This window comes from Castor canadensis, chromosome 8 (genome assembly GCF_047511655.1).
Source record: "Castor canadensis chromosome 8, mCasCan1.hap1v2, whole genome shotgun sequence".
Classification (NCBI taxonomy): domain Eukaryota; kingdom Metazoa; phylum Chordata; class Mammalia; order Rodentia; family Castoridae; genus Castor; species Castor canadensis.
Window position 1 is genome coordinate 74,273,011 of NC_133393.1, and position 144,179 is coordinate 74,417,189.

The window sequence follows — 144,179 nt, forward strand, 5'->3', positions numbered from 1 at the left end:
CAGATTTCTCAGGGAGGACAGATATAAGAAGTACCTCTTCCCTCCCTGTCTCCCCGCAGTGGCCCCTAGCCTTGCGACAGGCCTGGGCAGAACATCCCCAATCCAGGATCCATTCCCTCTCGCTCCACGCCCGCGACGCCGCACAGCCTTCTGGAAGCTGTAGGCGTGCGAGTTCCGCGCTAAAACCACAACTCCCGGCAGGCTCTGCTTTTCCACTCCCTTGAGGCGCATGGCCTGCCGGGAGGGGGCAGAGAGCTGCCGGCCCGGGCCAATGGGGGCGGGCTCCCGAGGATAGGGCGGAGGAGAAGAGGAAGGAGGCTGATTCCGGGCTGGGTCCCCATTCATTGCCGCGGCCAGCCGGGCGGGGGTCCCGAGGTTTTCCGAGCCATGGAGGCGCTAATCCCTGTTATCAACAAGCTCCAGGACGTCTTCAACACGGTGGGCGCGGACATCATCCAGCTGCCCCAGATCGTCGTGGTAGGAACTCAGGTGAGAGCCGCGGGCAGGCCTGGTCAGGGCCGCGGCAGTGCGGTCCCGTGCGGGCATTCGTGGCCTGCGAGGAGGGCCTGCTGGAACTCCGAGCACCCGGGCTGCATGGCAGCGGTGGGGAAGCCGAGGCCCGGTGGGGCGGCGAGGGGCGGAGCCAGGCAGCCGTCTTAGCGGCCCGAGGGCGGGCCTGGGCGGGGAAGTCGGGCCGCAGAACCCGAGGCCGCGGGGACCGGGCGCGGCCGGGGCCGGGGCACGGCTTCCAAGGGCACCTCGGGGACACGGGGCGGGCGAGGCTGCGCCGGCCAGGTGGGCTTCGGCGGCGGGGGCGCGTTCACGACCGGCCCTGCCCAGGGCCGAGGGCCGCTCGGTCCACGCAGGGGTCACGCGCCCGCGACGCCCGAGCTGCTGGAAAATAAGACCAGGGGAGATTTAAACCCCCGGCACCTGCGGTCCGTGGTGGCAGGACCGGCCATTTGGGTTTTTATTTCCACAGTTTTGTGGTTCTGACCTAAATTTGGCATCTGGTTTTCTGGCCTTTTCGTGTTGGTCCCTTGTAGATAGGTCATAATGTTTTATATGCGAGAAATGTTTGGAAATGCACCTCGGTGACAGAAGTACAAGGGTCATTTTGTCTGCCTGCTTTTCTAGATCAAAGAGGAACCCGAGGACTAAAAGTTGAGAGGAACGCGTTTTGGAGATGAGTATAGATTTAAGCGCTCTGGTGTCTTAATAGCTTATGTCCATTTTGCTGGAGGTGCATCGCTACATCTTGCTACAAAATGAAAGTGTATAGTATAAATATTACGAGAGGGACGTAATGTCCAGAATATTAGAGGATATCCAGACACCGCAAACCCTGGGAACCAGAGACCTGTGCTTTATTTTTTGTATTTGGTTTTTAAGTAGTTAAAGCAAGAGATACTGTTTTTCAAACAGATTTCCCTGATCTACTCAGGATGAATACAGTCTGCTCAGTCCTGCCTACATAATCTAGTATGTTTAACACTTATTATTTTCAATGATTGGTGACTGTAAGTCATCGAACAATAAATCATGAACAGTATTTTTACTGAGCAAATATTAAATGAAAATATTAAGCAAATAAAGTTTTATTTTCTGAAATACTTTGTTCAGTCTGGGACATGTATAGGTGCTTTACATGTATTTTGAATGAATGAATATTGCTCAATGTTACTACAAAATATTTTAAAACACAGGACTTCTATCATCAAAACTGACATGTTTTTGTCAACAGAATGGGAAGAGATGATAGAAATTAAAATTTCTTCCTTAGTAATTTGATAGCGTTGTCTAGCTGCAGACCATATACTTTAAAGAGCGTTTCAGTGAATTTTAAGTATGAAGCAGTAAAAGAATCAGGGCTATTGTGTATCAGCATAAATAGTTTAAAGTCAAGAAGGATTTTTCTTACACAAAATAGAGTTTATTTCAGTCAGTAAACCTGTTAGCTGGCAAAAGAGGGCAGGGGCGTTTTGAAAGCCATTAACATGCTAACAACATCCATCCTAGTTGTGATACTTATCTGTCACTTTTTGCATGTTGATGTTCCAGATTTCTCAGGGAACTGACTCCCTCCAACTCCTCATTGGCTGAAATTCAGTCCTTCATAAAGTACAGAAGAAATAAAGATAGAAACAATTTCCTTTTCCCCATATTTAGTACATCATTACTTTGTCATCTGTGCCACTTTTTACTCTCTGATGTTGAGTAACAAAACATAGCACACAGCCGGGCACAGGTGGCTCCTGCCTGTAATCCTAAACTACTCAGGAGGCAAGATCAGGAGGATTGGGGTTCGAAGCCACCTCCGGGGAAATTGTTTGAGAGACCCTATCTCGAAAAAACCCATCACCAAAAATGGGGGAGGGGGTGTGGCTGGTGGAGTGGTTCAAGGTGTAGGCCCTGAGATCAAGCCCCAATACTAAAAAGAATAACCAAAACCATAGCATACATTTCATATTCTTACTCAGTGGAGTGATGTGCACTGGGGGTGAGTTGCAGACATGAGTTCATCTAAGTTTCTGCACTTCCTCTGACCAGCAGGTTTCCTAGTGGTGGTGGTCATGTCTCTGTAAACAGGTAGAATCTATCTTATGCATTAAACGGCTGCAGGTCCCATCTTGTTGAGTTTCTTAAAACAGTGATTCTCAACTTGAGTGTGTGTAAGAATCATTTTAAAAATAAATTTCTTGTCTCCTATCCCCAGGGATTTAGATTTTAAGTCTGACATGAGCATGGTATAATAGGTGGTTCTGATAGAGATGGTTCATAGAACCTAAACTGGAAAGTGTATCAGTGAATCTTTGAATTTGAAAAGGCAGGAATAGTTCAGGGAAGCTGAGAGTAAATGCATACTATCACTCAGTACTGCCATGTTGATTTTGGTTGTCTTCTTGGTCCAAAACTTCAGTTCTCAGGCAACCTTTGCCAACTCCTAACTGTATTGAATCTTGATTTCTTAAATTGCCCAAATAATACTTTCTTGGGAGCCAGGAAGTTAGAGGACTTGAGGAGACTCATGTTTATAGTTATCAACATTTTTTATTACTTAGCTAAATAAATTGCTTTCCTCTTTCTCTAGCTGAGATGGTCTGTGTGGAAAGAACAGAGAATGGGGAGAGAGAAGGCTGATAATTTTGGACTATGGTATATGTACTTTGCAGGTAGAGGAGGACATAAGACTTAAAGCAACTTTTGTGACTCAGCTTGAGAAATTTAATCACCATTTCTTAAATTGAGAATTGGAAGGGGGAGTTCTCCAGGTATGTAATCCAACCACCACTTAGTACAGGCGTCACAATGCAGATGACATTAACCTGACACTGTGGCTTAGTGTTGCTGTATATGTACTTTCACTTTGCCTTTTATTTCAGTGATTTTAGCACTCCATCTTTAGTAAATAAAACAAATGTGAAAGAAAAAGGGATTTGGATTTTATTGCCTTTTTTTTTTTTTGGTGGTGGTATTGGGGTTTTGAACTCAGGGCCTTGGCTTGCTGGCCAAGTACTTCACCACTTGAGCCACACTTCTACCTGGGGATTTGGATTTTAAGAGCCAATTTATAAGCCAACTTTAAAAAATGTACATTTAGAAAGTCAAAGCTCACCATTGTGAAGCATATAGTTCCGTGGATCTCAGTATGGTTAGAAGGTTATGCGACCATCACGACTGGAGTCCTGAACATTTTTGCTACCCTCACCCATTTTGCCTACCTCTAACCCCTGGCAGTGAAATCTGTCTGTCAGTTTTCCTATTGTAGACATTTCACATAAATGGAATTATACAACATATGATATTTTGTGTCTGGCTTCTTTTGTTCAACATGTTTTGTAAATTCATCCATATTGTGGTATAGATTAGTACAGGTTGAGTATTTCTAATCCAAAACAACCTAAACAAGAAAATGCTCCAGTATCTAAAACTTTTTGAGTGCAAACATGACATCACAAAGTGAAAAACATGACACCTGACCTAATATGACAATTTGTAGTCAAAATGGAAGCATTAAAAATATTGATAAAATTACCTTCAGGCTACGTGTAGATGGTGTATATGAAACAAATTTTGTGTTTAGATTTGAATTTCATCCCCAAGATAGTCTCATTTTACATATATGTAAATATTCCAACGTCTAAAAAAAAATACCAAAAGCAAAACACTTCCTTTAGTCCCAAGCATTTCAGATAAAGGATATCCTGTTTTTCATTGTTTTTTATGGCTGAATAATGTTCCATTGTATAGATTTACCACAGCTTGTTTATCCATTCAGCAGTTGATGGACATTGTTTTTCCACTTTCTGACTACTATAAATAATGCTGCTATGAACATTTCAAGTTTTTGTGTGAACATATTTTCAGTTCTCTTGGGAGTAGTAGAAGACCTGCTGGGTTAAACAGTAACCACAATGTTAAGTTTTTGAAGAACTGCCAACCTTCTCCCCCAGTAGCTGCCCATTTTACTTTCCCTCCAGTAGTGGTAAGGATTTCACATTTTATATACCTTTACCAACATTTGTTATTGTCTCCTTTTTTAATGTGTGAAGTCATCCTGGAGTTCTTAATTTAAAAAAACAAAGCACTTTTAAACCCCTGTTCAATTCTTATGGCCAGCTCTGTAGTTTGATGCCTCTTTTTTCTCCTCTTGAGTACTGCTCGTCTTTATTTTAGTTCCTTCTGAAATCTTGGCCTCACTGCCTGATACTGTCCTGTGTCTGGAGAGGGTAGAGGTAATGGCTTTATTAGGTTTAGTCTTTGGTGCTAAATAGTGATTTTAGTTCTCATTCTTTCTGATGCATTGTTTTCTTGAATATTCTTATAAAAACTTGTTTTCTCTTTCCTTTTTAAATTTTATTTATTTATTTTTGGTAGTATCTTTGAATAGATCATGAACTACACTTTTTTTCCCCCTTGAGATAGGGCTTGCTGTATAGCCCAGGATGCCCTTGATCTCACCATCCTGCCTCAGCCTCCCAAATGCTGGAATAGCAGGCACGTGCCACCACACTTGGCTTGCTTCCTTTTTTAACTTAAAAAAATTGTGAAACTTACATGACATAAAATTAGCCATCGTAAAGACACAATCCTGTGGCATTCAATATATTCACAATGTGAAGCTACCACCTCTGTCTTGGCCCAAAACATTTTCATTCCAAAGGAAAACTCTGTACCCATAAAGCAGTCACTTCCTCTTTCTCTTCCTCCAATCCCTGGCAAGCACCAATCTACTTTCTCTCCATGGATTTACTTATTCTGGATATTGTATAGAAATGGAATCATACAATATGTGATGATTTATGTCTGGCTTTTTTCACTTTGCATAGCATAGTTCTTTCATGTAGCATGTACCAGTATTTCATTTCTTTTTATGATTGACTAAATAGTCCATTATATGTATCAGGCACATTTTGTTTATTCATTCATCTACAGATGGATAATTGGGTTGTTTCTACTTTTTAACTACCAGGAATAGTATTGCTTCTCATTTATGTGTTTAGGTATTTATTGAGTACCTTTTATCAATTCTTCTGCTATATACTTAGGTTAAAATTGCTGGGTCATGTACTAGCTCTGTTTAACTTTTTGAGGAACTGTGCAACTTTTCCACAATGGCTGCACCATTTTACAACTCCTACCAGCAGTACAGAAGGGTTTTAATTTTTCTATATCATTATCAACATTTGTTGATAAGGATTGATTATATCCATCCTGATGGATATAAAGTATTACCTGATTATAATTTTGCTTTTTATTTCTGTAGTGATGAATGATGCTGGACATATTTTCATGTGCTTGTTGGGGGTTGTCTTTTTGTTGAGTTATGAGAGGTTTTTTTTTTTTTTTTTGTGGTAAGAGGGTTTGAACTAGGGCTTTGGACTTGCTAGGCAGGCTGTCTACCACTTGAGCCATACCTCTAGACATTGTTATAAACTCTAGATACTAGAGCTTTAACAGTGTGTGGTCTTTTTATGGCCTTATGCTCGCTAGGCAGGTGCTGTACCACTTTGAGCCACGCACCCAGTCCTTTTTGCTGTAGTTCCTCCTTGCCATAGGGTCTCACTTCTATTGTTTACCTGGACTGCGATCCTCCTATTTACAGTTCCTGCATAGTTGGGATGACCAGCACCCACCACCATGTCCAACTTTTTTATTGGTTGAGATGGGGTTCAGTAACTTTTTGCCCCTGCTGTACTCGAACTGCCATCCTTTTGTTTTCTGCCTCCCATAGCTGGAATTACAGGCGTGAACCACTGCGCCCAGCCTTCTTTTCACTTTCTTGTTAGTGTCCTTTGATGGATAAAAGTTTTTGATTTTGACAAAATCCAGTTTATCTTTTTCTGGTGGTGTTTGCACTCTTGGCGTCTGTGTAAGATATTGCCAGATTCAAGGGCATGAAGATTTATTATGTTTTCTTCTAAGAGTTTTATAGTTTCAGCTGTACAATTAAGTTTTTTGGCCCATTTTCAGAAGATCTTTGTCTGCTTTGTCTTTTACATCTTTGTCCAGCTGATCCAGCACCATTTGTTAGAGATTCTTCTTTTTGCAGTGAGTAGTGTTGGCACTGTTGCTGAAATCAATTGACCGTAGATGTATGGACTCATTTCTGGACTCCTGAGTTCTTTTTTATGCCCTTCTCTATGCCATTGCCACACTGCTTTGATAACTGTGAGTTTGTAAAACCTGTTTTGAAATTGAGATGTATCACTCTCCCAACTTTGCTGTTCTTTCTCAAATATTATTTTGGTTATTTGGGGCCCCTTGGCATTCCATGTAAGTTTTCAAATTAGTTTTTCCATTTCTGTAAATAAGACTATTGGGATTTGGTTGGGATTGTGTTGAGTCTACAGTTGGCTTTGGAACTATTGCAGTCTCAGCAATAGTAAGTCAGAGACTTTTTGGCTGATATTTGGCCCTTTAAATAAATCATCCCATTGCCTTTGATCCTGCATGGTTTCTGATGGGAAATCTGTTGTTGGTGTTATTGAAGATCCCCTGTACATTTGTCTTGGACTTTCAGTAAGCAGTTTTTAATCTCAGTGTTTCTCCTACTTGGAGTTCATTGAACTTCTTGGTGTGTAAGTTCATATCACTTACCTAATGCCTTTTTGCTTCTTTGGAAAAAGTAGGTTTGTGGGGTTCCTTTTTTTGGGGGGGGCAGGGCATAGGGATTGGACCTAGGGTCTTGTACATATGAAGCACATGTTCTGCCAGTGAGCTACACCTCCAGCCCCATAAAGTGGGACTTTATTGGACATTAATTTTGCTGTTCAAGTTCATGGCCTTATCAGATTCCTGGGTCTCTTATTTCTTTCTTCCATGATCCAGACAACACTAACTCTGTTTCATAACAAAGAAAAACTCTTCCCTAAGTACTGTTAGGTGTGGCATTTTAGATAATTTGGATTCTGGATAGTTGATGTATTAATATCACTGAATTATATGTGCATTGTTTAGTCAATGTAAGAACTACATTTTAACACTAAAAATTATGAAATGACTTAAACTTCAGATTTATATTTTGTCCTTAGGCAGAGTGTTTGAGCTATAAGGTAAAAACATTTTAGTTTAACTATCTTACATACCATAAGATTAATATTTCTAAGAATACTCTGAGAATTATTTAAGCAAAGTAAATATTAAGGAAGCCTGTAAATCTGCTGTTATTCAAAATAAATTGAAAAATTAAGGGAAAGTATACCTTTTTATCAGCTATACTAATATCAAAATAAAGAATTAAGTCTTTTCTTACACACTGAAAAATAACTAAAAGTTAAAAAAAATATATCAGTTGAGGTTAGCATGGCAAGGATGAACATAATTCCTCACCGCCAACTGGTACTAGTTATCTGGGGAAAAGAACTGAAAATTAACAAACCATTTTCAGTGAAAGGGCACATCACAAAAAGAGAGTTCAAAACACTGTAAATTCCACTATAGTGTGATTTGGAAGCAACTACAAGATGATGCTGAGACCAGATGCACAAATACTACACAGGATATTGAATCAACTTTGGGAGTATGTGGTAATGAAAAACCTTGGAGTGTCAGTAGAGACCTATTTTCAGAACAAGCCAGCTGTGACTTTTGCTACTTTGGAACTCCAGTAGCTGCCTGAAAAGAGTTGTGAACACTGGATGGTTAAATCACAGGGGAAAACAAGCACTTACCTAACCAATTGTTGAAGAAGCCAAGGCTATTTATAATACTGAGTAGATAAGAAATAAGAACTGGGAGCTCATAGGCTTGCTCATAGAGATGTACATTATCAAAAAGAATTATTGGTGAATTTAATTGAAAGGCCCAGATTTCTGTGTTTTTCCTTTAAAAAGTCAAAAAAATCTGACAACTGGCCTCAATTCACAGAGCATCTAAATAATGCCTGCCTTAGATGGGTCGACATCTCATTGTTTCCAGTTGCTGTCCCTGTTTGCCATTTGTTACCATATATATATATATTTTTTTTTTTTTTGAACTCAGGGCTTTGTGCTTGTTAGACAAGTGCTATACCCCTTGAGCCACACCTCCAGCCTTCCTTTTTGTAGTGTATAGTGATGGCAGTGAAATATTTTATATTTCTATATCTGTATAAAAAGTGAGAAAGTTGGACTGGGCATGGTGGCACGTGCCTGTAATCCCAGCTACTCATGAGGTATAGAGAAGAAGAGCACAGTTTCAGGCCACCCCTGCAAAGTTAACTTGAGACCCTACCTGAAAAACAAACCAAAAGCAAAAGAACTGGGGGCATGGATCAAGGGGGCAAGTTAGAGGCCCTGAGTTAAATCCCCAGTATGGCAACAACAACAAAAAAAGGTGCAAAGGTTAAAAATACCTGGGTTACAATTTAGCCCTATTGCTCATTACCTAAGTATAACTTGGCAAGTTTTATATATATATATATATTTTTGTTTTTTGTTTTTTGAGACAGGGTCTTGCTATGTAGTCCATCCTGACCTCAAACTTTCATCCTCTTTCCTCAGCCTCCCAAGCACTGAGATTATAGGCATACACACCTGTAATTTTACTAAAATTCACTAAGTTCATCTATAAAATGAGAATAAATAGCAACTATATCTTATAAAGGATAGTTATAAAACTATATTATAAAAGAGTTCTACTTCAATGATGTTAATCACTAGAATGATTACATAGTATGAGCAAAAAATGTTAGTAATTACTACGATTAAAGTATGCTCTCACTTTAAGAAAAATGAGAGCATATTGTAAGAACTTTTGTAAATGCCACAATGTACCCCCAGTACAACAATGAAAAAAAAAAAAGAAAAAGAAAAATGAGAGCAGTTTCAGGACAGATGTCAGAAGTATTTCCTAAATATACATGTAAGTAAATATATTCCTAAATATCTAAATATGTATGTAAATATATATTTACATACATACATGTATGTATATGTGTGTGTTGCTGGGAATTGATCCAAGGGCCTGTGCGTGCTAGGCCAGTGCTCTACCACTGAGCTACATCCTTAGCCCTCTTATTTTTTTTAATGTGCAAACAAAATATCAGAAGAATACAATCTGGTGGCATTTTAAAAAATCACTTTGAGGGCTGGCAGAGTGGCTTAAGCGGTAGAGCACCTGCCTAGCAATCCTGAGGCCCTGAGTTCAAATCCCAGTACTGCTAAAAAAATTGAGGTATTATTGACATTCTGACCAAAATTTGGGTTGATTTACATTCATCATCTGTGTGGGTAACTGAGTTTGTCATATCTATATTAATTTGCTGGCTGCAGTAACAAAATGCTACGGACTAGGTGGCTTAAATGGACAGATGTTTATTTTTTCACTGTTCTGGAAGTTGGAAGTCCAAGAGCAGCAGGTTTGCTTTTTTCAGAGGCCTTTCTCCTTGGCTTGTAGATAGCTGCCTTCTTACTTTATCCTCACGGATTTTTTTCTCTGGTGACTTCTTTATCCAAAGGATAAAGAAGATATAAGGATAACTATGTTAGAATGTATTAGGTCCTACCTTGATAACTTTGTTTTAACTTAATCACCCCATCAGAGGCCCTGACTCCAGATAGTCATATTCTGAGGTAACTGGGTGTAGGGATTCAGGATGTGAATTTTAAGGGGACACAATGCAGTCCATAATAACCTGTCTTAAAAGTCTAATATATTAAAGCCTGGAGCTGTGGTTCACCTCTGTAATCTGAGCTATTTGGGAGGCAGAGTGTGAGGACTGTGGTTCAAGGCCAGCCTGAGTAAACAGTGAGAACCCATCCCAACCAATAAAAAAGCTGAGTGTGGTGATATGTGCCTGTCATCCCAGCTACATTGGAAGTATAAATAGCTTCATGGTCCAGGTCAGCCTGGGCATAAAAGCAAAATCCTATTGGAAAAATAACTAAAGCAAAAAGGACTAGGAGTAAGGTTCAAGTGCAAAAGCACCTGCCTAGCAAGCATGAGGTCACACTGATTGGTACCAGTGGGAGTGGGGAAGATATAAGGAAAGGATGAAAGAGGGTGAATATGGTAGAAGTATTATGTACACATGCATGTAAATGAAAAAATGAGACATGCAGAAACTATTGCAGGAATGGGGGGAGGGGACATAAAGAAGAATGACAGAAAGGGTAAATTCACCCATGATATGTTGTAAGAACTTTTGTAAATGCCACAGTGTATCCCCAGTACAACAATATCCAAAAAAATGAAAAATAAAAAAAAAAAACAAAAAGATTTGGAACTATGTTTTGGAGGAGCACTCACTATACATATCTGAAAACATTGACATAGAAGGACCAATAGTGAAACACAGTCTAGAAAAATGATTAGACTTTGAAGGGCTAATAAAAATATTTGAGACATACACACAGAAGTCATAAAATGCAGGAAAATCAGATTTTTGTTATATGTTTCAACATGAGCACATTGAAAACGACGTGGAATTCCATATTTAAGATACTCAAGAAGTATGAGGCAAAGATTTTATGTATAACCAAACTTATTTTTAAATATAAAAGTTACAGCTATCCATATGCTAGAACTTGAAGGATATTGTTCCTGTTAGAAAATGAGCTTCAGAGAATTGATATGGCTAGAGTCACATTAATAAAAGGATTGATGGAAGCTAGCATGTACCTCAGTAGTAGACTGCTTGCCTAGCATGTGTAAGGCCCTGTTTGATTGCAACACCACAAACAAAAAAAACCCCAAAACATAAAAGGTTTGGTGACTTGCACTGTACATAGGTTAAGACCAAAGGAGGGCTCAAAAGGAGAAAGTGTGGTCTGTAAAAGGGGAGGAAGACAGAGAGATCATACGCAAAATGTTAAAAAAAGTTACTTTCAGTAATTGTGGCGGTGGTGGTGGTGGCAGTATTATTTCAAGAAGTTGTGTAATGTAAAATAAATAAGTCATTGTGTTATTCTAATTCTGTTATGAACTGTGTCACTGAAAACCACAATTCTTGGTGTGGAAGAAAGAAGATAGAGGCCTGGTTGGGGTATGTGTGTTTGTGTGTGGGGTAGGTGGGGGGTTTCAAGTGTTGGTAGCTGAGATAGAGAAACAAACTAAGCATTCAATTCAAGGAGTGTAAAAAGAACACATAAACCTTTTACTTTAGATGGGGGGAACAGGAGAGGAAATTAACAGTATAAAAAATTAAATAGCAGAATCATTAAAAAAGTTGATCTATAAAATCAACTAATTAGAAAGTCTGGCCAGAAAAAAAGTATAATGATAAAATATTAGGAATAAGAAAAAAGATCAAATTCTAAGAATATTATTAGCAGTTATGCCTATCCATTAGAAAATCAAAAAAATTGACAATTTTTTTTCGGTGGTTTGAACTCAGGGCCTCATGTTCACTAGGAAGGTGCTCTGCTTGAGTCATGGCCTCAGCCCTTTTTGTTTTAATGATTTTTCAGGTAGGGTCTTATGTTCCTCCCTGCCCCAGGTCTGGACTGTGACCCCCTACTTACTCTTTTACTTATGTAGATGCACTACATATCATGCCTAGCTTGTGGTTGAGACTTTTTGCCTGGGCTGGCCTTGAACCACTGTTCTCCAGATTCAGAAAATATTAAAATAATATACTAGTTTGACTAAGAAAAAAATATAGTACAGGAAAAATATATATACTAAATAGAAAAATACAGTATATTGCCAAGTTTAGGAAAAAATGGCAACTTCAGAAATAATTTAAAATAAATAACTAGATGCCATATACATTTAAAGGGTAATAATAGAGGCTTATGTTACTTTCCTATTTACCATATATTCAATATAAGTATTTGTGTTAAATTTCCTGAGTGTGATCATTATATTGTAGTTATATAGAAGAATGCCCTTGTTCCTAGGAGATACATGTCACAGTGTGTAGAGGTAAAATGTCATGATATCTGTGACTGCCTCTCAAATGTGTAAGGAGGGACATAAAAAAGCAAATTGTCCAAATGTTAATAAATGTGAATGCATGTTAAGATAAATGAGTATTCACTATTACTATTCTTGTATCTTTCTGGTAGCATTAAAATTAAAAAATAAAAAGTGGGAAATAAAGCAAAAACTGGAGTATAAACATTATGGATTAAAAGCTTTATTATAAACTAATATTTATTATAAACTAATAAACTAGCCTTTGAACAAGCAAATTATCAAAGGAGAAAAACTGAAAGCCCTAAACCAGAGGATGCTTGACCTCAGTAATAAGGCAATGCAAATTTAAATGACTTGTCAGTGTCCATCTATCATAGGAGCAGAGATACAGAGTGATAATGCCCACTTGTTAATTGGGATGCAGCAAACTGAACAAACTGTTGGAAGGATAGCTTGGTGCCATCTTGTGGTATGTAATCTGGCAGTGTGCTTTTTAATTATAGTAATTTCAATGAACTAAGTCCAATGAGGTAATAAATATGTATGGTCATGCGTACAAGCATGTTCATTGCAGCATTTTCAATAATAGCAAAACATTTAAATGTTCCCCCTTTGGGGTTTAGTTTCACACTCAGTAGATACTGTTTAACTGTTAAACATAGAAGTTGTTAATATATTGAAATAGAACTGTGTCCCTGATCCTTATATTAAAAAATAAAAGCAAGTTAGAGAAAAATATATATTACTGCCCCATTTAAAGTAATATAACTGCATATTATAGACATGATTTTATATATGCCAATATTGTGTAGGTTGTGAAATATGGTTGTGGGAGTATCAAAAAGATAGGAAAAATTATGGGAGAGTGGAGCTGTTACTTTATTTCATATTTTATTTTATTTATTTTTTGGTGGCACTGGGGTTTGAACTCAGGGCTTTGCACTTGCTAGACAGGAACTCTATTGCTTCAGCCACACCTCTAGCCAATTATTTTGTTTTTGAATAGGCTTTTATTTTCTCTGTTTTTTTATTTAAAAAAATTTCTTTTTGGCAGTACTGGGGTTTGAATTCAAGGGCTCAAGTTTGCTAGGCAGGCACTGTACTGCTTGAGCCACTCCTCCAGCCCTGTGTTTGTTAAGTGTTTTTGAGATAGGGTCTTGCGAACTATTTGCCTGGGCTAGCTTTGAACCTCCATCTTCCTGATCTCTTCTGCCTCCCGTGTAGCTAGGATTACAGGCATGAGCCTCTGGTCCCTGTGGTGTGTTTGTGTGTGTGTGTGTGTGTGTGTGTGTGTGTTTAAGGAAGTGAAGATGTCGTGATAGAAAATATAATTGAATTTCACTTAAAAGTCAGAAAGTCTGTACTAATTTTTCCTTTAAAATAACTTCTTTGTATGCTGCTTTGCTAGTATAGTCTATTAACAAAAAATTTGTTAAGAGACTTATTTTGCTCTCGTGTATTTTGTTTTCAGAGCAGTGGAAAGAGCTCAGTGCTAGAAAGCCTAGTGGGGAGGGACCTGCTTCCCAGAGGTACTGGTATTGTCACTCGGAGACCTCTCATTCTGCAGCTGGTCCATGTTTCACCAGAAGATAAACGAAAAACATCAGGAGAAGAAAATGGTAAATTTTAGAATTGGGGATAAAAATTATTTGAAAACACTATTCATTTTTGGTTTTTTCTTAAGATTTTAATTGACTAGACAATTAGAAATTAATGGCAGTAGCAAAATCAGAAGTCTGTGAAGAGAAGTAGTGTGCATCTTCCTTAATGTAAGAAAAGTAATTGTTGTTTTGAAAGGCTATGAGTAAAGTTGTTGGGAATAGTCTCTTTTGAGTAATTCAGCTTTGTAAACTATTGTTAATGGAGGATACACTGAGACACTCATTAGTTATTTTAAAGAAAAGGTTTTATTTTTTCTTGGTGGTACTGGGTATTGAACCCAGGGCACCCCGATCCCTAAGAAAAAGTTTTTAAGTATCTTTTGAAGTGTTTAAAATTTTTTTCTCCTAGTGTGTTTTCTTTTTAATTAAAACAAAATTCATCACCTGAATATTAAAAAAAAATATTCATCACTTGAATATTGTGAATCCCATCTTCTAGTTTGAGATCTATTTTGGATTTTTGTTAGTTACATTCACCCTCTGCCAGAACACCAGAACTTACTCTTCCTATCTCACATTAGCATTGCACCCGTTTACCAGCCCCTCACCCTTTCCCTCCTGCTTCTCCCAGTCTTTGGGCATCAGGAGTCTACTCACAACTTCTGTGAGATCCACTTTTTTACATCTACATGAATGAAATCATGTGTTCTTTCTGTGCCGGCCTCAAACTCATGGTCCTCCTACTTCAGCCTCCTTTATTGCTGGGATTACAGATATGTGCCGCTATTTCTAGCTTCCCTAGTTTTAGCTATTGATTTTTTTTTTTTACTTTGATGTAAAATTTAATTCATTTACATTCTAGTTGAAAATTTTCATTTTAAATAAAATTAAAATGACTGGCTTTTAAATTAGCATTGTTAACTCACTTTCCCTTTTCTGGTCTCACCATATGCCTGCTAATTTTGATCCTTCCCCCCCCCCAGTCTATGAGGAATATTATTTATAGCAAGAGTTTTAATTCTTAAATTATTAGTTTTCACTCTCCTCATACTGAGGTTTACATATTTAACACATAACATTTTACTCTAGCTAAACTGAGTTTGACTGTTTCTTTAATGGGAATAGTAGACCTGGAGTATGAAAACAAGAAAATATGCATTGTTATACATAGTAGGATTTTAAAAATTAAGATACTTTTAAGAAATACTGTGTATGTCAATTTGCAGATTTCAAGTTGCTTATTAAATATTTATTCTATATTAGTCATACTTATTAAATAGCTTCTGCAGCACAGTTCTACATCTGTTTCTCATCTCAAGGTATTGGTTTTCAGTGCAACTTTTTTATGTCTTATATTCTGATTTAAGGTGGGATGATCATATTGACAAAACTGATATTTTAATTTCTCTATCTGATTTTTTCCCCTCATTTATTATAGGAATTATTGGTGGTGATTGCTTCCCATTTTATTTCTTTTGGCAGGGTTGGGTTTTTAATCGGTTACATGCTTACTATGTTCCAGACATCAAGAGCAACACAGGCAGTCTCACCCCACTCATTCACTTAACACTTAGCACAAGCTATCATTTCTTACTTCAACTACAGAGGTAGCCTAACTGTTCTTTTGCTTTATGTTTAAACTGGGGGAGAAAACTTGTCATAGCATCTACTATGATTCTGGAACAGTGACTCTTGAATCACTGAAGCAAGTTAATGTTTTGTAGAGGTTACCAAGTAATATTTTTGGATAGACTGCTAGAAATATATAGGAACCTTTTATCTATATTGTGTATCTTCTTGGTATGTTATTAATCACTTTGCATTTTTGTACTATTTCTTTATTAATAAAATTCTAAACCTTGAATTTACTCATTGTGGGCTAACCTGTGGTTCAGCTTCATATAGAAAATAACATTTTAAAAATTTCATCCCTACTGATTTCATCAAATTTACCAGTTTCCTTAAACTCAGATTTTAAGAAACAGTATGGCAGTAGGTCTCTTTTTTTGTTAGCCTTTTTATTTTCTTCAGTCATTTTGAAAGGGAAGATGTCTCTTAGAAACTATCAGCAGATGTAGCCCATGTTTCCTGAGATGAAACTTTGCTTGTTAGGAAAGGGTATACATCTCAGCTATAGACATGCTATCTCTTTGCTTGTGTGTCCACTGTGTTTTGTTGATATGTATTGATGGGTGTGTCAGCAAATCTGCACGTCTTTACCTGCGTGTATATTTTTCCTGAGCTTGGTGCTTATTTATGTGTGTGTGTAAGTATAATATATATCACACACCCTCCTCCACTTAACATGAAAACTGAGCTATAGAACACAAAATAGATTTCATAAATGTAAGTACTAAATTTCATGTTTTATTCTAGAAGGATTCTTTAGCTTCTCATCAGAGCCACTTTCTTCTGGGGATAAGCAATTCTAGCTTACCATAAGTCACAGTAACCCAGAGGAAGTTAGAAACCATGAAGCAGATGCATATATAGTTTAGGTAAAGGAGTATAACTATCCTTCATCCTGACAATGAGACTAGATGGAGAACCTTTAGCAAACAAAAACAAAATGAAACAAAACAAAAAAACAAGACCCTAGTACCACCAAAAAAAAAAAAAAGCAAAAAAGCAAAACCAAAACCTTTTTATATATATAAATAAAGCCTAAGCCTATAAGGGCTTAGTTATGTAACAGAAGCCTAAGCTGCCAATGATAGGTTAAGAACAGTATATTCTAAGATGAGATGGAGAAGTAAATACATTTTAGATACAGGTCTATCAAAACTGGTTAAGATATTTTAGTGTTTATACAATTTATCAGAAAAAATGTCAATATGTAGATTTATGGTATTCTCAGTTTGCCTCCCCTTGCCAATTTAAAAGAACTTTCCATTAAATTCTTATCAAGAACAAAATTAAACTATGTACTAGAGTGGTATGATTTAGTTTGAACTTTGAACTCCATGTTATCTTTCATATATTTAGAAGAAATAAGTCAGGTTTTTATCAGCTTTCCTTTTAGATGAAATCCAAAAGTGGCATGCTAGTTAAAGGTCAAAATTGTGCTATATATTATACCTCTGAACAATGTACTTGGAAACTTGAAAAAATTATAAAGGTTTACTTGTGGAGAGAAGTTTATGAACTAAAGAAAAGGTTTTTGGTTTTGTTATCTTTCTTAAATACAAATATATATAATGTGTGTGTGTTTTATAGAACAGTGTTTAAAAATCTGGATGTAGTTTGAATTTTTACCCCTACTTCCTTATCCAATTATAAAACCATGTAGTTAGCATCAAAAAGTGGTGAAGAATGAAAGAAGAAAAGGGAGGATTAATCTTTCTGCATAAGATGCTGTGATAACAAGTAGTAGACTCCCTTTGGATTGAGTTCATGAAGGTGAAGAGTTAACTTTCGAAGGTGTTCTATTAAGTTCAATATATATTTCAAGGACCCTTATTAAGGTCAGTCTTGGCTAACAGGGTAAATAGTTGCATATACTTACTAATTCTTACGGTTGTGAAAGATGTGCTTAGTATATTTTGAAAACTGTTTTCTACCAGACAATTTATCTTTTCCCACAGTAGGTTATTGAATCTCTCAGGCAAAAGTTTTAATAGTGGACTAATTTTTAAACATTTAGAATTAGAAACAAAGGTGGTACAATTGTAATGGGAAATTTGTTTTCTTAAAATGTTGAAAAATAAAGCATGGTACACAATATACTTTGCTTATGTTATTTAAAAATATATACATTCCTCTAATTCTAGTTGTAAATTTTGAGTAGCCGAATGCTGTGTGCATTTGAAATGTGATCGTGTTTCTGGACAATGATTTTTTTTTTTAAGTTTAAAATTTTAGGGATAAGCACTAAACTTATCATTCTGTGCTGTTTCTCTTTAACTACAGACCCTGCTACATGGAAAAACTCAAGACACCTTTCTAAAGGTTTCCTTTATCCATTTGTTTTTGGCCCTTCTTTTTCTATTATGCCTGCATGTGTGCTTATGTACTCTTACAGGCTGTGTGCATTTTTTTCTTCCATTTTTATTTGACTGTCCACATCAATTGCAGGTTTTAGTGGTTCTTATTATCTTTTTTGGCATTGCATCAAAATGCAAGCTTTTTTGGTGGTGAATGTATTTTATTTTATTTTTATTTTTATTTTAAAAAATATGCTTGTGAAGCTAGGTCTTTTTACATAAGGTAAATTACAGACACCCCTTTGGTATGTAGTACTGCCTTTGTGAGTTCTGTTCACCTAGATTACTCCAGTCCTCCAATGAGACTTCTTGGAAGAAGGTACTAAGCTTCAAGTAGGTGAGCATTTTACTTGCAAAAAAAAGGATCCAGTTTTATTTACCTTTATTCCACCAAAGAAATGATCCACCTTTTCCTTGAAAAATATTTACATTAATATCTTACCATCATTTTTATTTTGATTTCAGGTGGCTGATATGCATTATTCAATACTCTTATTAATCATTAAGATATTTTAAACTTCTCTGAATTTGGCAAAGGCAAAATAGCTGTGCTTGGGAGAGGTAAAGTTAGATTACCTTTCTACAATTAAACATTTCTAGTTTCTCTGGGTAAAACAACAAAACTTGCTTTTCAAATTTTCTAATACTACTTCACAGTACAGGTGGTGAATATATTTTCCTTTTTTCAGCAAGTGCAGGAGAAACAGACCTATGATTGAAACTAATGGAGAGTGTCAACTCCATACAGTGCATATACCAGGGATTTTTTTTTTTTCTTTTCCCATTTCATTTCTTTCCTACCTCCAATTCCAAGGGAAACATAGCCTTGACCTTGGGGGGAAATCTTGAAACTGTACAATATAGCTAGTTCCATACTACTGAGGAACCTTTTTATGGTGGGTGTTGAGAAGTGGGACTGGGGTTTTTAACTTAGCACTTCATGCTTACAAAGCAGGTACACTACCACTTGAGACATACCTCCAGCCCATTTTGCTGTGGTTCTTTTGGAGATGGGGTTTTGCTATTTGCCTGTGTGGCCTTGAACCAAGATCCTCCCTATCACAGTCTCCCAAGTAGCTAGAATTATAGCTGTGAGTCACGCATGGGTACCCAGCAAGAGAGCTCTTTTAAAAGAGCAGCAAGTTATGACTGTATATAGGTAGCACAAGGAAACCACTTAAATAAACCAACAAAACTGAAAAATTAGCTATTTCATTCGCGAATTACAAATTTTTACCTTGTGTAATATGTACAAATCTGTTATATATGCTTTTTGCCTTACTCAGTGGGATTCTTAATTTTTCTTCTTAGCCATTAACTTAATTATTTTAATCAGGTAGACTAACTTGATATAAAAGATGTTTAAAGAATTTACCTTTTAGTGTAATATAATTAAAAAATAGTGAACCCTTTTATCTGTAAAATCTAGATTTCAGATGGTGGGAAGATGTGAGCAACTACCTGAAGTTAGCCATGTTTTTGAAATACATGACACAATTTTTTAAATGTGAAATGTATAATTTAGCAGATCTTAGAACATTTGTTAACTGTAGTTAGTGGCAAAATAGGAATAATGATTTATTGCAATGCCTTTTTGAATTCCTAATTAACCATAAAAAGTAATTTCCATAGTTTCCAATAAAAAAGTTTTTCTTTTTCTAGGAGTAGAAGCAGAAGAATGGGGTAAATTTCTTCACACCAAAAATAAGGTAATCAAGAATACAATGAAGAAACAACATGTTTGAAAATAATACTTTGTAATAGTAGTAGATAATTTAGCTTCTCATCATTGGCAATGTGTGATGTTATTTTGAAGTAACTATTCCTTGAAACAGTAACATTTCTAACCACATTAGTTTATTTGGTAAATAAACTTTAAATTGAATCTGCTTCTCTGTAATATGGAGATACTTAAGTGTTGTAAGACCAAGCAACTTTGAACATCTCAAAAACTATGAGTCCTTGGCTCAGAAAATACATACATACATTTGAATTTGTTTCCTAATGCTCTGAAAGAAATCCGTAGACATTGTTGAAATGTGTGGATTCCCCTGGCCCCCACTTAAGAACTTTTGATTTTAATTTGAATATTGTGGCTTTTGTTTTAATAATTTTTAGCTCTACACAGATTTTGATGAAATTCGACAAGAAATTGAAAATGAAACAGAAAGAATTTCAGGAAATAATAAGGTAGGCATCTTTTTGACCTAGAAGACATAAACATTGGTAAATATATAATTGAGGATTTTCTGTACATAATATATGAAGGACATTGTAAATTCATAATCTTGATCTTTGAAACAAATGGAGTATTTTCACAAACATATAAAAACTTTGCTTAAAAATTCATTTTAGCACTGGCATGTTGGCACACACTTGTAATCCTGGCACTCAGGAAGTAGAGGCAGGAGGCCAGCCTGGGCTACACAGTGAGACTGTGTCTCAAAAAACCAAGGGATGGAGTGTGACTCAGTGGGTAGAGCACTTGCTTAGCATGTGTAAGTCCTTGAGTGTGATCCCCAGCACCATGGGGGAAAAAAAAGCAAATCAACCAACCAAACAAAAAAACCTTTGTTTCTTAGGACTTTAATTTATGTCATGTTTCATTTATATATTTTTTCCCTTTTCTTTTTTTGGGTAGTACTGGAGTTTGAACTCAGGGCCTTGTACTTGCTATGTAGGCATTCTACCACTTGAGCTGTCTCTCAAGCCCTTTTAGGTTATTTTTCAGATAGGGTCTCACTTTTTGCCCAGGCCAGCCTGGAACCATGATTCTGCACCACTGACAGAACACACCTGGCCTGGCTTGTTTTTTGAGAGGGGTCTTGTGAAGTTTTTTGCCCTGACTGGCCTCATACTGTGATCCTCCTGATCTCTATCTCCCGAGTAGATGGAGGCATGAGCCATTGTACCTGGCTTATCTTTTTTTCTTGATCCTGTCATGTACACTGCATTTTGTTTTATAATTAGTCTATCTAGTGAGCTGTAGTGAGTACTTCTTTCTTTCTTTCTTTTTTTTTAAAGCAGTATTGAGGTTTAAACTCAGGGCTTTCAAGGCAGGTCCTCTACCACTGGGGTCACCACTGCAACACAAGATACCTTTATCTGATGGACTAATTGTACTCCAACTCAGGAAGCGTTATATAACTTATAAGATACATGTATTTTGAGCTGGAGGAGTGGCTCAAGTAGTAGAGTGCCTGCCTAGCAAGCTTGAGGCCCTGAGTTCAAACTCCAGTACCGCAAAAAAAAAAAAAAGATACATGTATTTTGAAGAGCTATTTTTTCTTACCTAAATAATGCAAAGTTTACTTTTTAAAACAAAGTTTTTTTTAAAGTCAAAAAGTAAAACATTAACAACTGATTGCTTTCTTATTTTCTAAGATTGTGAGAATTTAAATTAAGTATCTAAAATATATTGATTTTAACACCAGGCACTATCACCACCTTTCTTAAATCCTTTTTTATCTCCTTTCTTTATTTCTATTGTTTTTCTGTTTCTTTTCTTTTCAGTTTTACTTCTACTCTGTATTATCCAGAGGCACATTTATTCCAAGTGGGCCCTAGCTAGTACTAATATTCAAAACATTTTTATTGAGCCCTGCATCTATCAGATACTGTGTTGATGGAGTTAATTCCTGACAGACACTTTGTAGCCCTGTTAAGTTTTTATGCTGCTCATGACATTTGTCTCTTTTAATGATTGTGTTTTTGTTCATTATTTAAGTCTAAGGTGATAACCTTTGAGTTACTGCTACTGTTGCCATACTTCCCTGAATTTCTAGTACCATGTTGCATAGAAGAGGTAGAACAAGGGGCCAGAAACTAGATTATATCAGGGATAACTTTGGTTATGGGATATTATTAATCGTAACACTAATCTGAATTTCCTTTCTTGCAATCTTTATGTATTTAGTCAACTCAGCATCTGATAGACACAGTGTTAGAAAGAGCGTATGAGATTGGTGATTCAGAAATGAAAGGTTTTAATTATACTAAAATGTCATGAAAGATCAAGTTCATATGCCTATAATACCTTATGCTGAGGTATAATTTGCTTACCTTGTAGGTTTTCATACACAGCGTCTAAAACATGAAAAGTCTGCCAACCTCAAATCATGAAAAATATGTTCTTTCCTAAGTCATGTCCGTAATGAAATACATACTATGAACTTATGTAATTTTGTATGTTTGAATAGATAAATGATTTCATATGCCTAACATAAAGCCCTGAAGGAGTTAAACCAGTTTTAAGATTGTAGTTGTAAATGTATGTAGGCAATGCTTTTGAATTGTACATAATAGGAGAATACTATGGCAATAAAGATCCTGAGGAACAGTATAACCTGGGTGTGTCAGATGATGACATCTAATGACTTTGGAACCTTAGTTATTTAAAACAGAAAAATAGTTCAGGGTAATCTAATGTAGCAAATGTAATTGTTTAGGGAACTCAGAGTAAAGAATGTTCCAAGACAGCTTCCTGGGAAGTAAGACTTTTCAGTGGGTTAATGAAGGAAAATGTAATGTGTCTTAACTAGATAAGATGACATATTAAAGGATGAAGAAGAGATTGTACAAAGACAGGGTATGACCATTTCCTAAGTGTCCTTTTACATGTTACTGACTCAGTCCTAAGGCCAGTGGTGAAGAAATAATCTTAGTCTATGGAAGAAAAAGTACAGGTATACCTATTCATATTCTTACCATTTGAATTTAGGAATCTAAAAATTTAGATAAAGTGTCTGAGAAAACTCTTAATATACATACTCTTGCCACTTGATAATCAAAGATCAGGAACCAAATTGATTTGAACAGTTTCTTACTTTCTCAACTCAGGAACATCATAAGTTTGGATAGTGAGGAATAAATTCTTATTTTGTTCATTACTAAGTCTATTAAACATGTTTAAGAAATGGAACATGTATAGAATCAAGAGAAAAGAAGGGCTCAAGTGGTAGAGTTCCTGCTTAGCAAGCTTGAACTCCAGAGTTCAAACCCCAGTAACAACAAAAAACAAAAGTCCAAAAAAAGATCATAATAAAATTTTGGGCTGGAGGCATGGCTCAAGCAACAGAGCACCTGCTTAGCAAGCATGAAGTCCTGAGTTCAAACCCCAGTACTGCAAAAAAAAAAAGAAAAAAAAAAGGGTGGGGAGAGTGAAATAATACAGAGAAAATAAATTGTGTGAATTTTGTTTATAATTATAAATAATATCATTGTTTACCTATTGTGTATCTGGCTGTATTTCATTAGGAATGCTTTAGGAATAATACTTAGTGTAATTGAACAGTTTTAGGAATCATGGCTTATTTAATTTATACTTAAAAGCATCTAAAGTGTCCTTAAAAATGAAATTTATTTTAGCATTTCTTCATTGACATTTTAATATGATTTTAATATATTTTAAAACTTATTTTTAGGGAGTAAGCCCTGAACCAATTCATCTTAAGATTTTTTCACCCAATGTTGTCAATCTGACACTTGTGGATTTACCAGGAATGACCAAGGTGAGGAATAGTTATTCATTGTGGATTTAATCATGTTTTCATTTAAACAAATGTGGTTTTTTAAAAAAGGTGGTTTTTCTTTAACCCCAAATGAGAAGAATCAGCTGCCTTTTGCAATCACACTTGTATAGTACTTGATATAGCTGAGCCCTTCTGTCTCCTTGAGACCCTTTCTTTACTTGGTTTCTACAGTTATATTTCATATTTCACTAGCCACTCACTTTTAATCTCTTTTATTGGTTTCTTCTTATTTCTTTAAGGTCTAAACCGTGAGTGTCCTCAGGCTCAGTCTTTGGGCCTCTTGTTGTCTTTAGGAACACTTCACCCCATGATAAGCCTATCAAATTTTAGTTTTTAAATACATGAATTTCTGTATGTCGTTACATTCAGATAGCGCCAGACCTGTGTATCCACCAAATATTATCCACTTTTGGCATATATACTTCAATATCTAGTAGGCATTTCAAACTTGATGTATCTAATGACAAGTTCCTGACCGGTCCTTCAACTAGACTTACTCCTTTTATAGTCTTCACCATCTCAATAAATGGCAACTCATTTCTACCAATTGCTTATTCAATAAGTTTATAGTCATCCTTGACACTTCTGTATCCCTCATTCCTCTTCCTGTTAGCAAAATCTTCCTGGCTTTCCTTACCTTTCTAATACATCCAAAACTCTGCAACCTCTTACAGATTCATAGCTGAGCCAACCACTGTCATTTCACCTGAATTAGTGTAATAATCATAGGATAAATAACAGGTCTTCCTCATCTGTTCTTAATTAAGCAACTACAGTGAGTCTATAAAGTGAAATTAGATTGTATCATTTCTTGGCTCAAAATCTCTGCAGTGCTTCCCATTTCACTGAAAGTACAAGCCTAAGTTCTTATAGAGATCTAAAGTATCTACTTGATATGTCCCCATTATTCTCCTAATATCTGCTCAAGCTTCCTACCTTTATTACTCACTCAGCCTAGCAGATACCTGTATTTACCTCTCTCTCATTGCCTTTACTTTCTGCTTAGTCTCTCAGATGTCATACTCTCAGTAAGGTCTTCCTTGATTATTCTATTTGAAAGCATAATCTAATTTAAAACAATAATTTTAAAAACATAGTCTCTAAAGTCATTCCCTAGCCTCTTGTTCTGCATTCTGCATTGTTTTTTCTATAGACCTTTCTACCACCTGAATAGTATATGAATATGTGTATGTGTGTACACATACACATGAATATATATATATATTCATTGATTCTGCTTCTTATCATTAATAAATAAGCTTTAGGAAGGCAGGAAGTTTGGTTTTCTTTAAATTCATTACTGTAACAAAATCTGACAGATAGAAGAATGCCTGAAATGTAGTAGGCTTCCAGTTAACATGTGATGAATGAATGAGTGAATTTGTCTCTAGGAAGTTAATACTGATCAGTCCTTAACATAGGATTGTGTTCAGTAAACATTTATGCAGAAGTAAACTTTTGATATTTGCAAGCATTACATTTTGAGACTTTCGACCTTAACAAATTCACCAATACCACTGTAATATATTATTAATTTCTTTAACTATTTGTAAATGGAGAAATATCTATTTTCTGTGGATTAAATGGGGGAAAAAGCTGAGTTGATTTTTATTATTAGTTTCTTGCTTATTTCTTTGGTTTAGGTGCCTGTAGGTGATCAACCTAAGGATATTGAGCTTCAAATCAGAGAGCTCATTCTTCGATTCATCAGTAATCCCAATTCCATTATCCTTGCTGTCACTGCTGCTAATACAGATATGGCAACATCAGAGGCACTTAAAATTTCAAGAGAGGTAGATCCAGATGGTAAGGACAAATGATGGTAAATCTACCCTAAAGAAAGGAAAATTGACTTTTAAAAGTAATATCTCTTATTAATACAGATTTTAAAAATAATGCTTTCCTACTTTGTTTATAATTTCAGATAGAAATTCTGATGAAAAATGGTTAAATTGGTAAACAGGGTAGGCAAAAAAACTTCACAAAACATGTATTTGTGATAATTACCTAATGTTTGCATAATAAAATGGCTTTGAAAAAGTTTCTGTTTTGTGCAAATAAAACAATGTAGGTTTTTGAATGGCCAAGTTTTATTTATTTATTTATTTTTAAATTTATTCACATGTGCATACATTGTTTGGGCCATTTCTTACCCCTCCCCCTCCCCCTCCCCACCCCACCCCCATTGCTTCCAGGCAGAACCTGTTCTGCCCTTATCTCTAATTTTGTTGAAGAGAAAACACAAGCAATAATAAGAAAGACAATGCGTTTTTGCTAGTTGAGATAAGGATAGCTATACAGAGAGATTCCTAGCATTGCTTGCATGTACAAATGTGTTACAACCCAAGTTGATTCATATCTAACTGACCTTTTCACTAGTTCCTGATCCCCTTCTCATATTGACATCTTTCGCTTTAAGGTTTCAGTATTAGTTCCTCTGCAGTGGGGACATCAAATACTTTCATGTTTTGGGTTTCTTACCTATCCCCTTACTTCCCACATGTGCTCTCCCCTTATCATGTGACTCAAGTCCAACCTGAATGGCCAAGTTTTAAAAATAAATAACTCATAGTAGGCAATCATTGTAGATTATTATGGTACAAGAAAGAATTATGATATCTCCATTCTACAGAGATAGATGACATTTAGGCATGGTCAAGGCACAGGGCATTTGTAGAAATAAAGGTAAAATCCTTTTATGAACCATTCATAACCCCAAGAATTAGTTCATACTGTTGGCCAGTGATACTCGACTTATATTGTAGGGACATCTCATAGTCCACATAAAATGGCTAGCTTATATTTAAGTGGCTCTTGTTGCTCTTCATGTTTGCCCCATAAAGAAACCAATTATTTTCACTTGAGTATTTAGAGAGTCTTAAGGCTGTATCATATTTTTCTTTTCCTGCTTTGAAGAAGAATTTCAAATAAAATCTGATAGGAAATGTTAATGCTAAGATTGCTAATTAAAATTCTTATAAGCAGAGTAATTTTAAGTTTTTAAGTAAACTTTTTTACTATATGAGTAATGTCCATTTCAGTTAGATTAAAAGACCTGACTTAACTGTTAAGCATTTTATATGTATTCTTTCAATTGATCCTTGACCATAGGGGTTAGGGGTGTAGCTAGATCATTGTCAGAGTGTGAGGTCCTCAATTCCCCAGGAGCAAAAAATTTTGAAAATTGATCCTTAAGCCATAAATATGGATACGCTTTTGGTATTATAGTCTTAATCTGGTAATATATTAAGGAAATAATCCAACCCGGTATTATTTATGGTATCAAAAATTTAGAAGCAATTTAATATGGCTAGCAATAAGTAAATTATGATGTTAAAATAGGAAATAATTTAAAGGGATGATTTTATAGATTTGGAGAAATATAGAAAAATGTTTATAATTGAAAAATGCCCTATGTAAAACTGTAGAACAGCTGTAACTTTTATATTAATGGTAGGAATGGTGTAGCTACTTTGGGAAATACTGTGGGAATTTTTTAGAAAGTTAAATCAGCAATCCTATTTCTATGTATTTACCCATGTTAAATATTCATATAAAAATCTGTATGTATCCAGGTGTGGTGGCACACATCTATAATCTCAGCACTCTGGGTGCTGAGGCAGGAGGAGGATCATGTGTTCAAGGCCACCACCCTAGGCTACATAGGGAGACCCTGTCTCAAGAAAGACAAATCAAACCAAACCAAAAACCCTGTTTGCAAATGTCTATAGCAACTTTACCTGGTTTTACGAAAGCTAGAAACAATTCCAGTGTTTCTTAAGTGGGGAATGTATAACCAAACTATGGTACCTCCATACAATGGAATACTACTTGGCAATAAAAAGAGCTGAATTATTTGATATTACAACATGGATGGCTTTCAGATGCATTATACTAATGAAAGATGCCAGACTGAAAAGGCTATGTATGGTATGATTCCATTTTTATAACTTTCTAGAAAAGGCAAAACTAGGACTAGAAAACGTTAGACTGTTTAGCACAAGAAAATTTGTGGAGCTGGGTGGGCAATGGATCTCTTCTGTTTTGAGGTAGTAGTGATACATGTGTTTGCAACTGTCAAAAATAATAGAAGTGGGGGTTAGGACTGTAGCTCAGTGCTATAGTTGCTTCTTAGCATGCTTGAAGCCCTGGGTTTGATCACTAGTACTGCCAAAAACAAAACAAAGCAAACAATCCCCAAAAAAATGTATACCAAAAAAGTTAATTTTAAACAAATGTTAAAAATGCTTAGAAAAAGATTAGCTCTAAAAGGTAATTAAAAAAAATCACATATGAAAACTTTTTAAAAAAAGTTTTAGCAAAGATTTATTTTAGTGTAATAGAATAAAGTATAGACAAGGTGGGGGGTGGGGAGAGAAAGAAAGAAACATTTCCTGTTCCCCATGCAGGAAATGGGAGCAGAGACTCTAAAAACATTTTTTAACATTTTTAAAATTAGTTTTTAGGGCTGGCGGCATGATTCAAGTAGTAGAGCACCTGCCTAGCAAGAGTGAGGCCCTAAGTTCAAACCCCAGTACTGCAAAAAAGAAAAAGGTATTTGTAAGCAAAGGTTAGAAAAGTATTACCAAAGTGATAAAAGAGGTAATGTGTTAGGCATAATTATAAATGAAAGATTTTCTTCTACTAATACTTAAGGGGTTTATTTAATGGATCATTTTCTTTCTTTTCATATTCACCAGGTCGAAGAACCCTAGCTGTAATCACTAAACTTGATCTCATGGATGCGGGTACTGATGCCATGGATGTATTGATGGGAAGGGTTATTCCAGTCAAACTTGGAATAATTGGAGTAGTTAACAGGTTAGCAATCAAAAATGAGATAAGAATTATAGCATTTTCATTGCAAAGTCTGAATTTCTAAAAGTCAGTCTGAAATGTAACACTATTGTATTTTTCTCATTTCTACTATGATGGTGGCATTGCTGAAGAATTCATCGCTTAAAGAGAGATAAGAGACAAAGTAAAGCCTCTCAGATATTTTTAATGGAAAATATTTCTAAAGTAAGCAATGCTACAAAATGGAATATACTTTAATAGCCATGCTTTAATTCTTGCCTGTTATTTAAGCTATGTGTGAGAAGGGCACTGGGTAATGGAAAAAAAACACATTCTCTAATTTGTACCCAATCAAGATAGTTTAAGGTGGTAGGTTTAAAATCTAGATTAGTTTAACCCCCACCATTCGTGATGCTGTGTAATTGCCAGGATATAAGTTGAAGAAATGCTATTAAATCCTAATTATAAATAGCTGGTATGAGCTGGGTGCTAGTGGCTCACGCCTGTAATCTTAGCTACTTAGGAGGCAGAGATCAGGAGGAACGTGGTTTGAAGCCAGCCTGGGCAAATGGTTCAAGAGACCCTATCTCGAAAGAAACCATTCCAAAAATGGCTTTGAGGAGTGGCTTAAGGTGTAGGCCCTGAGTTCAAACCCCAGTACTGCAATAAAAACCAAAAACCAAACAAACAAAAAAACAACAAAAAAACCAAAGCTGGTATTAAAAAAAGAATGTAGAAAGTAAGTTAACTATTCTTGAGTGTCTACTTATATTTTAGACACCCTATGGTGAACAATTTGCTAATGGTATCTCTTGGAATTCTTACATCTCGGGAGGTATGTGTTGATGTCTATTTTATAATTGGAAACTAAGACTATACATTTACCAAAGTCACATGGCTAGTGAAAGGTAGAACTGGATTCAGATAATCATCTCTCTTAGTCCAAAGCTTTTAGGTGGTAGGAATCACTGCAATTTAATGAAAGCTGGGAAACTCTATAACACTGCTTTTTATATTTGTAGATGATTGCTGTTCAAGTTAACTGTATCATTTTTGATGGACATCAGTTGTCTACCCATGTATAAAATTTAGCTGATTAAGATACACTTATATTTTTGTACCTGTCTAAAACCATTACTTAAGAATACTGCTTTTTGGGCTGGGATGTAGCTCTGTGGTACAGCACTTGCCTAGCATGCGTGAGGCCCTGGGTTCGATCCCAGCACCAAAAAAAAAAAGAATACTGCTTTTGAGGGGGAAAGGGGAAAGAGTAACTAGAGGGGATGAATTTGAACAAATTAAATTATATGCATATTTGGAAATAGCACAATTGAAGCCCCTTTGTACAATTAACATATACTAATAGAAAAATACTGCTTTTGAGTATAGTTGATGAGACTGAGGCCTGCACTATTCAGGCCTTAATTACTCTTAAGTCATATAGTAAAATCTTGGCTATGCTAGTTAATGTGTGGCCTTGGCTAAGTTAATCTCTTGGAACCTCAATTCCTTGTTAGAAAATGGAAAAAATATCACATAGAGTTATTATGAGAATTAAATAAAACAATCCATGTCAGGTATTAAGGAACGGTACCTGGTGCTAACAATATCCCCATCGTCATCTAGGGTAGGAAAGAGGATGGCAGTTGGTTTTAGTTGAATAGTTTTGTCATTTTTCAACCATAGGAGCCAGCTAGATATTAATAATAAGAAGAGTGTAACTGATTCAATCCGTGATGAATATGCTTTTCTTCAAAAGAAATACCCATCTCTGGCCAACAGAAATGGAACAAAGTATCTTGCTCGCACCCTGAACAGGTAATATTTCTCACCTTTTGAAAATGAGATGTTTTGGTTTTGCCAACAAGTGTCTGAGACTGTTTTGTTCAGTTCCTTATGTTTTACACTATTTTTTTGAGTTTCACTTCTGGTTTCTTTATATAGGTTCTTGTAAAATAAATGTCTCTTTTTATTGAGGTGTAGTCTAGAATGCTCAAATGATTAAAAAATTTTCTTTTCTTTTTTGCTGGAATTGAGGTTTGAATTCAGGGCTTCACGCTGCCACTTGAGCCATACCTCCAGTCCATTTTACTGTAGTTATTTTTGGAGATGTGGGTCTCACGAACTGAACTGTTTCCCTATGCTGGCCTTGAATCGTGATCCTTCATCTATCAGCCTCCCTAGTGGCTAGGATTTAGAGGCGTGAGCCTCTGGTGCCCAGAAGTTTTTAGCTGGGTGCCAGTGGCTCATGCCTGTAATCCTAGCTACTCAGGAGGCAGAGATCAGGAGGATCGTGGTTCGAAGCTAGTGCGGGCAAATAGTTCCACAAGACTCTGTCTCAAAAAAGCCCATCACAAAAAAGGGAAGTTTTTGACAGTTAATTTAGTTGCAGCGTTATATCAGATGAGTTTAATTCAGAAACTGAATAATTTTCACATAATCTATTTTATATTAGAATTTTGTTTATTCCTATTCATACTAGAAAAAAAATGTAAGTTGTATACCTTGTATTCTGAGTACCCACTGATGGTGTAAGAACTAGAAGACCTTTATAGATGATTTATAAATGACTAGGGTGAAAGCCATTTTCTCCAGTTTTGTCTTATTTCTTAAATTAAAGGCAGATGGATGTCGATATTAATAAGATGGATTTATACTGTGCTGGGAATATCTATTATAAAAGATAAGTTTGATAAAACCAAAATTATATAGGTAGAATTGAACTGAATGGCTTATATTCATTGTGGTAAAATTGCAATAATATGAAAATAATTAGCTTTTTTTTTCATCTTATATTTGGTTCTCTTACAGTTTGATAGGGTGAAGAAAGATGTCAAAAGCATTGACCCATTCAGCTTCCTTTATGTCATTTTTTTCAGACTTAAGTGTTCACTCGTAATCTAAGATCACTTTATTTCCTGTTCTTGTGATATAGGACAAACCAACTGAAGTGGGGTTTTTTTCTTATTTTTATATAGTCATTCAATAGAGCAGAGAATGCTACTGACACTGTATGTCTGTGAGGTTTTTCCATACACCATCTAGGCAGTTCAGTGGATTCTCACTGGGTGTCCTTTAACTCAGTTCAGTTCTGATACTGTTTACCTTGGAGATAGCATCAGGTCCCACAGGTTGAGGGCTCAGTTCCATAAGACTGCCCTTCCACTTCAGATGTCAGTTGCCAGCACAGGTTCTGGCCTGTGCTTAAAATCTGACTGGCTACAAATTCAGCTTCCCACAATCCATCCCTTGGGTTTAATTAACCTCCTAGAGTGGGTCACAGGATTCAGGGAACACTTTTCTTATGTTTACCATTTTATTATAAAAGATATTACAAGGGATACAGATGAACCAGTTGGAAGAGATGGATAAGGCAAGGCATATGGAATATAGAAGGAAGGGGTCACCACAGCTTACATACCCTCTGGGCATACCACACTCTAGAAACTTAGATGTGTTCAGCTTCATGATCACTGTCCTTTTAAGTTTTCATGGCATCTTCACTACATAGACATTGTTGATTCCATCACTGACCACTGGTAATCAACTCAACTATCAGTCTCTGTTCAGAGGCTGGAGACTGGGGCTGAATGTCCCAACCCTCTAATCGTTTCTAGTCTCTGGTGGCCAGCTTCCATCTGTAGTTTAGGGGCTAGTCCTGTCATTAGTGAGCAAAAGACATCTTAATACTCTGGAAAGCCATTTCAAGGATTTGAGTAACTGAGTACCAGGAAATGTGGATGAAAGCCATATGCATATATATGTGTGTGTATTCCATAACACACCTGCCAAGATAAATTGACATTTTTCCCTTTATTTGTACTTTTAAGATTTTTGACTTGCTTAGAGTGTCAGAATACATAATTTTACATTAAGTTCTTGCTTTTCTAATATTTGTTAGGCTACTGATGCATCACATCAGAGATTGCTTACCAGAGTTGAAAACAAGAATAAATGTTCTAGCTGCTCAGTATCAGTCTCTTCTAAATAGCTATGGTGAACCTGTGGATGATAAAAGCGCTACTTTACTCCAGCTCATTACCAAATTTGCCACAGAATATTGTAACACTATTGAAGGAACCGCAAAATACATTGAAACTTCAGAGCTGTAAGTAAGAGAATTTTGTAAAGATTTGGTTACATGTTTAGCAAGCAAGGTCACGTTATCATTTCTTAAAGTAATCTTAGAGATTATCTGATTGTGACTTACTATCTGTTAAATAGGAATATAACTTATAGAAATGATAGAAGGATGAATGGAATATATGTAAAATGCCTTATAAACTATGTGCTATGTACTATGAGATGTTTTATAAACTACGTACTCTATAAACTATCATGGTTTATTGTATTTATTTTTTGCTGTACCGGGGATTGAACACAGGCCTTGGCCATGCCCCTAAACTATTATGCTTTATAAGACATACTAAAGATCTGAGGTTTTTTAAAAGCAATATTTTACTCAATTTATATATAAGCATATGCATATTAATGTATTTTTTTTCCTTGAGACAAGAGTCTCACTTTGTTGCCCAGGCTGTCCTCAAACTCATGATCCTTCTGCCTTAGCCTCCCATGTATCTGGGAATATAGGAATGAATCACCATACCAAGCTCTAAAATACTTAATTTAGCTTTTTAAACATTTTCTTTTTTGTAGTGCTGGGGCTTGAACCCAAGGCCTTGCATATGCTAGGCAAATGTTGTATTACTGAGCTACATACCCAGACTGTTGTTTCATTAACATACATAGCATAATTTTGAAAAAGTAGAAATGCACATAAGTGAAAATAAAACAAAAACAAAACTACCTTTAATTTCAACAGCCAGAGGTAATGCCTGTGAAATGTGGCATTGACCTAGACACTCTTCTGTGGACCTCTAAAGGCCTGAATTAGACTTATATCCGGTGCTGTACATGTTATATTGAAGTGATTTTTTAAAATTAACGTGCCACAAACAACTTTCTAATAGTATATATTGAATTATCAGCTTGAAGGTTTACATAGTATTTTACTTTTTAGATACACCCTTGTTTGTTGAACTGGTCCCCAGTATTGCATAGTTTAACAATTAAGGGTGGTTCCCTCTTATCTTAGGGGGTGGGGGGAGTACATTCCAAGAACCCCAGTGGATGCCTGAAATGAAGGATAGTACCAAGCCCTATTCACAAGCACTGTAATACCAAGACACTCAGTCTTGTAACTGAGATGGCTATTGAAATGGGGAGGACACACTGGACAAAGAGATGACTCATACCCCAGGTAGGACAGAGTGGGACAGTGTGGGATTTCATTACACTACTGGACTACCCACACAATTTAAAACTTAGGGATTATTTATCTCTGGGGCTTTCCGTTTAATATTTTTGGACCACTGCTAACCTTGAGTAACTGAAACCTTGTAAGTACAAAGTTGTTACTGACTGTTGTACACTTATTTTTGATGCATGTATCCAAATAAACCCTGAGGATAAATTCCTAGCAGTAGAATGACTATAGTATAGTATAACATCCTCAAACTCACTCATTACATATTGCATATTATTAGCATATTGTACTGTTTTACAACTAGCAGTATGTAAAAATGTCCATTTCTTTGCACCATCTTTTTTTTGGGGGGTTGACCTACTCACCCACCTCATACCCTTATTTAAAAAAAAAAAAAAACTAAAAAACTTGTTTTGGAATAACTATAGACTCACAGGAAGTTGCCAACCAATGTATCAGGAGTTACTATGCACCCTTCTTCCCGCCTCCCTCAATGTCGAAATCTTACATATAATACAAAATCAGAATGAGAAAATGGACATTAATCTACAGAAGTTAGTCAGTTTTCAGTAATTACCATGCATTCATTTTGTGCACATGTAGTTTTGTGTACATTTGTGTGACCTAGGTGCTCTTTTATATGACTTAACTCCATAATTCCATAACGAGATAGGGTATTTAACAAGCTAATTATTGAATGGTTATTGTATGTATGACATAATGAGTATAGATTACAGTGGTCCTTTAAGAAGTTTAGTGGAGCCGGGTACCAGTGGCTCCTGCCTATAATCCTAGCTACTCTGGAGGCAGAGATCAGGAGGATCACAGTTTGAAGCCAGCCAAGGCAAACAGTTCACGAGTCCCTAACTCAAAAAGCTATCACAAAAAATTGGGCTGTTGGAGTGGCTCAAGGTAAAGGCCCTGAGTTCAAGCCCCAATACTGCAAAAAAAAAGTTTAGTGGAACTGGTGGAGTGACTGAAGTGGTAAGAGCACCTGCCTAGCAAGCCTGAGGCCCTGAGTTCAAGCCCCAGTACCGCCAAAAAAAAGAAAAAAAAGTTTAGTGGATAATGCAGGTCAAGGTAGTAAGAAAATACAAGAATACAAGGCTGGACTAGGACTAGGTGGCTGGACTAATTCTTAATGAATCAATTTTCTGTGTCTACTTAATCAAGCTTCTAGGACACAGAGGAGAGAGCAGTTACATTTCTTTCATGGATTGGCAGAACTCCATAGTTATGTCATCTGAGTTGGGCTCTGAGTAGAATTTGGGAAGGCAAGTAGGGGAAGGGAGCTTTAGGCTTGTGAACAGCAAGGTGTACTTGGCCATGATAGGAGATAGGCAGGAAGGGTGTCTTGGAAAAAGATTGTAAAGCTTCAATATCTTGCTCAGAATTTAGAGAACTTCTTACTATAAAAAATAAGACCCTTTTGGTCAGAAAAGTAACCCATTTTAGAAGGACATCAGACCATTATGGGAAGGAAGAGACTGGAAACAAAGAGAACAATTACCGGTAATTTTATTTACTTATTTTTGTGACACTCAGTTTTGCACTTAATGGTCAGGCACTCTACCACATAAGATGCACCTACAGCCAGTACACAACTCATTGGCATTAATTACACTTGCAGTGTTGTGCGACCATTACTGGTATAATTTTCAAAATTTTTTATCACCTGAAAAGAGATTGAATTTTAAGCAATTACTCCCTGTTTGTCCTTTCTCCAGCCCCTGGAAACCCCTAATTTATTTTGTCTCTATGAATTGTGTGCTATAGCTACTTCACACATACAGGATCACACAGCATCCTTTTGTGCTTGGCTTAGTTCACTTAGCAAATGTTAGACTGTGCTTTTCAGGGCATAACATTTGCCTAAACTGCCATACAAAAGTATAGAATAATGGTGGTGAAAACAGAAAAGGTGATTTAAGACATTATAAAGGTATATGTAGAGTTCAGCTAGGCTTCAATAAAAACACAAAAGGTAATTCTAGATTTTCTAGTTTTTAAACAACATAGGAAACACAATTTGCCTAGCACTTGGGTCAAGAGACTTAATTTGTCAAAGCAGAAGGAGGCAGACAGCAGGCCACCTAGATAAGAATAATTTTTTTACATTGTAAATACAGAAATTTTAAGTATAAAAATGAAATGAGACATTGAAAATTGTATAAAACTCAAATGTCAGAGTGCATTAGTTTTATAGGTATGCTCATTTGTTTACATATTGTCTGTGGGTGCTCTTGTTCTTATTGGCAGAGTTGAGCAGTTGCAGCAGAGACTTTTCCTGAAAAGCCTAAGTATTTACTATCCGGCCCTTTAAGGAAAAAAGTGTACTGACCTCTACTCTAGATTTTATGAATCCAAAGAAATAAATAGGCACTATTTCCTGTCTTTAAAGAGCTCAGAAACTAGTTAAGAAAACTAAGGCAGAGAAAAGCCATTCAGCAATTTTTAGTTAATGGATGTTTTGTCAGAAGTTATTTCATACACAAATACGTGACTACTATAAAATGGCTACTTTCCCATTAAAAAGATTAGAGAAACTGGTTCATGATGATTGTAAGTTCAGAACACTTGGAAACGAGAATTGGTGGAATACAGTTGTGTATAAGGCTTTCTCAGAAATGAGATTACCTTAAAGCTTTTAGAAAGGCTTCTAATGTGTAGCTTCTTTTACTTACAGTAAAGCAAGTAACCTGTGATTCACTGCCTTTCAGATGCGGTGGTGCTAGAATTTGTTACATTTTCCATGAGACTTTTGGGCGAACCTTAGAGTCTGTTGACCCACTAGGTGGCCTTAACACTATTGACATTTTGACTGCCATTAGAAATGCTACTGTGAGTATGCTTATAACTTCTAGCCCTTTTTAAAAATGATGTTAAAACTTTATTTTTTAACCATATAGTTTGTCTTCTTAAAATTGTTTATTTTGCTCTCATACTTGAAAAAGCACCTTTCATGAAAAAATACCAAAAATGTGATTTATTTTTTAACGTTTGGTAAGAACTGAAATTACTTATAGCTATTATTAATGGCTGTATGTTTTATATTTCTAGGGTCCACGTCCTGCTCTGTTTGTGCCTGAGGTTTCATTTGAGTTACTGGTCAAACGGCAGATCAAACGTCTTGAAGAGCCCAGCCTTCGTTGTGTGGAATTGGTTCATGAGGAGATGCAAAGGATCATTCAGCACTGTAGCAATTACAGCACACAGGTAAAGGACTTGAGGTGGCTGTGTCATAGGGTGGGAGGAAATATGAAAGACAGGCCAAAGTTAAAATCTGTAGTTCCCTTATCTAAAAGTGATTTGAAATAGTATTCTAATTAACTTCCAAATCGAATTCAGCCTTTCAGTGGTTAACTTGCCACTCAACAGAACAGACTGCAGTGTTTTTATTTCCTTATGATAATATAGGAATTGTTGCGGTTCCCTAAGCTTCACGACGCCATCGTTGAAGTAGTGACTTGTCTTCTTCGTAAAAGGCTGCCTGTTACAAATGAAATGGTGAGCTTATGTCACAGTCGATTTCATCAGTTCGTAATGCTTCAATTTAAGTGTGGCTGCTTTTTCATGTAGCATTTATGCATAATGTTTCCCAGTGTGTTGGGTGGCAAAACTGTCCCAGATGTCTTTCAAAGGAAATTTTTCAGTAATTCTAGTAGAAAGTGCATTTTTCTTTTATTTGGGGGTGGGGTGGGAGTGCTACTGAGGTCTGAACTCAGGGACTTGCACTTCCTAGGCAAGTGCTCTACCACTTGAGCCACGCCCCAGTATGCTTTAGTTATTTTTCAGGTAGGGTCTTGAGTTTTTGTCCAGAGCTGGCTTCAGAATGACATTCTACCATGTAGCTGGCATCTCAGACATACACCACCACGCCCAACTTGCTGAGATGGGGTTGCCACTTATTTCCTCCCCTAGGCTTATTAGTTGAACACCTTTATCCTCCCAATTTCTCCCTCCCAAGTAGTTGAGATTGCAGATGAAAGCCACAACACCAGGCCCCATTTTTTTCATAATTTAATCTTTTGTGAGGATAGAATCATTGTTGAGGGATATGAATAACTTTTCTCTATTATGTAGTGTCACTGATTTTACGGGAAATTAAGTCTTTCTTTAGCCTCAGTAAATTGAGTCTATAGCAAATTTAACTGAAGTACATTAGGGTGATTTGACCTGTTCCAACCCATGGTTTACTTGTTTCATGACCAAATAAATACAAATAAATATGACGTCAGAATTACTTGTTACTATTCTGTGGGTTACAGCCATCCATGACAAATAAACAATAAAAAAAAAAAAGCAAGCTGAAATTGACAAGAACATAAGCTAAGCATTTGAAATTTTCATTATGCCTCTAATTACTAACTGGTTTTGGTTACTTTTTGACCACTCAGAATGCATCTGGACTCAAGATGATGAGCCCCAGTGGAGTTTTCTAAGCACAAAAGTACCCTTAGAAGAATAGAAGTCTTCTGCTTAGTTGTTTGCCTGGCAAGGCTAGCTATCAGATACAGCCAAGATAAACCTGGCCTGATCGCAAACTACCTGCTGATGACACAGTTATTGGAACCTCATTTGAGTAGAACCTCTTCAACCAGTTCAATAAGTGCAGTTCTAACACCTGACACTTGTCAGGACAGTAAAAAGACAAACACTTGATTCTTGATAAGCCTTAGGATTGCTGTAGAAGGCTAGGGAAATTAATTTCATCTTTTTGATTACTGTTCCATTACATTTTGAGCCAAATATCATATCTAACTAGGTGCTTTAGTTTTTGGAGGTAGTAGGCCTTAACCGCAGGGGCTCACACTTGCTAGGCAGGTACTGTACCACTTGAGCCACTCCGCCAGCCTTTTTTGTGTTGGATTTATTTGAGACATGGTCTCTAAAACTATTTGCCCTGGCAACCTCCCAACCTCCTGATCTCTGCCTCCTCAGTAGCTAAGATTATAGGCTTGAGCCACCGATGCCTGACTAGAAATGCAATTTTAGATGCTAACGTATAAATAATTAAAAAGTTATTTAGTATAGATTTATCATTTAGAGTATAATTATCAAGTATTTAGACATGAGTTTACTGTACTTTCTCAGTATTGTCTGTATAAATAGTAAAAATAGGTTGACATTTTTGCCTACTTTTATTTTTTTCTAGGTCCATAACTTAGTGGCAATTGAGTTGGCTTATATCAACACCAAACATCCGGACTTTGCTGATGCTTGTGGGCTAATGAACAATAATATAGAGGTAAATACAAGTCTTTGTTTTTCAGAGGTAGAAAATTTCAAACTTAGTATAGAGTAACTATAAAATAAATGTCCCATATTAGTGTCTGTCACATGCCAGGAAATATGCTGTCTTTACATTGTGTTTTAAAATTTAATTCTCAAAGCCACCTGGAGCAATTTTTCTTACTTTCTGCTTGTGAAACAGAACAACTTGGGAATTCATTGATTTATGGTTGAAGGACTACCTGGCTCTATTTCAGTAATTGTTGTAGTTTATTCAGGTTCAGGTCTATAAAACAAAGTGAATGTTTAAAATTCCTCATATTTGGCTCTGAAAGCTGTGAATAAAGCATTCCAACAACTACCTAATTTTTCATAATTCTGAAAAAGCAGGGTACTCTTCACCACTATGGGGGTGGATGCATGCATGGATCTTTCCGTTTGATGTTTGTTAGTGTAACAAGTTTCATTAGTTCTTAGAAGAAGCCAAGGCTGGTGGGTAGAGCAATTTATCCAGATGCTTTTTATTTTTCTCCAAGAACAGTAAGTTATCCTGCTACTTCCTTACACAGTGAGACCTGAGTTCCCTTCTATAATCAGATTTGCTCTTCTGCTTGTGGGTGGAGAGAAAATTATAGAAGTGGAATCTGGTAATTGAAAGGGACCCTGGTTTTTCAACTTTAACACTTTGGCTAAAACATAACAAAATGGAGGACCACAGATAGCTGTTCCTTCTGTGCTTATGTTTCTGGGCATTGGTACAGGAAAACAAGCACCTTCTCTTTAACAGGTGTTAGGAACTAGTTATTAGGTCTAGAACTGGGATTTTTCCTGCTACCAAAAAATTCCAATACGCTTGTAAGGCTGTGTAAAATCTTAGTTTAAAGACTAAGTTTTTGTAACATTGAAAACAACTTGTGTCTGGAGCAGTTTTGTTACACTGACAAGGTCATATGTGACATGGTTTCAGATCAGTATTTTTCATGAGTGAATTCTGCTTTTAATGACTATGCCAAGGAGCATGTGTGGCTATTATCACTTAATGCTTACATCCCTATGAGGGCAGGTATGTTAGCAGATCAGCAGACTGAGGCTTTGGGAGATTTGTTAACTATGTAGTTAACAAAAGCAAGTCAGTCGGAGCCAGCAAAGGTTATCAACTGGTTGGTAACACACGACAGTGGGAATTCCTGTTCTCCAGATTCCCTGCCTTTTGCTCAGTATCCTTCTCAAAATAGCACATTATAACATGATAACTTCTTATTCTGAGGCTTGTTAAAAAAAAAAAGTTTCTATTATCTGTTATTTTGACACTGGATGACTATGAAAAAGTGAAAATGGTTCACATTTCAAGCAAAACAAAAAAACCCCACAAAAATCTTAAGTATGACATCTTTGTGAACTTAGTTTTTTTGCAAGCTTGAGAAGTGTTCATTTTAGGAGTGACTTTTAACTTTAGAAATAAACGAGAGTGACTTTTAACTTTAGAAATAAACACTTCTACTATATTTGGTGTTGTCTTTAAGAGATCCACTACCCTCATTTACATCATTCTGTATCTACCTATTATGGTGCTTGGATGTAGCAGGTGCTCAGTATATGTTGAATTTAGCATGGCTTCTTTAACTTTGAACCAGTTTGATAATAGAAGCAAATCAGTTGGTCATTAGAAGCAAAACAATAGACAGTTGTTCAGTCTGTTGCATTAGCTGGATTACAAAAAGGTCTACCAGTTGTCAATACTATTTCTAGGAGACAGTTTAGGATTCGGAAAATAGAACATGTTTAAAGAATAACCTCCACTGCAGATACTTCCTCAAGTAATGGTTTTATTGTGTGGGAATTGTCTGAAGTTAATACAAAGGTGTGCAGATTAGAGTCATTCTTAAGGCTTTAATTTCCTGGGACCTATGCACTTCAAATTTTGCATAGTGTGCTGAATGCCTATGTTCCACATTTATGTGGGGACAGTTTAAATCAATGTTGCTAAACTTAGTGGGAAAGGGAAAGATGTTGGTCCATTGAGAATCCCTGGGAAGGAAGCCACTGTTACTGACATTGTATTGTATCCCTTAGGTGTGTTGGGGCAGAAAAAAGATTGAGAAGCATTGGGTTAAATGATTTATTTGTTTTAAAATATAATTATGGCATGAGTTTCAACAGTGAGAGAATATATCTGTAAGTTACTCCACACTTTTCAACTAAAATGAACATTTTTAGTAGGCATATATCTCAGTATTATGAAAATCACTTTTGTTTTGCTTTTTTTTGCATTTTATAGGAACAAAGGAGAAACAGACTAGCTAGAGAATTACCTTCAGCTGTATCACGAGACAAGGTAAAAAAAAAAGTGTTTAAAGCATATTCCAAATTTCCAAAATAATGGGCTGGTAAGCCTCAGAATATTACGTAGTAATAGGAGTGATTTTGTCTTCTCTAATACTTCACTGGGACTGTTTAATTGTTTGAGTAAAGGTGTGCAAGTTTAAAATAGGCTTCAAATAATTTAAAGGTAATGGTATTTAGAACACTTTGGAATAATGGAATAAAGGTTAGTTTAAGTGTCAAAAATTCTTTCCTTAAAAACTCAGTCAGTGACTTAAGGTTTAATAGTGATTTTATCCTAATTTAAGGTTTTGGAGAGGGAAGACAGCAGTGTGCACATAACAGGTTTTCATTATCAACAATAACTAATAGTTAATACATTAAAATGTGTTATAGTAAAATCTGTTACCTTGAAATCTTTGCCAGAGAAGTTCTTATTAAATGCCAAAAATAAAAATGAAGCTTTTGGATTTGGATTTTTTGTTTTAGGCATTCATTCATGTGAAGAAAACGTTTAACAAAGGTGACAACTGTATAGGAAATAAGGCAGATTACACAATTTTACCTACCGTGATTATTTTTGTTTTTAATTTTATTTTACTATCTTGTTACAGAGGGGAAAAAGATCACATTTATAAGATGTTTCTGAGTGCATTTTTGGCATCCTTGATTTTTTTTTCCCCTGCATTTTTTGCCTTTAGTCTTCTAAAGTTCCAAGTGCTTTGGCACCTGCCTCCCAGGAGCCCTCCCCTGCTGCTTCTGCTGAGGCTGATGGCAAGGTCTGTTCTGATTCTTAATCTAAGCCTGCATGCCTAGTTATTTGGTGCAACATAATCTTTTGGTGACAGTACACTCAATAGGATGAATATTAATATGGGAAACTGTGTTAAGATCAGATCTTTTTTAGAATTTTAAAATATTACATTGCATACTTTATTTTGCTTGCAATGCAGAATACGCACATCAAAAAGGAGTAGTTTAAAGTGGATATTATCCTGTACCTTTTGAATTTCAAGTCATTGTTATTTAAATTTTGCTTGTTAAATTGCATGTTTTAACATATCTTTTAACAGTTAATTCAGGACAACAGAAGAGAAACTAAAAATGTGAGTCTCTTGCTTTAGAATGGAAATGTTGGTACTTTGGGTTCTCACTGAAACAGTGTGTTCAAAACCATTGAAGAACCTGTTTGTACAGTGGCATCTATTTCTTGTTGTCTGTGTTATGTTATTTAACCCTTGTAAGATGGCATTAACTGTACTTTTAATATTGTTTTAACTAATAACAATAATAGGCTTTCCTACCATTTTCTGTTACCTTCAAGAATAGTTTTGAATTTTATGTTTTGGTAGGAAGTTAAGAGTTCAGAGATGGAAATTATACTTTTGGACATTTCTGAGACTTGTGCAGGACTAATGGATAATCCTCTAATGCTTTTTTTATGTTTCTCATTAGTATGTATGTGTCACTATACATATATATGTATATACAGCTTCACATGTGCTTCAAAAGCTTAAGCAAATTCAAAACAAATGGGGGCTATGAGGTTTAAGAGTGTTGTCAATTCCTGATAACCTTTTAAAATAGAAATTAGATGTATAAATTATTCAAGTTTTTCTACCATTTGCTTCTTTTCTTACTTATACAGATCTAAGATTATAAACCTCAAAGCCTTACAGGTGTCTTACCTTCTTTCAGTCCACAGTGCTCAGATACTGAGAACCATTGAAATCATGCATAAGTTTTATTTTATTTATGGTGTCACACTGAATGTGTTCATTTTCCTTAATATTTTATTTGATTTATCATTCATGTATTAGTTAATAATTACTTGAAAATATAATTTTTAAATTATGTAATTAAAAATTATATACTGTGTAATTTACACCTACACACAGATGTAGCTTACTTTAATACACAAGGACACATTTTGGCCAGTGTTTCACTGCAGAATGATACCCAAAACTGCCACTGTTTTTATAGCTACCATCCTCTCCTTTTAAATTTATACAATCCATTTTTAGATTTTAAGATCTTAAAGAGCATCTGAAATTATCTCTCAAAGCTGGAGGCATGGCTGAAGTGGTAGATCACCTGCCCAGCAAGCACAAGGCCCTGAGTTCAAACCAGTGTACCACCAAAAAACCAAAACAAAACCAACCCCATCTTAAATGGTGATGAATTATGTTTTTCCATTATAAACTGATTTTCAAGTCAAGGCGTATGCCAGAAAATAAGTTTGCAGTAGCACTAGATTACTTTCAGTGGCTCATTTTTTAGGAGTATAGACATTGAGGGAATATTTTAGGCAGCTGAAAGTGACTATCAGCCTAAGAATACAGTCTTGGTTTTTTTTCTTGTTACTTTTACCTTATGGTGTTTTTGTTGATTATTAGGAATGTAAACTAATTTTAGAAATATGTAAACTAAGTTTAGAGACCTAATAGGAGAGATCATAGTTCAGTAGTGTTTAAGATTACTTTGAAGAGATTAAACTGAATGCAGTTCTGTGTTTCCTTGTATGTGCTTTAATGAGTACCTTTAGTTTTAAGGGCAGCTTATACTTTTCTCACAATCTAGTGGAAGAAGCAAAATTTTGAAAACTCAGCAAGTGATAAATTTAAAAAAAAATAAAATAGTACCTGAATTGGCTGTGGCCTTGCAAACAACTTTCAATAGAACCTCTTATTTAGACTAGATAGCTCAGATTTCTTCCCACATGCCATCTACTGTCTCTTTCTGACCCCATTATCTGTCTGAGTAAACTCTAAATAGGTACCGGATGTGTGTTACTTTCAAAGAAAATGAACTTTCTTTGGTTAATGTCAGATATGATATGGTTGGTACAGGTTTTGGAAAATGTGTTTTCAGGTTGCATCTGGAGGTGGTGGGATTGGAGATGGTGGTCAAGAACCAACAACAGGCAATTGGAGAGGAATGCTGAAAACTTCAAAAGCTGAAGAGCTATTAGCTGAAGAAAAATCAAAACCAATTCCAATTATGCCAGCTAGTCCACAAAAAGGTCATGCTGTCAATCTGCTGGATGTGGTAAGCCATGAGAATTTGGTTTAAACCTAGTAAGATGACCAAATTAGTAGGGAAACACTTCAAAGACAAAAGGAACTAACAGTCTCAAAAACTTACTTAACTTTTGAATGTTAAATGCTGCCATTTCAAAATGTTTCCCTCTCACTCCATTTAGCCAGTTCCTGTTGCACGAAAACTGTCTGCCCGTGAACAGCGAGATTGTGAGGTTATTGAACGACTCATCAAATCATATTTTCTTATTGTCAGAAAGAATATTCAAGACAGGTTAGTATTATATAATATAGACAACAGCGTAATATTGCTGGATGAGTCTATGATCTGTTTTGAAAGTACATGTATTTTAAATCAGATGCATTCTCTTGGTAGCCACTGGGTCACTGTGTTAACAGAATTACTAGACCTCATGTATCAGTGAGAAAAAGCTATTAAAAAATGAGAGGGCTTGGAGATATGCATGAGGCCTTGGATTAATCCACAGCACTGTGGGGAGGAGGAGTTATTCTTTTGTTTCATCTGCTTGCCACATTTTACTTGTTATTTAAGAAAATGGGTAGCCAGGCATTGTGACACATAGCTTCTTGGGAGGCAGAGGTAAGAGGATCATGGTCTAAGGCCAGACCAGGCAAAGTTAGTATGAGACCCTACCAAAAAACTAAAAAGCAAAAGGACTGAGGGTGTGGCTCAAGTGGTAAGAGTGCTTACCTATCAAGTGTGAGGCCCTGAGTTCAACTGCCAGTACTGAAAAAAAAAAAATTATTTTTGTTTTAAGACAGGATTGTTGGCTTTGTAAGCAAGGATCTCATTATGTAGCTGAGGCTGGTCTTATTCCTGTGATCCTCCTGCTTTAGCCTCCTGAATGCTGGGATTACAAGCATGTGCCACTGGTGGTTTTTCAAATTTTAATTTGGTAGTTTTAATTATTTTTGCTTGCCTTTTTACTTACTTAACTTGGTTCTCTGAAATATCAAAATACATGTCTTTTTATGTCTGCTAATTCATATTGACCGTGGTATTATTTCATGCAGTGATAGGAAGAAAAATTTAGCTGTGTAAAGTGATTTATTAGAAAATAGTCTTTTATCTAATTTGTGGTAACCTGCTAGCAGGTAAGAGAAATTTTATTGCACAGAGAAAAAGCCAGATACTCTTGATACCTCACATTGAAAGTAATGTTTTTGTCTGTATAATCACTTATCTTTTTATCCCCAAAATCTTTTAACTTACTGCTTATGGTAGAAAATAATTCTTTGTGTTTTATACTACAGTCTGAACAAAAACTTAGCTTTTCTCTCTAAAGAGGTTTTTTTTTTTTTTGTTTGTGACATAATTCAAGTAGCATAGAATCATAAAATTTGCTGTTTTAAGTGTAATTTGTAGTTGGTACAATGCTAAACACCAATTCTATAACATCTTCATTTACTGTACTTATTCATTTGCAACTTACCAGTCACTAACCTACCAGCTCTGTGAATTTCCGCTTTGGACATTTCATATAAAAGGAACATGCTAGTATGTGGCCTTTTGTCTGGCATCTTCCATTTATCAGTGGTTTTAAAGTTTATTCATATATAGAATAAATATAAAATAAATACAGCTTGAAATCAGTACTTCAGTCCTTTTTATGAATGTATCATTTTATGTAACTGTGTCCATCAACTTACGGATGTTTGAGTTTTTTGCATTTTGGCTATTAGAATATTTGATAAGTTTTGATACATGGGATATGTTAAGTGAGATGAAAGAAGGTAAAATACCAGTAATTGTGGCTTTTAAAAATACTTGATTATGATTAAGTGAAAATTTGAAGAGTGATTATGTGATTAAAGAAATAGCCAGTGTTCTTATTACTTACCATGCCAGAATCTAAGCCCAATTTTTTTTTTTTTTTTAATTTGGCAGCACTGGGGTTTGAACTCTACTTCATGCTTTCAGACAAGACAAGGCACTCTACCACTTAAGCCATACCTCCAGCCTTCTAAGCCCAAATTTTTGAAAGAATTTTTACTAAAACTTAACTTGGTTTTGTTTTGCAGTGTGCCAAAGGCAGTAATGCATTTTTTGGTTAATCATGTGAAAGACACTCTTCAGAGTGAGTTAGTAGGACAACTGTATAAATCATCCTTATTAGATGATCTTCTCACTGAATCTGAGGATATGGCACAGCGTAGGAAAGAAGCAGCTGATATGCTAAAGGTATGGTTATAAGCTTATTTTTCTTTCAATTTTTATACTTGGGATGTATTTATATATTCAGTTTAAAATGCATTTGGATTGCTTAATGATATATCTAGTCTGTATATTTTCCTGTTGGTACTTGATTAAAATTTCTCCACATAATTCAGGTAAATGTTAGAATTTTTTTATTTCTTTAATGTAGGCATTACAAGGAGCCAGTCAGATTATTGCTGAAATCCGAGAGACTCATCTTTGGTGAAGAGAACACAGACTTTGTTGCCTCAAAACCTGCTAGTTACTGTGTACTTGAGTAGAAGTTTATTTATGAACTGTGTACTGCAATGGTATGAATCTGCTCATGTGAAGACTGGCTGGCTAGAAGCTGAAAAGTGTACTGTTCTGCATTACAGAACAAATCACACATTTAATCCAAACAATAAATGGCTGTTTCTAAAGTTTCCCAGTATATATACCAAGTCTGTCCTGTGACAGTTTCATTTGAACTTAAAGAACTGTTGATGTCCTAGTTGTACAAAGCAGTCTGCCTGTGGATAAGATGACGTGTGTAATCTTTGTTAGTAGCCTTAAAGCTGCCACCATAGTCCTTCAAGAAGGAAGCACAGAGACATTTCATATGACTACAATGCATGCACTATATAAACTGACCTGGCATTGAAAGATGTGGGTTGGCAAGTTCCTCACATAGTCACCTGTCCTTCAATTTACAGTTTTAAAAATCTTCTCTTCTGTAGCCTTTGCCGTGTTAAGAAAGCTGAATGCAGAGGCTCTTGAACACTGATAGATACAGGGTGCACACTGTGTAGTTACATGGCCCTTCCACTTCTGGGTCCATGTTTTCCTAGTGCATTAAGAAAAAAAACTCTGAACTTGATTATTTAGTAAGATTTGGTAATGATGGCCAGTTCCTTCTAGTTTTAAGAGATCCAGTGATGAACTAAATTTCCTTTAGTTTGTAAATTAAGATATATACCTAAAATGGAGTACTTATATCAGGCACCTAAAATGGAGCACTTATATCAGGCACCAAGACTGGCTTTGAAGTAAGAATTAGAAATCAATTTACTCTTTATAAATATTAGTTGGTAACAGCTACTTTCACTGCATACCACCCAACATTAGTTTAGTGGTGTGAAAATAAAGAAAAACATCTGGATACACATATACTCCTAAAGCTTATGAACTATTAAACTCTATCAGAAGATAGGGTGAGGTTCACAACATGTATCTTGTACACACACAGGCTGGTGGAGTGGCTAAAGTGGTGGAACGCTTAGTTGAGGATCTGAGTCCAACTCCCCAGTACTTCCAATAACAACAAAAAAGCTGAGCGCCGGTAGCTCACGCCTGTAATCCTAGCTACTCAGGAGGCAGAGAGAAGATCACAGTTCAAAGCCAGCCTAGGCAAATAGTTCATGAGACCCTATCTTGAAAAAAAAAAAAAAACCCATCACAAAAAGAAGGGCTGGTGGAAGTATGGAAGACGGGAAAAAAAAAAAAAAGCTCAGGCAATTCTTGGTAGATGCTACACTAAAACTCAAAGATATAGGTAGAAATCCATCTCTTAATAGATAACACGTTAAGTCAATTATGTATTACAAATATTAAAACATTTTTTTCAGGTTATAGCCAGGTATTTATGAAGGACTATTGGCAGGGAAAATATGAATAAGTTAGCTTATGTTACCCATGTACTAAGAAACAAGTCCCATGATCTTAAACATAAAAAGCCCCAAATCAGTCTGATATGATACAGTACTATTCTGCACATTGCCAAAATCACTTTGTCATCAAACATCAGTTTTGAAATTACAACCATCCATGCTTTACTTTTTTCAGAAGGACCAGATGACCACCATTGTAGCTTTTTGAATTTATAAGAGAAAAATTATAACATATGTCTTCAGCATATCACAGATCTCAAACTGAAAACATTAGCTTTAAAAACATGCTATGATAATGCACTTGCTAGGTACTACACACTTTGTACAAAAAAAATGGAAGCAAGAAGCTTATAGAGAAAGCCTTCCTTTGTTGGCTTATAAGCTGAGTGAAGTTCTGAAATGTGGAGATGACCTCTTGCATATTTATAATAGGTACCTGTATGTTTTTGCTATGTAAATAAAATTGCTGGTATGAAATGACATTAAAGTTTGTCAATAAATGAATTCCTTCCTAACTTGCCTCAGAGAAAGGTTTAAATAAACTACAGCTTTAAATACCTAAATCTATTTCAGAACCTACCAGTTCAGCTTATACTGTACAAAAAGTTTTATGCTGCTTTTCTATTAAGAGTCTCACAAAGCTGGCAGAGTGGCTCAAGTGGTAGGGGGCCTGCCTAGCAAGTGTGAGGACTTGAGTTCAACCCCCAGTATCAAAAAAAAAAAAAAAAAAAAGAAAAGTCTCACAATTCACTGCATTTCTGCATCTGAAGACAGTCCTGGTAGTAAAAAGCTAGAATTTGAACACTAAAGCTGGAATTTGAACACTTTGTTGCCAGTAAGGTTTTCAGAAAACTGATGTACCATTTTGTATGTTTCACTTGATCCTCAGGGAAATAGTGGTACTACAACTTTATTTTTCAGATGTGAAAACAGTTCTGGAAAATTAACTTGCCTAATACATGTGGAGCTGAACAAAATTAATTCCAAATCCTTTGAAGTTTGACTTGAAAACTTACCTGGATCTCTTCTGGTATTTCATAATTGCAAATTTGGTGAAATATTTATATTTCCTTGGCTCCTTTTTAGTTTATCTGTTACAATCTGCTTGGAGCAAAAGTTGAAACTAATTTCAAGTTTTTGAACATACATATAAAACAATGTTACTGTAGGAGTCCACTGACAAAGTAAGGCTCTGAGTAAAAAGAGTGACACTGAAATAATAGGCAAGGGCCTGAAACTGAATTAGAAACTTTGTGAAAAGTACTGATTTTTGCTCTTTTCTTTAAAAAGTAACTGTCACTGTAATTTCTAATGGCAACTCTGTCCTCACCTAACTTCTCTTTTTTCTAAGAAGTATTTGCAGGGTTGGGGGTGTGCTCAACTGGTACAGTGCCTGCCTAGAGAGGCCCTGAATTCAAACCCCAGTACTCCCCCCGCCCCGCCACCCCCCGCGCCCAAAACAAAACAAACACATTCTAATAGATTTCCCGTTTCTGATACGAAACAACTAGTTTTATAAGAACTCTAACACTAGTGAAGTCGGTGCATGTACTAAGTATCCACAATTCCTATTGCTGTCTTTTTTTCAATGTTCTTCCTCATCACTCCAACAAGGAGAACCAAGAAGGGTAGGACAGAAAAAACACCTTTGTTCTTTCATGAAATAGAATTTTTAAGAGATTTATCCTGGAAATCATGGTTTTCTATGGTAGTAAATGTCTGGGCCAGGAAATAAAACATCATCAAATAAATACGTTTATTAACAAACCCATAAAAATAAGTTACTCACATTGTGAGGCCTACTGTATTCTCCAGTCTCTGTTTTCATTCTGAAGTCAACTTTTCATATTTTGAGAATGAATAATGGGTAAGTTTGTTTGAACAACCAAAAGAATTTTTCATAACTGAAGCCATTTTATAATGTAGAAATTCCTTTTACCTATTTTAAGTAAGGAAAGTCCATTCTTGAGAATATGTTGTCCAACAACTAAAACACTCTCAGGATTTGTTACTGGTCTGTGATTTATACTGACTCCGCCTTCTGTTATCATCCGATACCTAAAAGCAGAAATGTTTAGTAACTACAGAGATTAACTCACCCTTCCATCTCTCCCCAAAAAGATTGTTACTTCACTTAAATTTCAAAGGCTTCCAACTGAAACTATGTAGCCTGGAGTTTTTACCTTTATGTTTACTATTAATTAGATTTTTGCCTCCCTTTAATATTCTTCCAAAGGTAAGGCATAATAGAAGGTTTCTTGTTAAGTGGAGAAAAAGAGCTGGGGTTATCTCATAACTTCAACTGGTAGTGGCTTTAGAAATGAAGATGAATAGGAATAAAGGAGGTTCATTATCTCAGATGGGAAAAATGAGTCACAGAAAACAAACAGGTAAAAATAAGAGAACAATGTAACTTTTGTAGTACACTATCCATGAGACATAAGTAACAATTAGAGTATTACCTGCTGAAATGGAAACTGGATTATGAAACTAGAAAATCTTTACAAATTATTACATTCGGAGACTGCAAATAATAGTAAATTGTTTAAAGGAAAAACCTAGCTGATTTCAGAAATGGAAAATCAGCAACTGGTTTGATAAATTCTAGATTACTCACCAAAATTGCTGATAACATGAGCAAAGGAAGTTTTATATTTATCATGCAATTCATTCCATGAGCACTTAGTTTATACTACACCTAAATATAAATAGCATCATAAACATGCAGAGATAAACATAAATGGACAATGATGACACACTGACATCCAGCACTATTATGAAATGCTATGAAGACATGGAAGTTGGTCTAGGAACACACAGACAAGGAGGTGGGGCTGGAAATTTTCCTGAAAGAAGGAGTAACTAAACTGACTAGAAGAATGAGTGGCCGCAAACGTGGCACAGAAAGGAAATAGCAAGGGTCTGGGAAGTCCTTGTGAAAGACAAATGTTGGTTTTCTCTTACCTGAGTGTGTTACTGAAATAAAAATTAAGAACCACTGAACACAGCTTTATAAAACCTACCAAAAACAAAAGACTTCCTACTTAAGGAGAGATTTTGATTTTAAGGATGTATTATTTTGGCTGTTAAGGCTCCAGATCATGTTCTATATTTTGTATACAAACACAGATCAACCCTATTTAGCTTATATAACATAAACAGTAAAAAAATATGAGTACTACTCATTACTTGTCAGAACTCTGGCTAAATCTGGGTTATCTAAGTAGGGGTAAAACTTCCACTGTTGGCAAACACACCATAACAAAATACAGAAGGAAATAAAAACTGCTTCCACAGTGAAGAAAATTCTTAAAACCAGTGCCTCACTGCTGGGAAGTACGTATTAGACAAACCAGTGGTACCAAGCCATCAATTAAGTGGAGTCTGCAAAGGGAGACGATAGTGCTTCCTCCACACAGAGAAATCTAGGACTTTTTATTACAGAGGTGAATAATCCAAAATAATTGAAAGAGAACAGCAATTATAAAATAAATGTCATTCCTAGCAACAACTATGGGCAGAGGACTATATAACTTATGATCAAACTCCTGTAGATGAGGAGTCTTTTGGCTACTGCTTTCCTTGTATATATCACACTGTTCAGTTAAAAATGGACAAACATCAATTATATGCCAAATGACTTCTTGTGAAACAGAGTATTATTAGTCAGTCCCTAATAACAGGACATAATTGAGAAATTATTTCCCGAATAAGAAAAACGCAGTTCCTGAGGGGAAATAGTTTATGAAGTTATATCATGCTCACTTCATTTTTGAGAAATTTAACTAAAATTTTAAGTAGATTGGGTAACTACTTCTGTCCCCTCAAATACAGACAAAGTGACTAATACTAGTTTACTTACTGAATGAGGTGGTCCCTCAAATATGACTTCCAATGCTGGAGGGAAAACTGACCAAATTTACAAGAAACAGCAGAGGGTACTAGTGTGGTTTATAGACAGTTTAAGACATTTTCAACATCCGCGCCACCTGACACCAGCTCCCAGACCGCTTGGGAAGATGCAGATCACAAGGTGAGCTAAGCAGCATGCAGTACTCCCACAGACAACCCTGGGCCAGATCAACACAGCCCCCTGGACAGACTGACCCCCACCCAGGGAAAAAAGAAAAAAAAACCAAACTGAATAATAAGCAACAACAAAAAAGACACACAGCAAAGAGGGCGGGGTGCCCTGAGCACTGAAGAGTGGGGGAGGGACAATCCCTCACGGAACTGTAAATAAACAGGCCAGCTGGAGAAGGCAGGAGCAGCAGCACACGCCCAGCAAACAGGAGTGGGAAAGCTTGTAAAAGTGGCGGTGTGAGGAAAACTCCACAGGAGAGGCGGAAAGGGCCACTTCTCATGTGAACTGTAAATAAACATGTCGGTGTGAGAAAGCTGGTGCAGTGTCACCTCCCCCAGTGTGCTTGGAAAGGGGAAAGCTTGTAAAAGTGGCAGTCATGCCCAGGAGAACTTTAAGTAAACAAAACCTGAGAGGCCAGGTGAGTGTTAAGCTCACTCCTAATATCTGCATAAATAAAGCCTCCAGCAACAGCAGGCTGACAGCAGCGGGCAGGTGAGCTGTGGCCTCAGCTAGCCATTCACAGAACTGTCTCCAGACTCTTTTTTTTTTTTCTTTCTTCCTTTGATGAGACAACCGAGCTACACCAGCATGCTGAAAAACTTACTGAAACTGTATTGCATTTGAACTTGGGACAATTTGTGGAGTTTTTTTTTTTTTGTCTTTTTCCCCATTTGATGACACAACGACAGAACTACTTCTGAGACACCATCTCCAGGACTGGAGGCTGAGGGACTACCACCAAAATTATTAAGACTGAAACTTTATTGCATTTGAACTTGGAGATTTTTTTTTTCAATCCTCTGTCTCGCTAATGCCTGTTTAGCTTACTGTTGATTAGTACACTATTTCTCCCTGTTTATATCTTTGAAACTTTTTGTTTTGTTTTTTTTACGTGTTTGTTTTTCCCTTTTTCTTTGCCTCCTTTGCATTCCCTCTCCTCTCACCCTTCCATTCTAAATATCACCACTGTTAGTATTACAAGCTAGAAAAGAAACTGTCAAAATATCCCTATTTGCAGACGATATGATCCTATACCTTAAAGACCCAAAAAACTCTACTCAAAAGCTCCTAGACACCATCAGTAGCTATAGCAAGGTAGGAGGATATAAAATCAACATAGAAAAATCATTAGCATTTCTACACACTAATAATGAACAAACTGAAAAAGAACTTAGGAAAACAATTCTATTTACAGTAGCCTCAAAAAAAATCAAATACCTAGGTGCAAACTTAACAAAGGATGTGAACGACCTTTACAAGGAAAACTATAAACTTCTGAAGAAAGAGATTGAGGAAGACTATAGAAAGTGGAGAGATCTCCCATGCTCATGGATTGGTAGAAACAACATAGTAAAAATGTCTATACTCCCAAAAGTAATCTACATGTTTAATGCAATTCCCATCAAAATTCCAATGACACTCATTAAAAAGATTGAAAAATGTACTGTGAAATTTATATGGAAACACAAGAGGCCACGAATAGCCAAGGCAATACTCAGCAAAAAGAACAATGCTGCAGGTATCATGATACCCGACTTCAAACTATATTACAAAGCAATAGCAATAAAAATAGCATAGTACCGGCACAAAAACAGACATGAAGATCAGTGGAACAGAACAGAGGACCCAGATATGAAGCCACACAACTATAACCAACTTGTCTTTGACAAAGGTGCTAAAAATATACAATGGAGAAAAGACAGCCTCTTCAACAAAAACTGCTGGGAAAATTGGTTAGCAGTCTGCAAAAAACTGAAACTAGATCCATGTATATCACTCTATACCAATATTAACTCAAAATGGATCACGGATCTTAATATCAGACCACAAACTCTATTAAAGTTGGTACAGGAAAGAGTAGGAAATACTCTGGAGTTAGTAGGTATAGATAAGAACTTTCTCAACGAAACCCCAGCAGCACAGCAACTAAGAGATAGCATAGATAAATGGGACCTCAGAAAACTAAAAAGCTTCTGTTCATCAAAAGAAATGGTCTCTAAACTGAAGAGAACACTCACACAGAGTGGGAGAAAGTATTTGCCAGCTACACATCAGACAAAGGATTGATAACCAGAATATATAGGGAACTTAAAAAACTAAATTCTCCCAGAATTAATGAACCAATAAAGAAATGCGCAAGTGAACTAAACAGAACTTTCTCAAAAGAAGAAATTCAAATGGTCAAAAAACACATGAAAAAATGCTCACCATCTCTAGCAATAAAGGAAATGCAAACTGAAACCACACTAAGATTCCATCTCACCCTGTCAGAATAGCCATCATTAGCAACACCACTAACAACAGGTGTTGGTGAGGATGTGGGGAAAAAGGAACCCTCTTACATTGCTGGTGGGAATGTAAACTAGTACAACCACTGTGGAAAAAAATTTGGAGGATACTTAAAAAGCTAAACATTGATCTACCATATGATCCAGCAATACCACTCTTGGGGATATACCCAAAAGACTGTGACACAGGTTACTCCAGAGGCACCTGCACACCCATGTTTATTGCAGCACTATTCACAATAGCCAAGTTATGGAAACAGCCAAGATGCCCCACCACTGATGAATGGATTAAGAAAATGTGGTATCTATACACAATGGAATTTTATGCAGCCATGAAGAAGGAAATGTTATCATTTGCAGGTAAATGGATGGAATTGGAGAACATCATTCTGAGTGAGGTTAGCCTGGCCCAAAAGACCAAAAATCGTATGTTCTTCTTCATATGCGGACATTAGATCAAGGGCAAACACAAGGGGATTGGACTTTGATCACACGATAAAGCGAAAGCACACAGGGAGATATGAGGATAGGTAAGACACCTAAAAAACTAGATAGCATTTGTTGCCCTCAACGCAGAGAAACTGAAGCAGATACTTTAAAGCAACTGAGGCCAAAAGGAGAAAGGGACCAGAAACTAGAGAAAAAGTTAGTTCAAGAAGAATTAACCTAGAAGTTAACACACATGCACAGGAAATTAATGCATGTCAACTCCCTGGATAGCTATCCTTACCTCAACTAGTAAAAACCCTTGGTCCTTCCTATTATTGCTTTTACTCTCTCTCCAACAAAATTAGAGATAAGGGCAAAATAGTTTCTGTCGGGTAGCAAGGGGTAAGGGAAGGGGTTGTGGGAAGGGGGGAGAAATGACCCAAACATTGTATGCACATATGAATAAAATAAAAATTAAAAAAAAAAGACATTTTCAACAGTAAGTCCTCTGTCTTCCTTTTATTCCTGGGCTAACCTAACTTATGGAAGAAATAAGAAGCCATTAAAGCATCATCAGGAAAGTACCCCCTGGAAGCACATACTATAAATTAATTGTGAATCAAAAAGTTAAATCATCTTTCTTACCCTCGGGGACCATCTGGAATGGCATTGGCTTTGCGACACGTATCTAGGACACTTGTTCCAGGATCAAGAACTAATTCAGAAAATGCAGCCTCTTTAAACAACTCTTTTAACTCTTGATCAGACATGACCTCCAGAGCGTCTATGCTACTATGATAAAGGGCTTGTGTGCACCTGAAAAACATTTGAAAAGCCACATTACCTAAGTGCTTCAGTAACTATGTGTTCTAATATCCATTAGCTAATTATGGAGTGTCCATTATGTTCCATACTGAAAGTTTTTGAAACATTATGTATAATTCATAAGCCTAATCAAAAAATTATCTTCCTTTTCAACAAATAGGAACCAATTTTTTTTGGGGTGGGGGGTGGTACTGGGACTTGAACTCATGGCTTCATACTTATAAGGCAGACACTCTACCACTTCAGCCACTCTGCCAGTCTTTTTTTGGTATTGGGTTTTTTTTCGAGATATGGTCTCACAAACTATTTGCCTGCAATCCTCCAGATTTCTGCCTTCTGAATAGCTAGGATTTATAGGCATGAGCCATCAGCACCCGGCAATATTGCACTTAAGGCAAATATTGACAATTCTTGTCTGTAGTGAGTGACAAGATCCTGGAACAGCACAGCTCCAGTTTTTTTCCAGTCTATCAACTAAACTTTATAAAGTGTCGATCATTCTAAAAGCCACCTCTTAGCAGAATCCAGCCCTTCTCGGCCATGAACAAGCTTTGTCACTTCTGCAGCAAGTCGTTTCTGAGGACCCCGCTTTTCTGGTTCTTTACTATGCAGCTGCATAATGTGATCAATCTCGGGAAGGGGCAGAAAAGTGAAGAGCTTCAGGTACCTTTGGGACAAGAAATGAAATGTTACATTTATATCACATACACAACTTTTTTTTTTTAATGGGGTGGGGGATACTGGGGTTTGAACTTGGGGCTTCATGCTTACTAGGAAAGCACTCTACCTCTTATGCCATGCTTCCAGCCCTTTTTGCTCTGGTTATTTTGGAGATAGGGTCTTGCTCAGTACAGCCTGGACCATCATTTTCCTGTTTTAGGCTTCCTGCTGTAGCTCAGATGACAGGCAGTACCACTACATCCAACTTTTTCTCAGTTAAGATGGAGCTTGTGAACTTTTTTTGTCTGGGCTGGCCTGAAACAGTGATCCTCCCAATCTCAGCCTCCCTAGTAGCTAGGATTACAGGCACGAAACAGTAGCACCCAGCTTGTATCACATACCTTTTATCTCCAGCTCCCTCACCCTTTAAAAAAGTCTACTTTTTTTTTTTCCCTTTTTTTGCAGTACTGGGGTTTGAACTCAGGTCCTCATGCTTGCTAGGCAGGTGCTCTACCATTTAAGCCATTCCACCAGCCTTCTAGGTCTATTTTTAAATACAAAAACATACACAGGCAAAATGTACTGAAAATAAATACAACACTTGTGCCTACCTTACCCAGATTGAAGATACTATTTTGACATATTTGGTTTTGATCTTTCCTTTCTAAAAGCAACAAAAAGGTATAGAAATAGATAAAGGGTCCAGCTCAGTCACATTCCCTTCCTTGGCCCCAGAAATAACCATTAATCTAAATTTGTGTGCATCCTTCCCAAGCATATTTTTATACTTTTACTTTATGTATGTACCTACAAATAAAAAGTATTGTGTAATTTAAAAACTGACCAGGCGCCAGTGCTTCATGAATGTAATCATAGCTACTTGGGAGGCAGGGATCAGGAGGATCGTGGCTAGAAGCCAACCCAGGCAAACAGTTCATGAGACCCTATCTCAAAAAAAACCAACACAAAAAAGGGCTGGTGGAGTGGATCAAGTGGTAGAGCCCCTGCCTACCATGTGTGAGGCCCTGAGTTCAAACCCCCTTACCACCAAAAAAACCAAAAACATCTGAAATAAACATGTATCTTCTTTTCTTTGGTGAAATAGGACATGTTAAAAAAAAAAAAAAAGTTCCTTAATCACAAACATATAATGAGGCATTATAAAGCAAATCATCTATGTAATCATCTGGATTAAGCAATACAACATCACCCAAATGTATCACACCTTCAGGCCCCCTCTAAACTAATCACTACTCTGCCTTTCATGATAATCACTTCCTTGCTTCTCTTTAACTTTTAACATCTCAGTACATCTTCCTAAACAGCATCACTTAGTTTTGTTTTTTTAGAGATTAGGTCTTGCTATGTTGTCCAGACTGGCCTCGAACTCCTGGATTCAAGGGATCCTCCTGCCCCACCTCCCAAGTAGCTGGGTCCACAGGCATGTACCACTAAGCACAGCAAATATTGCCTCTTAAGATTTTGTATGAATGGACTAATACAGAACTTATTTTTGTGTTTGGCACATTAATATATATATAGGAGGTTAGCTCATGATGCTGTGTCCAGCACTCCAAGCTATAAATATCCCATAAATTTGTGGACATTTTGTGTTGTTTCTGCTTTGGGACAAATGCTAACAATAACACTGCTATGAACATTCTCCCATTTCTCTTGGTGTACGCATGCACATATCTATGCTACATATGTGCCCAGGAGTGGTTCTGATGGATCACAGCCTATGTGCATTATTTGCTTTAGCAGATACTGACAAATATTTTTTTTTAAAGCAGAGCTAAAAGTTTTTTCTCATATCTGGCACATGGTATCAACACTTGTAGTTTCACTACATTTTTATGTTCAGTCACTCTGGAGGGTATTTAATGTATCACACTGTGCTATGTTGCATTTTTCTTCTCATTGTTATAGCTGAGCACTTTTTCTATATTGTGGGCCTTTTGGATAGGATCTTTGTGAAGTACCTGTTCCAGTCTGCCCATTATCCTGCTAGTTTGTCAAAAAGACAGAAATTCTTTATATCAATTTGGATACAAATTCTTTATCAGGTACATTTATTGAAAATATTTTCTCCCACTGTTAATGGTGGCTTTTGATGAGCAGATCTTAATTCTACTTTAGTCCAATTCAATCTTTTCCTTTTGTGTCCCATTTAAGAATCTTCCCCCAGCTGGGTGCTGGTGGCTCACACCCATAGCCCTAGCTACTCAGAGGCAGAGATCAGGAGGATTGTTGTTCAAGGCCAGCCAGGGCAAATAGCTTGAGAAACACAATTTCTCTAAAATACCCAACACACACAAAGAAAGGGCTGGTGGAGTGGCTGAAGCAACAAGAGTGCCTGCTTAGCAATTTCGAAGCCCTGAGTTCAAACGCCAGTACCACAAACAACAACAACAAAAAAACCCTTTCCTTATCCTAAACTCATAAAGAGACAGTCATATTTTTCTTCTAACAGTTTTTATTTTGTCTTTTATAATAGATTTAGGTCTATAAGCTACCTGGAATTGACTTTTGTGTATAGTGTAAGGTTAAATTCCGTTTCCCCCCCCAACAGACATGTAATTATCCAAGTGGTATTTACTAAAAAGACTGTTTTACCCCACTCTCTGCAGTGTTGCCTTTTGTCAGTGACAAGATGATCATATATGCTAGAGTCTATCTGGATTCACTAACCTGTTCCATGATCTCTTTACTTAACCTTACATTTAAACTTATACCTTAGCATTATTAGAATTAGTGAGTTTAGCAGGATTACTGGATACAGAAATTAACTGTATTTCTATTTAAGAACAAAATATAAAATGAGAATTTCAAAAATATATCAGTTTTGATACATCAAAACCCTAGAACTGTATCATCAAGTATGCAGGAATAAATCTAAAAGGAAAAACCTTACTATAATTTCCAGTAAGACATAATCTCTTCACTGTGTTCTTCAAAAATGTATTGGCCGGGGCTGGAGGCATGGCTAAAGCTGTAGAGTTCCTGCCTAGCAAGTGCCCTAAGTTCAAACCCCAGTACCACAAAAAAAAGAAAAAAAAAGGTCTTGGCCAATTATTTATTTATTATTATTAATTTCCCTGTAAATCTTAGACTTGTCAAGCTCCACAAAAAATCCTGCTCATGTATGGTTGGGACTGCACTGGATATTTGGCTCAAACTAGAATTGATGTCTTTCTACATATTAATATGGTGTAACTCTCCATTTATGTAGCTCTTCTTTATTTTGCTCAATAGCATTTTCTGATGTTTTGCAAGAAAGTCATATTTGAAATTTTTTCAAAGAATTACTCCTAGAATATTTTGATGATCTAGTAGTATCAAAATACCATCGTTGTTGCAGGCATATTTGTTTTCCCATTAAGTTATATTCTTCGAAGAGTAAAACTCAATAAAAATTAAGAAAATCACTTGTTCTTTGACACAGGATTTTGCTGTTTTCCAGGGTGGCCTGAAACTTGTGATTTTCCTGCCTCAGCCATCCAAGTAAATCGGTTACAAGCAAACACCACCCCCACCCAGCTGAGAAAAATCACTTTTAAAAAGGTGTTTTATGCTACACTAAAGAAAAGAAACTTTTGCCAGGCACAGTGTCTCACACCTGTAACCCTAGCTACTTTGGAGGCAGAGAACAGGAGAACAAAAGATCAAGGACAGCCTGGGTAAAAAGTTGGTGAGACTCCATCTCGACCAACAACAACAAAAAGCTGGGCATGGTGGTGCACACCTGTCATCCCAGTGAGGTGGGATTCCGCGAGGTGGGATGAATAAACACAAGGATCGCAGTCTGGGCTGGCCTGGGCATAAAAGTGAGGCCCTATTTGGAAGAAAAACACAAAAAGGGCTAGAGGTATGGCTCAAGTGGTGGTAGAGCACCTGCCTCAATCACCTGAGGCACAAGGTTTGAGTTCAAATCTCAGTACTGCCAAAAAAAAAAAAAAAAGAAAGAAACTTCAGAGTTATATCTATGAAGAAAACTGAGCAGTCAGGTTTAAGATGAAAGGAGTGAAGAACCTAGAATATGCAAGCAATAAAATCCTAAGTATTTGCTGGATATTAAAAAAAAAAAAAACTTGGCTGTATGTTTTCTAGCCAACCACTGCAGTTTTCTATTTTAACCAAGAAAAAGCATCTAGAACACTGTGATGTAATGGTTTGTACCTTACGTAAAATCTAAGTTAAAAAAACGACAAAGGGTACATAGATTCAATGGCTAAAACTGTATCATGAGCTTATGACATTAATTTTTCTCAGTCAACTCTTAAGAACTCACCTTTCCACAGAATCATCTTGCTGTCTGACAAAGAATTGATACAATTCAAATGGAGACGTTCTGTCTCTGTTTAGCCATACAGCATTGCCCGCCGACTTTCCCAGCTTTGCTCCAGTTGTACTTGTAATTAGAGGGACAGTGATTCCAAAAACGTCTTCTCCAGTCAGCCTACGCACAAAAAACATCATGATACGCTTCAAGCACAAGTAGGGGTAAGGTTCCACTCCCTGCAGATTTCAATCTGGTTACTTGCTACAAGAAAACTTTTTGTAGGAATCCTAAATCGGGATTCCTGTCCGTTTCATGCACTGTTACAGCACCACCATGTATCTACATTTGTCGTCCGGAACTGCGACTACAGGAGTGGCTGTAGGCAAGCCAAAGGGAAGTGACTCTGAAGGTTCAGATGGGAAAAGGAGAGAAACCTAGGAAAAGGGCGAGCCAGACACACTAAAGGGGTTGCAGAGTGGCTCTGCTTGTAGAGTGTCTGTCTGCCTAGCCAACGTGCAGGTCTTGAGTGCAAATCCACTGCTGCCACATAAAAAAAATCTTTTAATATTTTCAAAAGCGAGTTTTGCTCCGGAGCACAGAAAATGCCATTAAAATCTACATTACTTGTCAAATATTTAGAGTTGCAAAAACATTTGAGATGCCAAAAAAATCGAAGACTAAAATTAGTTTCATAGAGGGAGAAGGGCTAAAGTTACTAAAAGGAGGAGGCCCAATTACCTTCAAGACATAAACAACAAAAGCAATTTCTCAAGTTAGAAACACAAAAAGACAGCAACTTAAGGGAAGCAAACAATTCAAGTCTTGACTGGAGGTCTATTTCCTACAAGCCTTCTACAAATTCAGCTCGTTCTCATTCGCCAGTGTCTTTAACGCCAATATAGACCCCTAGTGAGAAAAAAACCATCAAGGTTTTAACGAAGGGCAGCATTCCACGATAGTAATAATGAGAAACAGGCTACGAGAACAGTGGAAATTACTCGGCCCCTGGATTTCTGTGGGGTCTAAGGGCGCTTACTTGTGGATGAACTCATATCCAGACATGATGTTGCCCAGCTGATCAGACCCGCCCAGCTGGACCCGGCACCTATAATGCTGGAACAGGTGATAGAAGTCGTAAGCCTGGAGCACCTGGTAAAAGAACTCTGCCAGGCTCATGCCCTCTGCGCTCTTGAGCCGCGTCTGCACGCTCAGGCGGCTCAGCAGCGTGCCCATGCGGAAGTGGCCACCCACGGCCGCCAGGAAGTCCACCAGGTGCTGCTGCTGGTACCACGCCGAGTTGTCCAGCACGGTGAAGCTGCCCCAGGCCCGCCCGTCGGCGAACAGCTGCTGGTGGTTGGCCGCCAGGGACTCGAGCCCCCGGTGCAGCGCACGCGCGTTGGCCCGCACGCGCCCCGCGTCCAGTGCTTCGCGCTCCTTGGTGCGGCCGCTCGGGTCTCCCAGGCGCGCTGTGGCACCCCCCACGAGCGCGATCACATTATGGCCGGCTCGCTGGAAGTGGAACAGGCCCTGCAGCGCCAACAAGTGCCCCACGTGAAGCGAGTCCTCCGTGGGGTCAAAGCCGCAGTAAATGGTCTGGGGAGTGTAGCCCGCCGAACCACGGTCGAAGAGCTCTGGGAGCTCTACTTTCGTACCCCTCTCCGGGAAGAAGTCCTTGAACAGACCCCTAGCTTTCTGCGCCGCCAGGATCCCCTGAGCGCCTGAGTGGGCCCTGCGCAGCTCCAGGGGCAAGAAACCCGAGAGGCTAGGGGGACCAGACCTCCGGCCCCGAGAAAAGCACCGCAACATGGGCGCCGCCATTTTGCTGCAGCGCGCAGGGGACGCTGGGCATTCAGAGGTCCGGCCACACCTCCCTAGTGCCGGCCCCGGGCAACCCTTGTGGTTGCTTCTGCGCATGCCCGGGCAGGGCGGCGCTTGCGTAGTGGGCAACCCGTTATTCCACATTGCGGCCACTAATGATCCTGAAAATTTATCCACGCATTGTCAATATGCATGTCTTTATGATAATAGTTTCTACCTCAAAGGGCTGTTGTGAAGATTAAGAAAGAAAGCGCTTGGCGCATAGGAAGCACTCTGCAAATGTTAGCTTTCATTAAATGGTCATGTGAAAATAGTATGGTACGTAAGTTCTTTGAAGTATTGGTCCTACACAGAAAACTGGTCACAGAGGTGGCGAAAGGCTGTGAATTGCTTAAACGTGATGAATAGATACGGAGCTGGTGTTGGGACGTAATTTCTTTTCTTTCTTCCTTCCTTCCCTCCCTCTTTTTTTTGATTAGGAGACAGAGTTTTCATTGTACCGTTTCTCCCAAGTGGCTGAGCCTCCAGCCCCAGCGTTCATGACTGTCCTGGAGGTGGCAGTGTCTCCCAAGCTATAGTATAGAGACAACCGTTAATTAGGGATCCCCCACCCTAGGCGTTCCAGGGGGCCTTTCTCCGTTCTTCTCCGTTTTATCCTGAGGTTGCATATGCCAGGTCCAGCCATCCGCCCCTAAATGCCAAATAAAGAGGCATGGTGAAAGCAGAGAAAGATTTATTACACGGCTTGGGACATGCTGTGAGAAGAGGCAGAGTAAACATTCAGCTCGTCTTCATCCATTTTTGGGGTGCAGACATGAGTTATAAGTATAAGTAGACAAAAGAACTGGGGGCAGGGAACAAAGGTATGCATAAACAGTCCCGGTCACAGGTGTGTTCTAGTTGACCATTATCTCAGTCCAAAGGCTCCCAGAGGGGTTCTAGAGACGATGTTATTGCTGTTATCATTTGAAGGGAGCAATCTGATTCCCGTGAGATGATTACTCCTGCTCCAGGGTGCGGCCTCATCATTACAGGTAATTGTCCTCATTTGGAGAAGTAGTGTGTCCTACACGTTTCACTATTTGTGGAACGTTTTAGTCCTTTGACATAAAGATGTTACAGTTCTGTCCTTTCTGGAATCCAAAGTGATTGCAAAGTGACTGTAAAGAGAATGGCTTAGAGCAGAGACAGATACAAAATGGAGGCAGGGACGCAAAGCTTCTTCTGTTTTTAGTTAATTCATGGGGCCAAGAAGGAGTCAGTGCTTTTCAGCAAAAGCAGTTTGAGAGTCTCTTAAACTATTTGTGAACCACACCTGTGATGGAGGGAGGGCAGCAAGGTGGGGCAGAGAGCTGTTGAACTGAACAATTTGCTATAGCGACCTCAGGTGATCCTAAGGCTCTGGAGCTGCGATTTCCTTTTAGAGTCATCTGAATGGGAGCAATGGCCTTCGTAAGAGACTTATGCCCTCTTATTAAACGTGGGATGCTCCTGGGGAGGAAGTAAAACAGTGCACAAGTCTTTTAGCTGAGGGCCATATGCAGAAAGGGACTCAGCTGTGGGCTCATGGCAAGCAACCCTCACAGAACAGGGGGCTGGAACAGGGATCAGGATATGCCCCAACCTACTCCTGCAGGACTTGTCCATTTCTTTTCTTTAAATATGGAACGCTTCACGAATTTGCGTGTCATCCTTGCGCAGGGGCCATGCTAATCTTCTCTGTATCGTTCCAATTTGAGTATATGTGCTGCCGAAGCGAGCACTTGTCCATTTCTTAACAATAAGTCATTTAAATAAATAAAATATTGTTTTGATAAATTACACCTTTGCCTGTATAATTATCAGTGAACTGAATTTTTATTGCCAATAGTAACTTCAATATGAATTTTAGATACGCATTAAATAGACTGTATGACATAATCCCTAATGCTGAAGAAGATAACCAGGGTGTGTTTTTCTCATGTTGTTATTCAAAATATCTTAAAAATTTCAGTCATAGCCTGTTGATCTACAGCCTTAGGTCCCAACAGTTTGATCAGGGACATCTCAATATGTACAGTGGGAAATTCTCTTTAGTACTTAGCAGATACCATGCTTAGTACCTAACACACACAAAGACCTGGATGCACACCTATCTCTGGCTTTTAAAGATGTACTGGCAACTTTCTACCAGAACGTATGACTTCATGTTGTGGTTTGATGACCTAGTTACTTCAGGAAATCCTACTTAAAAAAATTACTTACCCAGGTCAGCATCACTTGATGGACTTCCGTAGATGATGAAAAATTCTACCTGGGGTTAAATTGGATTACAAAGTCTTTTGGTCACAGATGTAAGTTCTGCCCTGTCCTTCTTAAACATCATCATATTTCATGAATGAGTAGCACCTATCAGAATAGGTGCTATGTGAGACTTAATAGCAGTGCAATGATAGCAACAATTTTGGTAAATGCATTCACATCAGTTATTTTCCTTTCATAACTTATATTGATATAATAGGGAAAATAATGAGACTTTGTCCAAAAGACAGGAGAAACAGAAGTTTGGACTTCACAGTTTAGGATTGCATCCATGGCTGACATTTTATGGAAATGTCTTCATGATTTGCACTTGGGTTATAAAAAGTTGGCCAAACTGCACCAGGTGGCTCATGCCTGTAATCCTAGCTGCTTGGGAGGCTGAGACTGGGAGGATAGTGATTCAAGGCAATCCCAGTCAATAGCTCGAGAAACCCCATCTCCAAAATAACCAGAGCAAAATGGACTGGAGGCTTGACTAAAAACATAGAGTGCCTGCTTTGCAAGTGGGAAGCTCTGAGTTCAAACCTCAGTTCTATCAAAAAAAAAATTCAAAAGAGCTAAAATAGAGGATTTTGGATGTTCTCAATACAAAGAAATGACAAATGTTTGAGGTTATGGATATGCTAATTACCATGATTTGATCATTACATGTTGTATACATGTAATATATCTATGATACATGTGATATATCTATGAAGATATCACACTGTAGTCCATAAGCATATTTAAGTATGATATGTCAATTGAAAATAAAGACTCAATAATTGTTATTCAAACTGAAAGAAAAAGAAAAGGTAATTAAGTAGATTCTTGCTGTTTTAATTGGCTTAAAAAGTGAATGAATTTGTGTTAAAAAATATTTTAGAAAATACAGTTTTTCTCACCCATAACTTGGGGCTAACTGACCTTGAATTAGGGGTGCCTCTCTTTTGCATTTACTCTTCCCTATAACAAAATACCACATAAATATTCTCTTTGGAGAGATACCTGTTTTATGTGTTTGGCTTTCCAAATGTAAAAATATTTTAAGTGTAATAGTATTCAAAAGGCACAGAAAGTGTAAAGAGCAATAGTGTTTTAGGTGGTCTCTCACAGGTTATGCCAAAGGTTTAAAGTTAGGTAGTCCTACTTAATTTTGAAGACTCTCTCTACCTATAGCACACTGTGTAGTCAGATTGCAGCTCCAATCTGTCTGGGGCTGAACTACGAGCTGTCCAAAGATCACAGCAAAATGACAGCAGAAAGGAATTGGAGGGATTCTCATCATTATACTCATACATTAGTTCGACTTGAGGGTTTTTTTTTTTTTGGCTTGGAGACTGGGAGACTGGTTTCTTCAGAAACATAAATGGTGATGTGAGATGCAGAAGAGAGTACAGGAATAGGAAGAGATATTGTACTGAACCTCAGCTCTGGCCTGCTTTCTAGCTCACAGGTTTTTATGACATTCCTATTTTCCCCTACTTGAGAAGAGAGAATAATTTTTAAAGGTTGGTGTTAAACTTTTTCTGGCTTGTATAATAATTCATAAATCAGTGTGGTTCATGACTGCATCTTCTCATGTGGGTTCACTGTTGCCATTGTTCTTAAAACCCATATTGGAAGTTCTAAAGAACCCTCCCACCAGGCCCATCCTCACCTGCAAAGCAATTGCCCCTCTTTCATCCCAAATTAATTCCTACCAGGAAGTCCTCGGCATCGTTTAGGGTGGGAGGGAAAGGTGCTTTTGCTCTCCTAAAATGTATTAAAAGCTGAAATCAACAATGCTCATCATCCTCACAAAGAGGAGACTTAAATTATATTCAAAAGGTAAGTTGGGCCAGACGCGGTGGCATATGTCTATAATTTCAGGTACAAGGGAGGCACAGTAGGAGTATGGTCCAAGGCTAGCCCAGGCAAAAGCATGAGGGGCTCTACCTGAAAAATAACTAAAGCAAAAAGGGCTCAAGTGATTAAGTGTCTTCCTAGCAAGCACAAGGCCCTGAGTTCAAATCCCAGTTTGAAAGGAAGAGAGATGACATAAATTAAGTATCTTTAGAGACATGGTATTGTTATGTAGGCCAGACTGGTCTTAAATTTATGATCCTCCCGAGTGCTGGGATTACAGGTGTAACACCACACCCTTGCTGGCTGTCATGTTTTTAAACCAGGCTAATACCCAAACATTTTTTTGAAGATGTGTTTCCTTTAATCTGCTGGTTGTAAGAGGATATTTGGAAAATGTTTTTAATAGTTAATAATAGATAGGCAATTCCTTTCTGTATTAGAATTTTAAGGGGCATACACACAAGTGTTCTTTCTTTCTGGTCTCAGAGTTGCCTTAATATATTTACCTGCTCTGTTACCTAGCTGGTTGGATGTTTTGATATATATCTTATATATTTAAAAGATATATTTCACTTTCCATTCTACCCAGTTTTGTTTGGAATCTGCTCTGTGTGTCACTGCCTTGGGGAAGTTACAAGTTAGAGAAGAATGCAAAGTAACCTGGGAACTGTGTGTGGCTTTTATTTCCAAAGGTCAAAAATCTGTGACAGAATAAAGTTTGAGGAAATAAACTTAGAGAAGCAGAAGAGAAAGCAAGAGGGGCCTCTGTTTTATAAAGAGCCCCTATCACCACCTAGCAAGGGAAGCCCTGGCTGTGGGCCCATTTGCCAAAGTTGCTGTGCATTGTCCCCAGAGAGCTGGCCCCTTGTACTCTCCACATCTGGGGCTCCTGGCTCAGAAGGTAGAAACAATTTCCTATCATTCTCGTGGTTTAAGGATGCAGAAGTGTGCATGTTTGTTTATTCATTTAACAAGCATTTATTTAAAAATATTTGATGAGTCAGACACTGTTTTCATGGCTTAGGATCTTTGATGAACCAAAGAAAGATCTCTGACTTCTTGGAATGAAATGGAAGTTGTATTTTTCTAAGCAGCCAGGTTCTCCACTAACTTCCTCTTTATGACTGGCTGTTTTGCACATCCAGTCAGTGGAGCCTAAGGAGGGAATGATAACAATAACATTAGTAAGGAACCTGCGGGTTAGGGTGAGGCTCTGGAGGGAAGGACGCCCTTGTAGGGGAGTAGAGGTCAATATGAATCACTAAGGGATCCTGGGCCACAGAACACAAATGTTTTCCTCTTTCACCCTGCAGTCATACCTGGAATTGCTGTGCTGAATCTTTCTCTCCAGCATCTTCCCTTCTGCTCTGAGCTTGGTGACCCCAGTGTGGTCCCCATGGGCATTTTTGTCTCACAGACTTTCTGATACTGACCATGCTTCAAAAGTGGTTGGCAGGCAGCAGAAGCTGCTGTCTGTCTCCTAACATGACAGAAACACAGGCTTCTCTCTTAGAAACAGAATGTTGGAGACAACAGGTGCGACTGCATTTTGAAAAGCTTTGTTCAAAAGGATGATGTCTTCAGTGAAGGTGGTTGTGGAGTTTTCCTGTGTCTTCCCCCCTGCCTTTTTTTGTAATAAACATGATTTATTGTTCTTCATGGGGGAAATGTAAGAGTCACAGTCCTTCATAGTACAACTATTTAACTTTAGATTTCACAAGAAAACATGTATCAGCAATATACTTTCAGTAAAGGACCGTTATCAATAGCTTACTACATTAGGTTCTAGGGTAGTTTCCTTTGTTCTCAAATTAAGATTTTTTTAAAACATACCTTATATCTCAGTTAAAAGTCATAGTTAAGCACAGGCAGAGGTGGCTCATGCCTGTAATCCTAGCTACTTTGGGATGCTGAGATAGGGAAATCATGGTTTCAGGCCAGCCCAAGTAAATAGTTCGCAAGACCCCATCTCAACCAATAGCTGGACATAGTGGTGAACGCCTGTCATCTCAGCAATGGCCAGATGTGTAAAATAGGAAGATCAAGGTTAGGCTGGTTTGGGCAAAAACCAAAACCTTATCTCAAGAATAACCAGAGAAAAAAAGGTCTGCAGACATGGCTCAAGTGAGAGAATGCCTGCCTAGCAATCTCAAAGTCCTGAGTTCAAAACCCAGTATTGAAGTGAAATGTTCTATTAACATTTTGAACTCTATCTAAGAGCATTATTCTTATTCATCTGGTAATTGTCTTCTTTAATTTTTGGCAGGATTGGGGTTTGAACTCAGAACTTCACACTTGCAAAGCAGATACTCTGCTGCTTGATCCACACTTCCTATTCATTTCACGCTGTTTATTTTGGAGATGGGGAATCTCACAAACTATTTCCCTGGGCTGGCCTCGAACCTTGATCCTCCCTATCTCAGCCTCCCAAGTAGCTATGATTATAGGCGTGAGCCACCAGCACCTGGATTATTTTTTTAAAAAAAATCATTAAAAAATTAAAATGGTAAATTGTTGTAAATGAGATACAAATATAAAATATTCCTGTATCTTAATTTACCTTAGTAATTTTCTGGTCTCTCCAATACAGCATTCAAGTATGTCCATCAACTCAGCCTTTCATCAAGGCAAGTGCACTTACATTTCCATTGGAGAAGTAAAACAATAAACAATCTATACTTTGTAAAGCATTTCTATTTTGGTTAGATTATATTTGTCTTTTGCATATGAGTGTGACTTCAATAAGCCTAATGTGCCTCTGTTGTAAGTACTGAATAGTCAATTATTTAATGAGAAGCAAGTCTGGAAATATCTCCTAACTCGCATTCTATAGCATAATGGAAACAAACGTCTTGTATTTACTTGTCCCAAGCAGAAAAGTCAAAGGTGACTTCCTTTCTCTTCACAACAGCAACAAAGTGTAGTTCTGTGTTGTGTCAAAAACCGCTAGAGTAGGAATCACAACTGTGGGTAGTTGTCTCAGTTCAGCTTTGATTAGCTGTGTACCTTAGATAAGTCACTGAACACTCTGGGCTTGCTGTCCCTGTTTAAAGATAAAGGACCTAGATTAGGTTAATTTTATAATCTCATCCAGCCGTAACGATATGGGATGCCTTGTTTGCTATTGCATTAGTCAGAGCTGACATTTCTTATTGTAACTTTACCTTTATGGTTTAAGCCACCACACAAGCAAGGAAGTTTTGTACTCATATCGCCACTCTATGAAAGTTGGGTTAACTAGCAGTAGCCAGTTTGTCAATCAGTGACACATTTTAAAAATGAGGATTTTAAAAGTGACAACAAATGAAACATATATCATCCTTGCAGAAATGTATATTCAAGACATGAGTAGCTCTGCTCAGATCCAAGAACTTTTGGTTACCATGGATCCCATGGAAAGCCATGGTGGGTGACCAAACAGGTCTCATTGACACAGGTGAAGCAAAAAAAACCGACTACTCTGTATGTGGCTGGCTATTTTTCCTAAAACCAAAGGAAATCTTAGATAGACCCATTCTGTGTCTCATGTAACTCTCTTCCAAGCACAGCTTAAGAGAGGGGAGTGCAGAGCAGGGACCCTTGTGACTGAGTGCCTAGTACATAATCACTAAGTGAGATGCCTTCCCAAGGGACTGCTAATATTTCATACTATGTATTGAAGAAGACTTCTTGCAAATAGGTTACCAAAGTCCTGCTTTATATGCCTCTTATCTAAGCTTAGTCTTTTTTTTTTTTCTTTCATTGCTGGGGATCTAACCCCAGGGCCTTGTGCATGCTAAACAAGTAACCTACCACTGACCTACATTCCCAACCCTCAGCCTAATTCTTAATATGACCCATTTATTGTCCTGTTTTGGCAATAATATGGTCATTCCATCTAAAATTTCTTTGGAAAACAAGTTCATCAAATTTTTTTTTTTTTTTAGTTACAGGGTCTTGCTATGTTGCCCAGGCTGGCAGTCATAATTCCTTATTAAATCCTTTGCTTCTTATATATCTGGACTTGTTTCTCTCCTGTGCTGAAATCTGACTGATACCTCAATTCTCATTTTGCCACTGGGTTCTGATTCCACGCTCCCAAAATGCCATCTGATTGCAATGTGAGAGGCAGTCCTATGTAATGGATAAGAACATAAGCCTTAGAATCTGATTCGGGATCAAATCCTCTGCAGGGATCAGAGCAAGTCAAGGAAACTTTAGGATTCCCCCTTTCTTCATTGCAAAACATGAATAGTGATTCTGATGCACCTCCAAGCATTGTTGTGCAGATTTAATGCCACTTTGTATAACAAGTGCCTTGCATTGTAACTGTTATCTAATGATCATTGATAAATGATAGTTGTATTATTCCCATTGTTGTTATTGTTAATAATGTATATCTGACTTTCATGCTTTCTTTGGATCCTCAGAGCAGAAAGCAGATCCTCATGAGCTAATCAAAGACCTTGTTGCTATTATGTATCCATAAGATGATATATTTTTTTAGTAATTAAAAATCACCTTGTATAATATCTTCTTTAAAACACACATAATAAGTGCTACAATTTGGGTATGAAGTGTCTCCTGCAAAAGACTCACATGTTGAAAGACCCCAGCTGGTGCACTTTTTGGGAGTGATTCAATCATGAGGGTTCTGACCTAATCAATGGATGTATTCAATGATGAATTCATAAGCTAATGGCATTATTGGGAGGTGCTGGAAATAGGAAGTAGGACCTAGTTGGAGAATTAGGTCACTGGGGATGTGCCCTTAAAAGGTATACCTTGTCCCTCTCTCTGTCTTTATCTCTGTACTTCCTGGACACCATGAGGGGAGTATCTTTGCCCCACTATGCCCTCACCATGATGCTCTGTCTTACTACAGGCCCATAGCAATGAGGCAAGTGATCATGTCTCACGACCTGTGTGAGAAGGTCTGTTGACCTGACTGGGGGTGACTGGGGATTAAGAAAAAGACACAAAGACAGACATAGAGAAAATCTGGGATCAGATAGGTCCAACACTCCTGTTAGTGACCCCCTCTACCTCCAAGCGCATTTATTTATACAGCATGTATGGGAAAGCAGGGTGAAATGCAGGTCGAGTTCTCTTGGGTCCAGTTGCATAGGTGGCAGGAAAGGAGCAGCTGTGGTATGTTGTTATTTACTACAGACTATCCTGACCAGGTCAGCATGTCCTGTTTTTCTTTCAAGGTAGCCTTGCTGAACCTTGCCTCCCCTTGGCTGGGTCTATGCCTATTAGCCAAGAGGCCCTTGACATAGCTGTGCTCATGTCAAGGCCTACCTCCACTGCCTCAGTCTCTCACAGTCACGGACCATTGACCTCTGAAACTGGAGCCAAAATAAATCTTTCCTTCTTTTAAATTGTTTTCCCAGTTGTTTTGTCACAGCAATGAAAAGTGACTAACACAGAAAATTGGTACCAGATGTGGGGTTGTTGCTATGTGTGTGACTTACTAGTCTTTGGAATTGGTTTGTGGGAGGAATTTAGAAGTGATTGGAGAATCAGGTTAGAAAATATTTAGAATACCGTAAGTAGAGCTTAATGGGCAATTCTGGTGGGGCTCAGAATACCAGAATGCCAATAGGAAAGGAGACCGTAAAAAGTACATTAGTGAAACTTCAGATGGAAACAAGGACATTTATGTTACACAGTGGCAAGAAACTCATTTCCAATTTGTCCAGATCCTGAGACTTTGTGGGAGGCTAAATTTATTTTACTTTTCCATTTTTTTATTATGATATATTCATTGTATAGGGGGGTAAAATTGTGAGAATAGCCTTCCTTTGGGAGACTGAATTTAAAGGTGATGGACCAAGTAGTCTAGCAAAGGAAATTTCAAGACTGCATTCAGACTGTGGCATGGATATTGGTAGCTGATTTTAGTGATATTTACAGTGAAATTTATGAGAAAAATGCAAAGTGGAAATATTTGAAAATCTTGTGGTTTGGTCATAAAAGAAGAGTATGTAAAGTTGGGGTCAAGTAAGCTGGTCACCTATGGCTTCTTCCATAGGTATTATGCCTGTAATCCTAACTACTCAGGAGGCAGAGATCAGGAGGATCACAGTTGAAGGCTAGCCCAGCCTAGCCCTATCTCAAAAATACCCAACACAAAAAAGAGCTGGCAGAGTGGCTTAAGTGGTACAGTCCCTGCCTGACATGCATGAGGCTCTGAGTTCAAATCCCATACCACAAAAAAAAAAATTGGAGCCAAGGAGGGTGTGTTTTCAGAAAAACTTAGCACCAATAGAAAAAAAAAATACTAGGACAGTAGGAAAGAGGCCTCGATGACATCTTGGGATTACCCCACCCATTGCAGGTTCAAGGGTATGAGTATAGACTCTTTTGAAAGACTTTCTTTTGAGAAAATAGTGCAACCAGAGCACCCTGCTCACATAGGGTCACCTAGGAATTTATTTCTCTTGAATTTGTTTCACCATGCACAGCTGTTTAAGAGCCTAGAGGCTGCTGCAGCTCTAGGCAATCCAGATATTGCTCAAGCTGTCAGGAGACCTTGGTGTTGTCCACATCGTGCTGCTTTTGGAGGCACAAGAATACAAGAACTCTGGGGTCATGGAGTTTCCACCCAGATTTCAAAGGAAAGCCTGGGATGCCAAGCAAGTGTAGCAGGTTAGATTCCCTGTGGGCAGCCAATGAGGTGGGAATGTGGGAAGCTGTGAGGGTGAAGCCTAAGCTTTGGTGGAGATTCTAGGAAGTTGGAGATGCCAGGAGTGTGGAACATCTGCTGTGGAAAGGTATGGGCAGCAAGAAGAGCTAGTCAAAGACAGTGGCCATGTGGGCTGCATCCAGCAAGGACATAGGATGGGACTTCCCAAGCCCTCTGGAATTCACATTGTGCCATTGCTTAGAATAGCAGACTTGGAGCTACAGGATTTAATGTTTGCCTACTGGGTTTTAATCTTGCTTTGGTCCTAGCCTTCCTTTTATGCCCTCATTCCTCCTTTTGGGAATGGGAGTGTTTATCATGTACTTTCATCATATTGTAGAAGTATGTGATTTTGTTTTTATTTTACAGGGGCGCACAGCTAAAAGTTTGCCAAGGCAAACTCTCAGAAGAGACTTTGAATTTAGACTTTTGAGAAATACTGGAACCGTTGAGCCTTTGGGGACTTTAGAGATAGACTAAGTGCACTTTGCATTATGAGATGGAAATGAGGTTTTGGGGGCCCAGGACAGAAAATCATGTCTTGGACATGAAATGCCCCCCCAATAAGGCTCACGTGTTGAAGGTTTAGTCCCCATCTGATGGCACATTAGGGAAGTGATTGGGTCATGAAGGCTGTGACCAAATCAATGGTTTAATCCATTGATGGACTTATTGATGTCATTATAGGGAGGTGGTGGAAATTAGGAAGTGGAGCTATTAGGAGTATGAGATCACTGGGGGTGTGCCCTTGAAGGGTTTACCTTGTCCCTAGCTCCCTTCTGTATTTCTCTGCTTCCTGGCCAGCTACCATGAGGTGAGCATTACACTCTACTATGCCATCTCTGCTTTACCACAGCCCCACAAGCAATGGGGCCAAGCAACCATGGACCATGGACCTCTGACACTGTGAACCAAAATAAATTTTTCCTCCTTTTGTTTTCTCAGGTGTTTTGTCACAGCAATGTAAAGTGACTAATACAGTGCATGACATTCACTTATTTGAAAAACACATGAACCAAGGGTATAATCCTCGCTTTTCTCTCCCATTCTAGAAAGTGAGTTAGAATTAACATGTGTAAGAATTACATTATTATTTTACATATATGATACATGTATGTATGCATGCATGTATTTGCTTGTAAACTGTGCTGTAACTTGCCCTTTTTTGGGGGGGGTGGTACTGGCGTTTGAACTCAGGGCTTCATGCTTGCTAGGGAGGCACTCTAGCACTTGAACCACTCCACCAGACCTACAATTTGTTAAATGAAAGCAAATGAGTCTTTTATACATTACCATTCTCAGGTACCCCTACCAATGAGAAAATTTCCTCACCCTTCCTGAATGCTGCCTCTGTCTCTATCTCATGACAACTACTGTTCTCTGGTGGGGTTCTCTGTACCTGTGCTTTGGTCTAGAGTCTAGAACCTCATTTTGTTCTCTTCTCTTTGTGATCAAAATCACAATTGTCCACTGTCTAAAAACAGTTGTTTCATGTATTTTTTGCTTACTTTCCTGTTACTTACTATCAAAGACAAATCTAGTACCAGTTACTACATCGGCAGAAGTAAAAGTACCTCAAGAATATCTTTGATTGAATGCATGACAAAATGCTAGAACTTAATCCCTGTTCTTCTTCCCTTCCCCTTAGGGATCAAAGATAGTTTTTCTTTGGGGCTAAATTTTACATTATAGCTCCTACCCTTTGATCTTAATCTCTGAAGTTCCTAAATTCCAAGTCACCACCAGAATGATATTCAGCTGCTTAGGATGGGAAAAACATCTAATATATATCCATTTTTAGGGCATACATATGTATACTTGGCTTAGAATCTGTTCCTGTCTTCCCAAAAAGTCTAGTGTCTTACTCTAATATAGTCCTCCTTTGCCTTCATGCCAGTAATCCTGGACACCAGAGAAGCAAGCTTATTTCCTTGTGGCTTCTTTAATTATTAACCTGGAGTTGTGGTCCAGTGGTCTCCAAGCTGTTTTTGGTCTTATCCATAAGAAAAGTTTGAGCATCCAATATTTTAATATGTGTATGTGTATATTAAACATGTAGTACTGAAAGAATATGTCGTGTACATAATAAAACATCTACAAATGGAACTAAAAACGCAGAAATAAAAATTCTAACTTTTCATCATGAATCTCAATGGGTATATTTGCACCCTACAAAATAGAATTGTGCACAAATTCTAATTTAAGATGAACGTGCTGCAGTTCAGAACAAAGTGCACCTGAGCTATCCCCTGCAGTGGTAGATTTCCCTTGGATCTCCCTATGGGAATATTCTACAATTAGATTTTAATGGTATTTTAGTTTCTTAGTGCCTTCCACCAATCCTTCTTCCCTCAGACCCCAGCTAACTTAATCCTTGATTTTTTTTCTTGTTATTGTTTTTGACTTCTGTCATATTTCTTTTCTATTGCTCAGTCTTCATATTTGCAGTGTCATTTTCTCTCAGGCAATCTATTTCCCAATTTTTTAACATTTAAGAACATGTCAATTTACACTGACTTTACAGATATTAAAAGGATACACACATCACTTCTCAGCATTTTGGCTAAGATCAAGAGTGAAAGGATACACATGTAAACACAGAGGGAGTTATTTCTTTTAGAGTCCACTTGGATTTGTCCAAGATAGAAAGAACCTGGAAGTGATCCAAAAACTGGATAGCTTTCTAATTAGGTGAAAAATTGGAAAATAAATTGGGATTTTCCACATGTAAAAATATTTTTTAAAATCCATGTATAGAATCCATATATTATTTTCCATAGAAAAATAACTCTTTATCTAATGCATGACGAGAACTGCCATTTAGCCAGTTGACCATCTTAACCTGGGATTAACCCTAAGAGCCTCTGGATCATATTTGTGAGGCATTTAGTTTTCTTTCAGAAGACAGCCATTGTTACCAATTTCTTCTTCTTCTTCTTTTTTTTTTTTTTGGTGGGACTGGGGTTTGAACTCAGGGCTTTGTGCTTGCAAAGCAGGCACTCTACCACTTGAACCACACCAGGCCCTGTTAATATCTTTTCAAGTATAAAACACTAAAAGACTCTTCTGCATCTTTCTTTTTTTCTTTTTTGGGTGGTACTGGGACTTGAACTCAGGGTCTCACTCTTGCTGGGCTTGAGCCACTCCACCAGCTCTCCTGCATCTTTCTTTTTATCATTTTATATTATATCTTGGAAAAGTTTCTAATCAGTACAGGAAAAGCACTTGTATTCTTTTTTTATAGTCTCATAAAAGGCTATAACTTAGTTTAGTTAACTAATACCTACTGATAATCAATAGCACCAACCTTCAGTTATTATAAATACTGCTGTGTGAATAATCTTGCATATGCCATTTTACATATGTACTAATGCATCTGTAGTATGAATTCCTAGAAATTCAGTTATCATCAAAGATTATATAATTTTAACTTTTTTATTTGCTTGGTTTTTTTCTGGTGTCAGGGATCAAAATCAGGAAAAATTTAACTTTTATTATGTTAGAAATTACTGCCAGCCACAAATAAGAGTAAGTAATGGGTTCTTTACCATGCCAGGAACAGTGCTTTTCAGAGAGTAAGCACTCATGTATTCACTTGTTGATCTGATAATTGTTGTTAAAATTAACTGTAACAAGGTATGTGAAAAATGGTTAGTATATCATCTTTAAGACCAAGGTTATTATGGTTATTTTTTTTGGTGGGGGAGGGGACTAGGGCTTGAACTCAGGTTTTCCTGCTCACAAAGCAGGTGCTTTACTACTTTAGCCACAACTCCAGTCCATTTTTGCTTTGGTTATTTGGAGATGGGGGTCTTGAGAACTACTTGCCCACCCTGACCTTGAACTGTGATCCTCCTGATCACAGCCTCCCAAGTAGCTAGGATTTCAGGCATGAGCCACTGGCCATTATGGTTATTCTTAATAATAAATTATAAATCAGCTCCTGTTAGACAAATGAGTTTCTAGGTTTACTACTTCATTGTCCTGGGCTGGGGGCAGACAGAGACTCAGAGGTGAGCCTTCCTTCTAAACTCCACCCCTAGCCGAGCACTACAGTATCTGCAGTGGCTCTGACTTTAAAACCCTTTTGCCTTTTGAAAGGTAATGCTATGTTTTATCAACTAGAAAGCAACATTAAATCATTTTTACAGCACCTATTTGTTCAGATGAAAATCAAAGCCTTCTTTCTTCTTCCAGGTGAGCCTCTTTGATGTCAACCTACTGAGCAGCAGATACTGTTCAGCACTGTCTCCAGCTGAAAGCATGTAGGGTGTAAATGAAATCCTGTTGGTAGGAAAGATGGTGTCAAGGTGCCTAGAGAGCTGAATTAGAAACACACCATGGCTAAGGAGTGGACAGAGGATGCATATGCTGGTTTGCATATATGCAAACTCAAGTGCCAGAGCACTGATGCAGGAACCCTTGGAGGAAAGTGCACATATGTCCCTTTGTACTTCCCCCCACATGGCACAGATCAATATAAAGGGCATTATATTGCCATTGCTCCAAAGCACAGACTCGGCACCCCGCATGGCTCTGAGAGCTGAACGCACTTCCTTGATGGTGTTCACTCACACATCCAATGCAACTTTGAGGACACAGTCCTGTCTTGGGATGAGTCAGTCTTGCCCAGTGTTCCTGCACTGTGGACATCCTTCACTTTTATTTAGGATATCAAACCCAGGGCCTTTGCACATTCTAGGACAGCACTCCTCCACTGAGCTATGTCCCCAGCTCAAATATGTCCTGCAGTTTTAGAGTCTGTGCTGCTGATCCCAATTCAAACAGGTCTAACCACAGCTCTACTCCTCTTCTTCTATAGCTGCTTCAGCCTGGAGTCCAGCCTTACCTTGCACTCCACACTTCCACTTCTCCTTACCTTGGCCACTGGTCATCTTGGTCCTAGGTGCTTTAATTCCTCACTCTGATGTGCTTACCCAGGATTTGCATTTCGCAGGGATCTTCAGGTCAGAGCAGCTCAATACTTGCATTTGCATCTCTACTTTGCTGTTAGAAGTCATGGGACACGGGTCGTTGTGTCTGGGGGTGGGGTCCTCTCTGTGAGAGCTGGGTCTTGAACTTCTCTAGCAGTTTTAGTGGCCTGCTAAAGCTCTGATTAGAGGCCCTGAGAATCAGGGGAGCATAGAGTCACTCAAGTTACAGGCTTTTGAGTAAGATAAACATAGTTTTGATTATCATCTCTTTCCCCCCTTTTCCCTCCCTCCCTCCCTCCCTTCCTCCTTTCCTTCCTTCCTTCCTCTTTCACACTCTTCTTCTCCATTCAGTGAGGGCTGTGGTGGTCTTGGTGACTGGAGTGCCACAAAGAGGTCACAGGAAAGCATTTTTTTTTCTCTCTTCCACTATAAGAGACATGGGGACTTTTGGTCTCCATGATCCTGTGTAAAAAGATGGAAGTGTTCTTCAGCCCCCAGTTTAGGCCTGGCCCAGCCAATCCTTGTCCCAGACAAGAGGGTTGGGCTCCCAGGTCAAAGCCCCAGCTTGCCTTTTGTTGCCAGAAATGGCCTTGAACAATGACCCTGCTGGCTTTAAAATGCAGACTTTTGGCATGCAACTCAGTGTATAGCTCACACACCCAGAACCCCTTATGACTATCACTGGATTTCATAAGAGTATAAGAGGAAGTAGATTAGAAACTGCTATTTCATAATATTCTAACATTTAGAAGGCAATGAATGTTCATGTACAGACCAAGGAAACTGATATAAGAAAATCAGACTTTTTGTGCAAAGGCCAAGAGGAAAAGTAACAAGCACATTTGCTAACACCAAGAAATCACAAGGGAGTCAGGAGTTGGTACCTCATGCCTGTAGTAATCCTGGCTACTCAGGAGGCAGAGATCTGAAGGACTGCAGTTTGAAGCCAGCCTGGGCAAATAATTAGTGAGATCCTATCTCGAAGATACTCAACACAAAATAGGGTTGGTTGAGTGGCTCAGGTGGTAGAGTGCCTGCCTAGCAATGTGTGAGGAAGGCCATGAGTTCAAACCCCAGTACTGCAAAAAGAAAAAAAATCACAAGGGGAATTTTCTTGCTCTGTGCCTGACAGATTCAAAATTGTTTGTTCTTCTTCCTTTGCAAACACATTTCCAATCTGACTACCATTATTAAGATTATCTTCTCCTGCTTCTTATTAAGCCCAATGATTCTAATTTTTTTAAGTTTTTAAATGTTCTTAAATTAACTATTTTATTCTACTTTGAATTCTCTCCAGAAATCTCTATTTTTTTAATGCAGGATAACCTAGAAGTGGTTACAGGTTTCTTGTGAGATTTAAGCTATTTTGAATACAGTCACAGCTCTCTAGTCTGATTTATCATCTGGAAGACTGGAAACCAATGTTCTAATATACTGGAAGCAATCTTCATCTAATCTTGGAGTTTGGAATATCTCCACATGAACAAAAGCAGTTTAGCTGCTTTAAGAGTTGTTGGAGGCCTGGTTTGATGTGCATACCTATAATCCCAGCACTTAGGATGCTGAGGCAGGAGCGTTGAGAATTTAAGGCCAGCCTGTGCTACCTTAAAAACAGTGATACCCTGTTTCAAACAATCAAATGGACAAGCAAACCAGAAAGGGATGTAGCTCAGTGGTAGATAGAGAGCTTGCCTAGCTTGTGAGAGAGCCTGGGTTCAGTCCTCAGCACTGCAAACAAACAACCAACCCCAAAAAGGCGTTGCACGGGTCTGTAACTGCTTCTTGTGTATGTCCGTGGGAATTTAGAGGTTAGTGAAAGTAGGAATTGTCAATTGATGGCAAACCTAAAAGGCTGGTCATAAGTGATGATAGTCAACTCCCTTTCTTTTATAAATCTAAGGAAAGAACCAAGAGAAGAAATAGGGCTGATGAGAAACCATATAATCACAGGATATTTAGAGCTGAAAGAAACTTGATCTTCTGGTCCAAGTGTTTTGCTGAAGAGGTGATGATCCTAAGCCATGATGTTAGAATTTGGCAGGTATAACAATTCTTTGATAAATGTATAATTTTAATACCAATTTTACAGATGATGAAATTGAGGTAACTCAGATGGTAAGTGGTAGAGCTGGGATTCAAACCCAGATTGATTGGTTCTGAGACTTAAGCTTTTAGCCTATGTGTTGTATAGCTATGGTACTTTCTTGCATAGGTTCAGTTGTGTTTATTCCTTATGAGTGCCTGCATTTACTCTACTGCTTTGCTTATATTCCCTAAAGGATTTGGGCTTCAGTGTAAGAAAAAGACATTGAGATAATATGCTTAAGAGATGTGGATTAGCATTTGGGCTTTTCCCCTGTGGAGAATTTTACATTCCATTATGGTATCTCAGAAGGTAGAACTAGCAGAGGAGGAAAAGCCAGGGAGTCAGAGAAGGGCATAGAAAGGCCAAGAGGAGAGTTCTACCAAAAAAAAAAAAAAAAATGTGGGTAAGTGTGAGAAACAATGATCAAAAGACACTTCTAGTTAATGAAGACATTGAAACTAAGTTAGTCACACTTTAAAACTGGAAAATAATGTTGGTAAAGGAGTTTAGTTAATTGAGAGACTGAGTCAAAAGGATGCTACTATGAAAGAAAAAAGGCAAGTAGGAAGTCCTATGCAAGAAACATTGCAGAGGACATATTTTTTCTAAATACAAATATAATCCTTTCACCAATTCAATACATAAAATTCACAGAGCACCTATTCTGTGTCTGGCCTTGTAATGAGAAGCTGACTGTCCATATACGATGAAGAGATTGATCTTGACCTCAGTTAATTCCCTGGCCACCAGGGGAGACAGGTAATGTAACTGAGTGGTAAAGAATGGGACCACAGAACTTAAAGACAATTATATGAACAGCCAACTCTGCTTGGGGTGTGTAAGACAATATGGTTTGAATGTTTCACTCACAGCCCCTGTGTTAGAAACTCAATCCCCAGTGTTGAAAGGCAGGACCTTTAAAAAGTGGTGAGATCATGAAGGCTCTGCCATTATGGATGGATTAATTCCATTGGGGGGAAAAAGGGTTAGTTATTGAGAATGAGTTCCCTTTTCCTTCTCTCCCTGGCACATGTTTTCTTGCCCTTTTATCTTCCACCATGGGATGACAGATGCAACAAGAAAGCTCTTGGCCCATGCAAGGTCCTTGACCTTGGGCTTCTAAGCCTCCAGAACTATAAGAAATAAATCTTTGTTATTATAAACTACCCTGTCTTAGGTATTCTGTTATAGCAACACAAAACAAAAATATGGGTTATCATCATAAAAAAAATTCTTTAAGCTAGTGCAGTGGCTCAGGCCTGTAATCCTAGCTACTTGGGAGGTTGAAATTGGGAGGGAGATGGTTTGAGATCAGCCCAGGCAATATAGTTTTCAAGACCCACATCTCATCCAATAACTGAGTGTGGTGGTACACACCTTTCACTGCAGCTACTCAAGAGGAGGATTACAGTTCCAGGCCAGCCAGGGCAAAAAAGTTCTCATGATCCCATCTCAATAGAAAAAGCTGGGCATGCTGGTGTGCACCTGTCATCCCAGCGATGGTGGGGAGCATAAAAAAATAGAAAACTCACGGTCCAAGCTGTCCTGGGCAAAATGTGAGATCCTATCTCAAAAACAACCAGAAAAGAGCGTGGCTCCAGTGGTAGAACACTTGCCTAACAAGTGTGAAGCCCTCAGTTCAAACACCATACTGCCAAAAAAAGAAAGCAAAAAAAATATATACATATATATATTGTTTTTGAGTTGAGTCCTGAAGGATGAAAGGAAGTTATATATATATTTCTTTTGAGTTGAGTCCTGAAGGATGAAAGGAAGTTTGTCAGGTGAAAAAATGGGGGTGGGGGTTGGGGGGAAGAGACATTTCAAGAGAACAGTACTACATTATCAAAGACAGAATTATGAAAGAACTTGCATGAAAGGTCTGGAGAGCTGGAACAAGTTAAAGTGGTTCTAGTTAGAGGACTGAGGGTAGTTGGTGTCATATATTACCCAGTTATAATGAAATTTTCATAATTACTAGAACAAGTGAGTTCCATTTATTAGACTAGAATGTAGGTTGAGAAAGGCTCGGTCTAAAAGTATGAGAGAAGGTTTCTATATGTGATAAAGTTAATAAGGATAAGATAAAGAGAAGATTTGTGTAAGAATGACGGACACTATAACAATGCTTATCACTTCCCCAGCTTAAGGAAACCTCTACAACAGACAAACAGACCACTCAACCCTGCAACAGTCATGCTAAGGATTTTCTTTGAGAACAGATAAAACTTCAAAAAGCCAGAAGGAGTCAGACCCTGGTGGCTCACTCCTGCAATCCTAGCTACTTGGAAGGTTGAGATCAGGAGGATTGTGGTTCAAGGCCAGTGTGGGCAAAACAGTTCAAGAGATCCCCATCTCCAAAATAACCAGAGCAAAATGAACTGCAGGCGAGGCTCAGGTGGTAGAGCATCTGCTTTGCAAGCATGAAACCCTAGGTTCAAACTCCAGTTCAACCAAACAAATAAAAAGAGAGACCAGAAGCAAATATCACAGAACAAAGGGAACAAATAAACAGAGAACTTTGCAGTCTTTTTGGCTTTTGTTTTAAAAACATGTGTAGGGAAAAGAGCATGGCGTCTGGAGTCTCAAAGCTGAATTTGTATTCTGGCTTTACCATCCTGTAGCTATGTGGCCTCAGGCAGAAACTGGAGAGAGTAAGAGCCATCTTACAGAGATGATAGCACAGTGCTTGACATATAGTGTGCACCCCACAAGTGAGGGTTATCATTGTTATATCTCAGGGGTATTGCTTTGAATGAATAACTAAAGTTGCTGTGCTCTTAAAACAAAGTTAGAGTAAACCCCTTGGAATAAGCTATGTTCATGATGACTGTGTGGGAGGGTTGTTTGTATTTGATGAATGTATATCTATGGATAGCTGACCAACTGTGAATGAATTTGGGTCACTCCCTTTGTGTGTGTGTGTGTGTGTGTGTGTGTGTGTGTGTGTTGGGTGTTTTTGAAATAGGGTCCCACTAACTGTTTGCCCAGGCTGGCTTTGAGTCTGGATCCTCCTGATCTCTGCCTCCCGAGTAGCTAGGATTAGATGTGTGAGCCACTGGTGCCGGTCTTGAATGCAACTCTTGAAGACTAGGAATCAGTGTTGGTTGATGTGTTAACCTAAGGCCTCTGCAGGTATTTGCTTATACTTCATGCTCCTGAGTGATGTACCAGCCACCTGGAACCATCCTGTCAGTCCAGATCCTTTCAGAGTAAATCTGGGAGTTAGGTGTTAGGTGTGTTTTCTTTTAATTTTTGTAGTGCTCTACACCAAAGAACAAATAAATGGCTTTGTAGCTTTCTCAGGCTGGCCCACATGTGTGCATTCTGTCTTCTCAGCTATGGCGCCAACTTATTCAGGTAGAAGCTAAGAACAGTGATGGGCCCCATTTAAAAATTTGATAGTTTTTCATTGACTAGCTTTTGAACAAAGAAAAGTGAATGAAGAGTGAATATATGAAATTTTTATCATTCAAAGTCATGTAGGATAGCTAATTTTCACTGAAGATATAGACCCTATAAAATATAAGCTCCATTAAAGTAGGGGTCATTTTATCTGGTCCATGATATCCTCATATTCCCTGCCATAGCAGGCACCAAATCCACATTTTTGGATGAGTGAAGGAATGAGTAGGATGGAAAAGGTATCAGGCATGCTCAGAACTGGAAGAGCAGTAACACAACTGAGGGAAAGGTGACAAGTACTTGGGTGTGTTAGCTTCTCTATGTTGGTACTGAGGTAACAGCTGTCAACTGTTCCTGGTGTCCTTTCAGGGAGAGAAGATGTCATTGGATAAATCCCTGAGCTGATGAAATTTCTAGAAGTTCCATTTGTGTTGGTTTCTACAGCTCAGATTTAATGGTTGCCATTTAGAATGGAGGAAGGAAACAAAATAAGAGTGAGATTTTACATTCCTCTGCTAAGGTGAAGCCCAGGGGCCTTTAGATGACTTCTATACTTGTTTGCATTTTCAGTCAAAACAGAGACTTTCTGTCTTTTTCAAATTCCTCATTTGTTGCACAACTTAGGAGGCCACCCTCAGAGCTCCCCTAATGTTAAGTAGAACTGACTGAAGGATGCTATTTTCTATTCAATGCAGAGATTGGAAGGTACCATCTGATTTTCAACAAGACTGAGAGAAATGCTGTCTCACACTCATGATGTTTTTCCTTTGATTCTTAATTTCTTACCTCGAAATATCAGCCCTTCAACAGCAGCCTAGTCAAAACTAACTATAGTCAGATCATTTGCTTTGATAATTTAGGCTCATATGTCTTGTTTTGTTTTCATTTCATTTAAGAACGAAGGTTTTTACTCTCATAAGCAAAGAAAACTGGTAATTCCATCGTTTTTAAGATCTAAATGTTAAAACAGCTCTGTTACCACAAGAGGCCTCTGATGAGAAAGAAACACCTCAGCAAGTTGAAGAGGTTCTTGACAGGCTGTGATTTTGATAACAAGTCATTTTATAAAATGATAGGTTTTTGTGGCATCTATCATTTCTTTTTTCAATGGTAATTTATGTAACATTGTTGATTTATTTTATATGGTCTTGTGATGTTGATTGACCTTTTGATGTGACTTGTCTAAGTTTTCTATTTAACCAAACCCTTAAAATTCCAATGGTTGAATTTCAAGCTCTATGACAAATCAGAAATAAATACCTTATTCAAGCAGGAACTTTTTGGGGGGCGGTGATAGAAATGTCTTTCTTATATCACTTAGACTGTATTAATCCACAAAGGATGGTTGGTTTTTGTCAGAACACAGTAATATTTCAAAATTCAAATGTTTTATAATTATTTGATAAATTATGACTCTACACTTGAAAGACTATTATAAGGGAATGCTTTCTTAAGAAAAAAAAAAAAAACCCAATGCGGTCAGATACCACATGAACAACTCTACCATTTCTGCATTTCATTGCTGGTTACCAAGGGTGTGGGCTGAGCCCGGAACACATCTTTTCAAAACAATGAATCATGGACAGAGAGTCAAAAAATGGTGAACTCCAACCCACAGCTCCACTAATGAAGCGTTTGGCTAATTGCTTGAGTTCTTGTATTACACTAATGTTGTGAATAGTTTTTGTTAAAAGATTAATTTGCCAAGCATAGCACTGCTAGAATGGACTTTCTCTAATGGTTTTCTGAAGCAGAAAGAAATTCTTACAAGAAATCTCAGTCTTCAGTACAATTTCCAGTAGCTAAAGACAGAACAAATCAATGACTTTAATTATCTGCTTGCCAAAATTTAACTAAACCTCTTGAAAGTGAAAGTCCCATGGGGGCGCTTAAAAATGATTTTAAAACATCTCAAACTGCTAAGTATTCTTGATTTTGGAAAATTTCTTTGAAGTAGGATGTAAGTTCTAGACCTAGAAGTGCCTTTCATTTGCCATGAGCTCAAATCTATTAAGCTCTCACGGGTAAGTGTTGCTTCCATGGAGGGAGAAAGAAACACATTTTTCTTTTCTTTTTTAAAGAGGTAATGTTCTCTAAATTTTAATTTCTTAGACTTTTTGGAATCAGGGCCAAAAATTCAACAATGTCCATATGATGACTTATCAGATGGCTGATAAGTAATAAGGCATAAAAGATTAATTATGTGTGTGTGTGTGTGCACATGTGTGTGTGCGTGCGTGCGTGTGTGTGTGTGTGTGTGTGTGTGTGTATGCTTGCGGAATTCAATTAACTCCAGTAAGGCAGGAAAGAGATGAGTTGCAATCTCAGTTGTCAAGCTCGAGGATGTGAATGTGTGAGTAAGAAATTCACCCCATCTGAGTAAGATAATAAAATGTGGTAAGAGAGTGGGTAAGGGGACTAGGAAACAATAAAAAGCATGCATTTCAAAAAACCTATTATTCTCAGAAGGATAATCTGTGGGAAAGGACAGGCAGAGGTCATCTGTAGTTTAGGTAAGTTGAATCTACCGATTCACATGGAACCAGCACCCAGAACTCTTGTCCAGGGCTGGACACTCACTCTGTCACCAGATCAGAAACAGCTATTTGATCTTTGATTTCATATCAAATAGGCCCAGCTACTCTAAGTTTACAATCTACTAATTTTAGCTGTAACCTTGTAATCCTGCAAAGGCAAAAAACTATCGTAGAAATGATGATAAAAATCAAAGCAATTTTACTTTTAGGTATACTTAGTGGTAAGTTTTAAAATCAACATTATAATCTGCAAAATTTCTGTGTCGCTAAAGACTACTTTGTAAAGAGTATTAACAGGATAAAGGGATCTGAAGTCTAAAATTAACTCAGGGAATTAAATTCTCTTTCTGTATATTCTTGCTAGCATCTGTATCTCGTAGCTGATGCTCTGATCGGGGACAGAGGCGCTGTATCTTCTGGGTTTGGAAGTTTCTTTTTCTTGTTTGTTTTTTGAGATGGGGTTTTGCTATGTAGCTTAGACTGGCCCCAAATTCATTATATAGCTCAGGTTTCCCTGAACTCACCAATCCTTCTGCATTAGTCTCCAGAGTGCAGGGATTACAGGTATGCACCACCATGCCTGACCCTTGGAAATTTCTTCTTTTTAAAATTTGATTTTGCTCTAGATAATGGTGTAATAGTTACAATTACATTTGATTTTGAGCTATAAAAACAAAATAACAATGTCTTGAGCCCAATAGAAGTTTAGTTCTCTCTCATGTGTGCAATGTCTGACAATGAGAAGCCCAAAGCTGGTGTGACCTGGTCACCATAAGGCCGCATGAATGTGGTTCATGAAGGCAGCACCACTTACTGCAGGCAGAATGAATAAAGGGGGAAGGGCCAGGACAGTGTCCCCTATTTCCTTTAGTAGGTTTGGAGGAGATATTGTATTATACTTACATCTGACTGGCCAGCACTCAGTCATATGCCTTCACTCTAGTGAAGTGAGAAATTTACTTTACTTATTCTGGGCAGTGCATACCCTGTGAAAAGAAGGGATATGATGATAGCAACAAACAGTCTGTGTTCCATACCCAACTTTCATCCAAACATGAAACATTTACTTGTTCAGGACATTTTTCCAAAAAAAAAAAAAATCAGTCTTTTCCATGTTTAGATTAAAGGTTTTCAGGTGACATGACCGCTTACTTAGGAAAAACAACTGCCATCTTGAGCCCCTTGGTCCTACCTTCAGTGTACCAAAGGGTGCTTGTTTTTGTTTCTCCCTGTTTTGTTCTGTTGTACTAAATAAATATTTGCTAAACCTACCCCCAAAACAAGTCTTTTTTCAGAAAAGGAAATTAATCTTTACTGTTGGGCCAAACTAACCCTGAGTAGCACAAGTGATTTTTTTTTTTAAAATAGGAAAACATATGTAGTATTTCCGCCTGGGTTAGCAAGCACCCATTGTATATTGCTGCAACCCTATGAGCAAGATGGGGAATCCTTCTATTTTATGACCCTGGAAGGGTTCCCTGACTTGAGTTCTCCAGGTGGAGGGGTTTGGTGTGGAAAAGGGTAGATCAGGAACTCCAGGGTTAGCTGGCATGTGATAAGAGCTTTGGAGAACCACGCCCTGAATCTTTCTGACTCCTTCCCACCTTTCCCCACCTCTCATGCTTCATCCCTGTGATTATCCTTTGACTCTTGACCTTTTAGCCTTGATTCCTGGCCCTTATCTTGCCCCCTTGGATGTGAAGGCAGATCTAGCCTCATCTATTGACCTTTCACACGCACTCCTCAAACCTGCTTTGCTCTGCTTCTCTGGCTCCTCCAACTATTCTGGTTTCCACAGTCCCTCAACAAGCCCCTGGCCCTGTGTCTCATTCTGCCAATGACCCTCTCTGGGAACAAATAAACTAACCATCCCTTTGGGGTTGTGGATAAGAGGAAAAGTGATTGAAACCTGGAGCCATGAGGAGGCTGGAAGGTGAGAAGATACAGCAGGAACTTTCAACTTTCTCTTATCACTCCCTGTTTTGCCACTGAGGAATTTGCTTCCTGCTCTAAGATGATTCTAGGGTGCTATAAAAAGAATGGGGACTAAATGGGGGTATAAGGAGGCAGAAGGTGAAGCCTAGGGGTGTCTGGGTGGCAGCCAGATCTCCAATAGGGAGGAACTAATCACACCTTTCATAGAGGGCCTAGGTACCAGGCACCATCTCATAATTCCTCAACAATCCTGCCAAGTAACTCCCCAGAGTCACATAGCCAGCAGAAGTACAGTCAGAATTCAAATCCCCATCCTCTCTACTGGGCTAACCTGCCCCTACCTGATGTCTCAATTAGGAAACTGGAGACTCTCAGTCTCAAGAAACAGGCCAACTTTCCTTCTAGATGGTTTTGTCAATGAAGGAATAACTTCTGTTCCATCATAACTACTTAAAGGGGAGGAATGGTGGGTGTCAAGAAGAGAAAATAAAAGATACAGTGGTCTCTTTTTCATTCATACCATTCTATTGCTCAATTGAGCATTAGTTTTATTATCATCTTTTATTAGTCTCCTTGAAGTGATTATTGGTTTAATTACAGTTCCTGGCTCTATCATCATTCTTTATCCACAAACTTTTATGGGCTTTGTCCTAAATGAAATGCAATGACCAGCAGTTGAAATACCTACAGCGTTTGCAAGAGCTAGGTTTTCTTGTAGGCCTGATGAAATCAATTTGCTAAAAAGCGTGGAATTTTCACTTCTCTGTTTGTCTCTACACAATGGGCAATGTTAGTTGACTATTCTGAAACCTTTTTCTTCTTTGCTCAAAAAAATCCTGACTTTGTTCAGGTGTTCACCATCCATGAGTTTCAGAGTAGGTCAGCCCAGTCTTGGGTGAAAGGCTATTGGTTTACAGGAATTGTTGTTTCACTTTTCTCACCAAGAACTGGCTTGGGAATAGACGTGTAATGTAATTCTGGGTGACTCCTATCACCCAGAATTGATGAGAGATGAGTTTGTAGGAAAGCTGCTGGTGGAAGCTTGGGAAATCTTTATTATAAAAAAAGATGCAAGAAAGGAATGTCTGCGCCTCTAGCATTTGAATGGGACTCTGTGAGGATGGGAGTTCTGGAGCTGCTGCTTTCTGTTGTGACACAGAGGTCAACCAGAGGGTGGAAGACGGCAAAACAGAAGGTGGAGGGAAGCTGGATCCTTTGAGTTATTTTATTGCAGTGCTGGATCCGTGCACACGTGTGCAGTGCTCTACCCCTGAGCTACATCTCTAGTCCAGGAACCTGGATTCCGGATGACTTTGGCGGCAATCAAGCCCGAGCCTAAACCTGGGCCTCCTGTCACATGAGATAAAAACAATGCTTAAACCATTCTGACCTTTTTGTTTCTCAAATGCAAATGAAACATCATAAGTGATAAACTAAAGGAGAAATAGAGTGAGATGAGGAATTAGGTCACTTTAGGTATTGAGCCACCAAAAGAAATGGGAACATGCTACTTAATATAATTCACAAGTTAATTCTTGTATAGAGTTGTTAAGGCAATAGCATTAAAATAGATTTCTTTTACTTTTTCAATCAGGACTTCAAAAATCCCCAACTAGATCAAGGAGCAAAAGAAACAAAAGTTTCTAAATTTTTTTTTGTCAATTTTCTGCATATTGGAATTTTTCCCACTCTTATTACATACAGGTTGTCTTTAGTTATTTTTCTTGCTTGTCATTAATTCTGGTTTAGCTCCTCTGGATAATAATGAAGGTGTCTTAAAAATTCCCTGCTTCTTCAAACTCTCCCTATTTGAAGATACATGATTTTATATTTAAAAGACCCAGAAAACTCCGTGAAAAAGCTCTTAGACACCACAAACAGCTTTAGCAAAGTAGCAGGATACAAAATCAATTTACAAAAATCATCAGCCTATTTACCAATTATGAACAGACTGAGAAAGAATATAGAAAAACAATTTCATTCAAAATAGCCTCAGAAATAAAACACCTAGGAATAAACTAAACAAAGGATGTGAAAGACTTCTGCAATGAAAACTATAAACCATTGAAGAAAGAAACTGAAAAAGACTTCAGAAGATGGAAAGATCTCCCATGCTCATGGATTGGCAGAATGAATATTGTGAAAATCACTATATTATCAAAAGCAATCTACATGTTAAATGCAGTCCCCATCAAAATTCCACAACATTCATATAGCGATTGAAAAATCAACCCTAAAGTTCATTGGAAGCGCAAAAGACAGTGAATAGCCAAGGCAATACTAAGCAAAAAGAACAACTCTGGAGGTATCACAATACCTGATTTCAAACTATACTACAGAGCCATAGCAATAAAAACAGCTTGGTTACTGGCACAAAAACAGACATGAAGACCAATGGAACAGAATAGAAGACCCAAATATGAATCCATGCAGCTACAGCCACCTGATTTTTGACACAGGCATCCAAAACATGCAATGGAGAAAAGACAGCCGCTTCAACAAAATATGGCTGGGAAAATTGGAAATCTGCATGCAGAAAACTGAAACTGGACCCACGTTTCTTACCCTGTACAAATATCAACTCAAAGTGGATTAAGGACCTTAATAGAAGGCCCAAAATGACTTCCTAAGCAGAACTTGAATGGCTCAGCAAATAAGAGAAAGGCTTGAATGGCTCAGCAAATAAGAGAAAGGATGAACAAATGGGACTGAATTAAACTAAACATCTTCTGCACAGCAGAAGAAACTGTCACTAGACTTAAGAGACAGCCCTCAGAATGGGAGAAACACTGCCATCTATTCATCCAATAAAGGACTAATATCCAGAATCTACAGGGAGCTCAAAAAACTCAACCCCCAAAGAATCAACAACCCAATGAAGAAATGGGCAAATGCGTTGAATAGGGAATTTTCAAAGGAAGAGGTACAAATGGCTAAAAAATACATGAAGAAGTGCTCAACTTCTCCGGTCATAAACGAAATGCAAATGCATCTCATCCCAGTTAGAATGGTTATCATCAAGAGCAAAACAACAACTAATGTTGGTGAGGATGTAGCAAAGTGGGAATCCTTAAACACTGGTGGTGGGAATGTAAATTAGTACAACCATATGGAAAGCAGTATGGAGATTCCTTAAAATAACTAAAAATAGAACTGCCATATGATCCAGTGTTACTACTCCTAGGCATATACCCAAAGGAATGTAAGTGAGGTTATAATAACCTGCACACCAATGTTTATTGCAGCACAGTTCACACTATCCAAGCTATGGAAACAGCCCAGATGCTCTACAACTGAATGAAGAAATGGTTATATATATATATATATAACTAGGAGTTCAATGCAATGCAAGTATGTTGAAAGATATAATTAAAAATGGAAGCCCTTAACTTTTGTCTAACCTGCCTCCCCACACCCCCCCAAAAAAAACCATCTAAAGGATTAGTTGTAACTGAGAAAAACATCCTGTACACTTGTAATAAAAAAGCAACAGTTTGTACTTGCTTTTTTGTTGCTTATCAGATGTATTGTGTTAGCAGCAAAAAATTGTGTTAGGTCAAAGTCAGGCTTCTAAGAGATTTAACTGCTTATTGGCATGAGATTTATGGGGAAGTCTGATCAGCCTGATGTAGGGATGTCTGCTGTTAACTCAATGTGCTTCTCTGGCCTAATAACTACCTTCTGAGTTTCTACCTATTGGTTAGCGACACTCTAGGTACTCACAAAACAAAAAGGTTAGCAAATGATCCTCAATCTATTGAAATTACAGATTTTCTAAAGATTGTTCAGGATCAACACCAGGTATTGTTTATTAATAGTCAAGACTTTAAGGCTGGTGGAGTGGCTCAAGTGGTAGAGCACCTGCCTAGCAAGTATAAGGCCCTGAGTTCAAACTCCAGTACCACCAAAAAAAAAAAGTCAAGACTTTAGCCTGAGAGGCTGAACTGTGAACCAGACAGACTCCCTTTTTGTCCTCTTGCCTATGGCTTCAATCCCTGTTGGGTGAAGTGTTTACAACAGATGCACTGCTTGGAGAGCTATCTAAGATCAGGCCCACCCATTCTGAGGAAAGGTCTGTGACATGCAGCTGCTCTCCCTCCTTGGAGATTTCATAATGCGCACTGGCGTATGACTTTGAGAAGTCTTGCTTCGAAGAACCTTTCGATCTTTGTAGAACTGAATCTTTCCCAAACTTCAGTATGGGGGATTTCTTTTTACATTACAGTTATATACTGGGCTCACTTTCTGAGGAACAGGCATTCAGAATTACTTCCCAGGCTGTATTTGCTTTCCTCATTTCTATTTGGCCTTTGAAAAGATGGTCAGTTTGAGAGTGTGTGTGTGTGTGTGTGAACAAAATGGGTGACTGAGGATGGGGCTTTGAATTTAAAAAAAAAGCAAAAATTTCTAAACCAGTCAACTCTAAATAATTTAGCACTTATTGTGTGCACACTGTCAATCACTGTATTTATTTAAACATCTAATCCTCAGAACAACCCAAAGATGGAACTGTTACCATCACTCACATAGAAAAGGTTCGGGGAGAAGAAGAAATTTTACTCAGCTAATGAGAAGCCACAATTTGAGCTCAGGCTGCTGGCTGGTTTTGGAATCAGCCCTCTTAAATGTGAGCAAGCCAGAAATTCCCACAGCTCACCAGCATGGAGACATGGGTCTTTCCCTCTTCTCAGTTTTCAGGAGAGCCCCAGGGAGGAGCCAACACCATATGGCTTCATATAGACCCTCTGCAGTTTCTAGCCATGACTTTGGAAGTGTGACTTGTCTGTCTGCTTCAGGTTTGCCCGCACAAAATGAAAAAAGGAGGAAGAGGCTTTGAGTAGTCAGTGTTTGTTCACCATTATCCCATCAAAGCTAGTCTCATGATAGCTTCCATCTATTGACCTGATTCTATCTTCTGTACTGTCACATTCTGACTGCCATCTTCCCTACAATGGTCTTTCAAATACTTAGAAGCAACCCTTCTTCAGGCTAAATACTGCTGGGTATTTTAATCAAGTCTTCTGGAATCTATATCTATCTTGGTGGGACTAGAGTTTGAACTCAGAACCTCATGTTTGCTAGGCAGGCTTTCTACCACTTGAGCCACTCCACCAGCCCATTTTTGTGTTGAGTATTTTGAGATAGGGTCTCACGAACTATTTTCCTGGGCCGGCATCGAACAGAGATCCTCCTGATCTTTGTCTCCTGAGTAGCTAGGATTATATATAGGTGTGACCACTGGTGCCTGGCTTATTTTATTTTTGGTGGGACCTTTTTTTTTTTTTTTTTTGTGAGACTGGGGTTTGAACTAACAGCAAAAGCAGGTGCTCTACTGCTTGAGCCACACCTCCAGTCCATTTTGCTCTGGTTATTTTAGAGATGGGGGTATCTCAAACTATTTGTCCAGGCTGGCCTCATACTGTGGTCTTCCAGATCTCAGTCTTACAGACATGGGCCACTGGTGCCTTTAAACAGCTTATATGCCAATATGTGGCATTTTTATTTCTCTTTCCTGAACAAGATGTCACAAAGAGATAGTTTTTCTCACAGCCCTTAAAAGGCTGAAGTTCACTTCGTGAGTGAAGAACCTATTAATACCACTATACACAAAAAATGTTAACCTTAAAACAGAGTTTTATTTTGAAGTTTTTCTCTTTTTTAATTTTTCCTCCTACAATAAATACTTTAATGCAACACTTACTAAGTATTAAAATGGGCCAGTTACAGGGTCATGTTGGGCCTTAGCTGGATGAATGATTGTACGTTATTCTACTGTGACATTAATAAGAACTGGGTCTTTTGATGTAAGAAGATCCTATAAAGAGGATTTGACCAGATGCCTTCTAAATTCCCTCCTAATCCTGACATCATGAGACTGTAGGCTCCTCTGCAAAAATACACATATACTATGTTCCTCCTCATTCCAAAGGAATATGTTCATTATATATGTAGGGGAATCTCATTACCTACACACACACATACATATAAACATACCCTGTCTCCTTGTAAGGAATTGCCTCTTTGAAGTGGTTAGATTGGTTCTGAAGTGGCTGGTCTACTCCTGCTTATTCTCTCACTTGACACGTTAATCACCTCTTTATCTAGTCAGATAACCCTTTGGTTATTTCTACCAAGTATAAACAAACCTTTCCAGTAATGGAAACCCAAGGCAGTAACCTCCCGAATTCCGGGAGACCATTTAGAATTCTTGACATGGGAACAGCCCTTTGCAGCTCTTGGCACAGAGAAATGGAAGGCCTGCCAGTTCCTTTGGTGGCATGGCACAGTCAGAGATGTACAGCTTTGTGTATAGATTGTGGTGAAAACTTACACTCATATACACCAGGACCTGCCCAGCTGTGCTGACAAATAGTAGAGTAGGACAGTGTTTGTCCCCAGAGGGACAAAGCCGGATATGAGAACAAAGCATAGCTGAGTTTCTCGAGGATGCAGACCCACTCAATGTATTGAGTTCATCAACAGCTAACACATTTGCATGTCTCTCTATTTTTACATGTCTTGTTACTATAGGAAATGTTTCTTGGTAAAGAATTTAGAACGTTAAGTTAGAGGAGAAATAGAAATAATTTTAAATGCTTAGTAAATGTCTTGTTAACCATACTACCTATAACAAGACCATTATTAACACGCACAGAAAGCAACACAGGGAATGTTACTTTTGCCTCGTTTTGTGTTTAATATTATTGAACGCACTATTAATGTCTTAAAAAACACAGATACTAGAAACAAAGGAAACAAAACAAAAAACCCCACAGAAACTTTTAAACATTTATCACTTGTCTGGAGAAATAAATAAACTCTAAATGCTTATTTTCAGAAATCTGGGGAAAAATTTTTTTCTCTTCTGCATTTAAAAAAATTGATACAGATTAATTTTATTTTGACCTCTTTTAGTAACCTAAGTTGTCTTTACTGAGTTTTTAAAATTGAAAACATTTTTAAGTTCCAAATACAAGAAAGACTTAAGTACACATTTAAATCAGAAATGGGAATTTATTTTCTAGTACATTTTCTTTCCCTAGCCAAAAGCAGCTGAAAGATTTTTCCTTCTCTTCCTTTCTTATGACAAACGTTGGAGACACTGAAGAAGCAAAATATAACAGAATGGTAGTTGAGAGGACTAATACTCTGTGCATGGTTTTAATCACAGCCCAGTTAAAGTAACATTTAATATACATCTGCTCCCCTGATGCCAATGTCGCCTTTGGAAGGTCAGCATGTCCCACATCATTTCTGGATGGCCCGATACCTTATATTCTTTCTCAATGTGATTTTGCTTTTCTTCTTTAGTTTCCTGGATTTAAAATAATGGCCTGAGGAAAATCACAGGAGATTTGGTGGCTCTGTGTTTTTGTTTTAAAGTTGGACAAAGTTGGGCTGCTTAACAATCTGACTCGTTAAAATGAACTATGTTTTCAGTGCTGTAGGCTGGTGCAGGAGCCTGAGAGGCCCTCGGCTCCTCTTGAAGCTAAAAGCAGAGTTCATTCTTCTACCAGTCCAGTGCAGGATGAAAACGCCCAGGAACGAGATCACACTGAATGCCATTATTTAGAAGAGATTTGCATCTCATGGTATTGTTATATAAGTTATTCCCTTGAGCAAAAATCCCATTTACTCAGTGCTTAGGGAGAACATCGAATTTTATAACAATAATTGACTTTCTCTGTGGAAAACACTTTAAAATTTTCTATGATTACTTCCTTGCAATTTCCTTTTCTTATAGTCACGAATGCTGTCTAATCTAAATTTCTTAACTGCATTTAAATGGTGTGGGGGGGGAACCCAAAGGGACATAACCAACCACAAAGTAAACAATTTTTGCCATTACACTTTCTTCTGGATAACTCTAAATATTTGTCATTTCTGCTCTGTTTTGACACTGCAGGATGATACATTTGTGGCTCAATGATGAAGCAATGTGCAGATGAGTGACAAAAAATAGAAACCAGAAAAGGAATATAAATGGAAATCAAACTTTAAAAATCCTACTAATACAACAGCTTCTCTCCTCGTGTACTCTCCTAATGTCCACCCTACACGAATTCACATTTTGGTTCCAGGAGGCTAGGACCCATTAGCCCAGATAATAAAGAACACTATTTATAGAGGGTAAAATGGAACCTGTTGAAAGTATCTACTGGTGGCAAACTTGCAAAAGTCTTCTGGAAGCCTAACAGATTATGTTCTGATTGTTTTCTGGATTCTGGGGACCATGGAAATAGAAAAGGGTAGAAACAAGGCATGCTTTCTGAGGCTTCTGGGGCTGCATAGTAGAAAAATAGGTGTTTTCCTTTGGGGATTTTTGTAGCCGAGAAGAGTGAGGTTGAATTTTCTGAGAGTCTGTTTTCATTTTCCTCAGTCTTTAAGGGAGTGGTAGGCTTTGGCAGTCCGGCTGTTGACAAAATCTGTCTTCTTAAACTGAGCCTTTGGGAGAAGGAGACAGAAATGTGAGAGTGGGAAAAATTCTCACACAAGGAAATACACTCATCTGATGATTTCTCACCAGAGTCACATCTAGTGTGCCATTAGTTTTTGGTTCTGGTAACAATAGTACACCCTGAGTCAGCACTCTTACCTTCTTATAGGCGTTATGGAGCTCTGTGTGTGCCCACAGAGAATATAGCAGGACAGATGCAGCTTTGCTGGCCTTGTTGGAGGCATAGCTGAAAAGAAAGACACCCAAGATCAGGGAGGGCAGATGGGCCTCTGATGGCCACCCTAGCCACCACCACACAAATCACAAGACAAGTGGATCGTGAGCTGCAGAAGGCAGGGCCACTGTTTTTCTTTCTTTCTTTCCTTCCCTCCCTTCCTGCTTTATTTCCTTCTTTCTTTTCTTGCAGTGCTGAGGATCAAACTCAGGGCTTCATGCATACTAGGCAAGCATTCTACCATTGAGCGACAGCCCTAGTTTTTTAATTTTAGTCTCTTTAAATCAGTAAGATAGTGCTAACAAATAAGTGATTTATAGAGAAAATCCCTGATATTTATAAGGGATACATTCTTAGCCATGCTTCAAATCCCTGAATTCATTTACAGAATACATTCTATATTTGTTCGTTTATGACATTTATAGAATACCAGGAAAAGTATATATATGACTCTTAGATTTAGTGACCCTATCAATGTAGGAATAAAGCAATTTTTTAAGTTAAAAAGTTCTTGTGGAAGTATGTGTTAAAGTACTTTCAAAGTCACTTTGCATTTTAGTATAGGGCAAATGGAAAACTTGTTCTGTCCTAAATCCAAGTCACCACTCAGTTTGACACTGGCCTTCCCTATTGGTGTTCTTGCTTCTAAAGGTGTCATGAGCTCCCCACTGCTAAGTGCAGATCAGTGCCTTCTCAGCTCTTTCTCTTCAACTGCCTGGCCCGCACATGACTGAATTTTCCTTCTCAACAAAGAAACAGGTTGTGGCATTTTTGTTGTTTTGGTTTACTTTGTTTTGTTTTCTATTCTATATCGTAGGGGTCTGGAAACATGCAACCAAGGAGAGGAAAAGCATAGCTGTAGGACAGAAGCCTGCTGGTCCCATTCCTCAGCCTACAGACTTCCTCTTCCATACTGCCTTGCAGGGAGGGCAGTCAAATCAGTACCTCCTAGAATTTTGAGTACTCCATGGACTTTTCAGTTACTTGATAATAACTAGAGTATAAATAAATCTATGAAAGCCATGGGTCTCTAATACTCAAAATTATAAAAAGCTCTCTTAATTACAAGGGTGTCCTGTTCCCTTGTCAGCTGGTTGCTTGGCACTTGGAACTCATTTATTGAAAGATATAATGTAGATGACAGTCCTCAGGCTAACCCATAATGATAGTAAGCAGGGAGCAGCAGGCACAACTGGACACCCTGTTCATCTGATTTCGAGGGGCCATGTGAGGGCTCACGCATAAGGGAGTATTCCAGCAGCCATGAGTGATAGAGGGGCATGTCTTCCTACCAAAGTGATGCTATGTTTCCAAGAACAACAATTACTACATGTGGATTCTCAAATAATTAAAATCATGCTACCTTAGGGCAGTTTGCTTACAAGTTTGAATGGTGATTGGAAGAGTCATTTCTGTTTTGCAGCAATAATTCATTTCTTTCTACAAAAACTGAGCCACTGCAATCTACCAGGCTTTGGGGAAAGGTGAACTTCCAGCTCTTGGGGACCTGACATTCTAGCCGGAGTTTGCAGCTCATGACTCTGGATGTGGTCTTCCTTTCTTAGGTGCTTTGCAGGAGGGGGACTGCAGAGCAATGGGGGCCTACAGAGGGTGGGGCAGTGGTGGAGGTGATGTGTGCTCATTCCAGGATACCACAGAGCCCTATTTGCTTCACTGTACAGCCAAGCACACATCTGGCCTCTTATGTGTGAGGGTGATGCCCATTTACTTTATAACTCATTCAAATTAGGTGACAACAGTATTTCTTTTCTGGTTATTTACAGAAGTAATTTGCATTTGTAACATGTTGAACAATTCAGAGTTGTATACCCCCTCTCATCCCATCATTCTAAATTAACTAATAGTAATGATTTGCTTACACCAGAACTGGGGCTGTGGGATGCCTCATGTCTCACAAGGGAACTGAAAGTGGAAGAGGTGGACAGAAAAAAACCGAGATAGCAAGGATTTCTTGTTGGGTCACTTCCCACTGCTCCTGTGCTACCACTGCTCCTGCTGTGACCTGGAGCTCTGGGGAAAACCTGCAGCTCTGGGGAAAAACCCAGACCTGCAGCTCTGGGGAAAAACAATTCATAATGTAATAAAATGCTGGAGTGCGCTACCAAGGCAAGCTATGCAGCCTGACTCTATCTTGATATTTTAGAGGAGAATGGATGACTGCAAGCTTGGCTGGTTCAGTTCTTCTCTTGCCTGATCATCAAGGACTGGGCCAGATGGTCTGGCCCAGCTTTGTGGTCGTGTTTGTGAATGACAGAATATTCACAACTAGATTATTTACATAGGAGTGGTGACAGGGAAAGAGGAGATACTGATGGACACTAAAGACTTACGCATCGCCTGCACTGATGGTCATAATTTTCTGTAGGCCCCCAGTGTTCAGAAGGTCCCGTGCATTCTGGTAACTATTTTGGATTATATTGTTCAATGTGTAACAGGCAGAGGCTGTAGTTTCAATGAGAAGGTCAGTACTTGGAACTGTGTCAGGAATTATAGAAATCAAATCGGGTAGAGTTTCTTTGGCTGCAAAATGAAGAAAAAGAACAGTCAAGAAAGATTTTTCTTAAGCTCAATATCCCAATATATTTTGGCTAAAGGGCACTTTAAAAAAGAAACACAGTTGAATTAACAATCATGGAAAAATATAACTGTTCTAATAAATTTGTTAAGATTTCTGTGTGTGTGTGTGTGTGTGTGTGTGTGTGTGTGTGTGTGTGTGTGTGTGTGTGTGGTACTGAGGTTTGAACTCAGGGCCTCAAACTTGCTAGGCAGGCATAGCTCTACCACTTAAGCCACTTGGTCAGACCTTTGACAAAGATTTTTAAAAAGGATGCTCTGTGCTTAGTATACTGAAAATCATTTCACAGAGCTATTTGACATAAATGTCAAGAATTTAAAATTTTTCATATTCTTCAATTCAACAATTCCACTTCTGGGAATATACCTTAAAGACATCACTTTAAAAATGGAAAAAGCTTTCTGTAGAGATCTTCCTGACAGAATTACATATAAGTGAAGAATTATCAAAAGCCTAAATATGCCATAAGAATATGCTTAATTATCTAGAATATTCTTGCAAAAATACTAGGCATTCTACAACATTTCTATGAAGCATGTCAAGAAAATGTTTATAAGGGCTGGGGGTGTAGCTCAGTGCAGAGCACTTGCCTAGCATGCACAAAGCCTTGGGTTAGATCCCCAGCACTGAGAAAAAAGGTTTATGATAATATTCTATGAGAAAAATAAGTACACTTATTTATATAAGGTAGTATAATAAAAGAAAATATAACCTTACTAATGTGCTAATGGAATTATTTTTCTACAACCGTATTAATGGCAACCTAAAAACATTTAAAACAGTTATCTGTATTTCCCAAAGTTTTTTTTTAATTCATAAATAATGCTCCTACTTAAAAAAAAAGGAATGAATTATTTTAAATGGTATTTTCCACCATGTATATAACTTCTTGGTTATAGATTTGATTTTGGCTCTGTTCACAGTAATAAGAGAGGCACTGCTATTTGAAGACTTCACTTTAATTTATTTTGAGGCTTATATTTTGGGCAATATGAATTTTAGTTGAATTTTTATAATAATTCTTTTCATGTATATTTTTTCCTTTTCCTCTACTTCAGAATTCCTTTAAAAGATAAGGGCATGTCTCTGAAGCCTGTGTTGCTCCCTGCAGCTCTTCATAGTCTTGTGTTATATTGATCATGGACATGTAACAAATACTGGTTAATTTTATTGTTCCTTCATCTGTGTTCATATGGTACCCTGAGCTATAATTCTTTCTCTGTGACACTGGATTAGAATTAATTATGTGCCTATCTGAATTTCAAATGGCACTATAGGTTTCTTGAATATAATTACCTTTATTTCAGTGTTTCCAGCATCAATCATTATTCCTGAAACAGAGAGGTACTCAATAAAAGGCAGTGAAGGATGTATCATCCTGGGATAATATCTGGACCTGATTGGCAGGTAAAGCATCCCTTCTGCTCAAAGGCCCAAACACTTGAACACTTCTGTACTGTTGTTTAAGCATCATGGCATAGTGTTAAGAGCTTGGAGCTCAAGACTCTGAAGCCTGATTTCTTTATTTTCAGTCCTGGCTCTGCTACTTAATGGTCCTGTGACGTGGACAAGCTCCTTATTCTCTCTATGCTGCATTTCCCTAATTTATATTATGGACTAATAATAGAGACTCCACGAGTTGATGCATGTTAATTGTGCCCTGACACACTAAACTCTCAACAGATGCCAGGTATTACCAGAATGCCTCATCCCTTCAGGAGGTGAAACCACAGCATGGAAAAAGACCTTGAGAATATGAATTCTCCTTTCTCTTGTTTAGGTTGTCAACATGGAGATAAGTCTGAGACAATCACACAACACGGAATTCCCCAAAAATCTCTCTGCAGGGTGTTGTAATGGCAGCTTAGAGCTAGCCTGTCCACTAAAAACTGTGCCACCTGCACTTCCCCCCATACCAGGAGGGTCCACTTCTACAGATCAATGTTAAGAAAAACACTCAGGGTCATGGCTGAGGAGGAGTGGCAATTAAAGAAGTTTAACACTTTCTGTCATGTTGATTTTTCTTAGACAAGTACAATTGTTTATGTCAGTGAACAGTACAGTATAGTATGGGAAAGTATGGATCTATATGTATACTTCTCCATTTGTCTGACTCTCTGTCTCCCTCTCACAACCCTCCCCCCACCACACACACATATAAATAATATGTATCTGTGTCTATATATTCCACTCAAGAATACACTGTGGCTCTGAATAAGATCTTTGAATATTTGGATATCTGAAAGCATCTGCAACAATGAACAAATGTGAACTGGGATTCTAGAAATATATCCAATACTTCTCAGTACTTGTACATCCATTGTTTTATTTGATCCTTGGAAAAGGACTGAAGGTAGTCCTTTTCTCCCTTGGGGTAGAGCAGTTAAGTGACCAGCCAAGGTAAAATGGGCTGGCAACGCAGCACCGTGGGATGCAGACCCATGTCTTCACTGTGATGTCTATTATTCTGTTGCCATGCCTTCAAGATAGCTTGATGGTTTTGAGAAAATGTGTTTTTATATTTCTATAAATGTAAGTAAAATGTGATGACTTTATTCCAGGTCAGCACTTGGAAGGTTACAGAGCTTAGAAATCTCTCATGAAAAACACAAAGCACATATGCAAGTGATTTTCACTTACTCCTGGCTATTAAACTTCAGAATCAAGATGGGTCCTAGGACTTAAATTATATATTTGACAGAAAGCCAATTTGGAACTTAAAATTACATTTAACTCTCTGTTGTCCTTAAAGCAAGGTTTAGCAGTGGAACCATTTTATATAAAAATATGGAGCTATAGCTCTACCTCCCAACAGTTAGGGGGCTGCAGGACCTGAGATCCACAGCATTTCTGCCCTGAAGGGGTGTGCATGTTTCATCTGGGAAAAGAAAGAGGAAAAAAAAAAAGATAAAGGATAATACACCTCTATTAAAGTCCAGCACAAAAGCGCACAAAAAGACAACGGGAGAACACTTTCATAATTGTAAGCGTGCCCACGCGAGGTTTCTTTTAGATTCACTGAAACATTTCCAGGCCTGCCCTCTGTTTATAATGGGTGTGAGGCCACTGCACGAAACCTGTCGAGTGCACTGCTGGCTGTCTTTGAAAAGGACCTAACTGAAACACACTATAGACTTCGATGTCCCTGGCGTTGTGTGCAGATAGATTCCAAAGTCTAATCCATTGAACAAACATTTGTTTATAATTTTTGTGGAATTTCATGAAAAACTAAATTTAGGTTGTTAGGAATTATCAACTTATGGAACCTTAGGAAGCATGCTTAATTTTAACAGTTTAACAGTTTTAACTACTGTCTTCCTGCTATCTCATTTTATAGTTTACTTTTTTGGAGGGGGGATAGTGGGGTTTGAATTCAGGACCTTCTGCTTGCTAGGCAATCCACACCCCAGCCCTTTGTAGTTTACTTTTCAGATAGGGTCTCGTGCTTTTTGCCTGGACCATGATCCTCCTGCACCTTGCCTGGCCCTACAGTTTTTGACTTGACTCAACAAATATTTACCAGATACATCTTGGTATAAGTAAATGAATGAGAAATTATGTTATCTGACATTGTACCAGGCCCATTCATCAGCTTCTCCTCTTTATTGACATTTCTAGTTTGTCACTGGGAAAAGAATGTGACATGAGCCACACTTTATTGCCTCCTGTTTTCAGTATGTACATGCCCCAGGCGGACGCTTTCAGTGACTCACCAATTTCGTTCTGCAGAGAAAGGCTCCGAGACAGATTCCTTAGCAGAGAGACTGCAGTCTTCTTCACGCTTGGATCACCAATGTGCAGCATCTTTCGGGTGTGCTGAAGGCCGTTCTCCTTCTGGACGACGGTCTGAGCTACTGAGGTTGGCATCTGTTGGGAGATGGGTCCTGTAAGTGCCGCCACATTTGATTTCAGGGAAATGCTATGCTTTCCCAAGGTTACCAGTGGTTGGGGAAGATGTTTTAACAACTAGAACTGTGATGAAACCAGCCTCTAGATATTTTCTTTAAATTCTTACTAGTTTTTAGTATAATTACTCAACAAAAACAGTTCCTCTCCCCCAATTATTTTTTTTTTCAACCAATTCAGAGTTACTTTTCACAGTATTTTAAATGCTGGCTATGAAAACATTATAAGGGAGATGTCTTTGCGTATCACTTTGGTTTATTTCCTGCTTGCTGATTTAGTTATCTTTTCTGTTTCTTCTTGTTCAAATTTTGACATTTAATACATTCAATTATTGAATGTATGACATTCAACACATGCATTCATTTCTAAACAAAATCCAGTTTATTCTGAGACACAGCAGGCTTCTGAAGAAGCCTAGTTAGATTATTCGTAGTGCTAAGTCTGCGTGGGAGGCTACATGTCCAAGTAGCTACCCAAGTCTAGCTCCACTAGAGGCAAATCTAACTTGGAATTAGGCTGGCCACCTGCTTTCAGGGCTCTGAATATTGACCAGGCCCTTCCCAGCATCAACAAATCTCCGCTACTGTGGCCTTAGCTGTGTCTGTGACTTTACATTAGATTATTTGAAGCGAATTTGGGACTACCATACCAAAACTTCCCATTCTCCTTGATCACTCTTTCAGGGTGTTTATCTTTGGTTTGACTCATCTAAATACTGCTTGCCCCCTCCTTCCAGCTTTATTTCTTACTTTCTTACTCTTCTAGAATGAGGGTTATTGTTTTGACACAGAGTCTTACTATGTAGCTTGGGCTGTCCTGGAACTTGCTATGTAGACCAGGCTGGCCTTGAACTTGTGATCCTGCCTGTGTCTCCCAAGTGCCGGGATTATAAGCATGTGCCACCACTGTCTAGAACAGGGGTTCTTAATATGGGTCCAGAATAGGCTACAGGGGAGAGGATAGGGGATCCCTAAAACTACTTGGATTTTTTGTTTGTCTTGACATTGGGCCCTGGAATTCAGGGTTTTATGCTAGCTAGGCAGGTGCTCTACCACCTGACCCATGCCTCCAGTCCTCTAAAACTGTTTTTGTGTTTATAATCAACATCCCCAGCGAAATGGTCCATAACTTTTATTAGAGTTTCAAAGTTTCTATCCCAAGAAGTTTAATTACCACTATTTAAAAATGTTTGTTCTATTATAAACAAATTACAAACTGTGTTTCATTAATTTGCAGAATATTCTCCTCTAGGAAGAACTCTTCCTCTGTAGCCATGCAGGGAAGAATCCAGTTATTCATGTATACCACCTGTAAGCTGGGCCAGGATAGGTGGGCTTTCCTTTCTCTTCCTGAGATCTCATTCTAACAGTCTCTAATGTCTCCCCTCACGTGCAGAAGACTTGCTCTTTTGAGCTACTGCCACCCAGCAGCATTTTCTAATGGAGGCTTTGGAGCCTGTCTCTTAGCCTTCTTTACCTCCTATTCTAGTAAGTGACCAGACAGCCTACTTCACAATTCCTAGACATCCCCACAGTCACTGCCTTTCATCTCTTCCATTGGTCTCATGATCACACAGAACTTGTGTTCACTCAGAGACCCACTGCCTCTGGAAACACAGACTTGGCAATGTCAGACTCTGAATATATCTTCCTGTCTCCTTGTTCTCCCTTCCTATCATGTTTCTTTTCAGCCTCATTAAGAACTCAAGTTCCTTTATTTCATCTTTCATTCCCTATACCTCATGTTATCAATTCTTTCCTGTCTTAACTTTCTGATTTATATTGGGATACATGAATCATCACATCAAATATTACCTTTCTAATACCTTCAACAATCTTGTCATTCTAGCTTATTTTTCACTCATTCAACAAAACTGCAGTGTTGGGTTCATTGAATTTTTTGTCTTCTCTGATTTTTATACTTGGCTTCCAAATATTACTAGAGTAAATAGTACACTTTCATATTGGTACTTCTGCAAATTGGAATCTCCATTAGGAGCTCAAATGGTCCTAGTCAACCTCTTGCTGTTTCCTTAAACACCAGTGTGTGGGAGTTCAAAGCCTTAAACCAGAAAGATATTTCTAAAATTTAATCTGATTATGTACCATTTCAGGTTTAAACACTTTAGTGATACTCTTGCCTTCAGAATGCTGCTCTTGTTATAGCTCACACAGTTCTTCATCCCTTGGTACTTCCTTTCCTCTCCCTCCCTCCCACTATGCCATAATGCTCCAGGTTACAACTATCCTGAACTGCACTTTTCCGGGTAGTCCATAGCTCCTTTAAGGGAGGGAGTTCCCTGTTTCTTTCTGTGTACTTGACAGAAGATCAGAAATGATGGTTTGCATTCTTAACCACAATGCTAAGATAGGAAAAATACCAGTTTTATCATTTCACAATTTTATTCAAAACAGAGAGCAAGCATCTGTATAAATATATTGATATTAAAAATAAATGTGGTTTCTCAAGTAAAGAATGAATAATACTTTTGTTCTCTACAAGAGTGCTTTTCTCTATGATGATAGGTACTTGAAGACTGAACATACAGTGAACTGTTTTGAAGTTTATTCTAATCATTTTATGATCAAGGGAAAAAGTTCAAATAACTATCTATGGAATTTGTCAATATGTAACATGGTATGAAAAATACAGGAAAGGGACTAAACTAACCATTCTATGTTTTGACTTTGCAGTATAAAGTAAGAGCATTTGGAAAGAGAATCAGCTCTTTAGTCTGTGGTTGTATTTTCAGGACACTAAAGCACAGATGTCTTTTCTAACTCTACACTGCAGAGGACATCTGTTGTTTTTTGTCTGCTGAGCATTTATTCTTCCTTCTTTTATAACAATACTTGTATTTTCCATTAGAGAGCCACTCCTTCACCATCTCAGTCCATGTGGTATAATTGTCACTGATCCTTCACCTGCTCAAACCCATACCCCTGGCATATTACCCAGCCCTGGCTAATCACCGTCACAGCCTCCTACCCAGAGGCCCTGGTTGGAGAGACTGAGAACAGACCGGTGAGAGACACATTTACTCAGTTCTTAATGGCACTATTGGGAACATAGATTTTTCTTGTGGGGACATTGGGCTGGTAAAATGTAATCCTAAAATAATTCCTGGCTATCTTTGTTGTCATGTGGGCAGAGCCTTTGAGAACAATACACATGCGGAAAAGCAGAAAACGGCAGGGAGAAAGTCATAATTATCACTGGAGCACCTAAGTCCAGTCAGGACAGAAAGTGGACCTATTCCAAACTCTTTCAGTTTAGTGAAATAAGACATTCCTTTTTTCCCCCTTCAATCAGTTTGAGGAAGGGTTCTGAGGACTGTAACTGAAAGAGGACTTAGCAATACAAATTATCCATGTGTCTTTCCCTTGCAGGCTGGGTTATAGAAGCTGAGGCTGAAGATATTGGAGGGCTGAACCACTCTCTGGAAGTTTTTGAGGACAGTCTTAACTGAAGCGAGGAAACCTCTGCTCTTTCTTCAGTGCTTTATCTCTGAACCTAATAGAGGTATGACTGCAGTGCCATTATTTTAAAAAGTAGAAAAATGGGCATGATACTCACAGGGCCGCTTCCTGCCGTGAGATTCTGGAGAGCTCCTAAGGATGCTTCCTGAGTGTAGTTTCGCACACTCTTGGCAATCAAGGACAAATACATCCTTATCACAATGGAGTGCCACAGCCACTCTACGCCCTTGGGATTGCTCTTTTCCTCTGGCATTGGCACGTCTTGGTATTGCTAGTCACACACATAAGGGAATCCAGAATTAATGCACTTCAAGTGATGTCTATATTTCTGCATCCACACCAACAGACCAGAAATGCTATGAGAAAGACTAACAATCTGCATAGTAAGAAGCCCTTGAAATAGAAATTTAAAAAGCAAGTATGTATGCTTTCCAATCACTTAACTCTTAGCGATAATAATTACTTCTTCTTAGCAACACCCCGTAACTTTGCATTTCACAGTGAGAGAGAAATGAGAAAATTAAGCATAGGTGCCTCCAGAATGGTTTTCAGGCTGCTTTTTAGCTAAAAGCTGAAGATAAGGAAAACAGGCCTGTTCCCTCAGAGCCTTGTGGAGTTGTCCAGTGTAGCATCAAGGCTCTAACTTTACCAGTTGTTTTCCAAATTCACAAACACCATAACAATAAAAGGAAGAAGGCAGGTCACATTCTTTCAGTTTTTATGTATGAGATAAGTATGTATTCTTTCCTATGAGGCTTTAGTGTGTCCAATGTTTGTTTTTAAAAGGCACGATGCTAAATATTGGGGCTGTTTTTAATGTTTAAACAATGTATATACTCTTGGCCATATTGTATTAACATTATTTCCTAACTTTTAGTTATGCAGCAGTATGGTTTAATGGCTAACAATGGAAATCTGGAGCCAGATTGCCTGGGATTGAATTCTATCTCTTCCATGTATTTGCTGAATTAATCTGGGAAAACTAACTTTTTCTGTAGCTCTGTTTCCTCATGGCAAACAAAGATATTTATGATGTACACCACATAGGATTGATGTAGGATTAAAATAATTTAAAACAGTGCCTGACATATACTAATTACTCAGAAAACACACACATTTTCTCTCTCTGCCTCTGTCCCCTTGCCCACAAACACACTCTCTCTCAAAGCCCTCCCAATATACCTCTTTCACTTTCCTGCTTCGATTGCCAAAACACCCAATACTCTTGTTGTTGTCAGCCTGGATACTCCGGTTTTGAATATAGATACTTTGGGAATACTTCTCCGGGAGCTCTGTCTCCAGCTGGTAGGAGAGGTTATGAAGAATGCACACACAGTTCTCTGTGGCCTGAGAAAACAGAATTGATCATATACAAGATGGATATCCCCATCAGATGTGGTATCAAGGGCTTACTGGGCTTATTGGATGTAATTGGGTATGTTTGGACTGTGGGGTGCCTGGGGTAAGTGGGTAGAAAGGCTAAGGTTAAATCATGAATGGTCAGAAGAACACTGTTAAAAAGTAGAGGTCGAATTAATTTAAATAATGGCAAACCTTTCTACTTTACTTTCTGTTTTTATTTTTTGCAGTGCTAGGGATTGAACCCAAGCACATGCTAGGCAAGTGCTTTACCTCTGAGCTATACTGCTAGTCCTCTAGTTTACTTTTTAAGGAGCACATCCAGAATGAGTTCAAATTTTAGATATATAACTTAGCAGCGATGCTAAGTTGGAACATAGGAGGTAGTATTGTAAAGAATGAAGATGCATAACCTGAAGCAGCAACAGTAGTTGTTAGAGAATGGTCTGAAAGTCTTTTCAGAGGTAGAATGTGCATGGCTTATGGCCCAGTGGATATGAGCTGTGAGGGAAGGGAAGCAGTACAAGATTATTCAGATTTCAATCCTCTTCTGGTGGATGGTGATAATTTTATTTACTTATTTATTTACTTACTTATGTGGTGCTGGAGATTGAACTCAGGCCCTTGCATATGTTAGGAAAATGCTCTACCACTGAGCTACACCCCTAGCCCTAGATGGTGATAATTAAGAATGATTACACAGAAGAGGAACACATTTGGGGATGAGGAAAGAGATGAATTTAAGGTTACTGCTGAACATGTAGCATTCGGTTTCCTTCCAAAAATCCACACTGAGTTGTTAGACAGCTAGAGATTTGGGTCTAGAAAACAGAATAATGCTACATAGATTTAAAAATTCCTACACAGGTACAGAGAATCTTGGGCTCAGCAAACATGTCAATGAATAAATCTAAACCCAAGCAGCTGTTTGAAGAATTTTCTGAAGCATCTCAGTAAGACAGCAGGTCATGCAGTATGCAAGCTATTTAACTTGAGTTACCTTGTCATCTGGCTGGTAATCTGCAATGGTTCCTCTGACATAATGGACCAGGGAGTCAATGAGTCCCTCACACCTTCGCATTACCTTCCTCCCATCGGGGCCAGCTGAACTCATGTTCCTATCAGGAAAAACAAACAGAAAGGTGTGCCTTAGGCTAAGTATCCAACAGGCCTTGATTTCAAAGCTTCACTTGATGCCTCTTCTAGGTGCGTGGAAACTGGCACATTTGGAGAAGTGTGACAGACTTGTTCTGAGACCAGTAAATCATTCACTGCTAAAGATCATCAAATCTGAATGTGACTGCTAGACATACCCATACAACACAGAGCCATAAAGAAGTCATCTGTCTACTTCACATCATGTATCAATGCCTGGTCACTTTTCCTTAGTCTTCACACCATTTGTTGAGGGCAGAAGCGAGGCAAATGTTTTGCAATTAAAAGAAGAATGGCACATTAGGCGCAGCAACGCACTGGCCGTCCAAGTCTCAATTTGCTCCATGTCTTAACTCTAAATAACTTTAAGTTGCTCAGGGTCTTGGTTGCCTCAAATGTAAAGACAGTGTGTTGGTCTATTTTATTGTCTTGAAGGTTTCCATACGGCTATTGACAAATGTCAAGCCAGATGCTTTAAAATGTGATGATTCTATAATTAAAACGGCAGAGAGATGTCAGAGAAAACACAGTTTCCAGTGCATAAGACCTAAGACAAATCATGACCTATAAATATCTTTGCACTTAACTCAATTTCCAATTTTGCTGAGCCATCACACCTTTCTATAAACAGTCTCCAAGGCTAAAAGTGGAGACTGTTTCCTTATAGAGAAATGAAGCTTATCAAAGACAGCAGAGTAATGCATTTGGGGGTTACACTGCAGAGTCAGATCACATTTATATTCTGGTATTACTATTACTGCCTTCCTTGGATTAAGTTTTTATTAGCATTAACTGTGTGAAAATATTTCTCCCCAAAATATTCACACCTCTGTCAACTTCTTCAGTTTTTTTAGAATTTGAGAGCTACCTCCTATTCCCTTCTGCCATCTTTCTTTTTCAGTGGTACTGGGGCTTGAACTTAGGGCCTCAACGTTTGTTTGCTAGGCAGGTACTGTACCACTTAAGCCACTCTGCCAGTCCTGTTCTGTCATCGTTAATTGATAAAAATTGTTCCTATAAAATATATCAAACTAATTTCTTTTACTGGTAGGTAGAATATACAAAATATATTCCTGATTCAGACATTATTTCTTTATATTGTCTGTCATTTTGAACATCAAAGAAAACTAATGCTTTGAGAACTTCTGAGTCTTATTTTCTTCATCTTTAATACAATTCGCTCACGCCTATAATCCTAGCTTCTTGGGAGGCTGAGACTGGATTGCAGTTTGAGGCCAGTCAGGCAAACAGTTCACAAAACTCCATCTCCAAAATAACCAGAGCAACGGACCTGAGGCTCAAGCAGCAGAGTGCCTGCTTTGCAAGTATGAAGGCCTGAGTTCAACAGAAAAGAAAGAAAGAAAAGAAAAGAACTGCAGTAAGTGACTTCAAAAAGTCTTTCTGCCCCCAGATACTACTTTCAAAGAAATGAATGTGGGCTGGGGGTGTGACTTGAGTGGTAGAACGCCTACTTAGCAAGCACAAGACCTTGAGTCAAACCCCAGTACTGCCAAAAAAAAAAAAAAAGAAAACAAAGAATGGGTTCATTAACTAGAAATAAAACCATTTTCACTATAGATTCTTCTCAAGAAATATTCATTTAAACCACATTCTCTCTCTACTTTGTGAGCCCTGTAAGAATCATGGGATCATAAGGAGCTTGACAGAAATTGAAAAGACATCTTTTCCAGTCTCCTGATTTTTCACATGAAAAAACTGAGGTCCAGAGAGTTTAAGTTACTTTTTTGGTGACAGCAAATTCATGGTAAAGTTAGGATAAGAGGGCTAATTTTCATTCTGTGCTCAAGTGATCCAAAACAGAGCAAACCTCATCTAGTATTCATTCAGTCTGCCCTACCATACGTCCCCAACCACAGGGCAATGTTACCTAGCATACGTCTTAAAACTTCTCTTTGATCTTTTCCACCTCTGGAATTTAGAGATATGGCACTAGTTTAAAATTGCTTTGACAAATCAAAAGGTCTGTTCTGCTCACTAGCTAAATCTACTGCATACCTTGCAGATGGGCGACTTGGCTTTGTTTAACTTCAGAGTGTTTATTTTAGGTCAGAATGGTAATTTGATTTGGCAGTGATGCCAGTTCACACATACCGGCTGCTGTCTGGAGTTTGGCATTTTCCAGACCCTCCTCGTGTGAAATTGGGCTTATCAGGGGTTCCTGGCAGTTGATACCTTTGCTGACAGAAAGTGCATGGAATCCCACTTCTTCAGTACTTACCCCTGCATATCAAAAATATTTCCCACCTTACTCAACTGTCCAGAAATATAAATGATAAGGGCGGATTATTTTTATACCACTTCATCCATGAACGGAAGTCATTAGACAGAAAGTAATGTTAGTATACTTGGAAAATAACCAATAATTTATAGAAAGTGATATGTTTATCTTTTGTCATTGTTTTCAGACAAGGTCTCACTATGCAGCCCAGGCTGGCCTGCAAGCTTTGATCCTCTTGCCTCTGCCTCCTGAGGGTTATAGATGTGGACCATGTTATAACCATCTGAAAGTAGTTTTGAATGGCTAACATTTAAGTTTAAGGAGAATCAGAGAATTGACGTGGGACCCTCTGGCAGAAGTGATCCTTTTACAACATGTCTCTTGAATCCTGAGAAATATGTTTATCGCCATTATAAGTATGTAACCCAACAGAGGCATAATATGAAAGGTAGCTTCAAACTATAAATGAATATACCAAAATAATCACCTTATTGAAAAGACAGAACAAAAATCCAAACATAGTACTCTATAAAAATTGATTATCTGTTACTAACAGAATATATTAGAAATGTTTAATTTGGTGTCTATAGTTTGAATCTGATTAAATTATGGTCTTGTTTCCTTTGGTATCATTTAGCTTAAACCTGAGAAAATATGTGGGGTTCCTTTAAGGAAAGAAAAATTCCTATTGTTTATAGGATTTAAAAAATAGGTCCTTGTCCTAGGGGCTAAAGGCTAAAGCTAGTAACCAGGACACGAGATAGTCAATAGAGGGTTGGAGTGCATCATTTCAAGACATTTCACCAACAAAGAAGTAATATTTTAGAAGAAATCTCTTTTTAAATAGGGGTATTTCTACTTGATTAGGGTGTGGTTTCTAACACACCGTCTATGTATACTCTGTATACAAGACCTGGTGGCTATGGGACCAGTCTTAAGGACTGACCAGCATACTAAGATAGTGCTCACCTCAATAACGGCTTTAGAAAATTGTGGATGCATCTTTGTGCTCACCAACGGTTAGAGGCTTCCTCATACCATGCATTCATTATATGTTGTGCAGTAGGTCCCCAAGTGGTGTCAGTCCAGTAAGTGCTTGGTAGACAGTATTAGAATCCATTGTAAGACCTCAGGAGGCACTTCCTAAGACACTGCTGATAAGGAAGCATCCTTCATCCTCTTGTTATTCGAGATTTAGGTCGAGGCTTTATTGGACTCTCATCTGATACATATCGAACAGTTGTGCCTTGTCTGTGACTAACCAAGAGAAAGCAGCAGAGGCAGCTTGTGGTGTCCCAAAACAAAAGGGAGCCTTGTTTGAACTGGCAGAGGAAGAAAAACTCTGTGCCACAAGAAGCGCTTGTCTGTTACTCTGAAGTCAACATCAGTTCCTGAAGGTATCAGCTCACATCAACCAAAGGCAACTACTTAGTCTGCAAGCAACAATACCGGGAGGTAGAACAAGAATGCACGAACTACACATCTTGTCCCTTTCAGAACAGTATTAATGAACAAAGGTATAATAAAAATCTTTTACACATCAAAAAACTAAACAGGGTTGGAGGAGAAAATTCTTTAGCTCTGCTTTTGTGTATTTTTTGGGCCTTCTGAAAAGTCAATTAAGCCAGTAATCGTGTGGTTGGTAGGCAATAGTTCATTTCCTCTTGATTTACCACAACCATCTGTTTCGGTAGAATGCCAAATTCCATTTAAAACAGATTATAAACAGCAAACTGTAATTTAAAAATACATGTGGAAGTCACTGCCACTTGAATGAGCATTCTTGGAATTAAAGGAGATGTCTGGAATGTCAGAGTAGGATTAACGAAGGTGTTTAAGATGTAGAGTAGAATAATGCGATGTGCAGACATTCTGCACCTCCAAGACAGGCACAGACTTTCAACCACAGGCCAGGGACAGAGCTCTCAGTGGTTTTATATCAATGTACTCATTTTTAAAAATAATAATGACTTTTAAAATGTTGGGTTGGTGGAGTGGCTCAAGTGATAGAGTGCCTGCCTAGCAATTGTGGGGCCCTGAGTTCAAACACCATACTGACAGGGAAAAAAAAAAAAGTTAGGAGTTGGGGGTGTAGCTCAGTGGTAGAAAGAGCATGCACAAGACCCTGGGTTTGTTCTCCAGCAGAAAAATATAAACCGCATTTTTTTAGAAGTACTTCTGACTATGATCAGTTTTGAGTTTTTGAGAAAAGACTTTAGGTGTCATAAAATACAGGTCATAAAAGTCCCACCTTCAATTTAAGCTATATACTGTTTTTTTTTCTTTAAACATTAGGATGCTTTTAAAAATCTCTGGCACAAACATTCTTGGAAAGTTCTTTTTTCTGTAGTTTAATTCATTAAACTCAACCCATAAACTAATCAATTCAGAAAAGACCAGTAAAAATAGTCCTTTTGATATAATTAGTAAAAAAATTATTCTTCTGTTTTCTCTTTTGATTCTTTTTCTTCCATATTATTTCTATTCACATATTTTCTTTAACAATTATCCTAGAACTAAACTCAAAGTAGGCAATCACTATTTATAGACCAACTGATAAAAATAAAGAATTTCAGGGCACTCTCTCTTGGGACCCCTACCAGCTCTGGGAGCTCTACTCTTTGCTACTTTTCTATCTCAATAAACTCTCCCACTTTACACACACACACACACGCACACACACACACACACACACACACACACACGCACACACACACACACACACACACAAGAATAAAGAATTTCTCCAGCAAAGAGAAATGTTTGTAATTTATGTGAAGTATTGTATGTGAAGTATTGTTTTTAATCTGGGCAGCAGGGACCTTTGCAACAGAGTTGGTTGGTTGTAGATGTGCTGAGAGACAATCCTAATAAGGGTGACCAAGTGAACATGGCCATCTTAGTTTTGACTAATTTGTTTGCTTTAACAACTTCAGAATTTTTGATTGGGCTGGTGGAGTGGTTCAAGTGGTAGAGAGCCTGCCTAGCAAGCGCAAGGCCCTGAGTTCAAACCCCAGTGCCACTAAAAAATACAAAGAATTGTTGAGAGATTTCAAAATAATAGCACGAACCTCTTGAGATTCAGATTATAAAACAATCAGTTTTTAAAAAAACTCAATATCCTATTTACTTATTTAAATATCACTTAGATATTTTAAATGAAAGAGAAATTTACAAAGTAATTTAATTCATTAAACCATACGTTTGTTTATCTCAAATAACCACCAAAAGACATGGTAATGACTGATAATATAACATAATTAGAGATATTGTCAATTCCACTAGTAGTTGCTGGTGCTTACATATCCAAACGTGAAGATTTTAAATAATCAGCAAAGTAATTGAGGTTGAAGTTGATGACTCAATTGTCTTTTTTCTATTTCTAGAAAAGTCCCTCTCTGAATTGAATTATTTGGATTCTGCCAGCCAGTTTTAATTTTGTTTCCACTCTCACCTAACATTATTCTTCTAATTTTCTGGTAAATTATTATGTTTTTAAAGGAAGATCTGCTTTTGAGTCTATATCTATCATCAGGGAAATTAGACACTCAAATAATTATCTTCTTAATTATCTGGGATAAAGCAGAGTTTGACCAAATGAGTTCTTTTCTGTCATGAGTATTTAGAAAAATGGATAGGGAAGCAAAGGTAACTGGTATGAAAATGCACAATTAAGGAGATGGAGATGCAATACAGCCCTCAAGTTTGGACTCCAGCTATGTGTAAGAAATTAAGTCCATGTACCACCATGTGTGGTACATAATCCCAGTGCCTGAAAGAGTGAGGGCAGAGGATAGAGTTTGAGACAAGCTTGGGCTACATGTAAGACTTTGTCTCAAATAAACAAGTAAACAAATATATATATATATATATATATATATATATGTATATGCATACATACGCATGGTGTGTGTGCATGTGTGAAGATAGATGTAACTTTACCTATTAAAGTTACATGGAGACATTCTTTTCCAGAGAGTGGCTGGTATTGATATTCCAAATAAAACCACCTTTCACCCATGGCTAATGAAGAACAAGACTGACAGTTCTTGTTTTTCTTTCAAATGGTACATCTTCCTTCCTCTGACTCTGTTCCCCACCCCAGCTAGATTTATAGTAAAAAAAGACAATGGGAGTTTTGTTTAAGATAGTTATAAATTTTAGTAAGTTTATAAATGATGCTATAATCATAAAAGAATATTATAGATTCATCAAAATACACTGGCTGCACCATGCCACATGGGGAAAAGGGAAGTGATCGTCCTCTTCAGGAGCTATGCATTACCAACCGCTCCTCCTCTTCAACAGGTATAAGCAGGCTTAAAACACTGGAGGAAAATGAATGTGTTTTATAAAGTGCTGCAGTAATGTGATGTCATTTTATCCTACCTTCTTAGAAAAAATGACACATTCTGGAGTGGCTTCTCAATACAGAACCAGATTGGGTTGATAAGATAAAGGGCAGCAATTTTAAAAGTCTTTCTTCATAAGTAAGTGGCTGACTGCAATAACCAGGAAAATGGCTTTTTTAGGGCTTTATCAAATCAGTTTATGACTATGACTACCCTTAAAAATGGTAGAGATGAACTGGTGATAGAATGATGTGCTAAAGACTGAGAGGGACCCTCAAACACCCACTCAGTTCCATAAGGGTAACTCTCTCTAGAAACATTTTCCAATCCCCCAGGCAACATTAGTCAAGCAACTCCATGGCTCTCCTCCTGTACACTTCATAGACTTCAAACGCACGGTCATTATCTCTTCAGTGCGGCCTCCTGTACTGTGCCCTGAGTCCTCCTGACCAATGACAAAGCCTGCTTCTCTTTGAAACTGCAGAAGTCTAAATAGAGCTTGGGACATAGCAGATATTTAGTAAGCACTCCAAGGATGACAGGGCTGGATAAGAGTAAGAATAAAGGCTAATCAGTGGTAATGGCCCAGGAAGGTTGGACTCGCTGCCATTCTCAAAGTACTGATAACTGGTTTATAACTATGGAAGAGTCTCTGCTATTTAATTTCTTCAATTGGAGAAGGAGATGATTAATAGATGCTGTCCAGACACGTCTGTGTGTGGCCTGAAGTGTTTCCCAAAACTTGAGTCTCACAGCTCTAGGGGAAATTATTCGTTTCTCCACCATTCCCCATGGTGTTGGACCTGCCCACTCAATGCCTACCTGAAGGCATTTTAAAATTTCTTACTTCTTGTCTTTTAAGAGAAGAAAAAAGAATAGGGGAGGAGAAGGGAAGAAAGGAAATAGAGGGGAGAAGCCATAATTATGATATAGAGGAGTGGAGAAGTAATCGTAAATCTTTGGTAGAAATTATAGGCTTACAATGAACAGGTTGAGAAAGAAATCAGGCAAACAATCCCACTCACAATAGCCTCAAAAACCAAAACAAACACCTAAGCATAAACTTAATTGAAGAAAGCAATTGAAAAAGACACTAGAAAATGGATGGATCTTTCCTGTTCATGGATTGCAGAATCAGTTCTGTGAAACTGGCTAAACTACCAAAAGCAATCTGCAGGTTCAATGCAATCCCCATCAAAATTCCCAATGTCATCCTTCACAGAAATAAAAAATCAATCCTAAAATCATAGGAGCATAAAAGGTCTTGAACAGCTAAAGCAAGCGAGCAATGCTACTGCCATCTGATTTGCGATAAAGGGGCCAAAAATCTAGTTTGAGAAAAGACAGTTTCTTCAACAAATGATGATGGGAAAATTGGATATTCATATGTAGAAGATTGAAATTAGACCCCTATCTCTCACTGTGTACAAAACTAACTCAAAATAGCTCAAAGACCTTAATGTAAGGCCTGAAACTTTGAAACTACTACAAGAAAACACTGGAAAAACACCTGAAGATATAAGCACAGGAAATGGCTTTCTGAACAGGACCCCAATAGCTCAGAAAATAAGAGCAAGAATTGATAAATGAGAGTGCATCAAATTTAACAGCTTCTGCACATCAAAGGAAATAATTGCCAGTATTAAGAGGCAACCTACAGAATGCGAAGAAACTTATGCTTGCTAGTCATCAGATTAATATCTAGAACGCTAAAAGAATAATCAAATTAATAAATGGGGGGGTGGAGGTATGGCTCAAGTGGTAGAGCACCAGCCTCGCAAGCAGGAAGCCCAGAATTCAAATCCCAGTACTGCTAAAAAATAATTAGAGTAAGTTTTAAAAAATGAATTGAACAGATAGTAACAAATGATGTGAGGAAGGGAGCTAGAGAAAGGAATCCTTATTCACTATCAGTGGGAATGTAAATTAGTTTAGTCACTATGAAAATCTGTATGGAGGTCCCTCAAAAAACTAAAAATAGAACTACCATATGATCTTGCTATACCACTCTTTGGCATATCCAAAGGAATGTAAATCAGCTCACAATAGAGACACAGCACGTCCCTGTTTATTGCAGCACTATTTACTATAACCAAGCTATGGAGTTAGCCCAGGTGTTCAAAAACCAATGAATAGATAAAGAAAATGTTATCTATCTGTCTGTCTATCTATATCTATATCTATCTATAAATAGATATATCTATATCTATATATATATATCTGTATATATCTATTTATATATCTATAAATAGATAGATATAGATATAAACAATGCAATATTATTCAGCCATTAAAAAAGAATTAGGTCATTTGCAGGAAATGGATGGAACTGTAGACTATCATGTTGAATGAGATAAGCCAAGCTCAGTAAGTCAAATATCGCATGTTTTTGCTCATATGTGGACACTAGACCTAAAATGATGATGAGGATGATGATAACAACAACACGAATGGTAACAGGGGGCAGTTGCTGGCAAACCACTGGAGGTGGGGAGGAGGATGTGATGTATGTGTGAAAATACCACATCGAAATCCACTAAAAGCTATAAAATAAATGGGGGATGGGCTAAGAGTGATAGAGTTGTGGATTTTATCAAAGTACATTATATGCATGTATGGAAATAGCACAAGATGCAGATATAACAACTAAGTCACACCAACTCCCAAGGAAGTGGCACTATGAAATCATGCTATGGAAGGGGCTTCTGCTGGTGGAGTGGGAGTGGCTCAAATGGCAGAGTGCCTTCCTAGCAAGCGTGAGGCCCTGAGTTCAAACCCCAGTACTGTCATACTAAGGAAGAGGCTTCTTTCTAATGGGGGGTGTGGTGGCAACTATTGCTTTATTGCAAGTCTATGATTGTCACATATATCTTCTGAAACTTGAGATATCTGGAAGTGTATTCTACTAATTACAATCAATTACGAAGTATTTTAGCTATGTTACACTTACTACTTCAAATAAATAAATAAATAAATAAAAGACTGGGATGTCTAAACAGGTTTTTTCAACTCAACTCAAAAAAAAGGGAAGTGATGAAGTTTCATAATGTCTTTCAGCAAAACAAAAGAATTGTTTTATTTTTTGAAAGGGGATGATTACGGAGGCATATGCCTATAGTAATTGATCACATTTTGATATTAAAGTAATTAACTGAAGGAAATCAAGTGCCAGTGGTGTGCTGGTCAGTGTCTAGTGGCCAGCTTTCTGGGTCGGGGCATAGGAACCCTGTGATCTATAGACTATGCCAATTTCTTAGTGAAAAACCCCCTGGCTGGTTTCAAGCTACCAACATGGTGCCACTGAATGCAGATCAAAGAAGAGATGCCAACAGTCACTTCCTTGTTGGTGCAGCACACATTGGGGCATACTAGTGTCTTTCTCTCCTACTCACTGTGCTACTGTAGTGTCACTTAAGAGAACACTGACAGTCGCATAAGCACACTGATATCACTCTTATAAAAATCTGTATCGACTTTCAGTGAGTGATTTCAATAGTGAAACATATGTAATTCCAAAGGGCCCAAAAGTAGCACTGAGCTTCTGGAAGAGCTCCTTGGGTAGGTGCTGGTCCTGTGGATAAATGACCTGCTACCTGATGAACTCTGGGCACCTCTTGGTGCTATTTGTTCAAAGACTAGGCTGTGCACCATCTCACAACAGCTCCCAGTTGGCAGACCTGGAGTTGCTGCCTCAAGATCATTAGCAAAGCAGACACTTTACCTGTAGGGGAGATCACTCAGCACCACTGCTCTGTGCAGACCAGAAATGTCAAGCCTAATGTCAAGCCTAATCAAGGAAACAAGGTGCTGGAATATGTGGAAGTTTTTCTCCAGAGAAGACCGAAGGGGTTTACTACATACAGTAACTTGAGTCAAACACAAGGCCAAAACCACGATTCATGTTGCCCACAAATGAACTTGTACCAATTAAGATATGTGCTGACATCTGGGTTCTTTTTTGTGCAGCTAAGATTGACACATTACAACTAGCCAACATCTGTCTTGAAATCTTTTTTTTTTTTTTTTTTTGTGGTACTGGGGTTTGAACTCAGAGCTTTATGCTTGCTAGGCAGGTGTTCTACCACTTGAGCCATACACCATAGCCCTTTTGCTCTGGTTATTTTGGAGAAAGGGTCTCACTTTTTGCTCAAGCTGACCTGGAACCATGATTCTCCTATTTTATACTTCCTGTTGTTGCTTGGGTGATAGGCATGTGCCACCATGCCCAGATTTTTTCCTATTGACATGGGGTCTTACAAACTTTTTTGCCTGGGATGGCCTGGAACTGTAATCTTCCTGATCTTGCCTCCTACACAGCTGAGATTACACTGTGATGATAGGCATGAGCCACTGTGCCTGGCTTCTCTTAAAATCTTTTTTAAAAAGAGTAAACTGGGAAAGTAACCACTCAATAAATTTCTCTACTGTCATGGAAAGTGTTATTACGGACAGGTTCTCTGGAAGTTTTTTCTTACATTCTGACTGATATCCTGGTTATTCTTCATACCATGTGTGACATGTACTCTCTCCTGGAACGATGTCCTACTTCAGTTTTCATCTTTGTGTCTTTTCTGACGGTCTGAAATGCAGTGCAGATATCCCCTTACCCAGAACGTCTAAAACAAAACACTGAGATGCAGACCCGACACCATACTGAGAACTGAGTCTGAAGATAAATTGGCCTCTCTGACCCTGTGATGTCACAACACTGTGAAAAACAGAGGTTTTATCTACATCAGCATAGTCTGTGGACATGGGACAAACACTAATGTATCTAGATTAAGAGCTTTGGCTTTGAAGGTGGGCTTCCCACCTTGGGGGGGTTTCTGATTCAGTACTCTGGGGTGGGACCAAGTTTGAGAACCGCTGCTCTCAATACTGCATTATGGGAGATTCCAGCTAATTTGCTCATCTACATTCCCTGATAGATTAAAATTTCCTTAAGGAAAACTCTTAGCAGCTATCATAATGCTGCTAAGTGGTATGTAATATGTACTGTGTTTGTATCTGATACATATGGTGTGACTAACTGGAGATAAACACTGCATCAAAACAAACTGTGTCATTAGAGGAGGGATGGAAAGGCAGATTTTATCTCAATTTCTCTTGGGCTGGGGAATTTTGATTACATCTTCCATCTGGGCGGGGGTGGAAGGGATGGGGTAACTTTACCTTAGGCATCCAGTGGCGTTGTAGAATATGTCAAAGTCCAGCAAACCATTGGCTTTGGGGTAGTCTCCTTCAGGCCACCCCGAGAAGGGGATGATGATATTCTCGGTCAGAGTGAGTAAGGCTTCTGTTATCATGAGATTCTTGAGTTTGTCATTAGAGGACAAATTCCACAGCAAACCTAGAAAAGCAGAGTTACCATGAGAACAGTGCAGGGTGGAAAGTCCAGTTAAGGCCATCTGCTCCAGCACTGTGATTCATTATTTAAAAAGGGGGAGGGGGCTTTGAGGAAAGAACCTGCTGAGATCTTAGTAGATGGTAATGGAAGGTAACCCCTAAGAACAGTCAGATACATTGCTTATGATACAAAATTGAACAGGTTTCAGTTATTCAGTTAATAAGAGCCAGAAATACCTAAACCTTTATTGCTGCTAATCTTTGTGACCCTGCCTCAAAGCTGACCTCATTAGGATAATAAACTCTGGGCTCACCAACAGGGAGGTTTGAAACAGCCCTATTGTAATGAAGGCTTCAGTTCAGCATTCTGAAAGAACTGTTTCTCTTCTTTAGATCCACAGAAGACAGACTATCTTCCCTGTCTCCTCCTTCTCACTACCTGTTACCTTCACCTGATATTTTGCCTCCCATTCAGAGCCGGAAGAGCTGCAGGAAGCCTTTCTGTATGCCTGTCAACAGCAGGCTGGTCAACATCAACAGTTGTTTACTGACTCCTGCCAGTGACACAGTTTATGCTCCCCGGGGCTTTATGCTGGCTACTGTATGTATTTCTTATTTTATAGTTTAGCAGTAAAGGGCAAAGTACTGTATCTTATCTATCTGCCAACTTACATGGTCTAAGTACTGGTCTAAGACTAGTGCTATATTCACTCACAAAACTCTTCCCGTTCCCTCTTGACTCTCTCACATTAAAAGGAAAGGCCATAGCCAGCCAGGAAGAAGTTAAGACAGGTTTGTACTGCGCTTTCCAGGGCACTGTGAAAGACGGAATCTTGGTACTGAGAGAGGATAGAAGGTGGCATATACATTTAGGATAGTGTTTTTCTTGTAAGGTTAGTATGCAAAAACTTCCAAATCAGTGGAAGAAGAACTATGTGTGTATTGCTTTCTATTTTAGGGACCCTGGCAAGTGTAATCTTGCCTTGCAGTCTTTCATACCTCAGTAGACTGCCCTAGTGAGGAGATGGAGAGCACTGGGGGTGCCTGACCCTGGCTTCAAAAGTTTCTTCTGCCTGTATGGTTCCTCTGGTACTCACATCAAGGCTTAGTCCTGCCCCTCCCTGCCCTGTATCCTGCTGCTTGGTGACCCTTAGTCTCATCAGCATCCTGTACTGTCATTTATTCACTATCACCTAAGAAAGGGAAGCAGAGAGGGAAGAGAAAGAGAGGGAATGACTCTTTCTTTTCTACCCTATCCTCCCCACCTCCCAGTCCTTCTTAAATGTCCTGCGTTGTCTGTCCCAAGGGAGAAGAGAGGCAGGGCTATAGGGCAAACTATTTGATGAACAAAGTGAATATGGTGATCTCAGTTGAATTAAGTGGTGCTATCATTTCCCCTGATTTAAGACTGAAGTACTAGTCTGCACAGCTAAAGCTTGCTAATTATTCAACCATACATGCATTTGGCCCAATCGATTAGCATACTAATATTCTGTGCTTAAACAGTTTGTTTTCACTGTGTATATTTTTGAAACATTAACCCAGTTTTCACTGCAGCCTACATCTGTAGTCTCCATTAGACACAGATAGGGACAGTGAGCCTGCCATCTGGTGAAGACTGGATTTCTGGCATTCCATTCTTTTCCTTATCAAACCAGCATCTGGGGTCAGTCCTGAGCAGCTGTCCCTCAGCACAGGTTTTGCAACACAATGACTTCATTCCTCCCTCTTCATCTTAAGAGGCCCTGCAGGGGATCAGAGCATAAAACTCAGCCAGAGGTGGTTGAAGACAATTTAAAGGCAGGTCTGAAGTTGAGTTTGGGTTACTAAGCTACAAAAGAAAGTTAGAAGAAAAGAGAGAGAGAAAAGCTTCCAGAGTTCCAAATAAGCAAACAAATTAACAGTCTTGGCCTGCCAGAGGCTTAAAAAAGTGAGGCATAATGATGTTTCTCTTTTCAGAAGGACCACACAGGGCACTCAAAGGAAAGGAGCACCTCATAATAAGAGCCAGAGAGGATTAATTTGAACAAAGGGAATGGAATTTTCCTTGAACAGACAGTATCCTTTATAGTGAGGCATGCTACATTATTTCTACCTAAGTATATAGTATGGGGAGTTTTTGGTATGATTTTTGAATTTTTAATGGAGAATACTATATAAAAATGTCATGGCCTCCAAATTTTGGATGACATGAGGCTGGGAAAAAGCTAAGATATTCAGCAGAGATTTGGGGTTACATAAACTTACACCTCCCCATCCCCCTTACACAACCAGCAAGAACCAATCACAAGAAGGGAAAGCATTTAACACAAAACCAAAAGATAGTAGGGCTAATGTAGGGCTAGACAGGAATGCATGCTGTCTAGTAACTAAAGAAAGGCAAATTTAAGCAGCTAGATAGAATTTTCTGTGACCATGGAGGGCAAAGCCAGAACCAACAAGTGGCCATCCTAAGGAAGAAAACTGTGGCTCACTTTGAAGAAAACAGGAAGATCTCCATGGTTATACATCCAGCTCTATCCCTAGGGTGGGTAAAAATGAGCTCATCCCTCACCAAAATGTCAATAAGGATTTAACCTGAGATTAGTGTCAATGAGCAGTTTCTAAATGAACCCAGTAATAAATCAGAATCACATAGTCTTGGGCCACACCCCAAATTTATGGAGGCAGAATCTCAGGATGGATTCCAGAAATTTATATCTTTTAAAAAAATATTCTAGACAGGCACACCTGTAATCCTAGTTACTCAGGAGGTAGAGGCAGAAGGATTGCAAGTTTGAGGCTAGATCAGATAAAGGTAACAAGACCTGATCTCAAAAACCAAATACAAAAAACATAAAAGTTGGGAGTGGGGTGTAGTTCAAGAGTTAGCGTGCTTGCCTAGCATGTGTGAGGCCTTCCATTCAATCCCCAGTACCTAGCTGGGTGTGGTGGCTCATACCTATAATCCTAGCACTTGGGAAGCTGAGGCAGGAGGATCAAAAGGTCAAGGCCAGCTTGGGATACACTGGGAGACCTTGTCTCAAAAACTAAACAATCCTATCCCACTCCCACCTCCCACAAAACTGGTTTCTTTTGGACACCAAGGGACTAAATAACTCTGAAACAATGTCCTCTTCAGTGATCAAATTCTAGATTCACTACCACAGGTTTTCATTTGTCTCATGTTTAACTTCTGGGTAATTTATTCATAGTACCTAAGTTTCTATTATTTATAGTTCACTGTTGCAGCAGGTCTGCCTGTGATTTTCTACCACTAGGCTCTAATTCTAGCCAAAACCAAAGGGACCTGGATAGTGGTAAGAGACATGATTTGAATATTTAGCACACATTAGGGAGATACTTGTAACTGCAACATTCAGAAACTTACTGTCAACTATAATGCTGCAAAGAATAGCTAACTAGTAAAGGGTCTTATAGCTATGAACACATATTTTCTAACATTGTCTTGTAGGACAGGAAATACTGTTATTTAACCAGTCTGCATGAACTGTTACATAGCAAAACTCGCAGATTTCATATTAAATGAATCCCCTATCTTCATTGAAAAGTAAGGAGGAGGAGCAGGAGGAGGAGATGACATTGGTAACAAGGATTTTAAATGAGAGGACTGATTTTTCTTAGCCTTGCTGTTCAAAGTGGTCAGAGCAGAGCAAAAGGAAGTTGTTCTTTATTCTCTGGCAAAGATCATTTATTCCGAGTTATACATAAACCCAGGATACCTGGTTGTACATTTTGGATCCAGAATAAAACAATATACAGTATTTAAAGATGCATAATAAACATTTTATAGCAAAACATCTTTTGGTATTTTATTAAAATATAGCAATCCAATTAGTTGTTCCCCAAATCACATAGAGGTCATCTGGACTCTTCCTTACACACTACGCACAGGAGACCCCTGCTTCGTTCTTATCATGACTTGTCTGTTTTAACCCAGGGCACCGCCCAGTTCACGCCAGCACATGCTCACTCTTCAATGGCCTTGAAGGTGCGCTGTACTCACTTCAAGTAAAGTGAGAGGACCATACTTCCCTGGTAAGGCTGAGAGCGAGCGATTTCCTGGGGGGTGGGAAGGAGCCGCCTTTGAGCCTGAAGTCTTTTCATTTTCATTGGAGGAGGGAAGAGATTCCCTCTCACACTGACACAGGAAGATATTGAATTAAGTTCTAGCGCTGAACTTTTTATTCATACACACAACGGATGGGACCAGACCTTTTTTTTTTTTTTTTTTTTTTAACATTTTGGCCAGAAAAATCAGAGTCTTATCTTAGAACCCAAGTATTAGTATGTGATCTAGCTATTCCCAGGCCACAAGGCTCTTTGCTACGTTTGGTTAGACATCAGCAGTTGTTGGGAAACAGCTGTTGGGAAAGCTCTGCCAGCACTGCAGGTGGCACCACAGTTAAACATACAGGCGTGATGCAAGAGGCCACCTAGCGTTAAAGGACAGATGAGGGGGTTCACCCCCGTGGTCTAGGTGTGCAGAAGGATTCCAAAGGTACCAAGACTAGCAAGTCCTTTGGGATTTCAGAACCAGGTTTAGAAGGGTCTGAAAGAGACACAGATCATCAGGCTCACATCATAAAATCTCTGTGTGGGACACAGCAGAGTACGGACCTTGCCTTGTTGCTAGCAAGGGGAACAACGGGGCAGTGTTTTCTTTTTAGAAAGAAATCGCTAGAAGCAGAGAGGAGGAAAAGATTGCAAGGTGCAATACTGAACCACAGAGCTATGGTAAGACAAGGCAGAGGCAAGATGATAAAATGGATAGGCAAAGAGGAGCCAAGTGGAGATCTCTGATCCAAGAGTCTAAAACATGAACCACTTCTCCATGTGGAGATGAGTCACCATGTCTTTCATAAGGCGCAGGTGGGTTAATATAGCAAAGCACCCAGATGAAACTGGGTTCAAACCTGGGCTTTGCTCTTCACTAGGTGTGTAGCCTTACAATTTACTTGCCATCTCTGAACCTCTCATTGATCATATGAAAATCATCAGTTATACTCCCACCCCTTGTGGAGTTGTCAGGAGAAACAGAGATGGAAGACAGGCAGCCCCAGTTTAGTGATTAACTCACATCAGGGGCTCAGTAAAAAATCAAAGTAAGACTGACAAGCTGGGCATGGTGGGACGTGTAATCCCAGCTACTCAGGAGGTGGAGATGAGATCACGGTTTGTGGCTAGCCTGGGCACAATCCCCACCTCAACCAATAAGACAGGTATAATGCTGTATATGCCTGGCGTAATGGTATACATGCCTGCAGTCCCAGCTACTGGGAGACATACGTAGGAAGATTGTAGTCAGTCACAAGCTGACCTGGGCAAAAATGGGAGCCCCTATCCAATAACTAAAGCAAAATGGGCTGGAGGGGTGACTCAAGTGGTCTAGCACCTGTCTACTATGCATGAGGCCTTGAGTTCAAACCCCAGTACCAAAAAAAAAAAAAGAAAGAAAGACCAATGAGAAAAGATTCACATATGTTTACTTGCTGTGCATTTTTAAACAAAGATGCAAACATGTATACTTTAGGTCAACAATTTATTTCTGAGGCCCAGAAAGCACTGTTTTTAAAAAACATATTTGTTTGCAATACTGGGATTTGAACTCAGGGCCTTGTGCTTGCTAGGCAAGTACAGAAAGCACCTCTTTAGCTAAAGGGCGTAAAGGGGTCACTCAGGATTTGTATCAAATGTCCAAGAATCTGTTCAATGCAATAAGCAGGTAATGCACACCACCAGTGTGTGTGTGTATGTGTGTGTGGGGAGGCTATGCTAGAAATTCTGGGTTTTATACAATCACCTTCCACTTAGCTATTCCACAGATTATCTACAGAGGCCCACGTGGTTTGTATGACATCAGTAGCATAGAATGCTCCCTGAGTTTAGTTTCCTATTGCCTGTACAAGAAAGGAGAAAGTGTGGTTCACTGAATTATTCCTTTGAAATACTTCCCCTCCCCCAGGTTTTCTCATGACCATACACACTAACTTCTAATCACTCTGTTTTCCAGCAGCATCGTTCTGCCTCTTTGCCTTCTAGTGATGCTCACTTTGTCAGGAACAGTTTTCATTCTCTTTCAAAAGACCAATCCAAAGCCAGGTGCAGTGGTTCATACCTGTAATCCCAATTACTTAAGAGGCAGAGATGGGAGAGTCAGAGATGGATGGTTTGTGGATGGCCTGGACAAAAGGTAGTGAAATTCTATCTCAAAACAGAAGCCCAGGGCTGGAGGAATGGCTCAAGTGGTAGAGTGTCTGCCTAGCAAGTGCAAAGCCTCAAGTTTAAACCCCAGTCCCACCAAAAAACAAAACAGAAAAACCCCCAAAAGCTGCTGCTCTTGAAACAGGGAGCCTAGAATGGTGGTACATGCCTGTAATCTCAGCTACATGCAGGTGGAGGTAGGAGGATCAGTCTGATACCAGCTCAAGTAAAAACTTGAGAACCTATCTGAAAAACAAACCAAAGCAAAAAGGGCTGAGAGCATGGCTCAAATGGTAGAGTGCTTGTCTAGCAAGTGTGAGACCCTGAGTCCAAACCCCAAACAAACAAACACCACTTCCCCCACAAATCCAAACCAAAGTCAGTCTCCTCTTTTAAGGCCCATGATGAGATCTCTCTCCCTCACGGAGTCTTTTCTGACTGTGAAATTGGAGAATCTGTTTGATTCCCTTGTGTGGTTCATTGCTATATTTTAATGAGGAAGAAGTTGGCTTCTAAGTGTGAAGTTGTCTTTTGCTTTTATGCCAACCATCACATAACCCTTCATGCTTCAGAGGATGGAAAAACAAAACCAACAGCTCCCTAGGCTGTGACTCTACTGCCTGCCACCTGACAGCTCCTCTGTAAGTGTTGGCTGAATGGATGTCAGTACTCTTCGTTTCTGCAGACACTTTAATATGACATGGAATGGCAGAACAGTAGCATGCTACAACCCGTCACAGAGTTTTATACAATTAAAATATATCAAAATAGGGGTTGGGGATGTAGCTCAGTGGTAGGACACCCTGGTTCAATTTCCAGCACAGAAAGAAAAAAAATCAAAATAGAAAAAAATACGATATTTTAAGGAAGACATATTGATAAAATTTTTATAGAAAAAAATAAGTGCTTGCCTAGCATGCACAAGGCCCTGGGTTCCATCCCCAGCACCACACACACACACACACACACACACACACAAAGGATTTATGAAAATATGGTCAACTACGATCACTATTTTTTAAGAAAACTTTTTTTTGTGTGTGTGTGTGTGATACTGGTGCTTGAACTCAGGGCCTTCACCTTGAGCCACTCCACCAGCCCTATTTTTTTGTGAAAGGCTTTTTGAGATAGGGTTTCATGGAACTATTTGCCCAGGCTGGCTCTGAACCATAATCCTCCTGATCTCTGCCTCCCGAGTAGCTAGGATTGTAGGTGTAAGTCACTGATGCAGGCTAAGAAAACTTTTGCTATGTTAAAAAGCATTAACTCCTTTGAGCTTTATTTTTCTTGCAAAACTGAGATTCAATTTCTAACACTAACCTAAAAACCGAAATTTTTGTGATAGTTAAATTTAAAAAAGTTCGTCCTTCACTTGAGACACTGAAGATACTTAATAAAAGTCTCCCCACTACTGACGATGTCAGCTGGGAACATTCTAACACTCTGCCACCTGTGCAGGTGACTGAACAGAGCTGAGGGAGCCGGTGTGGTGACATCCACACATCATTACAGGGTCATACTACTTAGAGAGGTGACTTTAATTCTATCTGAATAGCTCATCTGTCCAATCCACCCGGCAGAAAGGGAGGATTTACTCGTTCAAATCAGTATTTGAACAAAAGTATGAAATACAGAACTGAAAAAAAAGCTTATCTACCCATTCTTTCTTCTTCTTTGGAGGACTGAGAAGAAGGAGTGCTGCAAAGGTAGTATGAGGGGTCCAGGCCATGAAAGATGGAAAAATGATTCCTATGTTTTGACGAATTTGATTCCACTGATCCTCTTTGCTAGAAAACTCTTTACCTCTCCGTGTCACTTTCCTGTACAGATGCAGCAAACTGAATGCAGAATAACGGGGTACGGCTTTTGTCACTTTTCCTTCAGAATGCTTTGGACACCATGGAAACCCCATATATTCCCAAACTATTGTGCTGGCTCTTAGTGAATTTATGCATAATTTTCATGAGGTGATTTTTTTTTTTTTCTTTTGCAGTACTGGGGTTTGAACTCAGGGTTTCACACTTGCTAAGAAGACACTCATCATTTGAGCCACTCCACCAGCCCTTGTGGTGAATCTTGTCAACAAGTTGTTTTAAAGACATCTAATCAAAGCAACATAGAATTTCTAGTTAAAATCATTAAGCACAAGCTTTAGAAGATGTTCCCCCTTGGAAAAAAGCAGTCAGACATGGACGATCTGTTTCTTTAAAGCCATCTCTTGGCTAATAAGGAGCATCAGTCGTCTGACATCACAGGACATGACCTCTGGCTGGGCTCTGTTCTGTTCAGTAAGCACTACCTGTTATTTGCTTCTTAGTCTCCAAGTCTCTGGTTTGCTTCAGCACCTGCAGCAGCCGGGGCACCCCATTTAGTTCAGCAACCTCCAACTTGTTGTCGTTGTCTTCAAACACCAAGTTTCTCAGGGCCCCGCACACGGCTCGCTGAACCTCCTCATGCTGAACCTTGAGCAGCTGCAGCAGCCTGGGGATGCCGTGAAGCTGATTGACCTGCAGAAGAAGAGCACACACATTTCTGGTATTTATACATTTTGATGTGGCATTGAGACACTCAATGTCCTATGAACAGATGACGTTCACTGATACTTCATGACACTTAGCAGTCAACAACTAACTTGTGGTACAAGATTCCCGCCTGCATCGAGGAGCTGGGAGGGGAAGAGTGAGGGAGAAAGGGCGAGTGAGTGCTAGCCAAGTAGACAGCAAGAGTTAAATGATCAAACCCTTAGAGCATAATAAAAAAGAAGAGAGCTAGGAACCTGGAAACTAAGGGAAACTTTATGGAAGAACGTGTGCATGAGTGCCTTTTCCAGGACAAAATTTTACAGTCAAGATCAATGGTAGAAATATTAATTCATATATCATGGCAATCTTAGTAGCAATGCGATATACCTCCAGAAGCAAGTTATTTTTGTGATTGATTGCTTTGAGTATTTTAAATGATCTATATAGAGTAAGCAAGCACTTTAAGTAAATAATTTTATACTTTTTGACATGCTACATAGAAAATATTTCTTCTATCCGAATAGGCAAGAAAGAGCAAGTTTTTTATTGGAGAAAAGACTAGAACTAGGAATGGAAAAGAAAATAGATGGTTTAGTCAGGTGTGGTGGCACACACCTGTAATCCTAGCATTCAGGAGCTCAGGAAGTTAAAACAGGATGATCGCAAGTTCAAGGCCAGCCTGGAGTATACAATGAGACCTTGTCACCAAAAAAAAAAAAAATAAAACTTAGTTTAGATTAGGAACTATAGCAGATTAAAAGAACCAGACAGGACTGGAGGTGTGGCTCAAGTGGTAGAGTACCTGCTTTGTGAGCACTTGCTTTGCAAGTGTGAAGCCTTGAGTTTAAACCCCAGTCCCACTGGAAAAAAAAAAAAAGTCAAACAGAGTCAAAGGGATGTGTTTTAAGCTGCAAATATCTGTCAATAAACAAATCAAGAGCAGATGCAGCATTGGTGCATTGAAATGTAGTCTAACAGCTTTCTTTCTTGTTGGCTTCTTCTCACGTCTGACTTTGAAATTTTTAAGTGGGGAAGAGCTTCTGGCATAGATTTCACCCATTTACACCATCTTAACACAGAAGATTTTAGGAACTAAGCTCTTATGAACGGGCACGAGCCTCTCTTTCAAATGACTCCTGTAGGGGGAGAGCCTCACACCTGGCCCCACAATGTGGGCACATTTTCTATGTCTCAAACTCCTGCCTCCCATCATATAACTAATACAAATGGTACTTATGACCATCTTCCAGTCTGTGCACTTTCCGTTGTTAGGACTGGGGAAAAGACTAGCAAGGCAGGAATAAGAGTCATAAATAATCATAGTAATAACCATGAAGGCAACAAAGCAAAAATCACAACTCTTCCTCTTCGTCTACCAGCAAGAGGCATCAGCAGAGCACGGAGTTTCCTATACATTATCCAATTAATAGCTTGCAAGAACCTTAAGAGGAAAGTACTTCAAAAAAAAACCTGATAAATATACAGCTGTACATATTAATGGGGTATCATGTGATGTTTTAATACAGAGGAAAATAATTTTTGACACCTTTATTAAGGCCTTAGATGGGAACCAGTTAAAGCAATTCTAATTTCCTTCCTTCCTTCCCTCCCTCCCTCCCTCCCTTCTTTCCTTCCTTCCAGGCAGGGTCTTACAATGTTGTCCAGGCTGGCCTTGAACTCATGATTCTCCTGCCGCAGCCTCCTAAGTGCTGACATTACCGACAGTGCCACCAAGTGTTTTATTCTAATACATTTACACATCAATGCCAATGATAAAGATTTCTTAGCTATCAATTAAACCTGGTCCAACAGATTATTTGATCACGTTCATCTACTCTTATTATATTTCCTTACAAACAAAAAAAGCGGCAACTTACTTTAAAACAATCTATAACTTATGTTTGTCTAATCCTTTCGACTTTTATTTCATAGTTAGGTTTTCGCGAGTTCCATTCAGACTTTACAAACTTCATGAATGTCAGCAAGACCAGATCTTCATAGTAGCAGCATACTCATCAGAGGCAAAAAGAAAATCCTGTTTGTCCTAGGTACTTGGTAGCTTTAGAAATATTTTATTACTCTAACTTATAAATTATAAGTTGCCTTCTTCAAAATATGATGTGAACTGTCTTGCTGGTCATATTGCATTTCAAGCTGCGATGATAGGTTTGTGAGAAGTGGTGTGTAGAGGTCGCCCAGGCCTGTGGGTTCCCTTACCTTGTCACCTTTACCCCTTGGCTCTCAGCACTTGCTGGAGTCTGGAAAGGGCACTGCAGACCGGCAGATGAGCAGATAAAGGCTGAAATCCAGCTCCTGCTCTGCCTACCACTTGATTTGGCTCCCTTGTGTTTGGAACCCCTCCCAGGTTCAAAAACAGATCTGGGTTATTTTTATCCATTTCCCCAAGCATGTGAGTATCAATCATTACATACAAGAAGCTGAGGACATGCTCCACCTTGCACTTAACTGGAGTCAGGTAGGTGTTGGAGCTGTACCTTAGGATCAGAGTCCTTTGTCTTGTAAAATTCAGGGAAGCAGCTGGGACCACAGAGGTGGTGAGTTTCCTAGTTAGACTGAATCCTCAGGGGAATTTGCCCCACTGTGAGCAAAGGAAAAGGGAAATAGGCCACTATGCCTATCGCAGGACTTCAGATTATTTGAATGATTTCCAAATTTATGAAAGGGCAGATCACATATTAGAATTCCAGCTTTCTCTCTAGTTTTATAATGATGCTGTGCCAACTTTTAACAGGAACTAGAGAAAAGGTTAGATCAAAAAGAATTAACCTAGAAGGTAACACCCACGCACAGGAAATCAATGTGAGTCGATGCCCTGTATTGCTATCCTTATCTCAACTAGCAAAAACCCTTGTTCCTTCCTATTATTGCTTATACTCTCTCTACAACAAAATTAGAAATAAGGGCAAAATAGTTTCTGCTGGGTATTGAGGGGGTGGGGGGGAGAGGGAGGGGGCGGAGTGGGTGGTAAGGGAGGGGGTGGGGGCAGTGGGGAGAAATGAACCAAGCCTTGTATGCACATATGAATAATAAAAGAAAAAAAAAAAAAAAAACAAAAAAAAAGTTATTTATACATTTATTCATATGTGTATACACTGTTTGAGCCACCTCTCCCCCCCTTCCCCCCTCCCCCCACACCCTTCCATGGCAACTTTTAAATAAGCAAATGATGGGGGTCTCAGGTGGCCAAGAAGCACAGCCAGCAAAGGCGTGGTGCAGCTTGGGAGCCACTGCCTTCACTTCTCTCCTTGCGTGGGACATTCGTCTGCCTCTCTTCTAGCAAAGTCCTGCTCATGCTGCATGATCCAGCTCAGATGTCACCTCCTTCAAGAAATGCCACTCCCATCCACTTCTTTCCTTCCCATTAGAATTCATCACTCCCTGGAAATTGGCCTAACCTTTCAGGAAGGCAACTGGCAAAATGTGTCAAAACTTAAAATAATCACTTCTAGTACCCTTCACTGGGAAATGGGAAATACAGACACAGACTTCAAAAATAGTAACTACACGATTTATCCTAATGAACAGTAAGGGATGTAGCTAACAATGGGGGAGACTGGTGATAGCTGCCACATATCCACACGCCCAGGCATCCATAGGACAGGCAGAGCAGTTGTGAACTGACAGACATTTTATTAGTTCTGCAGTTCCTGCATCAGTCCTGGGAATTCTGTGAGATTGGCAGTCACAGGGTGGGCACACAGGTTTTACTCAACACACAGCTGCTACTAATGTGCGTATTAAAATGCCATCCTTAGCTGGGCATTGGTGGCTCACACCTGTAATCCTAGCTACTCAGGAGGCAGAGATAAGAAGGAATGTGGTTCAAAGCCAGGCCCAGGCAAATAGTTCATAAGACCCTAGCTCGAAAAACCAATCCACAGAGAAAGGGCTGGCGGAGTGACTCAAAGTGGTAGAGCACCTGCCTAGCAAGTATTAGGCCCTGTACTACCAAAAAATAAAGCAAAATAAATAAAAGACTGAAAAGTTGCCATTAGTTTTAAAGGTATTATGACTTAAAATACTGCTTTATATCCAAATTGTAAATGTCTTTCATATATAAATTCAAAAATTTACTTAATATCAACAAGATTTTGTTAATGTTCTTAGGTTATAGCATTAGGACTCTCAGTTTTTCAGCATGCATATTCATTATTAGTCTGAGTATAATTTTCATGTCATTATTCTCAAAACCAGTTTTTGTTCAAAAGCTTAGCTCTCAGTAAGAGTAAAGAGATTTATAATATACTTACAGGTAAGATACCGAGGTAAAAATTACACAGAACAACGAACAGACACCTAAACAATGAAGGACCAGAATGTAAACAGGTCACACTAAGAGGACATTAACGGGAGGGTAAAACAAGGAAGTTAAGAAGGTGAATATAGTTGATATGCTTTCTATACAAGTATGAATTGGAACATTCAAACCTGTTGAAATCACCATAAGAAGGGGACTAAGGTAGAAAGGAGAATAATGGAGTGGATGAACCAATTCAGGGTGCAACACGTATACATAAGTAAATGTCGCAATGAAACTCCCTGTATAACAAACAAACATATATATATTTTTTTTCCAAAATGAAGGACAAGAAGGTAAAACAGGTCCTGTCTGGGAGGTGGTCCAGGGGGAGGGGTGAGGAAATAAAGAAAAGGTGAAAATGGGAGAATCTGGTGGAAATATTATGGATCCATGTATGAAAATGGAACACTGAGACCTACTGAAACCATTCTAAGAAGAAGTGGTGAAGGGGGATTAAAAAAATGATGGAGGGTGAATCTAACTAAGACATATTGTAAGCACTTTTGTAAATGTCACAATGTACCTCCAGTACAACTATAATATGTTAATAAATAAAAAAAGAGTGAAATGATTTATTCCGATATGTAAGAAGATATCTGTGACCAAATTAGTAATTTATAAATAAGTGTGGAAACTGGGCTGGGGGGATGGCTCAAGTGATAAATTGCCTTCTGCAAGAGGTTGGCCCTAAGTTCAAACTCCAGTACTGCCAAAAAACTCAATAAATAAAATTAAAAAAGATAAATCTTTAGCCATGTGCTGGTGACTCATGCCTATAATCCTAGAGACTTGGAGGCTGAGTTTGGGAGGATGGAGTTTTAAGGCCAGCCCTGGGCAAAAGTTGGTGAGACCCCCATCTCCAAAATAACCAGGGCAAAATGGACTGGAGGAGTAGCTCAAGCAGTATAGTGCCTGCCTAGCAAGCATGAGGCCTGGAATTCAAACCCTAGTCCTAGCTGGGGTGGGAAGGGAGGGCGTAAGAGTGGATGGAAATCTAGCCCAATAGAAGAAAATTCCAAATAATTTCAACCCGAAAAATTAAATTGGATAGCATGGTGGCAACTGCTGTAATCCCAGGCCAGCCTGGGCAACATAGTGAAGAGAGACAGGAGAGACAGAGAGACAGAGAGAGAGAGAGAGAGAGAGAGAGAGAGAGAGAGAGAGAGAGAGAAAGAGAAAGAGAAAGAGAAAAGGAGAGACAGAGAAAGGAAACATAATGCTGTCCAGGTTTTAAACATTGAGAATAAAAAAAGGATTTAAACGTTTATCTGACTAGCCACAAAAGGAAGACTCTTTAGGCCAATTCTCTTCACCTACATGTATAAAGAAGAATCATGATTCACTAAATACAGTTAAAAATCCTTAGTTGTTCTTCCCATAGAACAAACCCACCGGGAAAGGGTCAGTGACAAATACCCAGTAATCATATGTCTTTTAAAACTAAAAACAATTTAGCACTCAGGAGACTGAGAAGCAGAGAGTTTGAGGGCATGGGATACAGACTGAGTTCCGGTGCCATGAAGGAAAACATCAACAATTTTACTTCATAGGAATTTTTAAATGCTGTATAATGAAAGATACTGTAAGATGACAGGTTTATAGAAAAATAAAACAGGGGAAAAATTTGTCCCAGTGGATTCATGTGCATTAATAGGAAAAGAACTCCTACAAATGTATACAGATGCATCTCAGTAGAAAAAAGACCATGGATTAAAAAATGACATCTGATGGAAGAAATACAGCGTCAAAACTGTGTACCGAAACATGCTCAACTTCATGATTAACTAAAGAAATGGAAACGGAAACAAGTTAATAAAAGCTCTTCTGGGCACCGGTGGCTCACACCTGTAATCCTAGCCACTCAGGAGGCAGAGATCAGGAGGATCATGGTTCAAAGCCAGCCTGGGCAAATAGTTCACAAGACCCTATCTCGAAAAAACCCAACACAAAAAGGGCTGGTGGAATGGCTCAAGGTGAAGGCCCTGAGTTTAAAAAAATAAATTAAAAAAGCTGTTCTGTGTGACCTTTCCCTAAGTGACCTGAGGATTAAGCACATCCTTTCTCCTTTCTCCCCTGTGAAACATACTTGACTTAGGGTACTGCCAAAGCCGGTAGGTTACTGTGAATGAAATACACAGTTAGTCCTTGTCCCTGCTTCCTGGTATACAATTCCTAAAATCCTTGGACTTTCCAAAATAAGTGACTTTTTTGGCTGCTAATGGGTGAACTGGCTGCTTCAGGTAGTGTCAGGATGGGAGCTGACTGTCAAATCAGGATTAGAGGAGTGAAACTTTTAGACTTCTACCCCCTGGGAGGATGGGATAGAGGGGCTGAAGATTAAGCCAATCACCAATGGCTAATGATTTCATTAACCATATAAAATGTAATGAAGCATCTGTAAAACCCCAAAAGAATTGGGTTCAGATAGCTTCCAGTTTGCTGGACAAGGAGGGTTCTGGAGGGTGGTCAGTTAGAGAGGGCAGGAAGCTCTGCACCCCTCCCCTTGCCCTGCCCTAGATATTCTCTTCATCTGTACCCTTTGTAATATCCCAGTTTGTGAGCTACTCTAGCAGGTCGTAGAACTGGAAGAGGGGGTTGTGGCATGATCAGAAGCACAGGTGAAATAGCCTAAAGCCTGCAACTGGCTTCTGAAGGGGTTGGGGAGGGCATTGACCTGGGCTGAGATCTCAAGTGAATTAGAATATGCTAAACTTGTGTCTGCTGCAGAATTGCTGTGCTCTGCTGAGCAGAGGAAAAGTTTGGTTTTCTGTAGTTACTTTATGTGGTCTCTGCCTCCTGTTTCTACTGGTTGAGTTACCTGTCTACCAAGAGTTACTTAGGTTTGTTTCCCACAGTATTTATGTCAGCTGTGCTTGGTGTAATTGTGTAACTTATTTACCATTTTATACATGTATGAAATATAAAGGAAGGAACTCTGTTTCTCTGAAAGCTAATTTGAATGTTTTGAATATACTAGGCAAAGGTTGAGAGGTTTAAATAGCTCTGTAATTCTTTATGGATAAAATTATTATAAAAGATCATGGGAAATGTGAAACTCTAGATGGATTTGAACTTGGAAGAGTTAGTGCCATTTATTCTCCTTCCATTTTAAAGAAATTTATACTATACACTACAACAAGAGTTTATACATGAAAGACAATGACAAACCATAAAAATGTGTTTATATATAATTGTTAAAAGATTTTTCTCTATTATTCTGTTTGAGTAAGCTGACTAAATATTAGTCTTGACTTCAGAAAATTTATTCTATAATAAAACACTTTTTTGCCTATCAGATTAATGAAACAAAAAAAAAAGAATGAATATCTTGTCATAGTTATTGGGGCATGAAAATAAGCACTTTGACACAATGTTTGTGGGAGTGTAAATGTGTACTAATTTTGAGAGTATTCACTGGGAAGTTATTTATCAAAATTAACAATAATTTGATAGTAAAAAGGGGTCAATTAAAAAAACAGACAAAATATACATTACTCGAACATACAATAATTTCAAAATATGTATTTCCAATTACTTGACCTTCAGTAAATGCTGAGGAAAATTCACAATGCTTGGCATTCAATACAAATTTGCCAGGCTTGCAGTGAAGAAGAAAAGTATGACCCATAAAGTGGAGAAAACCCAATTAATAAAAACCCACCCAGAATGGACACAGAAGAATTAGCAGACAAGGACATCAATGGAGCAAAATTTGAGCTCTCTTCCATATGCTCAAAAACCTTAACCAAGGATGGAACATGAGCATGATGAGGACGATATAGAAAACTTAAAAAAAGATTCAAATGTAATTTCTAGAAATGAAAACTACAATGTATGAAATAAAAAATACAGTGAATGAAAATAATGGTGTATTAAACAATGTAGAAAAAGAATCAGCAAACTGAAAGTAACTGAACAATAATTGAACTTACCCAGAGGGAAAAACAGAGCTAGGCACAGTAGCATCTAGTCTGTAACGCCAGCACCCAGGAGGCTGAGTCAGGGATCACAAGTTCCATGCCAGCCTGGGCTACATAGCAAGACCCTGTCTCAACAAACAAACAAGCAACAATGATAACAACAAAAACAAAACCACTAGAGGGAAACAGAAAAAGACTAAAAAAGAAAAAGAATAGATATTAATGAAGTGTGGAACAACTTCAAGCAGTCCAATGTACATGTAATTATCCTTCCAAATGGCTTCACTGGTGTAGTCTACCAACATTTAAGGAAGAAATAATACCAATTTTAACCAAACTCTTTTGGCAAATTGAAGAGGACAGGATACTTTATAATTCGTTCTAGAGGCTAATCCTCAATCCAAAATCAGACAGACATTACAAAATAACTACGGACCATCTCTCTCTCTCTCTCTCTCTCTCTCTCTCTCTCTCTCTCTCACACACACACACACACACACACACACACACACACACACAAACATACATGGCATCCAGGTTGGGAATGAATAAATAAAACTGTCTATATGTAAAGATCTTTTATGTAGAAAATCTGGTGAAATATCCAAAAATACTACTAGCATTTAGTCATACCATAGGATGCAAGCTTAATATACAAAATTCAATTGTATTTCTATATACTAAAAATGAACAACCAAGTTGCAGTGAATAAAAGCATTGGGAATATGATAAACTGAGGAGTAAATCTGACAGAAGATATGAAAGAATAAAAACTGCAGAACACTTCTGAGAAACATTAAGAACACCTAAATAAATGGTGAGAGGTACCATGTTCATTTGTTAGAAGATTCAATAGTAAGATATCAACTCTCCATACCTATCTTTAGATTCAATGTAATCTCAAAATTCCTACAGGTTTTTTTTTTTTTGTAGGTTGGGGTGGGGAGAGGTACTGGGGTTTGAATTCAGAGCCTTGTGCTTGCCAGGCAGGTACTCTATTACTTGAGCCATGCCCCACAGCGCTTTTTGCTTTAGGTATTTTTCAGATAGGGTCTCCCATTGATGCCTGGACTTGGACAGGGATCCTCCTATTTATGCATTCTAAATAGTTGGGCTGAATGTGCTGCCACATTCAGTTTTTATTGATTGAGATGCAGGTTCCTAAACTTTTTGCCAGAGCTGGTCTGGAATCTCAATTCTCCCAATCTCTGCCCCAGAGTAGCTAGAGTTACAGTGTAAGTCACTATGTGCAGCTAAGTTATTTTATCCTTTTTTTGGTTGCATTTGGGTTTGAACTCAGGGCTTTGAGCTCACACAGCAGTAGCTCTACCACTTGAGCCATACCTCTAGCTCTTCTTTATCTTTTTTAAAAAAACTGGTGCTGGGTGCTTGGGGCTCATGCCCATAATCCCAGCTACTTGGGAAGATGAGATTGGGAAAATTGAGATTTGAGGCCAGCCTAAGCAAATTGGTATAGAGACCTCATCTCCAACAAAATTGACTGGAGGTGTGGCTGAAGTCAAGTGGTAGCATAAAGCTCTGTGTTCAAACCCCAGTTTCACACACACACACAAAAATTAAAAAAAAAAGGGCAAGTTGGTTCTAAAATTTGATTGGAACTACAAAAGACCTAGACTAGTCAAAACAACTTTGATAAGAACAAAGTTGGAGAGGTAGGATTACCAGATTTTTAGACTTATTATAAAATGACAGTTATGAAGACAGTGGAATATTTGCATAAAGGTAGAAAAATACATCAATGGAATAGAATATCTAACAAAAAAAATAGACACTCCAACGTGATCTTTCTTTTCAGCAAAGGTACGAAGACAACTTAATAGTGAAAACAAAGTCTCTTAACAAATGACACCTGAGCAATTAATATATAAAAACCAGAAAAGGAACTTAAATTCACATCTTATAATATGTAAAAAAAAAAAAAAAAAAAAAAAAAAAAAAAAAAAAAGAACACCAAGTGGATCATGGGCCAAGTATAAAACCTAACGTTTATGAAGTTCTAGAAGAAAATATAGAATAGCTTCTAATGTTGGAGTTGAGAAAATTTTCTTGGCTATGTCATGAAAAACACGAATTACCATATAAAGAAAGAACTGTTAAATCCAACTCCATTAAAATGAAAAGAGACTGAAGAAAGACAAAGCACTACAGGAAGAAAAATATTTCTAACTCATGTATTTGAAAGAATAGCTTGTATATCAAGAACTCTCAAAATTCAGTAAAGAGAGGCTGGGGACATAGGTCAGTAGCACAGTGCTTGCCCAGCATGCACAAGGCCCTGAGTTCAAAAGTTTAATATGAAACAATTTAGAAACACATCTCATCAAAGAAGATACACAGATGGCAAATAATCACATGGAAAAGATGTTCAACTCCATCCGCGATGAAGAAAATGCAGATTAAAACCACAAAGAAATAAGACTGATGAAAGTGTACAGGTCAGGATTAAGATGTGGAGGAACTGGAACTCTCACATTCTGCTGGTGGGAGGGAAGACAGCACAACTACTTTGTAAAATGGTTCAGCACTTTCTTAAAAAGTCAGGCACACACCTATCATATCACCCAGACATTCCACTCCTAGGTATTTACTAAAGAGAAATCAGAGCACATGTCTCCATGAAAAGGTGTACACAAATGTGCATAGTAGATTGTGATGCACAATTATGTGAGAGGGGTAGGACTCAGGGATATAAGACAACTTATCTTTGTAGTGTCAAAATAAATCTCAAAACCTTTTCAAATCATATGTCAATACAGGTGTTAAAAAATCAATAACACTGATACATTTAGACAACAGAAATCAATGCAGTAGTTTTAAAGAATGAGGTAGGGTTAGTATATATTGAAGATTTTATAAGTTTTTTTAGATACTAAGATATAGTGTTAAATGAAAAAAATACTTTAGGCAATATGTTATCATTTGTGAGTTTGTTTTAAACAAAAAAGTTTTTTTCAACCAACTCCTTCCAACAATTGTTTCTACATGCACAAAATGTCTTTGGAAAGATCCCCAAAAACCGATGGTGGGGAAGGGGTCAGTGTAGGCTGAAGTATGGGGTGGGACAGACTTAGTTTGTACTGAGTAACTTTTTGAACTGTGATTTCCTCCTTGCCCTAAGTGTAGCACTTTAAAAAAGTTGTTTTGGTGGTACTGGGGTTTGAACTCAGGGCCTTATGCTTGCTAGACAGGCACTCTAGTACTTGAGCTACTCCGCCAGCCCTTTTTTGCACTGGTTATTTTTGAAACAGGGTCTCACTTTATGCACAGCCGCCTGAATTTCAATGTTATTTATGCTTCCCTCATAACTAGGATGACAGATGTTCACCACTGTGCTCAGCCAACTTTTTAAACCAAATATACACTGACCTACTGATTACATTTGTGGAGATCTGTCTTGTAGAAAAGTTTGTAGAAGTGTCTAAAGACTTGCATACAAAGCTATTCATCGAACAATTATTGCAGCATTAAACAGTTTAATGAAAAAAGTTGCAAAACATTGTTTATATTTAACACATTTTTTTAATATAGAAAACAATGGCCTAAAGCTAACTGAAAAATCTGAAAGCACACAGACTGTTGAAAACCACTGCCTTGGGGGTGGGCTCTAAATGATGAGGAGGGACAAACAGGCCAAGAGGAAGGCTTGTGTATAAACATTGTAAGCTTCTGAGTTGCAGGAAAGATTTTTGTGTCATGAATGCATATTTCCTTTTAAATAAAAAAAAAAATGAAGATTTAAAAAACCTTGTGTAAATGACTGCTTTGAGTGTGCAGGCTCACCATAAGCGGACAGTGTGGGGTAGTACACAGGGCTTGGGGGAGGTACGCACCCTTTTCCGTGCCTCGGATTTCTGGAAGCACTCGTGCTGTATGAAGGTGGCTGCAGCTGACACCCTGGGCAATGACGTGTGGTCGGCATCCAGCATGCTCACCGCTCGCTCCAGGGTCATCTCCACATCTGCATTCCTAGACAAACAGTCAGAGATCGGTGAGCTTCCACACCTGGCCCTCCTGCGTCCCAACGGTGACTCAGTCAGCACTGAGAAGCATCCAGATCACTGGTGCCTTGGAGAGGGTGTTGGGAGCTAGTGGCCAAAACACTCTTGCTCTGTTCAGCCTCTGAGAGTTCTGGTGGAGAGAATCGTGACATACACCAAAGAAAGAGCTAGAACTCTTTATGATAAAAAGGTATAGTGTGATAGTTACATCAAAATGGACTTTAAAAACCCAAGAAGACCACGATCATTGAATTCAAAGGAAATTTCTATACACAGAAATGAAAAATTATCCTCCTCTGGCATTGCCATACCTAAAGGAAAAACATTGACTCTCAAAGTCATTAGATTTTTCTCAGAGTTGCTTAGAATCTGTTATCTCACCTGAACATGAGCTAGAAATAGAAATGTTCTAAAATGGACGCAATAGTATGTAGACAGTGGATGTCAGAAAAAGTTTTGTTTTGTTTAAAATAAGTCATGCTGGTGTGACAGAATGTGTGAGAAAAGATGAGGATGAAATGCAATTATAGATGTTTTTTCCTAAAGAAAACAATTTATACATCCTGTTACTATCACTTTGCCATGATAGTGAAACTCAGGTGTGCCCATCCTGGTGGAATACTTTTGTCATTTCCTGATTGCAGGTGAGGATGAAGTCTGATGCAGTTTGACAAGGGAGGCTCATTTATAGAGGGCAAATAAAATTACCACTTGTAAAATGGTAACTCCCAAATGCCTCATAGAGCTGTACTTTTCCTCTTTTTATTTCTGCCTGGAGGGTGACTAGATCAGGAGGAATATTACCAATGTGGATGTTAGCATGTTAGGGCTCCTGGTGGCCTTGCCTCAGAAAAACTGAGCTCAAGAACCACAGCTAAAGAAATGCTCCACAAGTAACTGAGGATGCAATGCAGGTAATGGGGCCCCGAAGACACCTGGAAGGGTGTTTCCCATCATCTGCTTGTAAGCGGATTCTCTTTTCTACCAGGTAACGCACTAATGCAAGCACGTGTGCAAGAGCGAGCGTGTGCAGCGGTAAGTGTGTGTCTGTATCAGGGTGTGCAGGTGAGGGCTAAGAAGTATTAAGGCCTCGTGGCTAAAAACTAAACTGCTGCCTCTGAAACACGTTCAAACACAGAAGCATTCCTTCATGAGTGCGAGGGTATTAAAAATGAAGCAGAACATTTCTGGCATCTACACTGAGACTTACATAATGATTTCATATTTGACAATGTGCCTCGAGAGACAATTTTAATTTGTTAAAAGATGCAGAAAAACTAGAATTTGAATCATTTTTATTTGATATAAGCAGGCCTTTTTTAAAAGATGGAAATTGTTTACATTCATGGGTTCTGAGGTCTTTACAGCAAAATCAGAACCCTACAGACTCAACCTCAATGGCAACCGGGTCTTTACCACCTAGCACTCCCAGTGTTCTGGCGAATGAGCAGCCTAAAAAGAGCCATCTGTTTAGTGCAGCTTTTATTTTTTTAAACATTCAGCCACTAATTCATCTCATAAACCCATAAATGACTCAGGAATGTTCACATTTCCTTTCTTTCAACACCCACAGATAACTCTATTACTATAATCCTTCATTTTCTTGAACATGACTCATGAAGAGGCTATGCACTCACTCCCAGTTGACCCAATCCTACTTTGACTGCACTTTATCACTAAAATCAATTCCTAAACTAAATGAAGACTTTCTCAACTAGGTTTGCTATGTAGGGAGTAAGTTTTCTGTGCTGTTACTGTCTGTAAAGTTGGATTCCATGAGATGGCAACATTGTGACCCCCGTGTGGATCCATCTACTGAATTCTCTACCCTGTTTCACCCCTCCTTTGATCCACTCCCCTGCCCTCCAATCACACTGGACTTGAAATCTTTCTCCAAACACTGCCGCCTTTCTGAGTTTTCTAGGGAACTTGTCCTTCTATCCCGTTCTTATACATTCTTCAAGACTCAATCTGAATTCCAACACTTCTGTAAAATCTTTTCTGTGCCTCTGGGCCCAGCTAGAGC

At 38.6% G+C, this 144,179-nt stretch overlaps 3 protein-coding genes and 1 non-coding gene across 15 annotated transcripts in view; 1 reads left to right on the forward strand and 3 right to left on the reverse strand.

Annotated features, from left to right (window-relative positions):
• The first annotated feature begins 260 nt into the window (after positions 1 to 260).
• Positions 261 to 46,758, forward strand: Dnm1l (dynamin 1 like). 10 transcript variants are annotated; one of them, XM_074083101.1, is made up of 21 exons: positions 261 to 489; positions 13,814 to 13,961; positions 17,853 to 17,891; positions 19,589 to 19,635; positions 20,045 to 20,116; positions 23,350 to 23,436; positions 25,101 to 25,263; positions 28,158 to 28,278; positions 29,941 to 30,072; positions 32,156 to 32,362; positions 36,244 to 36,364; positions 36,584 to 36,739; positions 36,941 to 37,030; positions 38,679 to 38,771; positions 41,034 to 41,090; positions 41,779 to 41,856; positions 42,151 to 42,183; positions 43,949 to 44,125; positions 44,280 to 44,389; positions 46,159 to 46,318; positions 46,503 to 46,758. In XM_074083101.1, the coding sequence occupies exons 1-21, from the start codon at positions 388 to 390 to the stop codon at positions 46,557 to 46,559; spliced, it is 2,250 nt and encodes a 749-aa protein (XP_073939202.1). In that variant the 5' UTR covers positions 261 to 387; the 3' UTR covers positions 46,560 to 46,758. The 10 variants fall into 10 exon arrangements, with proteins under 10 accessions (XP_073939202.1, XP_020023541.2, XP_073939206.1 ...); XM_020167952.2 differs by lacking the exon at positions 42,151 to 42,183; XM_074083105.1 differs by lacking the exon at positions 41,779 to 41,856.
• On the reverse strand, positions 36,627 to 62,411 carry Yars2 (tyrosyl-tRNA synthetase 2). Of its 3 annotated transcripts, XM_074083111.1 has the most exons (6): positions 61,587 to 62,406; positions 60,560 to 60,727; positions 56,120 to 56,275; positions 55,429 to 55,599; positions 49,922 to 50,040; positions 36,627 to 36,757 (listed from the first exon to the last, which is right to left on the reverse strand). In XM_074083111.1, the coding sequence occupies exons 1-6, from the start codon at positions 62,366 to 62,368 to the stop codon at positions 36,708 to 36,710; spliced, it is 1,446 nt and encodes a 481-aa protein (XP_073939212.1). In that variant the 5' UTR covers positions 62,369 to 62,406; the 3' UTR covers positions 36,627 to 36,707. The 3 variants fall into 3 exon arrangements, with proteins under 3 accessions (XP_073939212.1, XP_073939214.1, XP_073939213.1); XM_074083113.1 differs by lacking the exon at positions 56,120 to 56,275 and having other exon boundaries at positions 61,587 to 62,411; XM_074083112.1 differs by lacking the exon at positions 36,627 to 36,757 and having other exon boundaries at positions 49,725 to 50,040; positions 61,587 to 62,404.
• Positions 62,412 to 64,024: 1,613 nt separating this feature from the next.
• Positions 64,025 to 64,131, reverse strand: LOC141426001 (U6 spliceosomal RNA). Its single transcript, XR_012451115.1, has one exon. It is a non-coding gene; the product is annotated as a U6 spliceosomal RNA (small nuclear RNA).
• Positions 64,132 to 95,057: 30,926 nt separating this feature from the next.
• Positions 95,058 to 144,179, reverse strand: part of Pkp2 (plakophilin 2) — a 74,057-nt gene continuing 24,935 nt past the window's right edge. Inside the window, exons 4-13 of the mRNA XM_020184928.2 lie at positions 141,986 to 142,121; positions 129,671 to 129,878; positions 120,994 to 121,171; positions 109,076 to 109,193; positions 107,899 to 108,063; positions 106,814 to 106,987; positions 103,045 to 103,198; positions 99,087 to 99,276; positions 96,660 to 96,747; positions 95,058 to 96,508 (exon numbers count right to left, since the gene is read on the reverse strand). Of these exons, the coding sequence (XP_020040517.1) occupies positions 96,440 to 96,508; positions 96,660 to 96,747; positions 99,087 to 99,276; positions 103,045 to 103,198; positions 106,814 to 106,987; positions 107,899 to 108,063; positions 109,076 to 109,193; positions 120,994 to 121,171; positions 129,671 to 129,878; positions 141,986 to 142,121 (1,480 nt within the window). The 3' untranslated portion in view covers positions 95,058 to 96,439. The remainder of the gene's footprint in view (positions 96,509 to 96,659; positions 96,748 to 99,086; positions 99,277 to 103,044; positions 103,199 to 106,813; positions 106,988 to 107,898; positions 108,064 to 109,075; positions 109,194 to 120,993; positions 121,172 to 129,670; positions 129,879 to 141,985; positions 142,122 to 144,179) is intronic.

Bases quoted from the DNA above. Each gene is read 5' to 3' on its own strand.
- Yars2 (XM_074083111.1), bottom strand. From the start codon at position 62,368: ATGGCGGCGCCCATGTTGCGGTGCTTTTCTCGGGGCCGGAGGTCTGGT. The intron at 55,600-56,119 runs GTGGCTTTTAGA...AATGTTTTTCAG, and splicing joins GGGCTGGATTCTGCTAAGAG to GTGCACACAAGCCCTTTATC. The intron at 36,758-49,921 runs GTAAAAGGAATT...CCTATGACACAG, and splicing joins ACTTTCCTTACTTAAAATAG to CCACCTCAAGTCCTTTACCT.
- Dnm1l (XM_074083101.1), top strand. From the start codon at position 388: ATGGAGGCGCTAATCCCTGTTATCAACAAGCTCCAGGACGTCTTCAAC. The intron at 32,363-36,243 runs GTAAGTAAGAGA...ACTGCCTTTCAG, and splicing joins TACATTGAAACTTCAGAGCT to ATGCGGTGGTGCTAGAATTT. The intron at 36,740-36,940 runs GTAAAGGACTTG...ATGATAATATAG, and splicing joins GTAGCAATTACAGCACACAG to GAATTGTTGCGGTTCCCTAA.